Consider the following 144,179-nt stretch of genomic DNA (forward strand, 5'->3'; position numbering starts at 1 on the left):
ATCCTCATTTATGCTCCAACTTTGCCATCTTTGCTGGCTGGATTTTCTTCGCGTTGGCTTGAGTGTTCTTGCCACGACCCTTGCAGTCCTAAACCTTCCTTGCAGCCTCAGGCAAGATTTTCGAGGTTTCTCCTGTGTTTTCTCTGTTCTGAAACCCAAATCAGCCTTTTTTCTAAAGAGTCCTTGTTCCTTTCAGTAGGACATGGTGCTTAGAAACCAAACTCTGAGAGGTTGCCGTGCTTGTTGCTCCTGGGTTGCTTAATGCACTTAGGCCTCTTCAGAGGGCAGAGCTAGGTAGATTTGCTTTATAATTCTCAGCTGAGGATATGCTTATTGATTTTAGAGGGAGAGGAAGGAGGGGAGCTAGAGAGAGAGAGAAACACTGATATGAGAGAGAAGCATCAATCGGCTGACTGGGGATCAAACCCGCAGTCTAGGTATGTGCCCTGACCAGGAATCGAACCTGCAGCCTTTTGGTGCACGAGGTGATGCTCCAACCAGCTGAGCCATGGCTAGGCAGCTACTTTTAATGAAATATTTCATACACACTAAAAATGTGTACATATATAGTTTAATCTTTGAGCATTCCCATATGTTCCAGGTAATAAATAGCACTTCTGAATTTTGTGTTTTTCATTCCCTTCTTTATTTTATCTGTCCTTAAACAATGTATTGTTTAGTGTGTCATTTTTTAAAATTTTATACAAATGGAATCATACTGCAGGTGTTCTTCTTTGACTTTTTTTTGTCAACATTAAGTTTGTGAGATTTACCCATGTTGAAACATTCACGTTCGTTACTTTATATTATTCCATTCTATGACTATACCACAATTTATGTATCTAGTCTCCTGAGGATGCACATTTGGGTTATTTCCAGGTATTTACTCCAGTGAACAAAGCAGTTATGATCACCTGAGTCTCTTGGTGTACTTGTGCAAGCGTCTTGTTTCCAATAACTGAGGGGGGGGAATTTCTGGGTGATAGGTCTAATCTAGTTTTCGACCCTTTAACTACGCTGAAAATGCTTGTCAAAGTTACTAAAGGCGTGCATGGTGCCAGGCGGGTAACTTTCCGTTCTCATTGTGCTTGTTCCTCAACCCAGCCTCCCCTCCTTCAAACACGCCGCCCCGCGGCTCTCAGGCATCACTGGCATCCCAGCGACAGCACCTTCCCATCTATCTTGCCGGCTCCTCTTCATCTCCTCGATCCCACCTCTCATCGCTGGGGTTCCTTGGAAGTCCTTCCTGAGCCCTCTCTTTTTTCCTCTCCATCCATACTTTCTCTAGGTGAATTCATTCACCACCACCCCCGACTTTAAATACCATTTATTTATTTTAGTCCCTAATTTTATTGATCGGAGCTTTCTTCTCTGAACTCAGGTTTATCATTAACTGCTTAGATCGCTCAAAGTCATCTCTAATGTAGTGTGTTTAAAGTGGAATTCTGTATTTCCCTCTGCATATCCTTCCTGCTCTACTCCAGTCGAACTAACTTCAAAAGATACAGGCTTCGACCTTCAGGCATCCCAGCTCAGGGAGATTTGCTGACGGTCAGCAGTGGAACCAGGGTGGCTGACATAAAGCCAGGATGATGCGCACCAGAGCATCACTTGCCTTATCGGAATGGACCGTGCCGGTCTGCCTTGATCTCTTTGTTCTGTTCCCCTCTCCCTCTTTATGAAAACCTCTGCCTCTGAGATGGGAACATGGGCTTTGAGACAGGAGTCCCCCATCTTCCAGGTGGCTGGCATCTGCAAATAAAACCACTTTCCTTTACATCAGCACCAGCTTCTCAAGTATTATCTTCTACAGCAGCAGGCAGCCGGACCTGTGTTTAGGTCACATGTCTACCACCGGAAGAGAAGGTCCACGGGAACAGGAGTTTTGCAGTCTTGGTTGTACCCCAGCCTCCTGTAAACTCCACCCATTTTAGTTACTAAAGTCTTGATAGTTGTGAATAAGACACGTATCACACCCTTGGATTTGCCAAAGTGAATAATTTACAATGACTTGTAAAACATTCACCAGCTTTGACATATGTATGCCAAAGGAGTTCTATTCATGTTGTAATAATAGAGGTGATGCCGTGGCTGGTGTGGCTCAGTGGATTGAGGGTCAGCCTGCAAAATGAAGGATCACAGGTTGGATTCCTGATCAGGGCACATGCCTGGGTTGCGTGCCGGGTCCCTGGTTGGGGGAGTGTGAGAGGCAACCGATTGATGTTTCTCTCCCTATCTTCTTCCCTTCCCTTCCCTCTAAAAAATAAATAAATAAAATCTTTTAGAAAAAATAACAGAGGTGAATTTCCTTAATAAATTCCTGTCTGACTCCATCCATCTTGTTACTTTGCTTCCTTAGTGGAGTGTTTTTAGTGGTGACTTCCAACACGCCATTAATCCTTGTTTAAAATCCCTTGTAACTTTTTAGCTTGGCCACACAGCAATGATCAAAAGTCGTCTCGAGGAAATGAGGCCATCGCTTTTTCTTGGCTTGGGGTCCACCTGAACAGTCACCAAGAGTCTCTTTGTTTGGCTGAGTGGATCCAACGTTATGAATGAATAGCCCCTTTACCAACAAACAACAGCACAGAGCTGGGCCACTAACGAGTGGAGGAGTGTTCATCTCCCTGCAGGTAATTATTTCCAGAAATCCGGCAACTACTAGGATGATGCAGTTCCTACTGTGTGCTGGAAGTTTAACAAACTCGAAGTGTTTTCACGGATTTTGTACCTTTTGCTGCAGCCGTTTCCATTTCTAAAGCCATGGTTTCCTATTGAAATTATGAAGTTGTAAGTATTTTTCTTGAAATTATTATGAATCTATAGTGTAGAATCTAAGAGGCTGATGACAGTGAAAGTCTAGTTCACTCTCACCTCTTCAGCACGGGGACTGACACAGGACCGACCTCGGTCAGATGTGCAGAGTGCCGCGAACACCTTCACCCCGAACCTGGCATGCAGCCCTGCACAGGGTTGCCACCATCAGGAAGTTCAACATCAGACCTCGACCGGGGGTTAATCGACAGTCTATTCCTAATAGCTCGCTGACAAAGGCAACCTTATTCCATGCGTTTCTGAGAACAGCCGGAGTTCGTTCCTGTGACTCACAGTGAAAAGGACTCACCTGCTTTGCCTCCACGGCCGGAGAAGCTGTGGTGTCCTTCAAAACCTCAACTAAACTTGGCAATGAGAAGAATAAACTTTGAAACCGATTTTCCTCCACAATTTACTCTTGAGGGTAAAGTAAACTGGGGCTCCTCCCCACACCTCCTTATGAACTGGAAGCAATTGTATGTGGTCACACACCTTGCTGTATTTAGCCCATACCCCAAAAAATACCACCGCCAGGCTCCATTGTTTGAAGGTTTTGACTTTCTCGCTAGACAGAACTTCCAGAGAGCACTCCTTCTCTCTGACTCTCTTAGTGACTTAGGCTGAGTTTTGCATGCTGAAAAGGCACGATTAGATTTACCGTAAAAATACCATTTGAAGATGCTATCCATGTCTTACTGTTTTGAATTCATCCCAGTCTACTTTTACACAAGATGTCTAATCAAACCGATTTAACGTTTAAGATGTCCCAACACCTCAGGTTTTAACAAGAAAGAAAAAAGAAAAACCCAGGAGCTCCTTCACTTCTGACATAATCCTGCTATTGTTTGGATATCAGTTTCCTCATTCCTTTGCTGCGTCTGTTAATTTTTAATTCTTTAATCGAACTGCTGCAGGCCCCTCAGCTGGTCTTCAGTTTCTCTTCCGGTGATAAGCAGGAGGCACCTGATGAGCGGCCCTGGCTTGTAACACCGGGGTATGCTGTACCTCACCTTGGCCTTCAGCAGGAGCAGCCGCCAAGAGGGGGCTTCCTGGTTGGTAACATTTCACTGTGGCATTTCCATCTGTATTTATCTAACTACATATTTTACTTGTTATTATTTTTTAATCCTCACCCAAGAATATGTTTATTGACTTTAGAGAGAGAGGAAGGGGCAGAGAGAAAGACAGAAACATTGATCTGTTGCGTCCTGTACGCACCTGGACCGAGGCCCAAACCCAAAACCGAGGTGTGTGCCCTGACCAGGAACTGAATCTGAAACATTTTGGTGTATGAGACGATGTTCCAACCAACTGAGCCACCCGGCCAGGGCTACCTATTTTAATTTTAAATATAAAATCTGTTTCTGTAAAAACTAAGTTGAGTGCCTTGGAAACAGCGAAATTGAATAATGTCACATTGCTAAGTTGTCGAAGTCGGTGTGGGTGAAACAGGAAGAACAAGCGGCATGAAAAGGCCCGAGGACAAACCTCTGGGGCAGAGCAAGGCGGCCGGCTTTGCCACAGAGCTGGTGCAGTGGGCATCAGGCGGGCACTGAGGGGGAGGGCCTTAAAAGAGTCTACTTTCACATTCACTTAGCCATTTCTATGATATTCCTTATTTTGAAAATATATCGTGGGTGTGATAAAACGTTCCAGAGAAAGGCAATTAAGCAAATTAACTCAGAGAGACTCATGAATAACTGAACGATGCTGGTAACAGGAGCGGGGACAAAACATCCCAAAGGAAATGCCAGGTCACCTTATGATTATGAGCGACTCAAAGTTTTTTGTTACAAACAACAGAGCCTGACTCTAGGTATTTAAGTAGTTTGTTAAAAGAAGACTTCAAAGGATATCGAGTGAATATTATGGTAGGTGTAGCTCGATAAAAGCCATAAAAGAAAAAAAAAGCAGACCCTGGGTGTCCATGGTGTGTTTTTCCAACACCACCAAGCAGTTAACATGGACAGAGGTCGGACCCCACAGGTTAAGAGCTCAGTCCTACAAGTACAAGTGTCCCCACGCACACACTTCAGATGCCAGTCGCAAGTCCACGTTGTCACCTGTGCTGTAGATCAGAGGCCCCCAAGACACCCTCCCTGAGTTCGAGCGATCCGCAACAGTTCGCCAGACAAGTCTATAACTCAGGAACCACCATGTGGAGGAGGCATGTAGAGCAAGGGGTGTGGGAAGGGGTGCAGGGCTTCCACGCTCTCAGAGAGGGCATTTCTCCCCACATCTCCAGGTATTTGCCAACCTGGAAGCTCCCTGAACCCCATCCTTTCTGGGCTCTTATGGAGGCTTCATTACATTGGCAGGATTGATGAAATCACTGGCCATTGGTGACTGAACTCAATCTCTACCCCTCACTCCTCCTGTGGAAGGAGCTCTGGAGGTTAGGGGACACTGAAAGCTCCACCCCTTTAATCATGTGGTTGGTTCCTCCAGTAACCAGCCCCCATCCTTAGGTGACCTAGGGGTTTTCCAAAAGTCACCTCATCAACAGGTCAAAAGACGTCTTTAACGCCATCATCATTGGGACGAAGACCAAATATATATTTCTTATTATAAATGACAGTATGACAGGGCAGCTCACAGAATTGATGGGAGAGCTGGAGAGAACAGGCTTGAGACTACATTCCGGGGACGAAACTGAAAACCATGGTGCCGAGCTGGTCTGATGAGGAACTGCTGCTGCTGGCCCCGCCCTCCCCACCATGCAGGGCACGCCAGGGCCCTTGTGCCAGGGACTGGCTTCACAGTGCCTATACTGCCGACCAGAGTCGTCCCCGCTGCCCCTGCCCCTGTCTGCAAAAACGGATGATCTCTGCAGAGTCTGGTTCCCTCATACAACTTCGGAAATAAAATCTCACCTGCCGACGCACCAGCTGCAAAGCACCTTGGGGGACTGAGTTTTCTAGGTTTCTATCTTGGGAAGCAGGACTCCTAAACCAGAGTTTTCCAAGACGTAGCAAAGGTGATCAGAAAATGTGGGGCAGCCTGAAAATGTAAGCAATGTCTATTTCCACAGCTTTTAATTTTCAATGGATTTCTTCAGTGTTCAGTCAAGTTCTCCTAATCTAGTACTGAGGATATCAGACCTCTAAAATTCCATATACAATGTGTGGCTTATCGAAGTCTCTGATTTCTCCAAAAGAATACTATAACTAAGATGAATGGCGACTCCACCCTGGCTGGTGTGGCTCAGTGGACTGAGCACCGGCCTGCGAACTCAGAGGTCGCTGGTTTGATTCCTAGTCCAGGGCACATCCCTGGGTTGCAGGCCAGGTCCCCAGCTGGGGACATTCAGAGGCAATTGATCGATATTTCTCTCGCACATCAATGTTTCTCTCCCTGCCTCTCTCCCTTTCTAACCCTCTCTCTAAAAATAAATTTTTTTAAATCTTTTAAAAAAGAATATCAGAGATTCTGATATTATAGAAAAAAAATTTCAAAAAAAAAAAAGATGAATGGCGACTCTGTATACATCTGTTTGTGTTAAGGGCATGACTGCGGAACCAGAATTTCTGGATTCAGATCCCAGTTCTGCTGCTCCTTAGATGTGTGACCTGGGGCGATTTATTGTGACATCTCAGTCCCTTAACTGTAAACTGTGCATAGTAATGCTAACCTACCTCATAGCGGCATTGTGTTGTGTGTTTCAAATGAGACATCCGTAGAGCTCTTGAAACAGTGCCTGAATGAATGAAGGTGAGCTATTGTCATGAGAAGCGCGGAAGCACTACCAATAGAAGGAGACGCAAACGTTCTGAGTCTGTAAGCTATACAGTATGTGCCCCGGTCACAGGTGGAGGCCCAAAGGTGAGACAGACATGGCCCTGGCCTTCCGAGCCGGACACCAGTGTGGGAGGTAAACACGTACAGTATGGATAGAAGGCAGATGACAGCAAGTGCACAATGTCAGTATACACGAAATACTATGAAAATATACTAGAGAGCAGGACTCTTTCCTGCCAGAGCTTGTGAGTCACTTGGGTTGCATATGCCAGGTTTGAGCTAAGCCTTAAATAAAGAGTATAAATTTGATGGGCAGATACTGGGGGGAAGGAAAGGAGGAGGGCATTTCAAGCTGGAATGGAGCAGCCTGAACAAAAGCCCTAAGGGAAGAAATGATATAAAAGGCGTCACAAGTCTGTGTGGGATGCAGAAACTCGAGCAGGAGACGAGGCCGGAAAGGGAAGCAGGGCCCAGTTTGTGCAGTGCTTTCCGCTCTAGGCTGGGGAGCTGCCCTTGACTATGAACGCAATGAAATCTTCAGTCGTTCTGTACCAGGGTGTCCTTGCCCATCCCAGTCATTCTACCCCAAACCATGCCATTCTTTTTTCTAGCCCATTAGTTACCCTATGATTGTGAGTGCTTTAGAGAGATACTAACTGTCCAAGGCTACAAGATAAAATGAATTATATTTACGAGTCTCTTGGAACTTGCTTTGAACTGGCCTTACCTGGGGTTTTCCAATCCCCCATCACTACGCTCATCCCCGGGGCTGCCTAGGAGTGGTTTTTATTGTCTAAACAGGGGAAAGCCAGCTCAAAGTATTCAGTAATTCAAGTTTTTCAGCATTTATGAGGTACAGACATGCCTTGCATGCTTCCTTCCTCTAACGCACTCTCTGAGATCAAAGAGAAGTGTATGGAGAAATTCGGTTTAAGTCAAGCAGTTACTTCTTTAAACTGTAGCTCATTTCCCTTTCCCTTAGTGTTTGGTGTGTTCCCTCCAGCGACAAACCCACAGGAGAACGGGGGTGGAGACTGACTCCCGGGAACAGTGTTGTTCACCCAGCCTGGCAGATGTCCTGGGTTGTCCAGGGCTCCAGCACCCCTCAGCCAGAAGTGATCCCTTCAGCAGGTGAGCCTTCCAAACCTGCGGCCAATAGGTTGACTTATGAAATGAGCTCATCAGTAAAACATACTATGGCTTAGACTTTTAATAGGTAGGAAATGAATCTGAGTTAAGAAGCATTCCAAAAGAAACAGAGTTTGGAATTCCTGGTGATAGGGAACAAACGCACTACTGTTAAAATTCTGGTGTGACTCTCCGTGCTCCATAAATTTTGTTTCTAGGACTCAAAACCAGAATAGAAAACTCACTTATTCTATTGAATACCTCCTTGCTTCACTAATATATACAATATAAACTATCCATTAGTGAGTTTTTTTAAAACATAGGAATTGATTGGCCCATATAACTGAAGAGCCCAGAGGTGGTTCTAAGCTTCAGGCATGGCTGGATCAGGGCTCTGCCTTCCTTTCTGTCCTCATTCATGCTGGCTTTGCACCCAAGCTGGCTTTGTGTGTGTGTGTGCACGTGGTTACAAGAGGACTCTCAGCAGCACTAGGGCTACTTGTCAGAAAATGATCTTATGATTTCAATGCAGGTTTAATGAATTGTTTTACTTGCCTTTAAATCTAGCGGGCGCTGTGTTATTACACACAGGCAGAGTCTCTGGCAAAAGGCTCTTCAAAGCATCAACGTGCGGAAGCACCACCCTTCTGCTGCTGGACAATGCGTAAGGGTTAGGTCACCATGGGTGCTGTGAACAGCCTCATTGTCCAAGCCCAGGGGGTCCCTTCTTTGCTGGCCACATGTCACCGGAGCACCCAAGTCTTTACTTCCTAGGGAGCCTGCCACTCAGGGCCAAGACTTCCTGCATTCTCATATGGCCATTTTTTTTTCAGAGTCCTTCCATTATTGGTTATTTTTAAAGGATGTGAAGTGTGATGCAATGGATATAGTAAAATGGTAAGACCTATTTCTATGGACAAAGTGGACCCCTAAAGGATGATGTGAAAAATTTCTCTAATGTACCATTCTTTATTTATTATTACATTTTACTATGTAGGGTCCTTCTAGTTCTAGTCCAGTTGTTAGGCAAATGAGCTGATCTGTATGGCTGCCTGAAATGGCTCTAGTGACGCTTTCTCTAAGCACACAGAGCTGGTGTTTTTTTTGTGTGTGGTTGCCTGAATGTGGACTGTGGGGGCGGGTGGGCTGTGGGGGTGGTCAGGGAAGTGAGAATTATGTTCTGCTACTGAGCTGAACATCAGGGAACATAAATTGAGCACAAGTATACGCCAACCACAGTTTTAAGCTTTTTACATCTTTTATCTCATTTAACCACCCAGTAATGTAACTCCTAGACATAGTCCCATTTACGGATGGAGAAACTGAAGTTTGGACCAGCAAATACCTTTCTGAAGCTTGCATAGCGAGAAGGGGGTGGAGCTGCAGGGTCCAAACCCAGGGGGCTCCGTCCACTAGCCTTTCCTGGCTTCTGATGTTCTTCCCCCTGAGGTCCGCACCGCTTGGTGTTCCCCAGGAATGTGACGAAAGGTCTCCCACTTCCCTTCAGTGCCCTCCAAAAAGCCTTGCTCTGAGAATTCCAGAGACGTACTGTTCAGAATCAGAAATACAAGAGCTCGCCCAAGCCTTTTTTTTTTTTTGTCCCCAGGAGACATTTGATTTCCTTTAGTATAATTATCTTCTTTTTTCATATAATTTAATAGGCTTCAAAATTTAGACAAGGAGCTACTATTTGATTTTTTAAAATATACTTGTTTGACTGAAAAAGAAATACGTGCAAATTGAAAACTTTATAACAAAAGAAGATCAAAAATTGGAACAGTAAAAATGACAGCAAACTCACAGTTATTAACGGCCACACATAAAACAAAAACGAGAGCAAACTAGGCAAACAACTAGAACATGAGGATTGTCAATAGGGGAGTGGGAGGGGGAGGGGGGGAAAGGTACAGAGAATAAGTAGCATAGATGATAGGTGGAAAATAGACAGGGGGAGGGTAAAAATAGTGTAGGAAATGTAGAAGCCAAAGAACTTATAAGTATGACCTATGGACATGAACTATAGGGGGGGAATGTGGGAGGGAGGGGGGTGGGCAGGATGGAGTGGAGTGGGGGGGGAAATGGGACAACTGTAATAGCATAATCAATAAATATATATTAAAAAAAAAAAAAAAAAAGAAAACATGGAAATATGTAAAGAGCCACATGAAACCCCTCAGAGCCCCCAAGGCAATGCAGCTGACATGTTGTGCGTACACAGCTTCGCATTTGGGGCTTCACGTGTGTCTCTCTGGTGACATTTTCCCATCACATTGCAGGGCAACCGCTGTGTTTGTGTCGATCAACATTATATTTCCAGGACCTACACAATACCTGGCACAGAACAACTACACCTAATTAGTAATATCGCATTACTTGATTTAGTGAGTATGTACTGATTATTGAATAACGCGTTAGGTATTCCTCCAAAGCTTTTTGAGGGCCACATAATTAAATTATCTGAAATAAAGTGTAACTGTAAAATCACACGAGGATGGTGCGTGACTCATTCCCAGAAGTTTCACCAGGGTAAAGGCACCCTGGTGTCGCCGGGAGAGCCCTGGGGCGAGAGTGAGGCTCCAGTCTCAGCCATTGTTTCCGTGACAGCGGCGCACATGCCATTCCTAGCCCCGTGGCTTCCTCATTTGTGGTGTGAAGGCGTTAACTGGATGGCTTGCTAAGATTCCCTTCTATTTTCATACTATTTCATTGCCTTTCTTTGAAAGGTTTGCTGTAGTACATACATATATTGTGTCTTAAAACATTTAAGTAATACAGAATTAGATAGGGTAAAACACGCAATTCCCCTTTTGCGGCCACCCCACCCCCAGTACCACTCTCCTCCCCAAAGCGGCAGCTTCTGCAGTTTGACGCCTGTGGCTTCTATGCCTGCATGTATGTCCACTTGCCAATGTGTAATTTTCATAAACCATGAATGGGATCACATTGCGTGTATTATTCTGAGAATTATTTTTCCCCCTTCCTCCCGTTTCTCTGCAATATGTCTTTGGGGCTCTTTCTGAGTCAGGGCAGCTAGGTGAACTTCATGTCGATAAAGTGGATGTATCAGGGACAGAGGTAGGTTGCGTCCAGTTTCACACTCTGTAAATGATGCCAAGGCCGACGGCCCATTACTGTAGAGCACAGGGGTGAGACTGGCTGCATTTAAGATCTGGCCCCACCCCTGCGTAGCTGTGACTTAACCTCTCTGTGGCCCAGTTTCCTCATCAGTAAAGTGGGGATCGCTGGGCTAGTTCTAGAATTTAGTCAACGCAGGTAGAGTTCTTCAACCATGCCTGCCACACAGGAAGTGCTAAATGCTGTCTAGTATCATAATTATTATAGTTATTATACATATTGTCTTCATGAGCGCATGCCAGCATTTCTGGGGAGCCGATTTCTAAAGATGGAATTACAGGCTAAACACATTTCAAATTTTGAAAGTTTTTGCTAAGTTGCCCACTTAAAAGTCTTTAACAATTCCCACTTCCATCAACAGGGGCCGAAAGCGCCTGCTTTATAGTGGTGCTTGTCAATTTTAAATGTTTGCTGTGAGGAGGGATCCAAGATGGCAGAGGAGGTGGAACTTACACTCACCTCCTCCCAGGACCACATCAGAATTACAACTAAATTATGGAACAATCAGCCTGGAGAACCATCTGAAGACTAGCTGAACAGAAGCCTATCACTAAGGATTCACAGAAGAAGCTATTCGAGAATGGTAGGAAGGGCAGATAATGGTAGGAATGGTAGAAAAGGGCTGGCCCTGCACCCACGTGCAGCAGTCGAGAATCCAGAGGGATCTCTCAGCTGCAAAGATCTCCCCTGACAAAGAAGGGGGCCTCAGCCCATGCTGGGCTCCCCATCCCAGAACACCAGAACCGGGAAGAGGAGCCCATATCACACTTGGCTGAGAAAATCAGCAGGAATTCCATCGTCCCTGGTGAGACAAGACTGCTAGACACCCAGGCACCCTCTAAAAGGATCAGCATGCAAGATCTCACTTGCAGGCAATCACACTAGGCTCGGTGGGGGGGACTGTGGCTTGGAGGGGAGGGGCTGGGAGTCCTACAGGAAGATTGAGTCATGTGGCTTTGGGGCAAGGCTGGAGGAACAGCCGCCAATGTCCCTGTATTGAGTCCCAGTCCCACACCACCCACAGATACCATCTTTCCTGGATCCAACACTCCCATCCACACAGCATTAGCCTGGGGAGCTACACCAGCCCCACCCTCCCAGCTGCCTGTGGCCCCACCCTCCCAGCTTGCTCACAGCAGTGGGATCTGCTGGCGGTGACCAGCCTGGGGCCATGGAGCAGTCTTTCTCGAACACTCCCGGAATTCCAGGCTGCCTTGGGGGTGGGTACCAGAGCCTGAGTTGTGTGGTTTTAAGGCGAGGGGCATTTTCCTATGCACCCACAAGTGCCACGGTTCCTGTGCAGAGCCCTCCCTCCGCGAGGCCAAGTCTTAATCTGTTTTAGCCCAACGGACTCGACTGGCTAGACCCTGATGACTTCCTGAGACCCTTCCCCACTGCAAAGGTCCACAGGCCCCAGGTGGCTTCTGGTCTCGGTATACCAGAGACTTTTTTTGCTGAGAGGCCTCAGACCCAGAACTGGTACCAAGTCTGAATCTCTATTAACCTGGTGAACACAACCCATTCCTACCTGGTGATTCAGTGAGAACCTGCCTCCTGTGCCACCTGAGGCTCTTGCAGTGGCTGAGCCTAATGCGCAGAAGGCAGGCAGCAGCAGATCTCGGGGTACCCTGGGCCTTTTGTTGACCAGCCCCAGGCTCGGCGCTGGTGGCAGCTGGCCACCGTACGCAGCATGACTCCTCCCACCCACCCCAGGCCCAACACAGGCAGCTAGGTGGACCACTCTGTAGCCCAGAGCTCCTCTGGCATTGGCCTGCTCTGGAGTCCCTCCCAAGAGGCTCCAGAACCAGCACACCTGGTGGCTGGCTTCAGACCCCGTCAGAACGCAACTCAAGTAGCTCCACTAGCAGCACACCCAAAGGGAGGTCTCAGCAGGCCCCAGGCCCTGCTGGGGCGAATCCCGCTTCATCGGGTCAGCACCCATGCAGCAGTTCCTCCACCGTGGTTAGGGTCAGTCCTCACAGTCAGCCAGCTTGAGGGTCAGCCCCACGCACAGACAGCCCAACAGCCACCAAGATTCAACTACAGCAGGAGGGCTCACACAACACACACAAGGGGCGCTCTGGAGCACCCGGCTCGGGAGGTCCGGGAGACTGTGCCCTCAGCCCCACAGGCCATTTGCTACATACATAAGGCCACCCTGCCAAGCCTGGGAGGCATAGCAGAGCTACCTCACACACAAAAACCAACGCAGGATGCCCACTTCAGATCAAGAGACATACACAGACTGAAAGCAAAGGGATGGAAAAGATATTTCACGCAGATGGAAATGAAAAAAACGCGGGGGTAGCACTACTTGTATCAGCAAACGGACTTTAAAGCAAAGGCTGTGGTAAGAGACAAAGAAGGGCGTACATGGTGACAGAGCGATCCATCCAACAAGAGGGTACAACCCTTGTAAGCATTTATACAGCCAACTTCGGAGTGCCTAAACACAGACACGGGGGGACTTCCACACCCCCACCGACATCCATGGGTAGATCTCCCAGACAGAAAATCAACACGGAGACATGGCCTTACATGACACACCAGACCAGATGGATTTCATTTACATTTTTCAGAGCTTCTCGCTCCAAGCGGCAAGATGCACATTCTTTTCAAGGGCACTCAGAACATTTTCCAGGATAGACCACATGTTAGGCCACGAAACAGGTCTCAGTAAATTTAAGAAGACTGAAATCATATCAAGCATCTCCTCTGACCACAATGGTATGAAACTGGAAATCAATTACAAGGGGAAAAAATGAAAAACACATGGAGACTAAATAACATGTTACTAAACAATGAATGGCTTAACACTGAGATTAAGGAAGAAGTCAAAAGATACCTTGAGTCCTGGCTGGTGTAGCTCAGTGGATTGAGCGTGGGCCTGGGAACCAAAGGGTTGATGGGTCGATTCCCAGTCAGGGAAAATGCTTGGGTTGCAGGCCAGGTCCCTGGTGGAGAGGCAACCACACACTGATGTTTCTCTTCCTCTCTTTCTCCTTCCCTTCCCCTCTCTCTAAAAGTAAATAAATAAAATCTTAAAAAAAAAAGATACCTTGAGACAAGTAATAAATACACACATAAAAAATGAGACAAACAAAAATAAACACACAACAACCCCTCACATAGTTAAAAATGGAACTGCCTTATGACCCAAGGTTTCCACTTCTGGGTATGTACCCGAAGAAACCCAAAACACTAACTCAAAATACTATATGCACCCCTATGTTTATTGCAATGTTATTCACAATAGCCAAGATACGGAAGCAGCCCAAGTGCCCATCAACAGACAAGTGGATAAAAAAGTGGTGGTACATATACACAAAGGAATGTTACTCAGCCATAAAAAAGAATGAAATCTTACCATTCGCAACAGCATCGATGGACCTAGAGGATTAGATGTAAGTGAAATAAGTCAGACAGAGAAAGACAAATACCACATGATTTCACTTGTGTAGAATCTAGAGAACAAAATAAGGAAACAAACAAAATAGAAACAGACTCATAGATAGAACAGATTGGTGGCTGACGGAGGGGAGCGGGGCTTGGGGCACTGGGTGAAAGAGGTGAAGGGGTTACGAAGTACAAATTAGTAGTTACAAATAGTCACAGGGGATGTAAAGGACAGCACAGGGACTATGGTCACTAATATTGTAATACCTGCGTATAGGGCCAGGTGGGTGCTGGAAACATCGAGGGCATCATTTTAGAAAGTCCGTAAGTCCACCGTTGTCTAATGGCTATGCTGTACACCTGAAACTAAAACAAGATAATATTGAATGTAAACTGTAATTGAAAAATAAAATTAAAAAAATAAATGTTTGCTGTACTAGTAGATATCTATGCACTCTTCCAAAGGTAGGCTAATTAGCTATTGTCATTCCTAGTGTCCTTTACTGCCAAGACTGAAGTGTATGACTTCTGGTAGTTATTAAGGCAAGTTTGGGCCATTAACTTTTTACCACGTTTTAACACCAGTCAGCAGTATTAGGCTGTGCCGTGTTCATACCCCGTCTTGCCTCTCATTGGTAGAATTCATGTGCCCTGAAACACATCTGGTGATTCTTTACTTTGGTGTGGATTTTGTAAAATGAAATTAAAATCTTGCATATCCTTCAAAAACTGCTGAAAACAAAAACACAAAACAAGTGTCAGGGAGTTACCACACATAGCCAAAGTTTGAAGATTTAGCAGAACATCATGTTTGAGGTTAAAAAGGTGTTAGACATTAGAAAAATGTGTCTGAACTTGTCCAGTCGCAAAGCGGTGTGCAGTCTGCGTCTGAGTCAGAGACTGGGGCTGGAGGGAGTAAAGGAATGCTTCAGGCTCCACCCAGCCCTTTGGGACCGGGCCCTTCCCTTAAACATCCCAACAGCTCTCCAGTGCCCTCTTCTGGTCCAAATGAGGAGATACATGCTTTCGAGAGAACTGTGCATGTGTGCGCCCATCATTCAGAGCATTTGTTTACAAAGTTAAGCCAAAGTGGTAAGGAAGAGGGAAGGATTAGTGTTCTAAGATACTTGAGGATAAATGGCAGATTGGTGTGTTTATTAATTTTTATTTGTGCAACTGAGACAAGCAAAAGGGAAAACAAACACCACTACATTTCACAGCATACTGTGTGTGCGCCCCCAAAACAATAAAAACCAAATCTCCACTACACAAAACTTCTAAAATTCCCGAATCCCCAGATGCACTCCTTTAGTGTTTTCTGACCAATGTGACCCTTACTTAATTGCTCACATTTTCCATGTAGGGAAACACGAAAATAATTTGTAAGTAGTATTAAGGACTCTCTAAAACTGTACTTACTCTGTATTTACCTGTGTTCTTTATACCTGAACTTCCTTCTGGGAATGACTGGTTCATGTACCATTTAATGTACTATTAACTTTTCAAATCGAGCTATAATTCATGTATCATACAATTCACACATTTCAAGCATACCATTCAATGGTTTTTGGTACAACGATCCCTACAATCAATTGTAGCACATTCTCATCACCCCAGAAAGACCTCCTGGACCCATTAGCAGTCAGTCCCCATCCCTCTCAAAACATTCCACTCCCCCTTGTCCCAGGCAGCCACTAACCTACTTCCTGTCTCTAGATTTGCCAGTTCTAGATTACATTTCATATAAATGGAATTATATGTTATGTGGACTTCGGTGTCTTCATTCACTTAGCATGTTTTCAAGTTTCTTCCATTTGTAGCATGTATTAGTACTTCATTTCTTTCTGTCTTTCTTTTTTTTTAAAGACTTTATTTCTTTTAGACAGGGAAGGGAGGGAGAAAGAGAAGGAGAGAAACACATGCCCCATCCAGGGACCAGGTCTGCCACCCAGGCATGTGCCCTGACCAGGAATCCAGCTGGAGATCTTTGCTTTGCAGGACGATGCCCAACCAACTGAGCCACACCGGTCAGGGATCAGTTATTCATTTCTTTTAATGGCCATTTAATATTCTGTCATATGAATAGACCACATTTCCTTTTTCTGTTTATCGGCAGATGAACATCTGGGTTCTTTCCACTTCTTGGCTTTTATAAATAATGCTGCTATAAACATTCATTTATAAGATTTTGTTTCTCTCGGGAATTTTACTTTAAAAAACATGTTGATTGTCAGTCTCCCCATCCGGAATGCAATCTCAGAGGGTTTTGTGTATTTTGCTATATCCCCAGCTCCTAATACATGTCAACACAGAACAGGTGTTCAATACATGTCTGGAGAGTGAACGAACTGCTCTGTACTTTGGAAGCCCAAATAGTTTGCCTCACGGGATTCCCCAGGTCCTCGTGATTCTGACCCCATCTTTTCACCTGAAGTCAGGTTAGTCCTCACAGGGAGGAAAGCAAGGTGGATCCTCCAGGTCTCTGCTGACGTGCCCCCTTCTTCTGGGAAGAAAAGCTCTCCTCCCTCATGCATACCCTCCCCTCCAATGTGGATTAAAGTATGTCTAAGTTTTTTTTATCATGGCCCTTACTAAATGATCCATCTGCACCCTTCCCTGGGATTATGAAAATAGGAATTTTGTCTTTTATTACCATAATTTTGGCATCTGTGAATTGTCTGGCACATAGCAGGTTCCTAACAAATAATTGTTTGCGTTGGGGTGGGAGGAGTTGTTTTTGCACTTTTGACTAGGACAAGTGGTCTTTATTATTCTGAACCTAAGAATAACCGCCCCCACAGTTTCTTGAAAAACAAACGCTTCTGAAGAAAAGCTAGAATAATAGGTTTTACTTTTGGTGAGTGAAATCTAGAGTTAGGTATCATTTTAAACAACATTCAGAACTCCTGACAAAAGGAAAAAACTTGAGAGTGAAAACACGGTGGATGCTGTAATTATTCCCTGAACTAGAGTAACACAATGTTAATACTAATATTTTCCTCAAAATAAACTCCAAATTTAACATGGTGTCCTTCCAAATGAGCGGGGAGGGAGGCAGGTGTTTTCCCAAGGGGTGCTGGTGGGAGCTGGGGGGTGGGGGGGCACTTCCCAGCGAGACGGTAAACAAAAGTCACTCCAATTGGCTCCACGTGCATTGAGAGTGAAAAAACAGAAAGCAGCGGCCTGTGTTCTTCTCCCCAATGTATTATCTTGAGCGGACTTTTATTGCGAAAGTGTTCATAGTTTGCACACATTAATTACCCCTTAGCTGGAAATTTGCGTCTAGTTGAAGTTACATAATATAGTCTTTTCTGTGTGTGAGAACTTTGAGCAGCACAACAGAGACATGAAAACAGAAGAACCCGTCCTTCTTGGCAGGAAGAGGCTGTCTTGTTTAAAATGTAAGGGAAACTATTCTGGGAGCCGCGTGATAGGCGGGGGAAACTGTCGGTCGCTCGATTTGTCACTAGGGTTTCCCCTAGGAATAGCCGGGGGCGGGGGGGGGCGGGTTCCAAGTAGTGTCGCCGCCCAGTATAAATACACATTTTCTTTCGGGCTGTGTTGAGCCGATAGGCGTGTGTAGTTGCAGGTGGCCCGTTTGTTAGGTCATGATGACCTGTAGGGGGACTCACGATCACCCACAAAAAGTATGGGGACCCTAAGAAATTCTCCCTTGGGGTGAGAATTCTCTTAGTGATTTCAAGGAGAGAGGGCTGGGGACACGCACTGAGCTCAACACCCTTTAATCCCACTCCTCCCACGTGCGCAGAGCCGCGCCCCTCAACACCTGGGCCCAAGCCCCGCCCTGCCACCATGCCCCGCCCGAGCCCCGCCCCGCCCCGCCCCATCCCCGCCCCCCTTAGCACGCCACGCCCCTCGCCGCCACGCCCCACCCAAGAGCCCCGCCCCCAACACCTCGCTGGAACCGCCCCTCCGCCCCGCCGCGCCCCACAGTATCCCCATCAATCCCCAGCACCCAGCCCAGCACCCCATCCCCAGCTCACCTCCGGCGGGACCCCCTCGAGCCACCGCGCTCGTTGCCGGCTCGGAAGGCACAGCTCAACCATTGGCCGGCGCGGCGCCGGGCGGGAAAGGCGCTAACGGCTGCGACTGGCCCTCGGGGTGCGGAGATGGCGTCGGGGGCCAGGGCGGCGGGGCCCGAGGACCGAAGCGGGAGCCCCTGCAGGCGAGGCGACAAGGCTGCCTCCGCGCCCGGCGGCGACGGGGCGGCGGCGGGGACGCTAAAGAGCAGCGCGTCCCCAGCGCGGTCGGTGGTGGCCTCCCCTCGACCGGTGAAGGCGAGAGCGGGCCGGGAGGCGGCCCGGCGGCCGCTGCAGCTCCTGCCGGTGACTCAGGCCCAGGGCCCGGGCGACGGGGCGGCGGCGGAAGGGGAGCCCCTTCCCTGCGCGCCCGAGGCGGCGGAGGCGCGGCCACTGCCCCCCATGTGCGTGTCCGCCGTGAGGGGCATGTGGCGGGACGAGAAGGTGGCGCTGTACTGCGACCAGGTGCTGCAGGACTGTAAGGTGAGAAGGGAGCCTCCGGACCCCAGCACGACGTGCATTCCACGTCGAGTTTTACCCGGTCGCGCCTCCTCGGGCTCACGCAGGCCGTCTGTCCTACAGGAGGGGCGTTGGGTTTGCATGAAACCGAAACCTTGCCAGTCGCGTTTCCTCCGGTTTTCCCAGAGCTTCGGACGGGTGGAGAGGCCTCCGCAAAGCCCGCGTATCCATCGCAGGGTGTCATGGAGTCGTGGGTGCCCAAACTAGGGGTGAGAGTCCGGAGCCCCGAGTTCTACGCTACAATAGTAAAAAAGTTCGCACCCTCAGACTGGTTCCCACACATCAGCTGAGGGTGTGGAATGATGTTTTGAAGAGGAGATACGTACTGTACCTGGTACTACTGAATACAGCAAATACTGCATGCTTCTGACCCATTTTGTTTAAAAAGTTATAGCAGAAGAATTTATGTACCCGGATATTCACTGCAGTGATATTTGTAAAAATTAAAAATTAGAAACGCGTTTCCAACCACTGGGGCAGTGAAGAACTTGGGGCTTCGTGTAATGGAACACCATGCACCTGTAAAAATTATGTTTTCAGTAACTACAGATATGCTTATGCTATAATATTAAGTAGGAAAATGAGCAAAACATTGATTCATGTGTATGATGAATATGTGGATAAAAAAAAGACTGGAAGGAAATACACCGAACTATCAACAGTGGTTGCAGTCTGGCAGCGAAGACCAGGTGTGATTTTGTTTTCCCTGTATTTTTTGGATTTTTCAGATTTTTCTGTAACTTAACCATACTTTATAATCCAAAATATTTTTAAAAACATCATTATCATAAAACTAGGACAGTATTAATGACCAACTTTAATATTGAGGTTGGGGAAGGCTAGGTCTCTTAAGACATTGAGAAACATTTATGTAGATTATTGTGTCATTAATCAAACGGTCTAATGACTGCATTTCCTACTAGTTTATTTACACCATCATCCTTGAGATAGCTTGATTTAAATTTTAAAAAGTCAAGTGGGGAAATGTTTATTGAATGTTTAATATATGCAATTGTTATAGAGAATGGAGTGCTATTTTAAATTTCTGTGTTCTGAATATGTTTTGAATAGTTATTACCTTAAAGTTCAGAGGAAATAACTTTTTAAATTTGATAATTACTATGTTCACATTTTCCATTAAGTATAGGTTCAGTTCAAATCTATTCTTTTCCAGGCTTTTCATTATTTAAGAGTACGTTGGTTCCATGTTTAAAATAAAGATCAATAAATATATATACACATCTGAAATTTCCTATAATTTTTATATGGTTTTTCTGTTTGTGTTTTGCTAGGCAGAAGATGCTGATGAGGCTATGAGCAAATACCTGTCAGAAAAATTGAAGTTGAAAGACAGATGGCTTGGGGTCTGGAAGACGAATCCCGAGTTATTCTTTGTGAAGTACGAAGAAGCTTCTATCCCTTTCGTTGGTATACTAGTTGAGGTAAACAATTTTTACCTGATCTTGGTTCTTTTGAGTAAAATTATCAGTTCTTTTTAAGACCAAAATATGACCTTATTAATTTGGGGCTTTGATACTTAAAGGGAAATTGACAAAAACTTACTTATATTTTAAGTTTATAAGTAAATTAATGTAAAAAGAAGGTAAGAGGGAATATCAGCACACAAAATTTTACCTATAATATCATTAAATGTCATCTAATAGTATCAGTATTTATTAGCCTAGTTTTAATTGCTCAAATAACAAAAATAACAAGTGTATTTCTTAAAAATTAATAATTTTTAGGCTTTAACAAATTTGTGGCTTTTCCCCATCATTTCCCAATTTCTTCTTCATTTATCTCAATTATGATATTGTTAGAGAAAGAAAGAAAAAAATGGATCAGGAAACTGTAAGTATAATTTGAAATTATTTTAATGAAAAGTACCCTTTTTAATATATCAACTTCCAAGCCTTCATCTGATAAGGTTTTGCTTTTCTATGTCTGTAGGTTACATATTGTGTCATATCTGATGTCCTAAATTTGATTCCCTTATTCATCGCTACACATATTTACTTTGGGGGGGTAGAATATTTAAGTTCTCTTAACAAATTTCAATTATACAATATAATGTTATCAACCATAGGCACTATGTTATACATTAGATCCTCAGACCTTATTCATCTTACATTGGAAAGTTTGTACCCTTTTGCTAACTTCTGTTAATTTTTAAATTTTGTGTTAATACTTATTTATTTTGAAAATTATATTGTCAATTCAGTGGTTCTCACGCACTGATTGGTCAGGTGAGTGCTACAGGTTATCACTAAATCGCCGTGAAATGAGCCAAGGAAACAACATAGTGTGTTGTTTATAAAGCTAAATTTTTCAACTTAAAGAGTTACTCTTTGATTATGTCCTTTTACTTATTTTGTATTTGAATAGCCTTTCTTTTACAATGATGTAATACGAATAGTAGGATTTTTTAAAACATACTTTCATGGCAAAATTAGTCCCCCCAAAACTTAAAATATTACTGTTCTATAAAATCCAAAAGTCTGGCAACTCAAACTGAGAAATAACGTAGGAGTTACGCAGTTTCTCTCATGAACTTTGAACACTAATGTCTTTAAGAAATAGGGTTTCAAAAATTATGTTGGTACTTTATTTAATATTAATCTATAATCTATATATTGACTGTTAGAGAATTCATAACATTTTTAAAAGATTTTAATTTATTTTTAGACAGAAGAGAAGGGAAGGAGAGAGGGAGAAAAACATCAATGTGTAGTTGCCTTTCACACGCCCCCTACTGGGGACCTGCCCCACACCCAGGCAAGTGCCCTGACTGGGAATCAAACCGGTGAACCTTTGGTTCTCAGGGCAATGCTCAATCCACTGAGCCACACCAGCCGGGGTAGTCATAAATTTTTTTTTTTTTATTTTATAAGTAGCTAACATATGAGAAAAAAAGACTTTGTGGTTTATTTTCATTTGTAGTTACAAATTTTATAATATTTATTGTAGGTAACTTGTACACCACACCAAAGCTCAACATCTTGTTTCAAAGTGACTGTTTCTGTTGCTGAGCCTTTTTCTTCTAATATTGCGAATATTCCAAGGGGTCTGATTGATGAGATTTTAGAGGAGCTGGAGCATTGTGTGCCTCTCTTGGAAGTGTACCCTGTTGAAGGACAGGATTCTGAAATACGTGATATTGCTTTGGCCTTGGAAGTTGTCAGGTATTAGAAAGTTACAATGATCATATTCAAAATTTTGATTTAATATGTAAGATTTATTTATACAAGTACTTTGTGAGTATTTATTAATACTTACTTCTGAATTCAGTTTGTCCATTTTTAATGAACACATTTGTAACTCCTAGTTAAAGCATTCTCCTGTGAAGTAGTATACACAGGCAGTAAAAGTTTGCTATTTTTCAGTATTACATTTTACAAAAATTGAATTAAGAACTTTAGTGATAAGTAATACTAAATTCTGTTCATATTTAAGCATCTTAAATATGTCCGCTTTCATTTTTCACACTGAAGGGCATTACAAATACTGGATGTCATTCACAGTATGATTGCTTCTTACAGTGGGGAACAATTGGAGAGAAGCTACCCATAAACTTAATACAGAACATCTGGGAGCATATTTTTGTTTTTCTAATGCTTTCTTCCCCTCAATCTACACATTTGATGGTATCTTAAGGGTTTTTTTGTATACAAAATAATAACCCAAATCCATGAAATCTGAAACCTGCAATTTACAATTCCACTTCAAGGAACATTATCTTGTCTATAACAACCAAAATATAATCCAGATAATCAAGTTTTTAAACTTTACCTTTAATATTAGCTCTGAAAGGTCATTTAAAAATGTTTTCTTAAGAGTTAAAATTTTTAAAAAAAGTTAAAATTCATATAAACAATTCTGACATCAGAATATCCTTTTAATTTGAAATGTGGTGCTCACTGCTTTTGACCACTTTCATCTTAATTTGATCGTAGGTTTTTTTATGACTGTCTCTGGAGAGACTGGGATGATGAAGAAAGTTCGGAGAATTACACTGCTTTGATTGAAGAAAGAATTAATTTGTAAGTATACTTGAAAGCTTGTTCAGCACATCATGTAAGATAAACATGGTGACCATCTCGATACTTTCCAGGTGGTGTGACATACAGGACGGAACGATCCCTGGCCCTATTGCGCAGCGTTTCAAAAAAACCTTGGAGAAATATAAAAACAAGCGTGTCGAGCTCATTGAGTATCAGAGCAACATTAAAGAAGATCCCTCCGCAGCGGAGGCCGTCGAATGCTGGAAAAAATACTATGAGATAGTAATGCTCTGTGGATTACTGAAAATGTGGGAAGATTTGCGCCTCCGGTAATAATTGCTCTATTTTAAATGGAAACAAAAAGATTACATGGTTATTCTTTAATTATATCACTTATATTTGTTACCCCAACTGACACGATTATAAAATTAAGTGTCCAATTTATGAGATAAGCACAGGGTGCAACTACCAGTATTGGAAAATCATGTTTATGTTAGCTGAATTAACTGCAATCTTTTTTAAAAATTTGTCAATGTTTTTTCTTTGCAGTTTCTAGGTTTTTTAAAAAAAGGTTACTTATTTAGAGAGAGGGGAAGGGAGGGGAAATAAGAGGGAGAAGAACACTGATTTGTGAGAGATCCATTGGTTGCCTCTCACACGCCCCAAGTGGGGGTCTGACCCGTGCCCCAGGCATGTGCCCTGACTGGGAATTGAACCGACGACCTTTTGGTTCTCAGGCTGGCACCCAATCCCCTGAGCCACACTGGCCAGGACTCTTTTTTTTTTTTTTTTAATGTAAAAACAATCTCATAAATCTGGTCCTTTTCTTATCTTTCCTCTTTACTTTCCTGATTACGGCCAAAACATAAGAAAGGTGATAGGTAGACTTCCTCCGAATATAATATGCATGGTAAACAGAGTTGACTAATTTGGCTGCCTCATAATTTCTACTTTTCTAACCAACATAAATTGATAAGTTGTTTCTGATGATAAATAAGACAATGTAGATTTAATCAGCATCATTCTCTTCCAGACTACTTTCAATGTATTAAAATGTTTTTACATTGTTCTGCAGTAAAATATAGATTTCTGTCTTCATTGTAAATAGAGGGGAAATAAGAATTCTTTCTCATGGTTTCCAAATCAATGGCAAATCTTGAATGGAGCCAGATAACTTCTGATTATTTCATACTAAACTGTACCCCTTCTTTTGTGGTCTCCCTTTACTCATTCTTTGCCTTAGGAATTCTGAGCCACATTTTACTTATCTGTTGACTGTGAGCCTACATTTTTTTGTGTTTTCTTCCAAATTTGACTTAGTTTTCAATCACTAAGAATCCCATTCTAGTGACTATTTTTGGTGTTTCCTTGTTACTGGGATTCCTGTGTAACAAAACCTTCGGGTTAGTTTGGGAAACAATACAGGTATGGTTTTTGAAATCCACTTATCTAGACATGCAACTTCCACGAAAGTTGAATTTGAATATAACTTTCCATCACTAGACTTTAGATTCCAATGGCATGGGGCCACCCACAGTTCTCCAATCTTAGAAGTTAGAATCACAGAGAATCTAGTTCTGGGAGCGGTGGAGTGAGTTAACTGGCCAAACTCTTCCATCGGTAACAATGATAAAATCTGGACAGAATTTATTAAAAGTATGCAACTATTTTAAGGCACTATGAACTGACGAAAAGCAGGCAGCAACAAGGAAAGTTTATCCCTGAAATGGATTTACCCTTGGAATGGGTAAGAAATGGGCATGTGTGGATTTTAGGTCTAAGGGTAGTCACCAATTCTCATAGCTCTGGCGGCAAAACAAGCAGTCTGTTTCTAGGTGAGAAAGGACAGCGTTTAGGGCTGCCGGAGCCCCGGGAAATTTAGGTGGGATACACGGAAAATACAGAGATGCAGAGGCGGGGTCCACAAACGGAGCCCTTTCAAAGCCCTGCTTGGCCGCTGAGTGAACCGCGCTGGCGTAGGAGGGGCAGAGAAATCTGGGAGCCACGCTGGAAAGGAAGCTGGAAGTTGAGCAAACTGAGCAGAGGTGTCAGCTGCCGTGTACCTCAAGGGAAGGGGTTGGCATTCTAGCTGCCTGGTAGAATACAAGATAACAATCCTGGGAAGAACAGAACACAATCCAAAGTTACTAAAATATATTACCCAAAACTTCCAGTGTTTGACCAAAAATCACTAGACACGCAAAGGAACCCGAACGTTAGACCCATACCCAGGAAGAAAGTATAAACTGATTGTGAGGGGTCCCAAATGTTGAAGTCCCAAAGGCTTCAAAGCAGCTATCGTACATACGTTTAAAGGATGAAAGGAAAGCAAGGTTACGGAATGAAAGGAAAATAGGGTGTCAGTCAGTACGTGGAAAATCCCAACAGAGGACGGAAACTAGGGAGAAGAACCAAGGATTTCCAGATTCAGCTCGGACATGGAAAGGGTCTGTGAGTTATCATTAACCATGCGCACAACAGCAAAAAAGATTCCACAAAAGTAACTCAAAATGCTCCACAGGCCTAAACGTAAAGTCCTATACTATAAGACTTCTAGAATAAAGCATAGGCAGAAGCCTAGGTAACCTTGGATTTGGCGATGAGTGTTTAGATTCAACACTGAGCGTGATAGGAATGTTCTGTCTCTTGATTATGTAACTGAGTTAAATGGGTGTATATATTTGTGAGACCTCCTGAAATGATTCACTTAAAACTAGTGACTGTTAGGTAAATTATGCCTTAGTAAATTTGGCCAAAAAACGCCGATACATACATTTGATTTTAAAGCTAGGATTGCACAATGACTTATTTCCTGAGCGTAGGGTGCTGCTTTGCTCTTTGGGCGATAGTAATCGGGCACATGGTGAAACAGGGATGCACGAGTAGTTCCCTTTCTCAATAGCAAAACCACTTGTTGAAATAGGCATAACAATGCTAAGTGGGCTTGATTTTGGAATGTTAAATGAAATTTTGCTTTGGAGGGCATTGCTAATATGTTGGAATTCAAATTTTAATAACTTGCATAATAAATTCTTAGAACCAGTTTCCTGAAAATGTAAGCGTCATGAGAATATTTGATAATTGAAATGTAACATGAAACGTATCAGTACTAAAGCTGCACCCCAGTTAGCACCCAGCAGAATCGAAGTGCCACAGAGAACCCAGAGGTTCACACCTAAGGAGAGTAACGGTAAATCTGCCTCTATTGGAAAAGGAGTGCCCCTTCGTCTGACAGTAATGGTAAAAGTGACGCTCAATTTTTACGTTCTTTCTTTTGGGGACACTGAAATGATTACGAGCTAGAAAACAGGAACTGTAAAGACAAGGAGGAAGGAGAGAAAGAAGGGAATTATTCAGAAGTGCTAAGTAGCAAACAACATAAAAACAACTGAGAAACTAGAAGTGTTCTTCTGGAGCCCACAGCTAACGATTTATATGGAGACTCTAGGCTTTGAAACGATTCATTAACATAGTATCTGTGTATCTATGTTAATGAATTATTTTTAATGTTGTGTCTAACATTGAACACAGTATCTGAAATCAGACATGCTCCAAAACATTCCTATGGCTCAGTATCACAGGCATAACCCACCTTGGCTGTGTGTGGTCCTGCAACTCAGTGGGTCAGGAAAGTACAGTCAGGCGAATTTTCTACTGTATTGAAGAGTTGAGGGGTTGAGGTATTTATTGCAATGGGCTGCACGTGGACTTCAGGTACATGCCATTAAAATGAAGAGATTTTATAGTTCAAGGGTACAGACACTCAGTTATCTAAACTATTATAATCATTCATTATCTCAACTATTATAATCATTCATTGTTCTCAAATTGCTCATTGCTCTCAAAGAGCTTAAAATTAGTGAAACCCACTTGTCAAAGATGCTCAGTACCAAGTTTTTATTTCCTAAGTATAGGCTGAATTGTTAATCCCGAATGTTTTCAACTCCAGAGTCCATGGACCGTTTTTCCCAAGAATTCTGAGGCGTAGGAAAGGAAAGAGAGATTTTGGAAAGACTATAACACATATTGTGGCGAAAGTGATGACTACTAACATGGTAAGAAATACACCGTTCTTATTTGCTCATTTCAGTGTAGCTGCATATAATCAGAAAAGCAGCTCTTTGAAGGTAGGGTTCTCGTGCGACCCATGGATGCCTTCTTTCCCCCATTACGTCCAGCTTAGTGACTGGCATATAGTAAGTAGTCGAGGAACAAATGGCAGCAATTATTTGCTGAGCAGTAACCTTTGTTGTCAGGCACTGTGCTAGTAGTGTGCAAAGCCTGGGAGACCAGGATGAGAAAGACGGCATTTGAGGGAGATGCAGTGTCGAACCAGACCCATGGGCTTGCATTCTACAAGGTTGAACACGGGGGAGATAGGAACACGCAAACAGGCGATTACAACTCGAATGATAAATGCTATGATAGGAGTATGTCCAGGATGTACGTAAGATGAGCCCGTAAGCCAGAACTGGCAGTTCTCGCAATACTGGCTGGAAAAAATAACTGCAGTCGAAACCCGCAGGAAGACTCTAAATTTAACCAGCCCAAGAGGGGGAAATGCTCTAAATCAAAATGTAAATATTTCCGTCTCAGCCTCTTAGTGGCACTTCACAGCTGTCACTTTGAAACATTCTTTTTTGTTACCTTGTTACTATACTTCCCTGGTTTTCGTTTTTTTGTAGATGCTCCCCCCGACTTCTAACCTCTAAATGCTGGATACTTGTTTCTGCACCATGATGTCCCTGGGAGCAATTTCTCCAGCCTGTACCCATGACTTCGGTCGTACATACTGAAAATCTAAAATGTGTATCCACGGCCCAGATTCCTGTTGAGCCCCGAACTCATGTCCAACTGCCTCTTGCTCATCACCCCTTGATTATCTCACAAGTACTTCAGCCCAAACGTCCACAACTAAATTCCTGGTCTTATTCACTGACTTGCTTGTAGAGTTCCCTCTTCCAGTAAATGGTACCACCATCCAATCAGCTGCTAACGACACTTTTCTGAGACTTCTCCCATTCATATCCCTCATCACCTCCATGTACCCACTGTCTCCCTCACTGCCGTGCGTCCTGGTGTAAACAAGGTGGCCTCACTGAGCCGCCCCACATCCTGTCCAGCCTTTCTCAACCTTCCAGAAACCACTAGACATCTGTGTGCCATCAGAGCCCCCTGCCCTTTCCCTTACTGGCCCTTTCCCCTCATCACGACTGTATTTAATACTTTTTGCTGGTATCTATTGAATGTCTGTCTCTTACTAGAGTATGAGCAAAGGTATATATTTACCATACACCTGTCACCTAGCCTGACACTTGCCTGGCACATGGTAGGTGACCGACTATTTTAGTTGAATTGACAACGGGCGCGTGTCCGACGGGGAGCGTGGTGTAGGAGGAGGCCAGCGAGGAGGTGGTGAGACTTACAGCTGACTTGGACTGGTCTGGTCTGCTGTTCTACCCATTCTTACTATTTTCAACAAAATGTAACTTTCCTTTTCATTGCTTATTGAATTAGATTATTCAATAACTTAATTACCAATTATCTTTGCAACATCTTTATAAAAAGGTATAGATTTTGCATTTATCCTCAGCCTTATCATCTTTATTTTTACTTTATCTTTTTTGTTTTAAATCTATTTCTTTATTCTCCTACGTAAAAATGAGAAGTTTCCTTGCTTTTATATTCAGTGTTTCGCAGCCCTGTCTTTTCTGTGCAAGGAAATATCCATGAACTTGGGCGGCCAGGGTAATAAGGGGAAGATTACGCAAAAAAGGCAACACAAACTTCCACATGCTTAGATCTTTGAGCTTATTTTTACCTTTGAGGCTGACAAAATATCTGGTAGTAGTCCAGCTATGTACGTGGCCTTTAGCAACTTTCTCAACTTGGAAGATCCTTTCCTCGGTGTTCCTCCTGCTCTGTCCTCTCAGTTTTCTCTTGCCCATCATCTCTCTGTGGGTGAGCTTCACACACACAGACAATAGCGTTAAGACATGGACTTTGTAGTCAGATAGCCTGGAGTTCATGTAGCCTCTCTGAGACCACTTACTACCTCTGTAATCTTGGCAAGCTGCCTAACCTCTGCACCTCCATTTCCGTACTTGCAGAGTTCTTTAAAGAGAAAGATGGAAACCGTGTGCTGTGCTGATTAAGAACATGGGCCCTGGGGCCAAACTGCCTGGATTCAGATTCTGGCTTTGCCAATTACTAGTTGTGTGGTTTCCAACAAGTTATGTATTTACCCATTGGTGCTTCAGCTCCTCACTTGTAATATGGGGATAATCCTCTGTTCCTTGTTTATAGAGTTGTCAATATTAAATTAGTTCATATGCGTCATATATTTAGAATAATGCCCAGTTCACAGTAAGTACCACCACCTTAGATGGGTTTTTTGAGGATGAAATGTTATGTATAAAATCCCTAGCAGTATCTAACACACTATGGTTTTTCAGTACATTTATTGCCTTTTCTCATCTTGCTTTTATCCTTTGCTGGCCAACATTACTACCTATGCCTATGAGCATCTGCACCTGGATGTCTAACATACAGCCGTCTTGACTTTGAACTTCTGTTTGTACACAGCCCTTCCTCATCCTCCCATATTCTCTAATGCCATAAGCACCCTTCCAGTCAACCAAATTAGGTGTCAGGCCGCACCTCCTCTCTTATTCCCCAGATTCTCAGATTGCGATGGCTTTCTTTGGGTTTAGGCCACTCTGGCTTCTGAATCACTCTTGGCAAAGACAAGAGTACTCGTTCCGGTGCCTCAGCTACAGTTAAACCTGAGTCCTTGTCACAGGTCTGGGAGAAACAGCGCTATCCCCATTGTTCATCAGGGTCTCCACACTGTTCCTGCTCTGTCTGTAGACAGCACAGCGAGTGTGCTGGTGAAGAACACAGACTTTGAAATAGTAGCAACCTGGGTTTGATTCACAGTTTTGCTTCTCATAAGTTACAAAGTTTCACTTACTTCCTCATTCGTTACAGGGAGTAATGAAGTCTATCAGGCATGCGTGATTTTATATAAATCCTCTAGCAAATGCCTACCACAAAAATACCAACTGCTACTATTATTACTGTTTTGTAGCTCACATCCCAATAATGTGTCATCATTGCTCAGATTTTCCCTGTAATGCTACAAAATGTGGTAACTGACAATATACCAAATACAAAGATGAATTTAATTTCCTTCCCTCTGTACTGATTCTGTTGCTTCCTGACTTCTCAAAGACAATGTGTTCTTTCTTGTATCTTTTTCCCCCTTTCTTGAGGTGAAATTCACATAAAATTGCCATTTAAAAGTGAACAGTTCAGTGAAATTTAGTACATTCACAATATTGTGCAAACCACCATCTCTCTCTAGTCCCCAAACATTTTCATCATCTCAAATAAAAGCCCAAACCACATAATCTCACTTAGTTTCAATTTCCTTAACCTTTTAAAGAGGTAACAACACTTTACTTCAAAGAACTGTTGTGAAGCTTAGGAGATAATAGGTACAGTTGAAAATAGGACTTCCGGCACTCAGCATCTAGTGGCCGTAAAATTATTAGTGATCATAAAGAAAATCTCGTTTCATCACTCCCTGAAAGGATGGACTGACACTCTGAGCATTAAACAAACGTAAGTACAGGTCATAATTACAGTGTATTACCTATACGAGGCAGGTCTTGGGAAAAGCACGTTATCCGCACGTTACTGATTAGAATGGCCTCTTTCAGTCTAACCTGCTGTTGAAGGTACACTTGTATTTCTCCTCTGCAGGTAAAGGACTTATCCTCGGACACGTTTCTCCAACAGCACGACGATTTGGATTTGGCTTTGGATAGCTGCTATAGTGGAGATACAGTAGTTATTTTTCCAGGAGAATATCAAGCTGTAAATCTTGCTTTATTGACGGATGACATCATTATAAAGGGTTAGCAGGGCGTTCTTTGCCATCTTTTTGTAGCAATGTGTACTGACAAAGTATATTGTTATAAACGTGGTTTATCAAGTTACTAGAAACTTCAACAGTTTATTTTTCACAAAAATTCCTTACGCGCCTTTCACAAATAAGGCTTTGCTCACCTGTTCATGTGTCTGCGCTCTGTGCCGGAGACCCTGTTCGGACCCACTAGGCCAGAGCAGACCCATGAGACTCCTTGTTCCCCTGACAATATAGCAGATTCTCAGAACAGGGTCCAAACCAGAAAAATAAAAAGCTGCTCTTAATGTTTTCTATTAGCATCCTCTGTACTTTTACTAAACAACTTTCTTCTCGTCTATCCCCACTGCACTTCGTGTCACTTTAGTGGGAAAACCCAAATGTAAGGCTATATTAGAACATACTCAGCATCTTCTCAAGTTAATTCACATGAAAACTTACTAAAGTAGAAGGAGAAAAGCATAGTTTCCTTTTTCTTAAGGTTCTGAACATACCTAGTAACTTTAATTCTGCCCTGTCTGGCCAAAAGAACAGAACAAGTGACTTAAACTTTGCCTATCTATGCAAAAGCTTTCACTAGAGTTTGAAGACTGTAATCAGTATTTGTTACTATGTGGATAAGATGATCATATGTTCTTAAAAGTTCTGAAGTCTTCTTGAGGATTCAACCCTTTAGTTTTGCACTTACGTTACATTTAGGTGATTGCTTTGACTACTCTAGAGCAAAACTGTGCGTGTGATTACAGTATTCTTGTAGCCTAGTTCGGGATTCTCTGCCAGTCTTTCTTAGTACAGTAATTCACTAGGGTTTTAAAACTAGGTTATGGTAAGGTACTTTCTGTGCCCTAACATAGTGTACATGACTGCTGATTATATAATTTCGGGAAATGTGTAGTGGAAAGAGTATGGTAGATAAGTAAGTAGATTTAATAAATCAAACATCTGACATCAAAATAAAGATAAAAGATTACATTATAGTAAGTATCTAGTAGTGAGCAATGGAATAATTACATGTTACTTTTTAAAACTATATGAAAAGAAAAACTTAGTATTATTGAATAACCAAAGGCTTCAGACTGTGGGATTACTGATTTAATTATATGTATCTTTGTTCCTATGATTCAGGAGTTGGGAAGAGAGAGGAGATTAGAATTACTTCTGAGCCTTCTCATGACAGTTTTGTGGTGTCCAAAGCTGATAATGTGAAACTAATGCATCTGTCTTTGATACAACAAGGGACAGTTGATGGTATTGTGGTGGTGGAGTCTGGTCACATGACTCTAGAAAACTGTGTCTTAAAATGTGAAGGAACAGGAGTGTGTGTTCTTACAGGGGCTGCTCTGACGATCACAGACAGTGAAATAACTGGTGCCCAGGTACTGCATTTTAACGACTACGGCTTTCTGTGACTGTAGATAACTTTGCGTGACCTTCGTATTGCAAGCAAAGGGTGGCAATAACTCCATCTTTGAATCCAATTATAATTAAGCTTAGAAACAAATGCAAATGAACAAAATGAGGACAACAATGTCACAGTACACTTAAGAAGAGTGAACTAAGTTCAAAGTAAGGAGTTACTAGCTTTGTAGTGTGATTTTTAAAAAAGTGTAGAATCAGAGGCTATAAACCAGATCACGAATCAGTTACCTGATGGGAAAGAAACAGGACTTCCAGGCTATCAGACAGTGCCGTCCGGCATCGCGACAACTTCTCACAGTTCTAGTCTTCGGGTAACAGTCACAAAGGTCATTAAAGGACTGGAAGATTGATGAGAAACAAGATTAAAAGAAGCAGAAAAATAAGAGGATCTTTTAACAGAATGATTTTTTTGTTCCTTTCCACTAAAATGAGTAAACACTTTAGCAGCATTGTGAGGGATTTAGAGTACATACAAGCAAATTTTTATAACTGAGAAGTAATTGCCCAAAGTTTTTCACTCTTTCTAGAGACTTCACTTGGGTGCAACAGCAGTGTAATGGACCATATGACTTCAGCCTTGTTTCTAGGCCTAAGAGTTTCTTAACACAGATAATTCTTAGTTTTCCACATTTTTAGAAAATCTATGCAATAAACTTGCTTGCACTATTGTGTATTTTCATGTAACTTAAGTGTGTTTACATTGCTAACATAGAATTACTGCTTTCAAATCTAGAGAAAATTTTAGAGGTGTGTTTTACAGATAGTTTTACTGCTTTTTATTTCCAGGGTGCTGGTGTTGAGCTGTATCCTGGGAGTATGGCCGTTCTGGAAAGGAATGAAATTCACCACTGTAACACCCTTGGGACCAGTGACAATTCAAAAAGCACCTCAGGTGGCGTTAGTATGAAGGTATTCCCGTGTGTCTCCATAGAGAATTATTATATACTACAATATTAGTTTTAGTCTTAAAATTTAGCCTAAATGTTATCATTGCCCTGGAAAATAGCACAAATAATTATAATATGGTTTAAATGATGGCTGATAGGAAACAAGTTTAGTTTTATAATTAATGATTTCAACTTGAATTCTTAACAGATAACTTCAAATACGAGAAAGTGGGTAAGTTAGCTCTTCCAAAAATGTTTTAGATTCTTCATTGAGGAGATGTATAATACATTTTGTGAAACAAAGCCAACTAAGAGGATGATATATTAAATATTTTCTTCCTTTCAAACTTTGTAACTAGCCAATTAAAACATTGATAGCAATAATTTGTAAGTGAAATCCCTTCCCATTCCTACTTCTATAATTTCTGCCTTTTCAGATCCCTCTCTAGACTTACGTAATGAAATTTTTCCATAGAAACCTGGTGTATATTTAATTGAAATTATTTATTTATTTTAATTACCTGAAATCATTCAATATTTTCCTGTTTCTCATGTTGTATTAAAAGCAGCTTCATGGGATATTGCTGTAACCCCATCTAGAGTCAATGTTTATCAATAACTGATGAAAATAAATTGAAAACCTCATTTAGTGTTTCCTCATTAAACATTTTTTTAGTTAATATAACTTGTTGAAAACTGTGATTCTCTTATCTTAAAGAAATGTGTAAACCCAATACTAAGTTCTAGAGTTTATGATATGTTCATTACTTCATATTTTTGTGGAAATTGAAAAACTAATTTCCTTTAACAGGTTCTTCCTGCACCCAAATTGAAGATGACTAATAATCATATTTACAGCAACAGCGGCTACGGAATAAGCATTAGCCAACCAACAGAACAATTTTTTATCGTAGAAGAAGCCCTCAACAAAGGGGCTGCTTCAGGAGACAAAAAAGATGAAACTGTGCTCTCCAAAGTAATGCACAATCTGAACTTGGAAATGAATGACAATAAAATAGAAGCAAACGTAAAGGGGGACATCAGAATTGTCACGAGTTAAAAGCACCCGGGCTTATATTCCAGAGTCTTGTATTTCAGAGGGACAGCTGTCCCCCACGGAAATGGTAGTTTTAATTAAATTCAGAACTTATTAAAAATATTTAAACATTTTAATGCTTTTTCATTGAATGATCCTTAAGATTTTTAAAATAAATTTTGAAATGTAACTCAATAAAGTTCATCCTTTTAAGTGTAATATATAATTCAGCGGTATTAAATATATTTTTAGTCAATGGTACCACCATCATCACTAATTCCAAAAACAAATGTGCTTTTAAACACTGATTTTAAATACTGTTAGTCATTAGGTGTTCTATGTAGAGAATGGAAATATGGTAAGAGAGCACAATATATAACATAGGATCAGGTTCAAAGGCAGAAAACAAGGAAATTCAAAAAAGAGGGCAACGATATAAAGGTGTATAAAGGTTCTCTTTACTCAAAGAGAAAACTCTTTGAGTATGAAAGAGTTTTCTCTTTCATACTCAAAAACTCCAGTGGCATCAGTACAGGGTTAGGACATGTTCCCCGTGGCTACTTAGTAGGGCTGGTAGGAGTAGCTGTTCCATGCTAGACATTCAAATTTCTTCTTTCTAGCTTTACCATTACATGGTCTCCATTCAAAATCCACGCAGTCCAGCGTAGCAATGGTTGCTCAAGTCATTGTCTAAATTCCAGCTAAGCAGAAGGGATAGGGCCTTCCCGTGAAGTTGCACACACTGTTTCCACTTTCCCACCTCTCCACAGCTCGTCCAATCACCTGGCTACACCCAACTGCAAATAAGGTAGGAAATAAAATCTTGAAATTGGATGGCCATGTGTCCTCCAAAAGAGGGAGTTTGTTTCTAAGAAGGTCTTTTCCACAAAGCAAAACTTATATTGACTTTTGAATATAAAAGGAAAATAAACATTCAAACTTTTCCTTCCTCAATTTGCCTTTTACTTTGTAACCCAGCAAAAGTGACTGTGTTGCCACCATCTCTTGAGGCCGAGTTGAATCAGGCCTAGTTTTTCATTCGTGAGTGACATAAATGATAATTCCAGGGATTGTCCATGGAGGCCTTAACAAGAATAATCAGTGATTTTAATGAGCTGTAAGAGTGGGGATTCTCCCTTCCAGGCCTCTTCCTCCACCTCTGGTTTTGGCTTCAGGAGGTGATAGGATCTTTGTGAGCAGAAAGTGGTAGCCTTGTATGAGCTAACTTCTCCCTCATTGGTCATCTGCCTTCCTGTTGCTATGATTAGAGGAGCAAGAGACACCCCCAAGTCAGGAGGTGCATGCACGTTCTCTTACAGTTAGAAAGCAGTAAACTTGAGGACAGGTGTCTTAATTTTTCCAAAGTATTAACGTGATAAATGAGAAAACTATGTATTATACTTTTAGCGATTGAACCAAATTAGGTGTTTCAAGTTACATGAGTCTGTACTACCCAAACTTTTAATTAAAAAATTTTGTTACATGCCTTTTGGCAGAGTCCATAGCTTCCACCATATTCTCAGAGAAGCCTCTAAATTCCCAAAAGCTTAAGACATGTTTTCACATGTACAAAAAGCAAGAGAAGGCGTGGCCCACTGATGAAGTTCTAGGTTCAGCATGGCTGTTGAGTGCAACAGCGTAGAGCAGAAGTGAAGGCTAAGGTGTTTAGCCCTTACCTGGAGGCAACCGGAGCCACTGGTTTAAGCCAGGAGGGCAAAGGGGAGATACTGATTGTGGAGTGTGGAGGACGCACTGTAGACAGGCAGGACTGCAGGCAGCAAAGGTCAGCTGAGAGGCTGTTGCGTCATCGTACACCCAAACTAATGGTATGTAGAATAGAGGCAGATGCCTTATAAAAGCACAACTGCAAGGTGTTTTGGAAGTAGAACTAGATGAAGTGATAGATACGTGGCTTTGTTAATCAAGTAGCTGAAACTCCTGAGATAAAAACAAAAAAACCAGAACAGTAGAAAAGGGAACAATCAAGGGCATGGAGAGGGTTTCCTTCAGCTTGGAAGCAGCTGACCCTTGAACACCCTGAGTTTGAACTACACGGGTCCACATGTATGTAGATTTCTCCCCAACATACAGTCAGCCCTCTGTCTCCCCAGGTTGCATGTTCACAGATCAAAACCAGTCATTTCCAGATGCAGAGGGCTGAGTGTATGCATTGTTCTACGTCATTCCGTACGGGGGCTTGGGCACCTTCAGATTTTTGGTATCAGCAGGGGAAGGGTGTCCGTACAACCGATTTCCCACAGATGGACACGAAAAGTTGTGAATTTTTGATTGCGTTGAGGGGTCAGTACCCCTGACCTGTGTTGTTCAAGGGTCAAATGCACTGGTTTTTTTTTTTTTTTTTTTACATTTCAGTGGACATTTAAGCAAAGGTATGTTCAGTAAGTACTGTTGGCGACTGCTGTAAGTAGTCGTCTGATGCTTGGAAAGGAAATCTCAGCTGCAGAAACACTGATTTGGAGCCACTGACTTACTGACAGTAACTGCTCAAGGTGACCTAAAGAAAATGTAAGCCAAGAAGAGGATTCTGAAAAGGACGTGAAAGCCAAATAACTTGCCCAAGACCACCCAAGTGTCAGAAAGCAGCTTTATTATATGAGCCCAGTTCTGTTTAATCTAAAGCCTTTGTAATCTCTACCGAAAATATGTAAAAATCCATTGGAAACTGTGAAGTGTTACAAGTATATAAACATCCCTACTAAGATAAACTAGCTTATTAACAAGGATCTGTTGAAATACATGTACGTTAATGTAGGTAGAATTAATGGTCAAACACATAAACTTCATGCACTGGTGAAACTTACCTTCATTCTCTGCCTGAATATAAACTTGAAGAGTTTTGTGGGGTTTTAATTCTAATTAAATTTTGCATTGGAAACTTAGAAAAGAGAATGCTGACCTTGGCCTTAGATTTTTCAAAGACAAAGCTAGGGGAAAAGCCAAAATGCTCAGCCCTAGGTCCAAAGTCTTATTCAGACGCAGCGGTTTATTGCAGTAATTAACAATTCCATGTCAAGGCTAATTACCCTACTACAAATAGTACCACTTGGCATATTTTTCAAACAGTACAGTCATTCCTCTGATGTTTGAAAACTAACAGATGTCACTGTAAAATTATTCTGTGTAAGACCAATAATTACACTGCCTGTATTCAGTGTAATACTTTATTTTCTATTGTATTCAACTAAAGCCAAGAAAATATCAAGTTAATTTCAAAGGCAAATCTTTAATCCTTGAAGAAAAAAAAAATACAAACTGTGGTACTTTACTAATAGATCATTATATTTTACATAATATAAACAAAATCACTAATGTATCTGTATGTTTGGTTTCCTTAAGCTACAATGAACCACAGAATGGGTGGAAAACGGGTTTACTTATTAACAGCAAATAAACAACTTGGGAAAACAGGTCGCATGCACGTGTCTACTGTCTATGCACCAGCACCAACATAACCAGGCTCAATAGCCACCCCCGCCTCTTCCTTGCCCAAAGTAGCCACTCCCATAGCCCCCCCTGCCCCCTCCTTGCTGGAATCCCCCGGACCCTCTGTAGTCTCCTCCTGCACCACCTCTGTAGCCACCTCGGGAACCTCCTCTATAGCCCCCCCGAAAGGAGTTGGAGCCGCCCCCGTAGCAGCTGCCCCCGTAGCCTCCACCACCATAGCCTCCGCCGCCTCTGTAGCCTCCGCCACCATAGCCTCCGCCGCCACCGTAGCCCCCCGTGCCGTAGCCTCCACCGCCGTAACTAGAGCCGCCCCTTCTATATCCACTTCCATTGTCATATCGGGCCATCTTGGGAGGACGTGGACCATCTCCATACCTAAGAAAAGCACAAAGCCACTGCTTTAGCAAGGCATCCTTAACACTCCTCAACTAGTCACAAAATAGAAACATTTAGTCGTATTTGAAATGTAACACATAAAGGGATAAAGCCAATTACACAAATATAAACTGAAATGATATAAATCTGCTACTCCGAGACAGACACAGGAGAAGGCATCAACTGTAACCATCTGTTTTTCTAAAGTTCTTTCTGGTTAATTTTCAAAGATCTTCAATTCTGGCAGTATATTCTTACAACTTTAAGATAGTTCACTTCCACTCAGCTCAAAACTACATAGCATTCTTTTTATAAAAAAAAAAAAAATGTTATTTATTTTTAGAGAAGGAAAGGGAGGGACAAAGAGGAAGAGAAACATCATCAATGAGTAGTTGCCTCTCATGCGCCCCCTACTGGGAACCTGGCCCGCAACCCAAGCATGTGTCTGACTGGGAATTGAACTGGTGACCCTTCGGTTTGCAGGCCGGCACACAATCCACTGAGCCACACCAGCCAGAGCTCAACTATATAGCATTCTAAGAAAGCAATAACATATCCTGGAGCTGACAATAAATTATTTGATCTTTATCACCAGATGTTTTCCTACATTAACTCTGAAATTTATTTTTGAAAAATGTCTTTGGGTACTCTGTTTGTGCCTAAATCTATTTGACGTGGCAAAGCAAGAAAATGAGGGGTAATGGAAAATTACAGAAATCAAGATGTTTTGCCGACAACCCCCATCGATGCCACCCCAAACAGCCATTCCTCCCGTGCAGCTTAGAGACCAGCACGACCAAGTCAAGAACGTGGCTGGGATCTGTCGCCACTCCTTCACTGTGCTCTCCTCCCCGCCTTTCTTCCATCTCCACCTCCTACTGACTCTACTGCTTCTCCCGCAGGGCTGTCTGATCTATTCACTTCTCCCATTTCAAACTTCCAAACTGTAGCTCAGGGCACCATCACATTCACACTTCCTAAATTTGTTCTTACATTTGTTCCATCCTTCCTATTCTCTGCCAACTGCTGTCCTCAACAGAGCAGGTTGTAGGTGAAGCCCCTTGACCATCCCCCTGCTGCCAAAGTATCTATCCCAATCTACACACCTGTGAGAACTGCGTATGTATCTGCTCATGACACCTTTTTTCAGTTTTGTTTTTGAAGAGTATCCTCAATAATTCTCCTACTCATCTGATCTGCTGGGAGGACCACTGGACCCTTGAACAATGTGGCGGTGAGGGGTGCTGACCCCCCACAAACCTCAGTTGTGAGTGGGGTGGGGGGGTATGTTTTAGGACTCTGCTCCCCCAGATACACAAATCCACAGATGCTGAAGTCCCTTACATAGAATGGCACTGAACAAGGCACACAGTCAGCCCCCTGCATCTGCCAATTCCCAACTGTAGACCTGAAATACTGCTTTCAACCTGCGGTTGGGTTGAACCCTTGGACACAAAACCTGGGGATATGGAGGACTACGTATTTGTTTTAAAGGGTCCACATGTAAGTGGACCCACGCAGTTCAAGCCCATGTTGGTCAAGAGTCAACTAACTGTGTGGCATCATAAATGAGCGCACTGTTCCAGGAGCCACAATGCCTGACCTTGAACCTTGGGTCTTTACTTCTCTGTGCCCGGTTTTCTTATTCGTATTAAGGAGAGTAATGATCTCTGCACATCACAGGTAGATCAGGAAAGCACTTGGCACAGTGCTGGGCACATTAATACATTTTGAAAATGAACTCATTTATAGCCAAAATGGGAAACCAGAATCCATAAAGCACAAAGCAGTTTCAGATACTGAAGTTTTAGTTTGTATATTAGTGCTATTATAACTTAAATTTTGGGGGTGTGACTGCAGGATTGTAGCTATGTTCTTAAAAGATACATATATGGAGTATATTGATGTAAAATCCTATAGTATCTGTAACTTAATCACAAACGATTAAGCAAAAGAAGCAGGTGTGTATGTAACACATACAGTGTCACAAAATTCTGACAGAGAACCTAAGTTAACAGACTATATGGATGTCGACCAAACTACTCTTTGATGTAAATATCAGCTATTTCCAAATAAAAAGATGTGGGCAAAGAAAACTTTAAAAGGTGGGAAAAGAAGAAAGCAAATGAAACATTTAAGAATTAGAAGATATTTCGTATTTCTTTGCTTTAAGGTATACAAATTCTTGTATTTCCCTAAAGTAAATCCAGATGCTCTTCATTGGGAAAAGCAGCACTCTAACCTGCCGTCAGCACCTTTTCTTTGGAGATGGCAGACACACTGCGGAAAGAGCACTGTCTGGTCCTGCCGCTCTGGCCACGTGACCCACGCTGGCCTCACAGGAGGCACACCTTGTTTTACTGTGCTCACACACAACTGCGTTTTCCACAGCAGAGGTAAGCCCCCTGCTAGCATAAAGATCAGGACTCGCTGAAGGCTCAGGTGAGGGTTAGCACTTTTTAGCAATCTGTACTGCTAAATTTTTATTGCTAAATCTATATTGCTATATTGCTAATTTTTAATTACAGTATATACATTGCTTGTTTAGACATAATGCTATTTACTGCACACTTATCAGACTACAGTACAGCATAAACACAACTTTCATACGCCCTGGGACACCCAGAATTCACGTGGCTCACTGCACGGCAGAGGTCTGGAACCGACTGAACACTGCCGTCTATACTTCAAGGTCCTTCACAGTCTCTGACAGAAAGACTATTAACACAGAGACAAATGCAAATACCCTTTTTCTGAGTGTTAATCAGAACTAAATTCCATGCTCAGCGCACGCCTAGAATTTTATCATAAATTACAAGGCCTCTATCAACACACTGTGGGCACTTCAGGCCCGTGTGGGAAACTGCTGCCCTCCGCTTAGCTGGAAGAGAAGTGACTGCAATACTCACCGTGTGCTGCCGATCATAAGGTTGATCCCAGCAGCCGAGGGCCTGGAGATCTGGCGGATCATGTTCAACATCCGTTCGTTCAGAGGGTCCAGCTGGCTGATGATACTGGGCTCTTTGGTGACCTCAACAACCAGAGCCTCCATGGCTGAGCGGAGGGCAGTGATACAGGCAGCAACTTCATGAGATATTTGGAGCCTGATCCTAAAATGGAGAAAAATGATAAAGGGGGTGAGGGAAATACACAGAAAAAGACTGGTATCTCTCAATTTACACACAGAAAGTGATAGAATACATTTAACTTCTTACCAAGTACCAATACTTTCAACTACTGTAATTTCCCCCTCCCCCACCACGACTTAGGCAAACACACGTATAAATAAGAATAATCTACACTAACGCCTCAAAATTCACCGCCAGCTGAAGTTGTAAATCACAAAGTCTACCGAGCAAAATTCTGTTAGCAGTACAGAGCACTCAGCATTTAGATTGTTGGGAGTTTTCTAAGTTTCCGAGAATACGACTGTGCCTACTGGCTGTTCATTAAGTTCTACTCCATTTCTGCCAAGCGCATCTGTATACTAAGCCTTAATCTCTAATAAAAATATAGAGTACATGGAAGCGGTATTTAAGACTCACTAGCAAGTAGAAACCATACTACCAAAATACAAAGGAATGAAGAGAATGACAAAGTGGTAAGGCACCTCATTCGTGCCACCAAATTCTGCCATGTTTGTTTTACAAATTCAGTTAGATCAGCAGCTAAATTTTATCACATCTCAATTCTCAGTTCACTTTAGAGTTCGCAGCTCAAAGTCCATACCAGTCATCCACAAGCATAATCTGCCCATCGGACTGGATTTTCTTAGAGGCAAAGAGAAGCAGCTGCAGGGGGGTGACTAAGGTCATGCCTTTAGCAGAGATGGCCCGGGTTCGAATCTGCAGGTGGAGAAGAGTCAAGACGTAAGAGTTGACATTCCAACTGCCATGCCAATCAGCTGCTATATAATAACAAATGGTTTTGAAAATTAAAACTCATGTTCCCAGTGCACATTAGTAAGTAAAGACAACTTTCATTTTCAACCTAAGCTTTTCTGAACGCATCTTTTCTTACCTTTTCACCAAACACAAAGAAGGGAGACGGGTACTTCATGTCTTGGCTGCTGAAAGGACAGTTGACAGACGACTTGTGGATGAGAGCGTTGCGCCCTTCCGTGGTGAGGATCTTCCTCTTCTCCTTGTGGTAGCACACATTGGGGTACACGCCGAAGGCCAGCAGAGAGATGACGACATCCAAATTGTTGTCTGGCCCGGTGTTATTGAACACTTGTGTCAGCAAACACTCTGTTAAGAGGAATGGAGCAATAAAAACAATCAGGTCCGTGACTAATCCTCACACTGCAAATAAACGAAAGAGAATTCGAATTGGCTCCTCCTCCACCCTCTTTTTTCAAATAACCTAACTTCCTTTCTTCTCAGAACTCTTACACCCAGAGTAAGTGCAATAAGAAATTCTGCTGAGTTTCCACAATAAGAAATTAAAATGCCTGTACATTCTTATAAAGTCAACTACAATTAGCTTGGAGGGATTATATAAAGAAGAGTTAGGCTGACAGGACTGAAGCATTCCTTCCGATGTTCTCAAACGGCTGTTCCTTCTGGAGAAGACGAAGAGGGGCGCTCCAAGGGGAACCCCCTGCAATGGGGTAGATTCTCCCCGCAGCCCACCCTCTGCGAGCACTTCATCACTGTCTGGGAATTACGATGGCGAAGTGTCCGCAGCACGGAGATGGTCTGTTCTAGACAAACCTCAATTCCGGTCTTAAAACCTCCTAACTGAATGAGTTTGGACATGTAACTCAAACTTCTGCGTCAGTTTCCTCATTGATAAAATGGGGTAGTAATAGCTGCATTCCAGGACTGTTGTGAAGATTCTATCCTATAAAAAAGGCTCTTCCCATCTCCTTTGATTTCAGTAAAACAACAGAAGAGAACTACTTTGTTTAGTTTGGATCATATCCTTTTAAAACCTGCCATTGTGCCCACCTACTTTCTGTGTAGCAGGCCCTAATTTGGTTATGTGTTCTAGTTCTCAGTGTTTTAGGGAATGACTTTTCTATTACTCTAGCTGGAGAAGAAAAGTATATACAACAGCTCAACTTCCTATCAAGAGGTGAGCAACTGGATTACTGTTTTCACATCACTTATCATAAAGTTCCATGTAACTGTCCACACACTAAAAACCTTAATTAAAGCCACTTAAAAAGCAATATGGTAAAATTTACTTCACATCTAAAAACAAACACATGGGCAGACTGATAAATCGCTTCGTAAACCAGTATTTGTGGTTATTAAACAGACTACTCATTCTCAGAGTACTGAAAGCTAGACCAGTAAGTACTCCTTACGAAATAAAAGGTGGATAAAATCCTCCCAAAGTGGCACAATTTTTAAATTATCTATTATCATCTATCATCTACATTACATTTGAGCATTATTACCATTTGCTTCCTTTTCAAAATGAACGAGCTAATGGGAGGAACTGAGTACTGCCACAGTGCAGAGGAGGAGAGCTGGGAACACGGGGAAAGCACGGTTCGGACTCGGAGGCGAGACGAACGCACTGTCACTGTCGCACGAGTCCCGCGTGAACGCCCTTCCGCACACGCCTTCAGACTAAAAGAGGCTCACCTTCTGGAAATCCAGAATTGATTAGAATCTCTTTGAGCTGAACTTTGGCCTCCCAGGTCATTCTCAGCGTAGCCATATTCAGTCTTTTGTGCTCACAGAAACGTATCTCTGCTTCTTCTCCACCCATTCTAAAGTAAATAAAGTCATTTTCAAAGCCAGAGAACTAGATACAGATTAGAAACTACAGACAGTTCACCTAAATCTTACAACTGTCCTCTTTCAAACCCATACCTAGCATCATCCCAAGCCTGAAATACTGATAAAAGGGCCACGTGATCAGAAAATCTGCTTCCAGCAAAATTTCGATGGATATAGCCCAGTCGCTTCCCCTCATTGATGAAAGGCTCCGGAAAGCAGGTGGCAGCGGAGATGGTACAGACAGCATCTCCCACACTGAAACAGACAGAAAATTCAGTCTTGATCACATTCTGGTTCCAGCAGCTCGGGCAGGACTGTCAACTGCAGGTCAGATACATTACTGGCTATGACACTGCTTTTTAGCCCTGAAACTGGCTTAACGAAGAACTTTACTACTGCTCTCTCCTGAAGCAGAAAGGGGAAAAAGTAGTGAGCTCTGATATTAATGAATGCATAGTTACCATAAATTACGACCAAGCAGTGTACATTCTACCTTTCCTATTTCCTCTTCCCCACTTACACAATCCCTTAACCTTCAAACCTTTCTGATAAAACACACCTGTTTTCCTAATGCTATTTCTCTTTCAAGGACAACCACTTAACCAACCACCTAAGAGGAGATGTCAGAGGTCTTCTGAGAGACCTCAGCTCTTCCCCACAGCAAGTTGGGTCCAGGTGGCCATCTGCTGGAACTATTCCTTCTTCTCACTGCCTACTTCGTTCAGGCTCGGAAGTATGCCACTTCCACACCGAAAAACGTTTAGTTTTCTTCTTCTGAGCCCATGTTTTTATGAAGAGGGGAGTAAGATTCTGAAACTCTCCCACCATTTAACTGTCAGCAATAAAACAAAGTACTTACTAGAAAATACACCCCATTATCATCATTTTTCCAAAACGAGGCTCAATGGGGAGTTTAGCCAGGATTCTTCCCAGAGGAGTCAACTCATCATTGGCATCTAACGCATCAAGCTCTGTAGGAAGATATTTGAGAGCAGAAATAGTAACAAACACCCCTTTAACCTAGGCAAAGACGAAACATTTCTTTATAGGTTAAGGTTAGGATTGTGCACGTAAATCTTCTTCATTTGTCAAGCCAACTGTGTCAGCGCATGCCCACAGCCAACAATTTTCTTCACTCAAAAATAGAACACCACCAAATTCTGGGGCACCTAACATGAACACACACTAGAATCTGGCCTTGTGGACTATAAAGCTGAACACAGCCACGAGAAGTCTGTAGATGCAGTAATAAACGTGAGGAGGAGTGTAAGTACCTATGTGCCACAACAAGTCTGGTATCATCTGCTCATTTTGAGAAATGGTATCTTGAGAACAAGTCTCAAGTTCACACAGAAGATGAGTACTGTACTCAGAATTCCAATTCAGATCCCCTGCCTCCAATGCCCTTGTTTTTCCGCCACTACACGTCCATCCAAAGTGAGATGAAGAAAAACAGGTGTTCTCAGAAATGTACATGAAATGCTACGTCATGAGTAATTCATGTTCTGATTGTTAAATGCTAAGAGATGACATCTTGTCTTTTCTCCTTTTCCCAAAATGTTGTTAGTTCTTACCTCATGCTGCTCATTTTATAGTTCTGATCATACTAAGTTCATAAGACAACACGGAAGCATCAGCATCAGAGCCCTGTGGACTGTAGCTTCTTCTTGGCTCCTTGTTAAGTGTTACTTGCCAGGACAAGACAGATGGCATAATTAACCTGTGCTAAGTAGGTCTGGGTTTGTAGGTACCTCTAAGAGTGTGCTCTGCTTCAATCACAGCATCCAGAGGTGGAGGTTCAATGGCCTTGGCCAAGAACTGGCCAATTCCTCCCAGACGCAGAAGTTTTATGCTCAAAGCAATTTCGTGTAATGGTGTTCGGAACATCTCTGGTGTCATGTGGGTTTCAAGTCTAAGGGAAAACCAGGCATAGAATAACCATCCTTCCTTGAATATACACGTTATTTGTTTAATAAATTCTTTGCAGAGAGATAACCAGGAATATGGAGCTGTCCTTCCCTCATCCATTTGGAATTATCAAAGAGTATTTCATTCACTCGTTCATCTTTTATCAATTGATTTTACGGAGACAGGAAGGGAGAGAGAAACATCGATGTCAGAGAGAAACAATGACTGGCTGGCTGCCTCTGCTACCTGCCCCAAGCAGTGATAGAACCCACAACCTAGAAATGTGCCCTGCCTGGGAACTGAATCAGAACGACACTCCAACTGAGCCATAGGACCAGGGCTCAAAGAACGTTTTGTATTTACTGCAAAAACGCTCTCTGGACAAGACTCTCTCCACTGGTGTGGCAGAGGATTATGACCACACTTACAGGCTGAGAGCATTTTCAGCTGGGGGAAGAGATTATCCCAAACCCCTGATGTTGCTACCCCCACCTATGGGTTGTTCAGTTCCCACCTGTGAACACACATGGGGCAAAATGGTAGCAAGGCCTTTCGTGGGGATGCAGGCTAATAATACGTTTCCCCACAGCTTCCTCCCCATCCTACTCCATGTAATTTCAGTGCCACTAGAAAGGATCTTACAGATCATTTGACCCTTTAAAATTTAAACAGAAGTTATTATTATAAATTAATACCAACAATAATAATAGCTAACATTCATTTAGGGCTTACTATGTGCCAAGCATCATTCTCAGCATTTGACACTGACTCATTTAATTCTTGAACAAATCCTACGGGCTAGGGAGTACACTACCTTTTACAACTAAGAAGTGACAGGCACAGAATGGTTAAGTAGCTTAACCTCATTTTATAAAATGAGAAGCCTAAAGAGTGTAAGTGTTTAAGTTCACACAATATACTAGGCACAAGCAGAATTAAAAGCCAGCTCTGTACAATTCTAATCCAGGTGAACTCCCTGTAAACTGCTCATGATGAAGACCCATGGGAACCATTCCAGGCGAGTCCAGCATGACTGGCAAGACTTAGACCAACTTCAGACATAATGCACAGGGCTTGTTTATTCCTCATCCCACAGAGCGCAGAACAAAATCCCTCGTTACAGGTCTATTCACACGCTACTAACTAACAGTTGCTTTGCTGCAAGACATTACAGTACAGTACTTGTTTCAGTTCAAGGACAATCTAACCTTTCAAAAGAACTAGATTATCATCCAAATGTTGCAGGCATTTCTGATGCTAAAATAAACCTACATTTACAATTACCAGAGCGCCATATGATACTGGTATAAAGACAACTCAAAGCGTCCTTGGTTTTTCTTCAGTGTGTTACGTACATTTGGTCAACCAAATTTTTCTGTCCCATAACACACCCACAAAACCCTTAACTCCACCTTTGTTGACAATTGGTTCAAGCTAATATATACCATATAGATCTCCAGAAACATACAACTAAATACGTGTCTTAAATCTGTAATTCAGAAATACAAGGATTTTTTTAACCAACAGGTCCCATCCATAAACATTTCCCAAGAGGCTGCATAGTATAAATGGAAAGGGACAAGGTATTAACAACTTGGACTTCAGCCTTGGAGAAGTCAGCTAAACCTCCTAAGCTTTAGTTCCCCTGATCTAAATAATGGCCTCTATTTCCTAGGCACATGAGGAAGATCATGAGACAGATGATGTGCTAACAGTGAAAAATAACTCTATAAATACAAAATATTAACATTTTCCAGAAAGTCAACCATTCCATAATATTAGTACTCCCAAAGTGATAAAGCTATGTGGAGCCAAAATAATGTCCATATATTCTCCATTTAAAAGCTTACTAGTTAGCAGTAAACTGGCCATCAAACATGCCACCATCGACATTTTGGTTTGTTTTCATTCTTACTGCAATCTTGTTATCCAAGCCAAGTTTCCTCCAATATACTTAACTGGAGGTACTTATGCACTGAGCTCACCAAGTCACGGCACAGAGAGAAAAGAGGAGAGGTGTATAAAAGGTTAAAAAAACCTTCCACCTGTAATCCAGAATTGGTCTCACCTGTCGAAACGAGCTCGGCTACAGAGGTGAAAGCAGAACCCCGGCCGTACACGGCCGGCCCGTCCTTTCCGCTGCTCCAGGTTTGTCTTGGATGCCCACACTGTAGCGTAGTTGGTCATATTGTTATGAGCAGTGAATAACTTCACCTTCTGCCTACAGAACAAAGAGTGGTTAATTCGAAGACTCACGAACTACCAATACATAACTACTGTAATTCTGCGATAGCCACGCCTACTCGTGATGTCTATTTGTGAACAGCCCCAATAGGAACTGGACTCTGTCCTCCCCTGTCAACTTACTAAAAGGCAATGTAACACCCATGTACTACTCACCACTGGATGATCTTGGCTAAGTGACTGACTTATTCTGTGCCTCCTTTTCCTCATCTGAATGAGCACAATGCTATTACCTCATGTTTTTTTATTTATAAATATTAAGCAAATAAATAAATGTAAAGCATTTACACAGGATCTGGCATACAAATTAAGTGGACAATTAGATGGTCTACACTATGATCTAATGGTCACATGCTGAGCAGAACACGTGGCACTTGTGACCTCACCGAGTGGTGCCTGCTCGATCTTCTGAAACACTATGCAACCCTGAGCCCCTCGCCGTCACACACAGGTGGCTGGTGCTGACTGACTGGGATGGGCAGGAAACGGCTGCACACTATTCGCCATTCCCGAAACTGGGCATTGGCAAATCTTGCCAGGCTGGCTGAGGACCACACAGAGAAGATGGGGCCACAAGCTGGCCAGAAAACAAATTTTGACTTTTCTGGCCTGTGCATCAACTACCACGTAAGCACTTCATACACAATGCCACTCTGTGTATTCCCCAGGCTCATTTCATACCAAATACGAAAAGTGCTGGCTCTGAAATGAGTGTCCTACAGTACAGGTAGGTATCTGTCATGTGCCACACCCAACAGCATGCTATTGTGTGGAAGTTGTCAAGAAACACCTGGAAAATGCAATGAGCAAAACACCTGCAGACAAGAGCAGTGGAATCAGCAGGAAATCAGAGTGTTAAGCTATGTCACTTCCTCCCATAACTGATTTGTGATGACCAGTATCAAGAGGAATTATTAGCCTGTAACCCAGCATACACAAATGCACAGTAACTTTGACAGTGTAAGAACACTGGAATTTAAAAATAAGGTGTTATGCCTCTCTTAACTGACAGAAGATGCCACACGGAACATTCTAAGATTTATCCCAGGCAGTTAGGTCCCTAAGGTGCTCACTTGCAGGAGTCAATGACGTAGACAACATCGTTTATGGTGATACTTGTCTCAGCGATATTCGTGGACAAAATCACCTGTGAAGAAATATTAAGAAAAATTACACTTCAGGATTTTTCCATTACGTACTTGAAAAGACTGATTTACTTTTGTGACAAATGACAAGAGAATTACACAAGTCTTAAAAAAACCACTCAGCCACTGACTAGGTAACAAAAAGCTTACTGAATTCGGAGAGAAGATCTTTCTTTTCTCAATTTAGGCAGACTACAATTTTTCAGTAGCTTTTTGAAGGCCAGTAACATTTGTTTAGTGCCCACGCCACTCACCACGTCGTAACTGGAACGCCCATTATTTACCTTGGTCACCCCAACAGGTACTGGATCGAACACTTTGCGCTGCTCCTCCCGAGGGATCTGGGAATGCAGAGGTAGAATCTGATACCTCTGGCTTCCTGTAACAATATGGAAAGGTTAAGGTCTACAAATAGCTGAGTTAAAAACTGCTCTACATTATGCATAGTTATTTAAAAACGGACACTAAATTTTGTTTTCATATACTGACTAAGACACAGGCAAAAATGTTCATTTTCTCTCTCAAATGTGTGAGGATTCAAAGGCTCATACCAAAATGAGGATTCATTTCCAAGTACTTCTGCATGGTATAAATCAAATTCCAGCCCGGCAGAAAGACCAGCACGGCTCCGGGCACATTGAGGGTCTCGATATACTTCAGCAGCGCCTCAATGAGCTCAAAAGAAGTTTCCTTCTCGTTCAGCTGAGCCATGCTCATCCGCGTTTCTGGACCATACTCATCGCCACAGATCAGGTTGCAATTCGCCTGCAGACAAGGGAGGAGTGTCTGGGACTGCACACTACGGCTGAGGTCAGTCTCCCATGTTTGCTCTAACACTCCAATGGCACCTAGTGTCCTCAGTTCCAGCTGCTGAGTCCTTTCTGGTACATAGAAGAAATTTAATATCCAAATGGAGAACCTGTTGCACACCGACATACTGAATGTATGTACTGACCAGTGTTTCCCACAGGACGTGACTAAACTTCAAGCACAAACTTTTCCATTTGACACTTAAACTTCTCAAGGCTCCTTCTACTGAGTATATTTCTCTCTATGGCTGACTGTAAACTGGCTTTTCAAAAATGTTTTCCTTGCTGATTAGTATGATCCTGTGTGTATTATTTATCATAAAATTTATCCACACAAAATGCCTCCCTGTACAATTCCCAGGCTCACTGCAAACCAAACAGGAAGTCCTTTAATCCTTAAATGAGTGAACTGCAGGCAGAGATTTGGTCACTTTCATCTGTTTCTGAAATAATGTGACAAGTCTGCCTTAGAATCAATGACAAACCAAACCTTCAGGAATGAGAAACAAAGTTGTTACAACTGGTCTTTTTTTCCCTGCTCAACTTTCTAATTTGCTATTCATTTACATCCTTGGGTCTCTGATTAAAAATATCCAATCCCAGGTTTATTTTCTATCAAATTCTGCATTGCTAGATGTCTTACATTATTCATTCTGTTCAAACTCAAGCCCCGAGATGAATTTTTATCTTATCGTCGACCCAACTCTACAGCACTATAAAATAAGTGCTATAAAAATACAATGTTCTTCCTGTGAAGCAAGTCCCTCCTCACTCCCTAGTTCACGACTCCCTCCGTGTGATGATGCTGTCACCTCACTAGCTCTCTAGTCTAGGGCTAGGGCTGCTGCTCCTTAAGCTGCACTGCGTGCAGATTGCCTGGACAGCTGGTTCCAACGCAGGTTCTGATTTAGCAAATCTGGGCGGGGCACAAGGTTCTGCCTTTCCACCAATCGGTGACCCAGGTGCTGTGCCCCTTACACATCTTACTGTTTCTCTTCTTTTTCTTTCGACTTTTTTGCCCGAGATTATTTAACTCGTGGTATGAAAAGAGCCTGTCACTGAACAGGAAACTCTTTGGAGTGACACTATCTACTCAAAGATAAAAAGTACAGTTAGTTTTTAAAAAGTTTTCTGTAATGCTTACTGTATGTTTTCACTAAAATCCATTCTCCTCCGTAACAACAACGTGCCCACAATAAAAATTCTTCATGAGCCATGGCTGGTGTGGCTCAGTGAATTGAGCACTGGCCTGCGAACCAAAGGGTTGCTGGTTCGATTCCCAGTCAGGGCACATGCCTGGATTGCAGGCCAGGTCCCCAGTGCAGGCCATGCAAGAGGGAACCATACATTGATGTTTCTCTCCCTCCCTTCCCCCCGTCTAAAAATAAATAAATGAAAAATCTTAAAAAAAAAGCCCTTCATGAAATCACTTACATCATCCTCCTCACCACAATCATCATCCTTATCCTTCTTCTTCTTGTCCTTTGGTGGGGGAACAAAGTGGGTCATCTGAATACAGTCTTCCAAGAAATACTCTGCAAGGACAATCCAGTCAAGTAACTGTCAACCTTCAGAATGGAGCAGCCTTTAAACTCACTTTCTAATTCATAATTCAAAATGACCTAATACCCACCAACCGGGATTCTTCACAATTACCAAGTCCCAGTGGCAATACCTCTTTTTCCTAATCTAACCCAGTGTTCCCATCTCTTAAACCTAAAAGGGGGTTATGCAAAGCCAGTCAGGGTACCCTCTACATACAAAGTCCAACCAAACACTCACGGAACGCCTGCTGTGCACATGCACTGTTGTATACTCCCCCATGGCATGGCAGTTACATATAAAAAGTAACAACAATACAATAATATGCTATGGTCCATCCTTCCTCTAGAAGGATGTGTACCTAAAATGGGTTCGGTTTAGTTAATCTGCGGACCAGTTATGCTCCTGAGGTTCTCTGAAGGGCCCAGAAGTGTCACATAATCTAAACATTTGCCCTCTAAGCCCCGAGAGCCCGAAGTGCCACTCTTGTCACATATCCAAGCTACACACGACCATCATCACTTGTTACTCATGTTAAACTTGATCACCCGAGACAGTCTGCCAAGTTACACCTGCTTCCCCCTTTCCATACTTCACTCTTTGGAAACAAGTCATTCAATACAGCACACTCAAGGGACAAGGAGTTAAGCCTCACTTTTTTTTTTAAATCTTCACCAGAGGACATGCTTAGAGAGGGGAAGGGAAGGAGAGAGAGGGAAACATCCATATGAGAGAGAAACATCAATCTGTTGCCTCTCGTACATGCCCGGACTGGGAATCAAACAGGGACCTTTTGGTCTTCCAGGTGGTGCTCCAGCTGAGCCAGACCAGCTAGGGCAAGCCCACCTTTTAAGGGGAGAGTATCTACATACATATTTTGGAATTCTTCTGTATGAGAGATTTGTCTTTATTACCCATTTATTTATTTAGCTATCATATAGATTCAAGAGTATTATTTTATAGAGTTATAACCCAATGTGGTTATTTTTTTTGCTCAAACGATAGCAGCCTTGGCCATTGAGCTCTCTCCCCCACTGGCTCCTAAGTCCCTTTTCTCCATCACTGTTTTTTCTTTTCAGGCACTTCCTTACTTTCCAGCACTACAAAACAGTCCAGGCTCATCCTGAATATCCCCTGCCTTAATCTTAGAATCAGCAATTTCTCCATGGACACCTGGTGCTTTAACTGGAAAATGGTACTGAAAATAAAATCTGGGTGTTGGCAGGTTCCTTGCTACTGGGGTGTCACTACTTCTAGGACTGCCTAGCAGACAGAGCTGGGAATACACACACACACACACCACACATATTTATATATGTGTGTGTGTATATATGAAAATATATACGTGCATATTAACTCAGGTATTCACTCATTGTAATTATTTCTGTTATCCATCCATTTGTGCTGATACAAATCTATCCATCCCTTTGTTCCTAAACACTAGTTCTTACTGATGTCCCCAAGTGTAATCACAGTTCATGTGAGAGGAACTGCCTGGGATCTAACAGTTTGTTCCACTCAGTCCCCGCTGGTTTTTGCAGCCGAAAGTCGTGGAGACTTATCTTCCTGGCACTGGAACCCTGAGCTGGGGCTCCTCGCTCCCAAGATATCCCTCCCGAATTTTTATCCACATGTGCATGTGGGACCAACTGGCTCCACATCTCCGCCCCTCCTAGCAGTCTGGATGGATGTGGTTTATCTAATTCCGTATTTGTGAGACTCCCGTTCAACTCCATTTCTGACGGTCCTCAGTGATGGCTGCTCTAGAGTTTAGCTGTAATTCTGACGTGGTTGTGTGAGGAGGCGAGCCATTGTTTACCTGTGCCTCCATCTTGACTGAAAGTTCCTACACTGGTTTTTAGTTCAGAGCTACCTTTAAAATTTCAAAAGTCAGCATCCTGAAACACTCATTCATCCTTTCATACCGAGTATCACTGCATAGTTGGTAGCTTATTTACATGCCCTGAATTAGACTGTGCCATAAGTCATTGTTTTAACCCAAGCTACTAGAAAATGGTGGTAACAAAAATCTTTTAAAAGTAAAGATTTAATTGTAACTATCACAGTCTTAACTATTGAAATACTTGACCTTGAAACACCTTACTCTGATTTTAAAAGTCTGCCTGCTCTGGCTCTAAGAAAAATTCTCTTAATTTGACCCTGGCTGCTTCTACTTTTAACAGAATTTACCAAAACCATCTATAGATCATACTGATTTACCCTGGACTGTAGTAATTTTAGAAGTTAAATTTGGCTAGAAAGGGCAGGAAATGTACTAGATACGCAAACTCCGCACGTAGGGAATGAAAGTTGTTCTCTCCTGAGACTGCACCCGCTCCTGCTTGACTACAGACCGCAGTGATGCTATGACGCATTTGATACTAATTCGGCCTACATTTTAATGTCCTTTAACCTACAAAGGACATTTTCTTAATCTCCAGAATTAAGAAAACTAATGAATTATGCTCCTGAGGAGCACAAGATACTCACCCTCCCAACCCATCCCCAAAAGATTTACCTTGAACTGGGAAAGTCCTCCCATAAACTTCAATGATGGGGCAACTGAAGAAATAATCACAGAACATGCTGGTATCAATAGTAGCAGACATGAGAACAATGCGAACTTCGGGATAAGCCTGAACCACATCACGCAGCACTACCAGAAGGAAGTCTGTCTGTTCAAACAAACAAACAAAACTGCATTAGAAAGTCCTCGCTAGTAAGACGTACCCAAACGATTTCAGTTTCTCAGGTGACTTTTAGAAGCCTAGCATACAGGGTTACAGTGGAATGCAGTACGGTACTTTAAATAATAGTCATAGGCTAATAGAGGTGGGAATTAAAGATAAGTGCTATTTGGATAAGGAAGGGAAGAGGAAAAAAACATGTATGATAGCAAAGACTTTATCTCAAATTTTTCAGTAAAATTTACATTTGTAGGCACACAAACTTCGACTAGAAAAAAGGGGAAACCAATGATGAGCCAAAAATCAGTTAACTAATAATCACATGTAAAGCAAATCCTAAAACTGATGAAAAGGTCCTAGCTTGTTCATTCAAACATAATACTGGCCAAGACATTTATTATTTAATCATGTAAAGTATCCATGAAAAGACCCACGAACAACCATGACAGCCAGAAGTCCGACACAACTTTACCTAGCTGTGTGGTGCTCTAGCCCATCACTCTGCCTTCCCCGACTGCAGAAAACCACCACACTGCGTCTTTCGTTTATATTCCTTTTAGCATACGTAGCTTTCATCTCATCTACAGATACTTATATATGTTTTTAAGTTTGCTTTTTCTTAACTTTATGGGAGTATGTATTTTACATAATCTTTGGGGATTCCCTTTTGCACATACTGTAGCACTGCTAAGATTCATCCACGTCCCTACAGTTATTCTAATGACTGTGTAACATCCCGATGTGTGAATACACCCCCTGATTCATCAGCAGGCATGTGGTGGTGCCTACTGCAGGTTTCCAGGTTGTTTCCAGGATTCTGCTACTGTGAACACTCACGTTGGTGTCTCCTGCTGCGCACAGACACGTTTCCGTGGGTAAGTGCACATGCTAGCTCTTACTGATCACTGTGATTATACTACTTTACAATGAGAGATCTTTACTTTCAGGATGCTATGAGTTTAACAAAGAAAAAAGGGTTTAATGGCCTCACTAAAAAGGATGTCCAACATCTTAGTGACTGCAGTTCATGGTTTTGATAGAAGATGTAAGCAGTGGGGAAAGAAAACAATAGCAGACATTCTATTTGGATTTATTTTTGCTCAGAATATCAGCACTGGGACCCTGCTAGAGGCTCAGCTACTTACATTGATATCTCTTTCATGTATCTCATCCACAATCACGTGACTGATTCCGCGAATGCCTGCCTCTAGTTTTCTCAGGAGCACACCTTGAAAAGAAAATCAGAGCAACGACCAAGGATGAGTTTCTACACTCATTAAGTAGGTGGAAGAGAAAAGTGGAGAGAAACAGATTTCTAGACAATCAACTATGCTTATATAATAACCAACTAATATAACCTCAAAAGCATTTTAAGAAATAATCATCTCCATACTTAAAATTATTTAAGAGATAATAATGTACTCTGAAATATATTTGTTTAATGCAAAGAGAATTAAAGAGATAAAACTCTAGTTCCCTAAGCTGATTTCACTTTTTCTACGGTACAGTGTCCAGCAGACAGACCACATGCTCCCAAAGTTCTATATAAACAAGAATTGAGACTAGCTCCTTGATTTATTATTTCCAGCCATTATGTGATATTACCAAGTTTTCATCAAAAGTAGCACAATATAACCCCCCAAATGAAAGACCGAAATAAGCCACACCACTGACCTACAGTACAAAACATTATACTGGCGTGAGGGCGGGGAAGTATAGACTCAAATCGCACACTGTAGCCACAGCTTTTTCCAGGTTCCTCTCCTCTCTCATAGGCAACTCGCTCCGCCACAGAAACGGCACTGATTCTCCTGGGCTGATACAAAAAAAAAAAGAAGAAAAAGAAAGAAGTGATTTAAAAGCTACGAAATTACAATTACACTTGTTTATCAGGATTACTGATTTATTAGAGTAAATCTGTCCCACTGCTAGCTCAGTAATCAACAGTAACAGCGATGATATCTTTAGGAAGCTCCAAAGTTTTTTTTAAAATTTCAGGACAAAAAACCCCAAAACACATCATTCTATGGCAGACATTTAAAAATACTGTTTTTCATTTTGCATATAAAGTGATCCCAAGATTTTTATAAAAAAATAAAACTTCTTCCTCATTGGTTTAAACTGTTAATGATATTCAGAGTGCTCTTCCAGTAGGGAAGGGGAAAGAGCACTCAGGGAGCTTTTCTTGTACTGCCTTCCACAGTGAGAAGACATGCTTAAAAAAATTTAAGACAGACAGGTGTTATTAGGAAGGTGAACAATCCTTTTTGCCGTATCTACTGTGGCACCTTTCATTCATGTATTAACTCATAAAGGAAGCCAACTTATCGCATATCAGGTGCCATACAAGGTGCTAGATAGGGCACGGAAATGACCTGTTTCTGATGAGCTTACATAGTGAGGAAAACACTGCACGTATTACTGTTTCCAGCAATGCATATGCCGAATCCTAAGGGGACTGCTACAGGTTAATGTTTTAAGTGTTGGACCTTGATTTTGCTGAGAACTTTTCTGAAGCGCTCCGCATCTTCTAAGTACGCAAAGCAGTATTCGTTTGGTGGGCACCATGCCCTAAGGGTATGGAGGCACATGAAGATTACAAGGACTGAATGCTTCTAAGCTGCTTTGAATCTGATTTTGTCAGAGTTCCTGATGACAGTTTATATTTTAGTTTCTTGCCTAAAAAAACTTTTTCTGAGTTCCGTACCTAGTTAAGTACCTATATGAAGATATCCCAGATTATGACATGACTACTTAGGAAATCAGAGGCTGACAGAATCTTAAACAAACAAACAAACAAACAAAAACCACAGTAACTTCACTAGAACTCTGAATTAATTACAAAACATGATTTATTATTTTCTATACCCCTAATATAAGAATCCATTAGGGCATGGGGCTAGTAACAAATACAGGTTTCAGTGTACAATCACTCAGTTCACATTTATCCTGGCCAAAGATAAAGGATTAAAAGACGTCTTCTTGAACACAATGTTGAGTTTTCCTGAGCTTATATCCTAAGCATTCTAAACATTCTGTCTGACTATCTGCTAAACTACGCCAGCTTTTACTGACCTACTGTACCTCACCAGCCCTGAATAAAGGCATTACATGAAAAACTGAGCTCTGTATTTGTCCATCAAGAAGAGTTCTGCTATATACTCATGTCAGGAAATGTGAAAAAGATATTCCACTAAAAGTTACAAAATCCAAAGTATTCTGAGCCCTTTCAAGAAGTTCTTTGCATTCCATAAATAACAGGTATAAATGCTCAACATTACTATTATCCTCTTCCTCTACTTCTGTCTTTCCTATAGTAGTCGACATTTCTACTACATAGCTGGCTTCTAGAACTTAAAACTTGGTGGGATATTTGATACTATTGGGTACTCAGGGGTTGCTTTTATCACCTTGGGGTAGATTCCAGCCTTCTAAATGAATACGGGCAGGAGATGGCATATTTCCTGAGTAGTATCTGTTTTAGTTCTTAACTCTACTGTGCCTGCAAGCACAACTACCTTAAAAGACTCAAGAAAGCCATCCATGACAGAGGGTGTTACAAATTAACATCAGAGGTGCTTTTTAAACAACCATCTTCAGAAGCCACATCAGTTAAATCCCCTTGAGTACAGAGAGAAACCATCAACATCAAGATGACTATTCAAACAGCAAAGAAACAATGACCCTGCCATCCCCTTCCGACATTTTGTACACTTCTCTGACTTACCAACTTCTGGTTTCCACAGCTGACTTTAAAACAAAAAAAATTTTCAAGTGCATACCAAAGAGAGAAGTGCTTTTTTCATTCATAATTGAGTCGACTAGACATCTGATTTTTCCTGAGGGGAGTATGGCAAAGCACGTGAAATTAAAGCATGCACACCATTTGATACAACTCAACGTCTAGGAATTTACCCCAATGAAACAATCAAATGAATGTGTAAAGATGCATATACAAGTATTCACCCCAGCACAGGCAATACCAAAATATTACAAACAACCTTAAAAAATCTCCATCACTTAAGAATAAAATGAGGGCATATGCATGAAATAGGAGATTATGAATCACTGAAAATTACGTGGTTCCGCCAATACTGCACTATGTTGTCACATAAAGGGGTGCAGGTTAAGATGGGGACACGGAGTGTACATATATCACAGTCTCAAAGAGTGAAGACCCACAGGAAAAATGATTATTTCTGGATGGTGGGATCCTGAGTGGACCCTGCTTTCTTTAAAATTTATTCAATTCCTAATTTTTGTCCAATGACTATATACTCCTTTTATAGAAAAAGGCAACTGAAAATAATCTTCTAATTCTCATTATAAATATTCACAAGATAAGCACTTTGTGTAGAATATTGCTTAACGTAAATGGCTACTAATGAATGTTCAAAGCCTTCCAGACTGTGTCCCACGTGAGCTCAGTTTGCTCTGCTCAGTCCTCGAACACGTCATCCCTTTCCCTTGACCTTCAGTGCTTCCAACAAGTCTTTGACATGCTGTCCCTCAGTGAATAAATCCAAGGCAAGGCTCACCAGTAAAACATCATCTATACCTGCAGAACTCCCTTTCCACATATGGCTTACCTATTCTTCTTTAACTGTTATGTAGTATATAGAAACATTCTATGTTCTACAAATAAATATAAAGAGTCAAGGCTATGGAGCCCTCTAGAATAATCACAATTAACAGCTGTGTAATGTAACAGTAAATACCATGGTTGCATATACCATTTTATTTGTGCTTCAGAACACACTTTTTCATTCTGATAAAAAAAAGCTCAGAAGTTCAATTATTTTTCTAAATACATAATGATTTTAAATATAAATTTTCTTTACTCCCAATCATACTGGCCTCTTACTGTTGTAGCTTTATGTTGTTTTTGGACAATATAGTAAAAATAACAATAACTGATTCAAGTGAAACTAGTGAGAAAGCACTGGCGATGAAAGGAAGAAATAATGTTAAGTCATTCCAACCGAATACTTCAATTATTCTCCAGGATATGAGCTTTCCTTTACATTTTCATCGTACAGATCTGCTGATTCTTTTTCTCTGCAGAATCTGACTCCTCGCGCCTGGAGCCCAGCCGTAGTTTCTCAGCGCCTCTTCTTCACAGTTCATCTGTGCGAACTTCAACTGGAACAGCTGGTGTTTACGGAGGACTCACTGAGTAATTCTCCACACCACAGGCAATCGAAGGCCTGTCTCCAACTGTTCTTTTGCAGTATTCTAGGGCTCACCTCCTTGACGACCCCTCTTGACATTTGTCCAGAAATGCAACAACTCTTATCTTGGAGTTGTCTAACTGAAGGGGTGCAGACCCAGAACTCTACCTCGGTTGCTTATCTGGGTATTTAAATACATGGTAACAGAAGGGAGCTGCAATAAAATGACTTCTAAGGCACCCGATATCACAAAACATGTCTGGCTCCACTTTGGGTTTATTTTACACGAGGGACAGTTAGATCTTGAAATGACAGAAATGCTGCAGGAAGCACTAAGTCAGCCATTATCTGTTTTCACTGAAATTTATTAAGTGATAGAAAGGACCAAGACTTGGATATGAACTTGAGGAGAAATTACTCTCACTTGTTTGATTCTGGGCCCAAAGACACCCTTCAGCCCAGACAAAAAGAATCTCCTATGTGGCTCAGTTTAGTTTACCACTGAAGGCTACATGAGAAGACTTTAGTTCTTTTTAATTTTAAAAGGCCTGATGTCCTTACCACTTTCAGAACCTTAGGTGAACACGGGGGAGTTGATCAAAAAATCAGCAATAGCCTGGCCTCTAGGTATTTCTACCTTCAAACTAACCACATGAGACACACAGTTAGTTGGCTCACAACTTACCTGGGTTACTACAATATTACACTCGGCTGCTCGGTCATTCTGGATAAAGTCATCGAGAATAAACTGGGGAACCTGTGTGGTTTTACCACATCCAGTAGCTCCTCGGATAATGACAACTGAATTTTGACTAATTGCTTCCAGGATTTCACTTTCAAATTTCTTCACGGGCAGTAACTCTCTCTCCTGCAAGATCTGTATTAGAAAAGTTACACCTCAAATTTCTACCAACAGATACATTAGAAGCAAATATCCTATTGCCTAAATAAGTAAATTGCCATCTCTATAAAATAAACTACTGTTCTCTGGCTTAGTACTCAAAACATACTTTTTCACAAAAGAAGGTATGTATTTATCTAATACAACTGTCCCTTCTCACTGAATTTCTGAAGAATCTACCTAATGGCCTTGTCCACATCCTTATTTTCCTGCTTTCTCCCTGAACATTCCATATACATTCTGTTTCTTCTAACATTTTAATGTTGTTTTATTTGAAAAACACTGAAAAACATCAAACAGAGTCCTTACCCCAAATCTCTTCCTTACATTAACTGAGAACCCCACGCCCTTCACTCTCCACTACTACCCTCTGGTGTTAACCTAGATGAGCCGTTTGGTAACCAACCAGGTCTACTTTCCTAGAAAGGGCGAATGTGTTATTCACGGCCCCTCTGCCCATACCTAAAAAGTTCAGATGCTCTGAGCACCGTGTGCCTGTTATATCGCACAGACTTACAGCCTGCAAATCATGATCCTGGTCCAACTGGTACATCAATTCATTCTTGAGGTCCATGCTTATTTGTTCCGGAGTAGCCTGTAAAATGGGAAGGCGATAGTCAAACAAAAGCATGCAACTCACCTTCAACCTGAGTCCCTAATGAATATACTCAAAAGTGAAATGCAAGAGTCTAGTCTCAAGAACAACGGTGCACTCACGTAAGCCAGGGGCCCCTCATCAATGTTGCTGCTAGTCCAAGGATTCCAGTTGGACTGAGGTGGTGACCAAGGAACCACTCCCATTTGGTTCTGCCTCTGAGATGGCTCAAAGTGGGCCAATTTGCGGACGCTGAGTAAGACGGGCACAGAAGGATCATCAGGCTATTAAAAAATAAGAAAGCAAAAAATCAACACCAGTTGCTTGTCTGACCGAGAATTTCTATACAAAGGTGAACTAAGTAACTGTATGCTTACTGCAGGTACGATCTCAAGATTGAGCTCTTGAACAATGTTTTGCAGCTGATGCTCTAAATCTTGTGAGATATTAACTTTGTAGGGCTCCACCTACAGAAAAAGAATGAGCATGAAAACCACATCTCTCTCTCACACACACGCGCGCGCACTACTCAAATCTACTAGAGCAGGGGTAGGAGTCTGTAGTCAGCACCAGGTCTACAACATTCCGGAAGCCAACGATGAGTCAGTTCCCTTCCATGAAGAATTACTTCAACGATTACTGCCCACTGTGAGCACAGCCACCCACCAGGCAGAGATGACTAGGCCATTTCCATCTCTTAAGGTACGACTCCCACCACTATAAATTAAACCTCTTTAGCCAAATCCTACACAACAGCTAAACTGAGAATTACAGTATCTCTCTGAGCTACCAAGTCTAAAGACTCACTGTCTCTCCTTCTTTCTTCTTAGTAAGTCCAGAGGAAGCTTCAATCACTCCGAGGTGGTAGAGCTGTCTGACAAGTGACAGGGCACAGGACTGTGCTGCCAGTTTCTTATTTGATCCATGTTCCCGTGCAAAAATCCCTGTAATTTAAGGTCAAGATTACCCAAGACAGAAGAATAACTCATCCAAGTAAACAAACATCTTATCTCATTGCAAGTAGGGGCTTAGGTACAAAAACCACCCTACAATACAGAGTACATAATGGGTTCTAAGTTCTTTTTCATTCTGTTAACCAAAAGCAATTTCCATAACATCAATTAAGTAACCAACCATCTTGATTACTGGTGGATACTAAGACACATACAAATAATCACTACAAAAGCAAATAACCTATTTCAATAAAAGTTGTCATTATTATTAATATCATGACATTAAAAGGGGGGAAGAAAACAGTTTAACTTTGTAAAAGCAGAGGGTCAAAAAGCGAAAAATAAAAGAAAAAAGGATACCAGGGGTTTGCAATCTTCTTCCATGAAGAGTCAGGGAGTAAACATTCTAGGCTTTGCAGGCCACATGATCTGTCACAACTACTCCACCCTGCCTTTAAAGCACAAAGCCATCCACACCCAATATTCAACTAGGGTTGGACAAACCACAGGCCCAGGAACTAGGAATAGTTTTTGTTTTTCGAATTGTACAAATATGACAAAGTATGTGATATATGTAACCTGGAAAGCTTAAAATACTGACAATCTGGCCCTTTTTAGAGGCTTGCTATCCCCTGATGCAAACAAATGAATAAAACTGTGTCCCAATACAACTTGAATGAAACAGGTAGTGGGCTGTCTCTGGCCAGCGGGCTGTAGTCTGCTGATCCTGACACTAGACTGAAGCTAGCAGTTACTCATATTCTTAAAGAAAACGCTAACAGGTAAGTTTCCTCTCCTTCCACATCATTCAGCTTTAGAGCGATGGCAAAGCAAGAAGGGGAACAGGTCCTTCCTGCCTAATTGGCCAATTTAGTCAAATTCATTCTGATGGTCCGATCGATGGGCTGACAGACGTTAAGACTGCCTTTGTCCTCTTCCCTTAACATCCCATCCACTCAAATGACTTGTTTTTAAAGTCTAGGATAAAAAAATTCAACACTATCTCTTGATGATTTATTCAAAGGTTTTAATCTATCAGGAGAGTCCTTCATATATGAAATTGGAAACATGAACATCAGTTGCAGAATTCTTAAGCTGGAAAAAATCTTAGGCCGTTTCTCTCAATTCACAGATAAGTTAAATTGAATTCCAGCCATTAAGGTGTGATACTCAAAATCTCAAAATCCGTTAGTAACAACACAATGTACACGGGGCTAGTTCCCTATTCTTGAAGCACCACACATGGCCTGTTAAACTTACTGTCTCAGCATGAAAGAACACATGCACCACATCTGTGCATTTTTACTTCCTTTATGAATAACCCCAATCTATTCTTTGTTTCTCGAGGTAACTGTCTCACCTTTTCTTCTTGACCCCATGACTAGTAAATGCTACACATCTGCCTTCTAATCCTATCATCCAGTTTACTCCTTTTCTAAATTTCACCTAGCTAGTTTTACCTAAACAAACTGGAAGAATACTTGGGTGTACAAAGAAAAAATGTTTCAAAGTTCTTTGACACTGGTAGCCTTCTTCTAGGCAGTTTACCATCTTTTACCCTTTGAAATATAACACCAGCCTGATCATTTTCTTTTCACTTGCAAATTGGAAAACTGGGCCCTCTAATTCTTGTAATCACTAATATTCTAAAATACCGTAGATGCTACCTTCTATCATGTACTCTTTCAACTAGCAAAGCCCATGTATATGCAGCCCAAGACTCTAATCTGAACATTGCTCCACTACACAAGACTCATGGTTTCAGCAACACTTACGTCTGCCCAGCTGCTTGATATAAATGGTCATTTCTGCAATGAAACTCCTGTAACAACATATACAGACAAGGTTAGGAATTTCAGATAGAAATTACTAAATTCAGACTCCCAAATCAGGCAGGCTTTTTCCAACTGCTTAAGTAAATCACAGCAAAAAACCATTGTAAAACATTTGCTTCTGTTCAATCCTAGAACAAATGAAGTACGTAAACTTCAAATAACATACAACATGTCACAAGACAGCTATAATCAGAGTCGATGAGCTGATTTTTCATGGAAAGAAAATGTTAGGGTTTTCGAGTCTATATTTACTTACTCTTACTCTTATTCCAAAAGTGGTACTCTGAAGAGCTAGACTATATTCAATGAAAAGGAATTTCCCACTTAGTTTGGGGCCAAGAAATAGAACAGGACCAAAGCTCTTTAAATTACAGTTGTGATTCCTGCAAGGTCCCTTTGCACGGACCACCCACTGATGACTTCAGTCTGTTGCGTTGAGCTAACACATGCACGCATGTGCCCAGGTGGGGTCACACGAACTCTGTATCCACCAGGGACTCCTGAGGCAGGGGTCTGGTGTCTGCCTACCATTGGAAGCAGCCCTTGATAACAAAAAATTTAGCTTATTTGTATTATATTTACCTAAATCAGCTCACAGAAAACAAAATATTTTTGAAAATTATAGCTAAAATTGCTAACAGATTCTAGGCAACGACTTAGGTTTTAGCAAGGGAAAAACTGCCCTTCGAAAACTATGCTTTCTGATCCTTCCACTGCTCAGGTACATTCTAACCCTGACATTGTACTGTGAATAAAAGGTTAAGTGAGGGTTAAGGAAAAAAAATTAAGGTTAGACTCCTTCCTATACGTCTTGTGAACTGACCTTCAGGCACAGTTGCTTCAGGGGTCAAAGGCCACTGACTTTCAGGGGAACAACATCCACCCTTTCATTAATGACACCGATGCCAGTATGTTTCTCAGCCAGGCTTAAAGTCAATCTCATTCTCCTCCACCTAGGGGGAACAGCGACACCAGAAATCAGTTTACAATCATTTCCCATGTGATTGCTTAGTTCAGCCTAAGCAGCAGCACATGTGTGTATGAACACAGACCTCTGGTGTTGCTGTCTGTTATGTCTTTAAATAAAGGACATACAAGGAGCAATGCTGTCCCGGCTCCCCCAGTGTCTTTGCCTCCCTCCTCTTCATATCCTGAATTCTTCAATTCCTTGGTTCAGAAGTCAATGACAACATAAAATGTTTACTGCGAGCAGCGGCGGGCACACTTAAGTTATCTAACTATTCTCAAAGTCCCCATGTGCTGCTAAGCCCAATCAGTACGTAAGGACAAAATATTAAAGAAAAGTCTGTAACGAATGCATCTTTCCTTTACAACCCCTGAGGGTTTTCAAGTTTGACATCAGAATTAAGTATCTGAGAATTCAGGATTGAACAAAACAGTGGGATGCAGGGTAACAATGCTCATTAAACATCACTTTGACCACAGCGTCAAAGTGTTATTTTAGTAGTAATTTAGGGCTGCTAGATGCATCCAAGGGAGAAAGAATGCTTTGATTTGTAAGAAAAATACTTTTAATTTATTTTGCATAATTTATTTAATGTAAGTAAAGAACAGTGCCCCCCCAAGAGTCTAATCCATGAGCCTTCCTGGGAGTAATAATTACTACACCCTGGAATGCTCTCAGGAAGAACAGCAAGCAGGCTGAGAAACATACTGTCACTGTTACAACAACCTCCCTCTATGTTCAGTTTTATAAGTTTAACAAACTAGAAGTAGGCTAATTCACATACAAACACAGGCTGGTCAGCTTTAAAGTCCTTAAAACTTCAACAGAACTCTTAAGGGCTGGCAAGCTTCAAAGCTGAAGAACATCTGGATCAAGTGCAATGCACTCTACCTCTGAGACTCTAAAACTTAAGTGTCTAACTTGACCCATTAAAGAAATAGCCATTTTAACTACCCCTGACAACACCACAGTGAATAAGCTCACTACCTCTGGCCGATACCACACCTGTGGCCATCGTTTTTGCCCGTCAGATTCAAAGAGAACCTTAAAAAATCTAGCAATATAGGCGGCAGAGTTTTGCAGAACTTCACACAGCTGTACAAATACAGAACAATAAATACCCCAAACCACCCTAACTTACTGTGGAAGGGAAAGAGTGAAACAAGCAAACCTGTTGTGATCGGGGCCCACTTGGGTGTACTTATATTCTCCTTGGATCTTTTCTTTTTGGAAATACTGGTTCAGTCGAGCCTTAGCATTTTCCAAGGTCCAGTTTCCATGAAGCCCTGCATTTAAATCCACTTCTTCTGATTCAAGAGTCTGTTGAGTCAATGAAAATTAAATTTGGCTGCACTAGTTTTAGTTATGAGTATTTGAGGCACAGAAATGTGTAACAACGTCTTTGTAGCATCCTTTACAACGCAAAAGCTTCTTTTTAAAAAGATACTTTGAACAGTTTTTATTTCTAGTCAAAACTGCACCGGAATTTTGCATATGATGGCCCTATTAGCTAAAAAATACATTACCTACCAGTTAATGTGTTGTATTTAAATTGTTCCAAAGAAAACTGACAACTTTTTTATGTGCTGGTTTACCATCTTAAATAAATTAAGTAGGTAAATAAGCTCTTTTATTATGGTATTTTCATAGTAAGGGCTCATAAAATGAGGTTTACTGAGGTATCTATATTTCCTACAAAGCAGATGAGAACTTTTATTACAACTAAGAAAAAATACTTTTATTTCACAGGCAATTCTAGTGACCAATTTAATGGGTAGCTTAGGTTTATGGTGTCACGTGCGATCAAGCCGTCTCAAATAATCACTGTAAAGAATCACCTAATTATTATGTTGCGAATATCTTAAACCTTGCCAGTAACTACATCCTAGACCCCACTCCTGGAGATGCAACACAGGATGACAATAGCCTTACCGCTTGTACTTCCTGTTCTTCCTTTTTAATATAATAATCCTTCAAGTTGGCTCCTCGATCCCAGGTGGGCCCAGGAGCACCATAGCCAGAGGCCCCAACTCCAGAATTATTTTCTATTAAGGAAAGAAAATGTTCTCTTGATGAATTAAACTGCAGGAAGATTCTAAATATTTTAAATGATATTCATAGTTCACATTTTGGCACTCCATAATTAGAAATCCTAGGTTTCAATCATTTGGAAATGGGCCTGAAATCTCCACGACTTACTTGGAAAGTGTTACATGACTGAGCATAGGGCTAAATTGCTGATTCTAAGGCAAGTGTGCAGTGGAAAGATACCAGTAATGATCAGAAGTGACCGACGATCCAGCACACATTATCCATGTAGCTTTGTTTTTCAAGTTGTTACATACAAAATAGTTGATTAAATAATAAAACTGTTTCTTTGCTAAATATGACCCTAGAAGGAAGCTGTCTGTTAGGGCTGGTAATGAAAATGAGAAGTTGCCAAGGTATAAGAAAGTGATGGATCCTGATGAAAAAGCAGAGTAACTAAAAAGAGTTAATACTGACTGATCAATCATTAACTCTGAGTTTATTACATGCTTTTAAAAAAATTTTCTCCTCACAACAATCTTTAGAAGTAAATATCCCTATTATTCTCATTTCATAAATACTGGGTATGAGACTTAAGTAATCTGACCGAACACTCTAGTCCACCTACCCTACAGTGAACACAGCAATAAAAGTCTAGGTGATATACAGAATCCAACAACGGCTTGGATCCATAGGTAAATGAACGAGTCTGTAACATACTGATATTTGGTAGGAGTTAGAAACAAGAAAGGGCAACAAATAAGACCATTCAATCAAATGTTCTAGCTTGTGCAAAATCTATCCGGAGATCAGAAATCAGATGCTAACTGCAGCAAGGAATGAAGCTGCATCACACCTTATAAGAGAAATTAAATGAGCTGGCGGTATTTGCAAACTTACAAAGCCTTTGGGATCTCTCTCAACATTAAGAGTTTACTACAGTTATTTCTTTTTATCTAAGTGAAAAAGAGATGATGACCAAGATTGTGTATAACGTACTCTCAATCATGCACACACGCACACATTCAAGTCCCTTACCTGCCTGGAGAGCCAGATGTGGAGGAAGAGGTCCTCCCATGGTAGTTGGCAAACTTCCGTCAGTATTTGCTGCGGCGTCAGGTGTGTCAGTAAGTGGGGGCATAGGGGGTGCCACCTGCAAGTGAAAAAGTCAATGTAGTACCAGCAATTGTTTTCAGTGGCTGTAAAACTACTGTGTTCTCACTTCAGGCAGAAAAGGGTAAGAGCAGTAAAAATTACTAATTCTCCATTTGGAAATTTTATATAGACATACAGGATGTATACAAATATAATTTCCCCACAAAAAGCAGGGTCAGTTTATGCTGTATAGGTAATTTACTTTCTCCACTTACTATCTTTACAAATACATTCAACATTCAGGAAGTATCTGTTAGGAGCCTTCTACGCGGTAGCCACTGTTCCAGGTACTGCGGACAACACAATGCAGAGACGCATGTTCTGTACTTACAGAGCTATATTCTAATTCTATACAACAAGTCTTACAGAGCTAGACAATAAGTACACAGTGTGTCAAGTGTGATACAATACTACAGAGAAACATAAAGCAGAGAAGAAAAACGGGGACTGAGGGAGATCACCACTCAAACAACGAGAAGAGGGAAAGCTGCACTCATAGGTGACGTTTGGGAAGACAGACGAACCTAGTGAAGAGGCAACCGAAAAAGGATCTGGGAGAAGAGATTTCCAGAAAAGAAACATCAAGTTTCGAGACAAATGCACATTTGACATAAGTTTTCTACTTCTTTAAATACTGATGTACATGAATTTTAAGGACTTACAACTCCACTATGTGGAGGTACTATACAAAAGAAAAGTAGCAATGATTAGAAATGACTTCTGATGGAAGCGCCAAAGCAGGACTGCATCTGAACTTCAAGAAGTCAAAGCTCATGACTACAGAAGAAATACACAACGTTAACACAGACAATGAAGACACTGACATCGTTAAAGGTTTTGCTTACCTTAGTTCAGTCATCAGTGCAAACGCAGAGTGCAGCCAAGATATCAAGAGAAGGCTGAGCCCCGGAAGGGCCACAGAAGAATGAGGAAAGATCACCAAGAGCAAAGATGTGTCATTAGAGACCAAGGCTAAGATCACTCACACCCTCGTATTCTCAATTACTATGTATGCATGCGAAAAGTTGGATAGTGAAGACAGCTAACGGGAAAAAAAACCTGTTTCTTTTCAAATATGGTGTTGGAGGGACAGCTCGATGAGGTACCCTGGCCTGCCAGAAAGATGAGCAAGTGGGTCCTGGAGCAAATCATGCCTCAAACATTGCTGAGAGCACAAATGACAGGACCGCAGCTGTCTTCCTTCAGGCACACCCTGAGAAGGCAGGGTCCCTGGAAAAGACAGTGACACTGGGAACAACAGAGGGCAGAGAGGCAGACGAAATCCGAGATGGACTGCCTCTGTAAGCGAAGCCACAGGCAGGCGTCTACTGCAGCTGAACAGGCTGTTAAGGACAGGACCTGTGGACCTCACTCATTCACGGGTCGGTCACCATGAGTCAGAGCCGACTCAGCAGCAGGTAACACACACTACCTACATAACCCAACCAATACTGTGCGGACGGGTACTTAGACTAATAGCCAATCTTAAAGAACTCGTAAAACACTGCCATAAACTCTTCGTACTTAGGTTTCGTTCAGGAAAAATTCATGAAAGTAAAATTCCTGCGTTAAAAGGTGGCAACATTTTTAAAATCACCACAGAGCTCTACAAAAAGGCTGCTGAATACCATACTCACCCAGTACTACATATAAGAATCTATTTCCCCACATCCTCTCCGATTCGGAGAATTACAGAATTCATGCTGTATCTTTTACCAATGTTAGTTTTGATTTTTGTTCTAGCAACCTATTATTTTAATTTGTATTTTCCTTGTCTAGCATTCTATCTGGATATTCATGTTAACATTAATTTCAAAGAATTTAACATTCACTCTGTATCCTACAAGTTCCCCTCAAATTTGTTTGTCCTTTCCCTTTTTTAACTTTATTAACACTGCTTACTGTCCAAAACAGTGCTTTGCTTGTCTTCTTTTTGTAGTCAAGTTTGTTTCTGCCTTTTACATTCTCCCCAAAATGGCCTTTCCTACCCTCAGACCTGTTCTGCATTATAATTATATTATCATATATTATATAATAGGTATTATACAATTATATTATAAATATGTATCTATATAAGTGTATGTATCATGTACATTTGGAGCTAGTATGTCAACTTAGTTACGGTAATCTTAAAATAATATTCTTTACTCATATGTGGTGGAATTGGCTAGTACTTTAACTTTTTCCAATTCTTTTGGCTATTCTTAAGTAATTATTTTTCCTAATTAACTTTCCTAACATATCAAATATGTTAAACTTACACAGTTTACTCAGGGAGAATGAATTTTGTTATTATGAACTGACATGCTACTTAATAAAGCAACCTCCCATCCAGAATCGTGGAATGGCTCTACATTTCACCAAGTCTTCTATCTGCTGAAATTCTCCACGGATATCCTGATGTCTGAAGAGCAACTGATCTTGGGAGATAGAATAATCTCCTCCTCCAGGGTAGGATGCAGATTTGTTTCCCAAGAGACTTGGGGACAAGGCAGAACCCATGCTGCCTGTACCGACAACTTCTGTCTCTGATTAAGAAGTCTTTTGTCTTTGGCCGGCATCTATGGAATTGTGGCAGGCTAAATTATTAGCTGACAAGTATGGTAAAATCTCAGACTCTTAAAGAGTTCTTCACACTATCCTTCAATAAAAATCTGTTGCGTTGTTCTTACAGGTCCTACAAACTACATATTCTTAAGTTCTCTTAATTTTTACTACTACAGTGACTAGGAAATTCTTCCAATTAAATTATTTATAGTATTTATACTTTTTTCTCTTCTATTACATACCTCTTTTTTTGCTTTTTCTTTACTGCATTACACTAACGGTGGTGACAACACTTAGGTCCCCACTTGACAGAAACTCCCCTAAGGCAATGCATCTCAAACCGTCTGAGATGAGGCAGCTTTCAGCATTTTCCCCTTTCAACTGGGAACAGTATTTTTATAAAATATCTCAAAAACACGAATTGCTAGGAATATAAAATAGACATAAAATACAAGCCCAAGTTTCCCATTAGTCAATGAAGGTAAACCGGCGTCACAACACTCCCCTTCGGCTCAGCACTGCCCTCCACACCGGCGGTCACAGTCACGGTCACGGCTCGGAGCCCCCCCGCCCAGCTCAGTTTGCACACCACGCTGCTATGAGCCTCACAGACCTTTCAGCGTGCCAAGGAAGCACTTTTCTATTCTATTTCCCAAGTAGTTTATTATATGCATTTAATGTTATGAAATGCTCTTTTTTAAAGACCTCTATTTAAAGTTGACCACTGAGTAGATATTTTCTCTTATAAACTCATTAACGTGACGTAGTAAGAAAGTGCTAGAGATGTCATATAAGACATGGTATTGTGCACCATATTATTTTTCTAAAATATGAAAATTCTGCATTCTTAAACCACATGGATTTTTTATAAAGGGCTGTGAATCAACAGTACTTACTTAATTTTTAAAAATCAGACCTGGAATGGGCATTTTTTAATTATCTTTTACCAAGAGCATTTTAAAATTTTATCTTTTTTGCTTTTTAATTCAGCAATTTGATTACATCTTTATTAATTTCTTCCAATTTTAGCTGTTCTACTTTCCTGAGCTAATACTTACTAGTTTATTTTAAAACCTATGTATTGAACAATAATAAAAGCATTCAATACTCCTTTGAATAAATGACTACTCCTCTAACCTCCAGAGTTTTGACAGACACTGTTACCTAAACAGTCTGTTAACTCTAATTTTAAATTTTCATTTAGAACCAAGTGTTAACAGTTCCAGCTGTTTAGTAGGATTTTGGGGGGTTCTCTTTGCTACTTCCTTGCACTACCGTTTCAGTTTTCCCAATATATGCAAGGACACAAAGGCCCCTTTCAGGCCCTCTTTAACAGAGCTAGCTAGCTGGCTCTCTTTCCTTAAGTCTGCCAGGCAGAATTAGCTGTCATTTCCCTGAGCCGTTATTCTCAGGACTGGAAGATTACTAAAAGCATCCCCGTGCAGGTGTTTTAAACACATACAAACAGGACCCTGAACCCAAAGATAACAGCAAAACAAACTGAAGCCTGTTCTATCAGCCTATTCCTTCTGATTTACTACTTGCTGTGACTACCCAGCTACAACCCCTGCTTTTTTTGATACAATAAAAACTCACAGCCCCCACCCCTCAGGGCTGATCCATGTCTCCACACCTAGCCCTTTCCCTCTTGGGAAAGTAAAAATAAAACTTTACTCTCTGCATTTCTGTCTCTTTGTAAATTCTTTCACAGCCCGTGCCACCAACCACCATAACTATATATGTATGTAGGGGAACTCACTGAGATGCAATATGGCTTCAGTGGCAAAGGCATCTGGGAAATGTTAAGACTCAACTCTGTAGCCTCAGGCTCGGCTGACTACCCAGAAAGCCCTCATGCCACCCAAAGATAAACGTCAGACCCACAGGAAGGAGGTTATAAATGCAGGGAATATGATAAATGCCGAATGTTACCTGTAACTTAGGAATGCACTGTTCTTTCTCACGGTCCACATGACTACCCACCAGATGGGTCTACCATTAACCCTATAAAAAAAGAGACCCGTTCCTAGGAGGGGTGTGGACTCTTCCTGGCCTGCCCAGCTGCTTTGTCCCCATATGTAAGTTTCTCCTACTAAAGCTCTTACCAATTAGAATAAGGCTATGAGCGAGCTCTTCTGAACGGATCTTGAATTTAGACTTTTCTCCAGCAATGTACATTAGCATTTCTAATGCTAGGTGAATTGATACACTATGAACCGGAGTTTGCCTTTTCCACTTTCTTCCCTAATGCTTATTCTGATACTAACATTGCTATTCCTTTTTGTATTTCATTTGCCTGAAAAAGCTTTATTTATGTCTTTATTTTCAATCTAACTGATGGAAAGATTTCTGTATTTTATAGAGAAATGTGCTGGAACTGCAAGCCAGTATAGCTGGAATACAGGAGGTGATAAAGAAAACAGGAAATGCATAGCCAGAGCATTTGGTGGAAAAGATCTGAGCCAGTTAGATGCTAATAAGGAAAAGACAATAGGGTCTTGTTTCTGGCATGGCCAAGCAAGCTCCTACACAAAACTACCACCTGCAGATAACAGGAACTCAGTGGAAAAAAATACCAAGGACCTGCACAGCTATACGTAGGCACTAAAAAGGGAGTAAAAGCTACCAGACTCCGGAGGAGACTTAAAATGAGAGAAACCAAGAAATAGCAAAAGTGTTAAGGGTTGTTTATTATGGTTTTTCATCTGAGGGAAGACTATGGGAAGCAGCTACAACTCCAACAGAACATCCAGTCCCTCTGGCTTAAGTATCAGATGGTTAAGAGTTTGGGGAAACCAAAGCCACTAGTAAGTGAGGAGGAAATCCTGGGAAGTAAAGAGGTTCTGTGTACGAACCCTGCCCACATCACCAACTCTTCAACCACACACACCCAGGACAGACCCCAAGCTGCCTAGCAAAGGATCAGAACACTAAAGACTGGAGCTGTTACTCAAAAGCAGTGTTTGCAGACTGAGCCCAACTTAACTGCTTGACAATGCAACAAAAGCAGCGCTCTCTGGAGGAACATTATTTAGAGTCTCCACAACATATTATTAACAATGCTCAGAATATAATAGTGTTACTTGACATAAGAGAAAAAATGCAATGAACAAAGCCAAACCTGAGATGATTCAGATGTTAGAGTTAGTAGCCAAAGATTTAAAAGCAGCTATCATCACTGTGTTCAATAACATAAAGGAAATTCACTCATATTATGAACATATGCTTACGATGAATGAAAAGGTAAGAAATGTTACCAGAGGGGAGGAAAAAACTAAAAATTCTAAAAATGAAAAAGCATCTGGAAGAAAATTCACTGGATGGACTTAACAGCAAAATGGAGGAGACATAGAAAAGTATCAGTTGATCCGAAGATAATCATTTGAAATCATCCAATCTGAGGAACACAGAGAAAGCAGGGGGAAAAAAAAAGACACAGCCTCAAGGTCCTTTGGGTTAAACACACATATTAACACAGAAGTCCCAGGAAAGAGAAGAGAAGAGAAAAAATGAGGCAGAAGAAATGATAGTCAGCTGCCCCAATGTGGTGAAAGACACAAATGCACAGATTCATGAACCTCAGCAAGCCCCAGAGTTTGACTATGATATGATTAAAAACCGCATCTAAAAATCACATCACAGTCAAACCATGGAAACCAAACATAAAGAAAACAATGAAGGCGACCAAAGAAACCACATAACATATAGAGGGAAGTAATCTGACTATAGCTGACTTCCCATTAGAAAACAATGGAGGTAAAATGACCATGAAAAATTATCTTTCAAGGGCTGGAAGATGAAAACAGGCACCCCAAAATCCTACTACAGTGAATATATTATTCAAGAAAGAAGGGACAATAAAATGTTTTCATATAAAAGAGAATTTCAGAGACTCTGCCACTGGCCTATACTGTAAGACAAAGGAGAACAAGAGGATAAGAAATACAGAATAGGCCATAACATGTGGAGCAACAGCCAATATTTTCAAGTATTTGAAAGAGGTGCAACACTCTTCAAGGCCAGAAACAGTGTCAAAATCATTTTGTCCAGGCCCTTCATTCTACAGATGGGCAAACCAATGTAATTAAGAATCCTCTAAGTATCTAGTGGTACAATATACTAGAAAGTCTCTTGACTTGAGTCAAAGGCAATGGAAGAAAACAGAGTATGTATTTTTACAAGCCAGAATACAAAAATCCAGTGAGAACAAATTGTTAAAATTTTGTAGAGAGGTTTCATAAAATGGAATCCCTCATTTAAGTTACCTAAGGGATCCACTTAAACCATAATGTGTACCTTTTTATAATGTCAATCATTCTTCTATTTTTGTGAAAATTCAAATTTTCCTTTTACTTAAATGAGAAATAAAGTTTATTTCTTAAAAACAATATTAGAAAGGGGTCTTTGTTACATGTTCACATGATTAAAATAATCGTGGTACCAGAAACACTGGAATGATATTTCAATACATGAAATACTATTTGTTCTCTGCTATGTAAGAAAGTGTTAATGGGACCCAATATTGTGTCTTACCGGCTTTTATATTGTTTAACAGGTTATCTTTGGAAGTACACTGAACACAACAGGCTCTGAAAAGTCAGGTAACGAATGAATGAAATACAGAAAACTGTAAGACAGAGTAAAAGAATTTCCTGAGCCCACAAGTCAGGTACATAATAAGAATGAAATCCAATCTTCAGGAACTCATCCCAGTGCTCTGAGGAAACCCAACGCCAAGGTATACTACTAAGGAACACATTAACAATATTTGAAAACAACATCGAAAAGTTGTCAAAGTCTCGCTATATACTGGGTTAGCATAACCTTGTAACACGCTTCCTCAGGTGTCTGGCTAGAAGTACTTACCCCAACAGCTGGGACTTCTTCGCTCTTCACTTCATTTATTCGAACTAAATAGTTAACAAAGTCTCTGGCAGCATTGCTCTGGGCATCTTTTTTATTGGTGGAATTGCCCATGCCAATGTAATTGTATCCTTCCACTCGAACCTTTAACAGTCAAGAAAAAAATTTAAGAGACTGGCCTGGGTAATTCTGGGACTTAAAAAAAAAAAATCATAATTCAACAACGCATTACTCCATAAACACAGGGAAAATAACACACCTAAGAGAATTCAAGGACTGTCTGCCTTATGAAAAAGATTCCGTCATGTTGTCTAGTAATAAGCTAAACCAAAACAAGAGTATTAACTTCTGTGGCTCAGGTATCCTCTCCTCATGTAACATAATGGTCCACATTTCATAAGACCCAAGAACAAGCTCCCTATTTATATTTATTTTAAACACTCAGACCTAAAGCAATTGAGCATTACTGTACTTTCCACAGGAGTTAGCAAAACTGCGAACAGTGGTCTCACTGTTCTATTCTGTATTGCTGGTCCATGAACGCTTTAGAAGATACATGTTCTAATTAGAAGAATTTACCTATCCAATTGTTTTCAAAATAATGCTCACTTGAAAATGATTTATAAAGCTGTAAAACAGCAAGCAAGTCATAATAAAGAACATTATCTAACATGCAACACATAAACATTTCCGAATAGCAAACGTTCTTTCAACGTCAAAATAAGCCTCAAAGATCGTATCACATAGACTGTGTTCTTCGTACCTCACACATGAACTTCTGCCTGTTCTTGTTCCCCACTGCTCTAATTTCATAGGTTGGGGTCATCTTCCTTTTGCCACACCAGGCATACAGAAAATTTTTCACATCACCCATGATTCAGGTGTTTTCTTCAGACCTTAAAAAAAAAAAAAAAAAAGTTAAAAACTGCATTATTTATAAGAGCAGAACACTGGAAACTACCAAGCTGGTAATACCAAAACTGGCATTTACTGAAAATCTAGATTAAATACAGGATATTTGATCACATTGCAATTAAAGTTGCCTATGAAGAAATCTTAATGACATAATCAGAGAGTAAGAGGGATACAAAAATGTGTAATTTGGCCTCTATAAAATAAAAAAGCCTACATGCATACATCAAGACTGGAAAAGAAATATCCCCCAGGATGGTTATCTCTGGGTGACAAGGGACTTTTATCGCTTCTTTTAAAAAGGCTATGCAACGCCCCACTTTTTTACACGGGCACCTCGTGTTCTAATCGTTCAATCCTCACAGCAATGGTAGCTAACATTATACGGTAGGCACTGCCGTCATCTTCTCCGAGGAAGAAACTAGGACATGCAAAGTTTAAGTAACTTTTCCCAGCCACCCCCTGTGGGGCTTATATTCAAACTCAAACTACTTACTATGCTAAGAAATGGCCGCCCATCATTCTGTGTATGCATCCAATAGCTTATCCTCATTCTGATTATGTCTCCCAGCAGACCCTCCTCAAAGCTGCAGGCTGCATTTTGTAAGCCCAAATACATTAAATATGCACTACCTGAACTAAAAACAGAAATGCTACCTGAGATCTCTCCTCGAGGCCCAGTTATTTATCACAGTCTGAGAACATTAGGTTTTCTTGAAGTGGAACATACCACACATACTTGCCACTCTCCCTTTACTCCCCAGTTCATAAGTTACCAAGGGATTCACGTTCCTAAGATATGGGTCTGAATTGTAAGCAAGACATCCGAGGCCCAATTTAGAACCCGGCAAATGCTATGAAGTTAGTTTGCTGTGAGAAGAAACCCTGTAACTAACATCAAACCTTTGTCTTCTGTTACTCTTTCCTGCATTTTGTTAACACCGAAATCTAATGTCATCAAACTGGGCCCCGTTTGTATAAACCTGTTCTTTCTGTACCCGCAGGCTAATCCTAGGGACATCCTAGTAATGGAAGAGCTGTGGAAAGCTGAAGATGCCTATTTGTTCCACCTTTGAATAATTAACTTAAAAACAAGCCTTCAGGGTGAATGAGTAACATAAAATAGGTAGAACTACACCATCAATTTTCTTCCTCCGTGCATATATAGTCTCATCTAACTCTATAATATTAACTACCAACATTAATGATGCCCAAAAATATATTCCAAATTTAGTGCTTTCTAAACTACAAAATCGCTAAGCTACAAAATCAAAAAAGTTCATCAAGCTACAGCACTCAAGTACTCATTTGAATGCCAGCATGACAGCTCCGACAGAACTTCAACTTTCCCAAAGGTGTTCCTCCTCCCCACCCCTAATTCCAGAGTTCCCAGTTCCCTACGCGGAACCATCATGCACCAGGTTGTATGGCTGACTAAGTGGGAGTCACTGACCCCCTCCAGATCCTCCACAGCTATCCTTGTAGAGCCTGTACGACGTGGGACAGTATCCCTAGAAGACCACCCACATGAACTACTTTGTATTTTACTTCACCCTTACAACCACTATATAGAAGAAGCGTTACCATCATCCCCTCTTTCCTGGCCAATAAACTGAGACAATAACTTGCCCTGTAAGACAGAGGCCCTAACTGGGAAAGGCAGATGGTCTGACTCCTAATCTCCTAGACAATTCTGCTCCAAAACATTATCTCTGTGGGTGAAAAAGTGGCCACGCACTAAACCTGACAAGCTCGGGGGAGGCCAGCATGGCAGACCCCACAGACTCAGAGACGAAGCAAGCACACAGGATGGTCTGGACGTAAAAATTCTTAACTAAACGCAGTCACGGCAGGTAGTTAGGTCTGTGGCTTCCTTGACAAAGGTCATCTTCAACTTAAGTGAGCCTATTTACTGCCTTTCTGCATCTAGATGGCACACGTTTGAAAGGCCAGAGTAATCTTTTCCTGCCCCCTCAGGGCCCAACCCACTGCAGAACCCCTCACTGTCACCTCGTTCCCGCTTCCCATCGCCACACGCTGTAAATGTTAAGGATCAACTACCCGGTACCCACCGATGGACACGAAATATGTGCTTCTCTGTTTTACTTTTTATCCGAGCCCAGAGACTTCCCCACTTCGCTTTCTCCCACCCCCTTAATCTACCACCGGTGGATCGCATGCCACACCCCCTCCTCTGACTCTAACGTAGAAAATAAGCTGTAAAACTGCCACTCTCCAGAGCATTTTCCCAGTCTGTTGAGATTTTGCTTCCTGGCAGTTGTCCTCAGTTTGGCTCAAATAATCTCACCAAAATTCTTTACAGATCTGGACATTTCTGTCCGTCTCCTCTCCCACCACTACTGCACACCTGCCAGACTGCAACGTCGTCCTGAAGAATTCCCTTTCCACTCAGGCCACCCCGAAATCCATTCTCCTAAATCCTTCTCATCACACTGCAGTCACATGGCCTTTCCCATCTCTGACCTTAAACGCTAACAATCCCTGCTACCTCTTGATTTTCCTCGGTCTTCAGGCTAATACCCACTGTCAGCTCGAAGGTCCCCCAAAGGGGCTAATGAGCCACTCTGTCAGCTCCAAAAGGCCTTCCCTGTCCGCCTTATGTAGTTATCTCCCTTCACACTCTCCAAATTTCTCATCTTTATCGAAAACAGCGGCCGTTTGTTTTCCTACTGCCCCCGACCGCCACCTCGGTGAGTGAGGGGCAGGAGCGTGCCTAACTTGTTTACAGCTCCGTTCCAGTGCCCATAGTTCAGCGCCCAGGATTTGCGGCACTAACGACGGAGGGACCCCAGGCGAGTGCGGCGTCTGGCAGGCTCCCCTTTCGCTGAGCGGGACAATGTCCCGCCGGGCTGGCCGGAGGACGAAATGGGGTCTGGCTACTTTGGAGACACGACTGGGAACTGCGGGACGAAAGGCTGGGGGCCACACACACCCAGCACAGCACAGGCGCGGCGAGCAGCACGCAGCCCGCAATCCCGGCAACCGGCGCCGCGCCCCCTCCCCCACCCGCCACGGCCGCCCGCGCTTCGCAACAAAGGCCGGCTGCAGAGCGGCGGGGCCCGACGCCGCCACGACGGGTGGCGAGGACATCTTTCCCCTACCGGCCTCCGCTGCCTGGTACCCGGCAGTACACCCCTCTTAGGACCGTCCGTAAACGCTGACTTTCTCCGAGACAAATGGCAACCGTACCACAATCTGCATGGAGGCAACAGCGAAATGGCTCCTGCGGCGGCGGCAGAGGGGCGGGGTCGGTGATCGTACGCATGCGCAGAAAGCGAGTTTGGGGCCGAGGGCGCCCGGAGGGAGGGGCGGAGCCGGAACCTCCCGTTGTCTAGGAGATCTGCGGCGTCTGGCTGGCCCAAGCTCACCGGTCCCTTCCGGTACTGGAGGTGTTGGGGTCCTGTACGATTTTGGTGCAGCGAAATATTTCACAATTTTTGTCGTAGGAACCTCTAGTAGTTGAGGTGGACTTCCAAGACAGAACTGGAAGTCTTAGGTGCTAAGTCTGTAGGGTTGTTTTGATCAAATGAGATGGCATATGAAAGGCGCTTAGTTCAGTTTTGGGCAGGTAATAGGGGTTCAGTAAGTGTTATTAATTGTAGAGATTCAGATACTGTAAAAAGAAATAAGGTCAGTGAAAGCAATAACCCTGCCTGGCTAGCTCAGGCCACTCACCTCAGTGCTTGACACATTGTTAAGAGCTCAGCAAAAACTAATTCTGTTAATGGATATATCCTGTAAGGTTGTTTTGGCTTACGTTGGAGATCCTTTTGTCTTCAGAGTCTATGGAATACTTTGTACTGAACTACTATAGTAGTCATTGTTAAATTTTCAACTCCAGTTTTTCCCATGAAGGCAGCAATACAAAATATATCAAGTTGGGGTTGTTCCAGAGAATCCAGACTAATCCACTTGTCTGGGCCCATCACATCTATATATCCTCATTTTTCCTATATAACCTCTTTGATTATGTTTTTTCTTAACTCTTTTAACTCATAGTGATCATTCCCTTTAAAACTCTGTTGCTCTTACAATCGGAATACCAGTTCAGCATGTATTCATTCTTTTATTTTCCCCATGTATTTGCTCTCTTCAATTAAGAGTAACATAATTCAGGGCAAGATATTAATTTTTGTTTCTTTGTACCTTTCAGGGTGCTTACTCCTACAAGTGCCTGATATTTATGATAAGGAAAACCCAATTAGCATAAATGGATTGCAAATTTTGAATTAGATAATGAACACAGCAACATATTAAGTATAAACAAAATTTTCAGGGGCGGAGCTTGAGTTTCCAAGGATTATGGCAAATTTTATTATTGAGTTGGTTCTTAATTTAGCCCTTGCACCTAAGACCTGAAATCTCCAGGGGATTGGGTGTCAGTGACTGGCATTACCTTAGCACCCTCTAAGATCTTCCTTAACATTTGTGGATGAAGCTTCAAAACATGCTCCCTTTTCATCTATGTCTCTTTGACCTGCTGTTCCTCTAAAATCACTTAGCAAACGGCTCTGTCATTGTATTAATTGTATTACTCACTATTTCAAATAGTCACACATGGGTCATTCAACAGCATGTGAATATTTTTTTATTCCTTATCCTCTACTGCTAGAGAGAAGGACAAAAATTCCCAACCTGAGAAAAAAATATGAGGGTGGCACTATAGTCTGGGCTCTGGTAATAATAAATGCAAACTTTCATTTCATTTCTTGCCTAACTATCATTTTCAACTTTATTTTGCCAGCTATTAAAAGGTTTAGCAGTGATGTAATGTTTCTCTCTGTTGTATACAGAACATACATAGAATTGCTTGGATAACTGCAAATACTAATAGTAGCCAGCACTTCACTATGCTTATGATGTGCCAGGTGCTGTTTTAAGAGGCTGTTTTTATGTGTATTACATTACGTAATCCTCACAATCCCAGAAGGCTGATATTGTAATTTTCATGTTAGATAATAACTGAAGGACTAAAAGGTTAAATAACATGTAGGTCACATAGTAAGTGATGGAGCTGAGACTTGAACCCACATGGCCTGGATCTGAGGTGACACGAATAACCACCAATAGGACAGCCTTGCCTCCCCTACAACCATGTTACACTCTTTGCTGTTTCACACTAAACTGAACCCAACTCTCCACTACATCAGTAGTAGGTCCTTGGTCATCGAATCTTAGGGATAACACTGGAGTGCTAAGAGGTGTTGTTAAAAGTGGTCATATGGCCCTGGCTGCTGTGGCTCAGTGGACTGAGTGCCGCTGCTTTGGTTCCCGGTACGGGTATATGCCTGGGTTGTGGGCCAGATCCCTGGTTGGGGGCACATGAGAGGAAGACACACATTGATGTTTCTTTCCCTCTCTTTCTCCCTCCCTTCCCCTCTCTCTCAAAATAAAGAAAGAAAATCTTAAAAAAAAAAAGTGGTCATACGAATTAAAGATTCTTGGTGTGAAATAGTCTGTTGGTACCCTGTTAAGATTCATATTCTGGCTCTGCCAGAACTTATGCGGACTCCAGCCAGCAGGGTCCACAGTGTTGTGGATGCGATGAACGAAATCACGTGGACTGCAGAAGTCCTGTGGAGAAAAGGGACAGCATGGCCACTCTGAGCAAGAGCGGGTACCGACCCTTGCCTGGACAGGCTTTTATTGCTTTCTGGGAACATCACGTCAAGGAAGGTCCTCATTCATTATGCTCAGGCAGTAATGATTAAACAATAGATAAAATTCAAAGAACTCTGAGGGCTTCTTCTGAGTCAGGGTCAGTTAGCTAAAGGGCCATAAAACTCTGGGAAACAAACTCAGATCATGCTTGGACCCTTATCAGAAAATTGAGGACATTCTTAGCAAAGCAGGTTTCACAGGATTTTATGCATTCTTTCTCAGGCCTGATCGCCCTGGGGAACTGCCTGTTCCTGCCCAGGGCTGCACTGCGGCATTGTTTCAGGTTTAAGTCAGGAAGGGGAAGCAAGGCAGCCAATAGATTAGGAGACTTCTCACTGACAGAATAAGGACTCAGGCTATGTCAATGCGAGGGGGTGAGGGTCCATCACCTCATTTTTCTATAGCCCCCCAAGTCCTTCCCTGAGGGTCCTTTTGGGACCGTGCCAGTCTTAGGTCATCCCTCCCTTGAGGAATCTTACCTGTCATTGGCTAACCAGTCATCCGCCCCGGGGCCAAGCAGGGTGAAGTAAAAGGGGGCAGAGGCAACGCCCCTGCCAGGAAGATAAGCTTTGCCTCCTTAGTGGCTTATGGTCCCAAGGTCTGTTTACTCAGCCTTAGCCATGGGGGGTTACAGCTTCTGATAGCAGGCAGGGTGGTTCCCAACATGGAACCAAGAGTGACCTTGACTAAGATATTTCATTCTCTTTGCCATAGTTACTTCATTTTGAAAATGGGAAGATGCTATATTGTATCACTTCTAAAACATGTTTGAAAAAACATTTTGAATCCACTGGAATGAGATGGCATGTCATCCTTTGTCAGTATTTTTTACTTTCTCATAGGTATATATAAAATAATGTCTTACAATAAATAGCATATGAGATTTGATGAAATATTACCTATATCATAAAGCAATTATACAGAATAAATATGTAAGTTTCAGTTCCTGGCATTAACCGTATTAAAAACTTTTTTTATAATTCACCCCAGCATCTGAAGATTACCTTGTCTCATTGCACCCATGTGACTGACAGGCTGGGGCTGCATCGAAAGCAAGAATGGCAACAAGTGTACAGATGGGGGGCTGGCGATCCGTGTGTCCTAGCGCACAAAGTGATGTGCTGCCCTTTGGGGACAAAACGCACCAACACAGAACCCCCCAGGAAGAGCGCACACTTCACCCACCTGACATGATTTTGTTAACAAAGTAACACACAAAACACAAAGCTGATCAGAGGCAGAGTTTGGATTATTCCTTCAAGATTCAGTTTTAAATGTGTGTTACTACAGTAACGCCTGGCTCACAAACCAGGGGGGGTTTGACCTAACATTAAGTTCAAAACTAATGCTCCTGACCCAGAGAAAGATGCTGTTGAGTGGAAATGTGGGCGCCCACTGACTGAGCAAAAATTCAGCTGGAGAAAATAAGGACCAATCTGAAAAGTGCCAGACACAGAAGTGTAATTCATTAAACAAGAGAAAAGTTAAACCACTTTTTAAGTGGAATGAATAGTGGCACTGTCAATGGCTTACTGTTGAGGACTGATGACTTTAGCGCGATGAATGTCACAGATGCAGTGTATAATGTGGCCAGCAGAAATGGCTGTTTAGATCTTGAGGATGAAGAATAAGGCATATCTGATGACTTTAAAATTATGGGTATTCATTGAAATGCCTATTTCTTCTAGAATTCTTTTTTTTTTTTTTTTATGGCTTGCTGTGCATATGTTATTATTTTGCCAGCTACTAGTTAAAAGGTTTAGCAGTGATGTAATGTTTTTCTCAGTTGTAGGAAGAACATATACTGAATTGCTTGGGTAACTACAAAAACTAATAATAAATAAGGAACCCTTCCCTATGCCTATGATATGCCAGGCACTATTCTATTCATTTTTTTTTCAATGAGCAAGCATGACACTGAAGGTCATTCACAAGTATTATTTTTCTATATCCACTGTACCAGTTTCTACTGAAACGTTTATCTACAAGCCCTATGGCTACCTGTACAGGAATTTACTTAAGTGCATTGGACTTTGCAACATGCTCTGTTCCACTTTTACAGTTACATTTGTTTTCTCCGCCTTTATTCGATAGAAATTAGTTTAATATTAGTTTGGTTGGCTTACTTATGTGGTCATTGAAACAGCATATTCACATTGGCTTTTACGGTTGCCATATGAAAGTGTGGGGCTTTATTTCCCCATGCATTTGTATATTTGAGCATTTCGTGCCCTGCTTTATATCAATCTTCACTGGTTCTGGGACATTTCTATAAGGTTCTTCCTATACGGTTAACACTTTTTTCAGTGTTAATGAGTTTCCCATATCCAGAATTTGTAATTTCCTGGTGATATTAGAACAGAATGTACTGTATTTGCATGAACAACAACAACAAAATGTTTTCCTCAGCAAACTGTTTTAGAACTTTCAAAAAATGTAAATGGGATATACTAACCTATTACGGGACAATGGCTCTCACATTGAGACAAAGAGCAAAATATAAATTTGCTGTATTTAAAAGAGGTATTTAAGTGAAAAATTCCAAACGCTTGAAAAAAAGATGATGACCTAAATAAACCTGTCTCTAAAAAGTACCAAAAAATTAAAAGTGTTGATTACAATAAAAATATTGCAGCGCCACCAAGAAAGAAGATGCCTTAAAGGTAAACAAAAAAGAAGTGAAGAAATGAATCCAAAGAGGCAAGAGGACCCTGATTTAAGCACTTACCTTAGGAGAGTTTCTGCTGATCACGGACGAACTTAAGCTTCCACTTCCTGAAAGTGGCAGGGGGCTCAGAGAGAGGAAACAGCGTAGAGGGTGCACAGAGTGAAGAGGCTGCGGAGACCCCCACATGCAGCCAGAATGCCTTAGGGCTCCAGTGAAAAGGGAACGAGAGCAACAATAAAACAAAAAACGAATTCAAAGCAAACATAGCAACAGTAAAACAAACTCAGAAGAGGAGCACATGAAGGAAACTCGTCTGTTACGAACTTGATGCTGGGTAGAGGGAAAAGGAAAGAAGACTTCAGTATTGGGTTGAATAAAATATTTCCCATGTCCTTAGTTTTGACATTGAAAACTAAATTTAAAGATAACAGTAAGTTTATAATATTCCAAAATTTTACTTTTGATTAAAGGCATTATTGGTAACCTACTGCTCTGTAATACTTGTTCATTTCTATGGAGTTGGGTGATAAATTAGAGAGCTAAACTCAGCTCTGCTCATTTTGCCATTTTTGTCATTTTAGTCATTGTGTCGTTCTTTGTGTTCATAAGATCTCACGAACCATCTTAAAAATTCTCCAAACACTGATTTCAGAAAATTAATATATAATTAATACATAATGTAAAATTGATAAGTTTCCTATCACTGAAGAAGAGTGACTCCTTGCAAGTGTGCCTGGGAAGTAACGGTAGCCCCTGGGCTCACTGCAGAAGGGACAATGGCCTTCACGTCCAGTAATTCGGGGTGATGTGGGGGGTGACACTTCCTTATTAGGGGGGAAAGGGGAAGTTTGTGGGGCCCCAGCACAACTCCTTGGTTCTTTGAAACTCTGAGCTTTTAGGAGTTCTCCTATAGCAACAAGTGGACTCCTGAATCTTTTTGGAAGGCCTCTCCTTCGTTATGTGAAAACCACCCCAATGGGCCCCTTAGTTAGAGGAACTGAAGCAAGTCCTCACCTAACCCAGTGTTTGGGGGAAAACCTGTGACATCACAATTAATCTGAAAGCAGGTGTTCTACAGTTAGTGTGAGCAGCTGAGTAAGCTAGTGTGTTAACACAATAGTTGTGTGTGGTTAAGTCATGTTGTAATTTGTCATTAATGTTAGCACACCTGCGTAAATGCCGCAGCTCGGAGTTTTCCTAGATTCCAAATGAATATTCATTAAAATGAAAGTACATTATAGTGGTTTAAAATGAGAAAACTTTAAAATAGGGTGAACAACCAGAAATCAACATAATGGGAGCTACCGGAGGCAAATGGAATTAATTATAATTTTCCTCTTGATTCCCTTTCATCCACATAGGCAAACATTTCTTCCCACAAAGTTTGCCCAACGTTGAATGACTGAGGGCTCGTGACTCCTTTTCTCCCCTTCAGGAAACAAAGCTTTTTAAAGATCACAGTAGGTACTTAAATACTTGTTGACTGATGTGAGATCTCATTCGGTAGGAAAGACTGACTGTAGTTCAAGCTCATGTATTAAGTCCTTGAGAAATGGATGCCCTTTGCAAGGTGGATTACATCACAATGCACATGGCCTGACTTGACAGACAGGCATTAGCTGGCTTCCAAGTTTGTGTTCTTTAAATCAGGAGCACAAAGGAAATCCAGACTCTTCAGTTTAGCTTCTGCATTATCTGTAAACTCCTTGGAGGCTTTCCGCAGCGGAAGCCGGGGTGGGCCCATGGGAATCCCAGACACCAGCGTCATGATGGCTTTGGTCTGCGGCACTCCAAAACCTACGCAGAGAAAGTACATGAGGACACTGTGACTGGGACTGCCCGCTCCGCCACAAACATCCCAAAGAAGAGACCACCGTCTCACAGTGACTATTACGACAGCACAAGGTGGACTGAAAAGTAGGAACATTTCTAGTCCATGTGGCAGACGTAGAAGACGTAGGGAATCCTTCTTCCTGCCTTAAATACACGGAAATGCTGGGGGAAATGTTTTTAACAAATCGACAAGCTGTAAAACAAAACAATGTAAGCCTCAAAGTCAACCTCAAAAGCAAGAAGGAGGGACTGAAGTTTTCAGGAATAAAGAGGACAGAGCAGTGAGGAGCTGAAGCCAAAGATCCATGAAAATAATCTGATTCAAGGGTACACTGCTGTTGATCAAATGATGCAGGACTTCATCACTAGAACAGAGTTGAGTTCAAGCGTATCTAGGAAGTCCCTGAGAAATGCACTGTTTAAGGTAGTTTATGAGTCAAAGTGGCTGCTCGGGCTGGTGTTCTAAAGCTGGGGCAGGAATGCAAAGCAAGACTGGGGTCTGTGTGTAGCAAGGAGCTGGCCTCAAACTCCTGGTACAAAACTGGTAGCCAGCCTTCCACGAAAAGCAAGAAAATAAAATCTGGCCCACTGGCTTCAGGATAGAGGCATAGCCCTTGACTCAGGCCAGGGCTGTGGAGGAAAACAGATCACGTGAAAGAAACCCCAAGCCTGTGCCATAAATGAATGATAGATCCATATTTGCCTTATGCACGTGGTGTAAGGAAATAAGTAAATAGAAACCGAGGCACGGATACACGGAACAAACCAACAGGGACTGGATGAAAGAAGGTGAAGGGATCAGCCACAGAACGTATATGCACAGCCCACAGAGACTTGCAACAGTGTGGTGGTGGCCAGAGGGAAGAGGGGGTGATGGTGAGGGAGTGGGGGGCACAGAGGGAAAGAGAATGGGACACATGCAATGGTGTAAACAACAAAAACAAAGGGGGGGGAAGGAAGGGGGGGAGGAAGGAAGGAGAAAATAACCTAGATTGGTTAGAACTAGTGACACCACGCGCCCCAGGACAGGCAAACATAAAAGCACTCGACAGCACACCTCACAACCTGAAGCACAATGGGTTCCCCAGGAAACGACAGTCTCTGAAGATGAGTTCAGAGTTAAAATTACAGAGCACACGAGGAGAAAGAAGGTGCGTGAAAGTCAGCAAGTGCACAATTAGCAAATTTCACAGCCGGGGAACTGATGCTACAAAATTCTGAAAGAGACCTCACAGAGGTAAAAAAAAAAAAAAGTCATAGGCTAAGAGAAGGGCATATAAATAAAGAACAGGAAGGCTTGAAAAAAAAAACAGTCAATGAGAAATACTGGAAATGAAAAATAATCAGTGACAGTAAACATAGCTGAAGACAGAATCAGTGATTTTGAAGGTAGATCTCAGAAAATAATCCAGAATAGAGAAAAAGATATTTGTTTTCTTAACTGTCTATTGCTTTTGGATCCATGGTATAAGAAGTAACTTGCTTTTGCTAAGATAACTTAGTTACAATAACAATTGAGCATTGGGAAGGAAAATACCGGGATGACTAAAGCTACAGGATATAGTTTGATGAAAGCAAAACGGCCTCCCCGGCTGACTGTGAGCGGTGGCCTAGGGAGCCACCTTCACGACAGGGTGACAGGCTTCTCTTTGACTAAAGAGAACTCCAACTCCCACGAAACTCTGACATGAGCTTTTTAAGGTATGTTCCTTTAGAGCATGAAAACTGTCTTTAAGATTCCTCTTTTAAAATGCAAATATTCCAGAAAAAGTTAATCATGTCAGCTAATATCTCAGAGCTATATTTTGTAGATCATTGCTGACATATATAAAACAGTATTATATACACCGGTAAACTTTTAGTTCTTTTAAACATTCCATAGTTCAGTATCTACTTCAGTGGACTTCAGGACCATGTAACTATCATACTAAACCCACAATACTGAAAAAAGTATTGCTTAGGGAAAGGAGATAGTAACAGGTCATTCATAGGACTAGTGGCACACAGATGCAACAAAAATCATGAATGTGGAAAAGCAAACGGACTCTGGCTGGTGGCTCAGAAGGTTGGAACATCATCTCGTACACCAAAAGGTTGCGGGTTCCATTCCCGGTCAGGGCACATACCAGGTTACCTAGTCAGTGCATGTATGAGAGGCAACCAATGGATGTTTCTCTCTCTCTTTTTCTCCAATCAGTAAAAACATATTGTCCAGTGAGGATTAAAAAAAACCAAAGCAAATGGGAAACATTGTCTTTGAAGGATTAAAAGAGCGAGCTGAGGACCCTGTGAGAACAAGGGACATAATACATACTAGGTGCTTCGGGCTCAGAAGCAGTGGCCAGGATAAGTTAGAAAAGGCTCTTGAATGGGAGGTAGGACGTTTGCCAGGGATAAACCTAAAACATTTCCTGGACTTAACCCAAGTTCTTAGGAAGGGCTAACCTCTCGCAGAAGTGGAGTGAATGGTAGCATTTGCCATGTGTCATAGGACAAGACGGGAGATTCGGGAGATGTTTCTCTACTCAATTTCACTACATTTCCCTCACATTTTACATTTGTCCTATTATCCAATCCTCAATCCATTTAAACTTAGTTGTGTTGATAAACTCTTTTGAAGTTGCAAATACTCTTGGGAGAGCTGTCAGTCATTCACAATTTAGTAAGATCTATATTCAGACTGCCTTCCTCCCAGCACTTAGGCTGAGATCAGCCGCAGTGTGGTAGGAGAATTTTAATGAGCAGAGGCAAGTAAAAGGAGGGAGGCTGACGGCTCAGGAGAGAAGGAATACAAAACAGTGTGTGCCTGGGCTGGGGAGGCGAACAGGGTGCTGAAGTGGAGGGGAGAGGTTTGAGAAAGGGTGCCCTAGACCTTCAACTAGGTTTACTTAACCATTGTATCAGGTTGGTCCTGAAGGTTAGCATTGGAAATAATTCTGTTTGCAGCAGAGCATGAAAAGGTATTCCTGTTGAACCCTCAGAGAAAGTCCATTTCCTTTACATTCTCCAGTAGCAGACCAGGCCGGAAACTTACCTAGTTTGACCACAAAGTTGATGAATCTCTGAATACGAAGCTGGAAAGGAACAAACAAATCTATAGTCAGTATTACTGGACTGTGATCACAATTTAAAGAACTTAGAAGTCAAGTTAGAGGAGCCCCAAACCAAAAAGTCCACACACCTTAATTTTCTGAAAGTCTGTCAGAGTGAAGAAAATCAGCCAAATAAGGATGGTTGGAGGTCCATCCAAAGCACAGCAGGATCTTTTCATACAGGTAAGCTTTACAAAACGGACCCACACAGAAAAGAAGTTCCGATGATAGAATTGTGCAATAGAGATGAAAGAGAGGGAAGACAGCCTTTAACTCATCAAGCTCACATAGGTAAACATATCAGATAGGGCACTTGTTTCCAAACTAGGGTACACTAACTTCTGGGGTACTTCCCAAGATACCTAAGGGGCAAATGGCCAAGGCGAAGATTTATGGGAATCAGTTTTTAGACACTCAACTTCTATAAGTGCTAACTTCTAAAACCGATCAGAATAAGAATTCACACATAATGGAGTGGTGGGTTGTCCTTTTACATCTCCCCTTTCACAGTCCTTCTTTCTCTTCCCTTTTTGAAAAAATAAGGACATACCTCCCACATCACTGCCCTGGGACACCTCTGGGGACCAAATAAAGGAGCAAATCCAAATGTTGGCACTGGCATTGACATAGAAAGTGACAGAGTGATTGTTCCAACGGACGGAGAATGAGTCCTCTAAAAACTATCAGAGGTTTTCCGTTTCTGGCTTTCAACATGGCTACTCAGGTTGTCAGCTGAAAATCATTCAATGATCGGGCCTTCTTATTTTTGGCATGTGACTCAGAAAGAATTGAGTGACAGCGCTCTAACAAAATCTCCATTCTTATCTAGTAATTTATATGGACAGGGGTTCACAGCACTTATTTCTCTATGACAAAACCCAGAAATAATGTTGGTGCTGAACTTGAACTCATCTTAACAAAGGACTCCCATCCATCTCACTAAGAGATGTATTTTCAATAACATTTTAATTTTATGCTGTTTTAATCAATTGTATAGTAGTAATAAAAAGTTCAATGAAGAATACAACTTTACTATCCAGAGCCTTACAAATATATGTATATTTTCCCCTCCACTACCAAACTAGAGTATATCACATTCACAAGTCTGCATTTTGCGGCTTTTTTCCACTTAATATATCATGGAGATCTTTTCAGATCTGTACATATAAAACTAGCTCATCCTTTTAAAGCGCTATATATCATTTGATTGCATAATTCAAAAGTGATGCATTTAACCATTTCCTTATAGATGGATATGTGGGCAGTTTCTATCTTTTGCAGCTCTAAATAACACTGTAAGGAACATCTTTGTACATGTGTCTTTTCACGTATGTAAATATAGCAAACGGTATTCAAGCCCATGAGAATGACTAAGGTCAGCCCCAATTAGTTACTTGACTGCCTCTTCACTGGACTGCAACCTCCTGTAGGGCAGGGACCAGCTTTATTGAAATTCTGCGCTCAGCGCAGCCTCTGGCATATGTGTAAATGACTAAATGGGACCTACTTGTAGTTGCCTTCTGTAGCAGAAACAGAGAACACAGTACGCTAACTTCCTTATGAATACTGTGTTGAGGAGGCTGATTTATCTGAGTAGGACTAAAGGGGAAAAAAAGAGATGGCAACTGAATCAGCCAAAAAAGGAACCGGTAAGGGTCCACCTCACAGCTGTTTCTCAGCTTCCTCCATCCTGCACGCTCCCTGTCTTTCAGCTAGGGACAGGTTGCAACATTCAGAAATAACTTTTTCTGGCAAACTAAGGAAAAGGAAAACCACGAATGCAAAGACATGGCAGAGTCCACACAATTCACACTTCTTATCATAATTTAAATAAAAGTCATGCTCATTTTTAATTTAGTTGGCATAACTTCCTAAGTCCCTACCCTGTTCCTGCTCTCAGCTTCAGCTGGTCTGGGCTGAACAAAGGTAAATATTTAAATAAGCCATTTAAACTCTAAGAGGGAAGTAGATTTAGGCTGACTCTGAGCTCAGGGCAGGCCACCTGTTCTGATCTTGCTCAAGTCTTTCCTTCCCACTTCATTTCTTGGGATACTCCTCTCCATCACTTCCATTATCCTGAAACTCCGTGTGCCTCTTGGCCTCCAGAAGCCTTTCTCTTGGGCCTACTCTACTTCTTTCCACCTCATCCATTTGCCCGAAGCACACATACTACCCAGGGGCTGCGACCAGCTGTACCCAGTGAGGCCCTTCGTTCCCTGGACAGCCAGGCTGTCCTCCATGTAACCGTCAGGGCAGCCACCGCTTCCCCTGGGCTCCACCCTGTCACAAGTGAGCTCCTGCTGCTTTTCCTTCCCGGCTTCAGAGCCACTGGCTCCTGCTTCCTGCCTAGTGGATGCTTTCTGCTCTCAGCATGTTTTCATGGGGAAGAGGACTAACCTGCTCTGACTTTGAATGACGTCTCCCTATTGTAGGTCACCAGCTTCACAGCTTCTGGTGACTCAGGTGTGACATCCTCAAGGGGATGGCATGTGATCATTCCCCCAGAAATCTATTGTTATTATTTTACAGTTGCAAAAGTACTTTGAACATGGAGTAAACAGAAGATCATCTCCAGGAGGAACAGAGGAGTCATCCCAGTACGGGGGTCTGCCCTGATTAGACATGGAGGGGACACGGACAACGGGCAAAGGTTTGATTTTAAACAAGAAAAAAGCAAGAAACAGAAGGCAAGTAAAGAAAGAGACAGCTGGGCAATTTTAACGAGGGGGGTATGGTAGGATGAGAGAGACAGAATTCTCAAGCGGGAAAGCACAGAGGCTGTGATGCATGTGGAGGGAAAAAAAGTTAACCTGGTAATTCAGGGCCGAAGAGAGGTCCTTCTGTTCAAAAGCCTCCAACATCTGGTTGGTCTTTTTCCCCAGGTAGTTGTAGGTACTGGAAAGAAAACAGCACGTGCCGTAGGATCAACGACCCACTGGGAAAGGTCCGGATCGCCAAACCCCTCTGCGGCCCACCAAGCACAGATACACCGAATCTCCAGAACATCTGTTTTAGGCTCTAACCTCCGAGAGGGTCAGGTGTCTTCAGTTCTGAGTTTTCCAGCATCACCGAGCAAGCAGTGCCAAGAGGAGGCAGAGAACACCCAAGCGATGAAGAAAGTGGAAGAAAGTGGGAGAAGGATCAAATGAGAAAAAAGGAAAGATGGAGGCGTGTTTAGTAAGGAACCACTGGCCAATCCCTGCCTCGGGGCACAGAGGCCCCCCCCCCCCCCATGCTAGATAAGAACTTTGGGTAGGATATAGTGTCTGAGGTGAGTCCCAGAGGCCTTAGGCTGAGGAAGTGGGTGGAGGGCGCACCACAGTACAGGGGACAAATCCCAATGGATTACCTAGAGACCAGTTCCCAGAAAATAATAATGATAAAATAAGAGGCCATTTATTAAGTGCCTATTATATTTGATGGGCTTGACACAAATTGTGTCTCATTCTCTCCAGGCCCTGCAAGGTAGGCCTGGTTTCCATTTCGCTTAGTGGAAACTAGGGCTCAAGAAGGGTTACAGAGGTATCACAAAGTTTCCATCACTTCATGCAGCCCTCCGTGACAAGTCAACAAAAAGGAAAGTTATTTGATCTCATAAAATGTTCTTGTGCATTAAAAAGAAAAAGCTCCAACTTTAGCAATAAAAACAAATACCTCAGACTGATCACAAAAATCTCAGAAAAACCAGAAAGATAGGTTATAAAAATTTATAGCTAGGATGTTTCCCCCTTTGTTAACAACTTCTTGTAAAGTAAGTTAGTATCAGAACATAGGCTTCTCTTGTACCAAGAATAGAATGTTCTTCATGTATGTAGGCCCAGGAGTCAACAGCAAGGGATTCCAAGAACGTGACGTTTATATTACTGTCTGGTAATAAAGTAAGGAAATGAAAATATCACAGATGAGAAAAGCCACTTGTAGGCATGCAACCCTCCTAAGTCCCAGTGTGTACATGAAATCTGCGGACTTCCAGAAAACTGCATTAGAATCCCAGGGGTCTTAGTGTGTCCTCAGTTAGAGAGGAACAGGATTATAAATTAAGAAGACATGAAATCTCACCAAATGTACTCTGCTTATAAATCATGTTGACAGAGTTACAATGTCTAATATCGAGGCCAAAAAACCGAGAGTCAAAAAAGTCACACTTTCCAGGGGAAACAAGTTTCCGTGGTCAGCAGGTGCAGGAGTTCGGGTTTCCTTGGTAGAAACGGCCCCGCCGTGATGATGGGTGATACAGGCCCTCCTGGCTTGTGAACGAGCCATGAAGACTACCTAATTCAGTCACTCTTCATCAAAGCCGTGCTCACCTAGACAGGCTATGAATATTTCTTTGCTTCCCCTGTACCTTCCTTGCAGGGAAGAAATGCCCTTTCAGTTAGTGCAAGAATTTCAATCCCTCTGCTCGCAGGCACATTTCTAATGAATTAGGTTAGTTAGCACGTGCGGTGGACATGCTAAGCGAATTGCCTGTCTCCCCTAAGCCTTCTGCTGAGCCTCTGTGGTTCTGCTTTCCTGGCTGCAGCACACAGGACCTGAGGTGGGTACTCGATTATCTGCTGATATCCTGACATGCTACGTATGGGCAGCTACAATTGACTATGTGTGTGCAGAAGCAGAGAAATCTCCTCTGGAGAGAAAGAGCAAGCGGGAAAGAGCTGGGCAGAGAGATGCAGAGGTGAGCATCTCCAGAGGACCACAGATGGATGGAGACTGAGCTGCCTTGGCTGTTGAAAGCCTTGTAGTTCTGGATTCTCATCTGCTCTTAGGCCTGCCTATACTTCCTCCTCTTGAGTTTTATGTAATTTCCTAGTATTTTATAGTAACACCTTAGTGTGCATACGCTAGTCCAATTGGGTTCATGTTATTTGTAACCAAATAACTACTGACCAAGAAATTCTGTGCATGCCCTGAGCTCGCGTGCTTGACCTCTCATGGCAGCAGATGCTCCTAATAAGGAAAACTGAGTTGCTAAGCGCTACTTAATTCCTTATCACTGGAAGATTGTGGGGAAGAAAGGCAGCTTCTACAGGAAAGGTGTACATGCAGGAAGTATTGCTACTTAGGAGAGGGCCTCTCTGGGGTGGGGGGAAGGCTTTTGTACATTTACACATTGAAGACCACTGGGAAATATGAGTCCTGCTTACCTGCCCACCGCTCCTGTCGCTCCCATCACCAGAGCACTCAGCAGTTGCTGGTCAGAAACAGACAAAGTGTATTTACTTTCATGAAAAGAGAGAGAAGATATGACTCTATAAGCAGCTCCAGAAATTGTTTTGGGGGGAAACTGGCCTATGGGACATGCCAAGCGGTGACTTACCTCATCCACCCCATAAAGGAAAGCGAAGCGCCGCTGGCGATGCTGATCGACGCACTGCCCGAAGTCTAAGAGATCTGTGTCACTAAATTTCAGTCCTCGGAAGGTGGGGACCTTCTCCTGAATCCCGTCCAACAACTCCTCAGCACGAACTGCTCAACACAACGAGCGCTTCGTTAGACTGCCCACCTCCAGAAAACATCAAACAGCACCCCACACGGCCCTACGCATCTGCGCTATGCTTTTATGACATGGGGTGGGCGGGAAGGAGTGAGTGGGGTTTCTTTGTGCAATAGGGTAAGATGTGAGCAGGTAGAGAAAGAAACCGGGAAGGAAGCAGCACTTACTCTTTACCCCTGTTAACGAGGGGATGTGATAGTAGTAAAAAGGCAGTTCTGGGGCAGCAGCGGCCACCTCCTTCAGGAAATCGATGAGGTCATCTGAAAGAACAGCCGGCAAAGTTGTGATGTGAACATGTGTGACAGACTGGCTTTCCTTGGTAGATGAACCATCTGATGAAATGCAGCCATTCTTTTTGGAAGCCGAAATTCTTGGCCCCTCTTGCCATGCCTGAGATTGCTTGCTGCAATATCTTTGCAACTCAGTTCATTCGAAGTTTTATTTTCCTTTCTGTAGAAAGGCCAGAAGAGATGATCGCTTTCCTACCATTTTATTTTATTTTTAAAAAAAGTATTTATTTACTTCTAGAGAGAGGGGAATGGAGGGAGAAAGGAGAGAAACATCAATGTGCAGTTGCCTCTTGCACGCCCCCTACTGGGGACCTGGCCTGCAACCCAGGCACATGTCCTGACTGGGAATCGACCTCCTGGTTCGCAGGCTGTCACTCAATCCACTGAGCTACACCAGCCAGGGCTCTCCCTACTATTTTAAAGTACTATTAAAACATTGGTGTGAACCTTCCCACCTATTAAGAGAAGCTCATGAAACACTTACAAAAACAAGAAGCCCATAGGTAGGACTCTTGTCCTCTTACCCCAGAAGGGCTACGTGCAGTCAGTGACCAACACAGACTTTGCATTAGGATCAGAAAGAGAAAGCTGTAACAGAACATTCTACAACAAAAGGATAAGCAACATCTGCTCAAAGAGGGAAGTCACAAAGGTAGTCACATATCCCTGGCCAAGTGGCTCAGCTGGTTGGAACATTGTCCCATACACTGAAAGGCTGTGGGTTCAATTCCCAGTCAGGACGCATACCTAGGTTGTGGGCTTAATCCCTGGTTAGGGTGCGGACAGAAGGCAACCAATGGATGTTTCTCTCTCACACTGATGACCCTCTCAAGAGGAGTCAACATCCACAATAATTCAAACAGGATTTGGTGCTTTTTCCTTTTGGGGAGAAATCCAGGTATATCAGAAGAGAGCTCACTCTAGTTTGCAGAGGTCTGGGGACTTTCTACATCATCCAACGTGAGCTCTAACTGCAACATTACTGCAGAGAAGAAACAAATCCAGCAGACTTGCTTCTGATGCCGCTGGAGAGTGGGAGAGAGACTCTTAACATTCTTCACCTGAATACTGCGATGATGTATTCTGTCTGTGATAAATATTTCTGATAAAGTTATTATGTATACTTTGTTCTTTTTCCATGTCTTTTGGAAAAAGTATTCATGTAGAATTTTAAAAAGCCATGTGAAAAAGAAAATTCAAATGTTCATTGTAAAGTCCTCAAATAGCAGTATTTAAATTACCTGTCTTAACAAGTATTTTCTCTCAACCAATAATAATAGGTGTTATTTCTTGATAACTTTAACCCATTATCCATTTAGGTATGGATTTACTTAATCATGCATGCAAATAACATCTTGTTTGTTTCTAATCCTTTGAAAATTTGTGTTTCTTTTTTTTGCTAATCAAAAGAATTAAAAAGACTCAGTGTACTCGGAAACCACAAGTAGTTTTTATAGAGAGTGTAGAGGGGGAGAGAATAATACCTTGACATTTTGGAAGACAATAGATGTTTCTGTGAAGTCTCCTTTCAAATTCATCACTCACTCAACCTTGCGTAGTACATGTAGTCTCAAAATGCTCAGCACTTGTATTCCTATTTTTTTTTTTTTTGAGAAAGATGGTCCCATGCTTTGGCATGTGACCCTGAACTCTGCATAACTGGTACACCAAGGACTAGACACCTGACCCAAATGCAGGCACCTATAGGTTGCCCTGGGGCTTGGTGGATGACCCAATCAGATTGCTTGACAAAAGAGTTGAAATCTTTTAATGAAGTCTTTTATGGATCCAGGGAGGCCAAATGTTGTGGAGAACTGCTGTACCACTGCAATGTCATACCTCCAGTCCATGAAAGTCTACTTTCATGGGTTAAATATAACCACTGTGAATGAAGGCAAGAAGAAGTGGACCAGGTGAGGTGCTGAGCATTTAGACCTGCCTAATTACCTTTGTTCTGTGGCTTGAGAAAGAAAGGTGCAATGACAGCGATACCATCGGCTCCTATTTCTGCTGCATGTTTGGCCTTTAAAAGAAGAAAGAGGGCTGTTGGGGATCTGGTCACAGTTCTGATGTGTGTAGGTCTGGGGGTTTCCCCACACCAGCAAGCAATTCTCTGACACTAGCTGGGTGTCCTACAATTCAAATCAACTCCGACACTACCTACCTGGACATAGGGTCAGATCCCACGGGTTAAGGACTCAATCCCTAACCTTCTCTCCCCATTCAGGTAATAACCCAGGTTATTACCTGTGCTCCTGACCCACCGGCTATAGGTTAGAGGTCCCAACAACCCCCTCACGGGTTGATTGACCTGCTAGAGTGGCTCACAGAACTCAGAGAAACATTTTACTTACTAGAACACCAGTTTATTACAAAAAGCATATCATCCAGGAAGAGGTGCACAGGGCAAGGCATGGGGAAAGGGTGTGGAGCTCCCATGCCCTATGGAACGCGAGTGGGCCACTCTCCCCAAATCTCTACCTGTTCCCCACCCTGGAAGCGCTCTGGCATTCCCTCTTTTGAATTTTTATGGAGGCGTCACTTCATAGGTATGATCGATTAAATCACTGGCCATTGGTGAGTAATTCACCTTCCAGCCCCTGCCCCTGTAATCCACTGTTCACTTGGTCGGCTGTCCTGGCAGCCGACCAAGATGCTTTACAAGTTACCTCTTTATCTAACAAGAAATACCTTTGTTGCTCTCATCACAGGAAATTCCAAGGGTTTTAGGAGCTCTTTGCCAAAACAGGGACAAAGACCAAATCCACCAGTCCTTCCTTATTCATGTAGCTAGTTTGTTTCACTTAACATAATGTCTTCAAAGAGCTCATCCATATTGTAGCATATGACAGGATGGATTTCCTTCCTTTTGAAGACTGAATTAACATCCCGCTGTATGCATGTACCCCGTTTGTTTATCCATCCATCCTCAGATGTGCGCTGGGCCGCTTCCACCTCTTGGCCATTGTGAGTAGTGCTGCTGTGAACGGCTGTGGGGCAATCTTTTGTGTTTTAGTTCACTCTCCCAAGCTCCAGGCAGCAATTCTCATTTTTACCACTCATCATGGCTAAACCCCATCTTCTACCTCCTTTAGGCCCAGCAGGGGGCCTGGCCTTTTACTTCCTAGAGAAAACGGTTTGGCTCAAAGCGTGCTGCTTACCCGCAAACTTTGCTACCTCTATTCCCATCCTTACTTTGCTCAGAGAAAAAGGTGCCTCCGTCTTCTATTCAAAGCTCTGCCGCAACGGTTATTGCCCGGGCTATTCTCTTTGGGGCTCTGGGCCTGCTTCTGGATGGGGAGCTCTGTGAGTTCCCACACCTTATATGCTCCAGCACAGCACCCAACATGTAGCAAAAATGGTATTGATTGCAACCTCAGCAGAAAAACGGAGGCCCCCGAGTGGTCTCTCCCAGATGGACCTACATACATACCAGTTCCTGTGAGTCCTTCAAGCTCAGGGCTCCTACATGAACTACCACCTGATCCAACCTGCAAACGAGAAAGCACGGTTGCATTACTGGAAGTTTGCGACAGCACAGAAGGGCCGCGCCATCCTAGTTTGTGCTGGTTTTAGCAGTTAAATAGTGTCTGACTAATCTCAGTCTCACGACTATCAAATTCTGCAGTGGTCTATTTATAATTAACCTAATTTGGGATTAAGAAAATGTCCAGAGAATAAAATTTAAGGTTCAGTCAAGGAGTAGAGTTTTGAAACCAGTGACTGATTAGTCAGCGCTTGAGTCCCTTTTTTGACACGGCATTGTTTTAGGGGCTGTATTCGATGGTGATAACGTGCCTAAAGACAGGTGTAAAAATGAGATTTTTTTGTGTTTGTGTGGGAGATGAAAATAAAGAGTTTCCTCAAAGAGAACAACCAGGAACTAGCCACGTGAGAAGTGGATTCACTGGGGAAAGCTTTCCCCTCTCTTGTCAGTCCCTAGAATTTGGCCATCAGAGGTTTTCTCTGAGACTCGTCGTTGGAAGTGCTCTGTGTGGCCCCGTGGAAGAGGCTGCAGTGCAACTGGTCTTCTCAGGGTGGGATTGCTAAGACTCTGCTGTGAATCCAGGTGTCCCAGCGAGTCTTGAGCGACTCTGAATGACACAGACCTCATCCTCGTGGGACGGTTTCCATTTAGGCCCAGGTGCGTCCTGCACTGGTACTTGAGTTGTCTGTCTGAGATAAAGTGGGACCTAGCTGGGAGAGGATACGATCAGGTTTGCATTGTTAAAGGACAATAAAAGACTCCAGAAGGAGAAAAGAAGCTGACTGACCTGTTTCGCTCTCACCTGCAGCTTTATTGCATGCAGGACCTCCTTGTCCCTTTCTCTTGGCTCAAGTTAAAACAAGCATCCATTGCCTGCTCCCCTCCACCCTGCTGCTAGGTGCTGCTAGAGAAAACTGCCGTATAGCTTTAACACAAACATCCTGCTTCAGGAGGAGGAGGAGGAGGAGGAGGAGGAGGAGGAGGAGGAGGAGGAGGAGGAGGAGGAGGAGGAGGCGGCGGCGGCGGCGGCGGCGGCGGCGGCGGCTCCAAAAAGCCTTCTGGTCAACACGACTGACTTGCTTTTCCAGTTCCCTGCAGTGGCTACTCCAAATCTTCGCTATTCTCCTGAAGCTCTAATTCCACCCCAACTCCTTGTTCTGGGCAGATGTCTTCACTCCCTAGACACCAAAGGTAAAGCTGCTTTCACACACAGACCCCCTCACTTTTCCTGCTCTGCATGTAGCCGAGTCACCATCAATGCTTTCCACGCAGCTTCTTGGCTGTCTCCTAAAGCTACTCTACCTACTGGTTTGATTTTACCCCTCTCCCCCACTGAGCACTTCCATCCAAGGCATCAGTTCTCCATTCTCCTTAATCTCCTCTCCCATGGTGAAGTCCTCTCAGCATAGAAACATATTCAAGACTTCCTCACTTGAAGAAAAGGAGCTGTCCTTCCTTCTCTCTGACCTACCAATCCATCTCGCCTTCCCTTCACCAGAATTTTTTTTCTGAGAATAAGCTACACTCCTGCCCCACGGCCATGGGTCCCCTGCATTCCTCAGCCACTTCAGCCTCCCGCTGCTACAATCCCCTCTGGCTCCGTTCTCTCCAAGGTCATTGGTCACTTTCTCCATGTCAGTCCAAGTGGTCTCCTCCGCCCTCCACCTTCTAACAATTTCACAGCATCTAGCAATCATGATGATAAGCATCATAATGGACACAGCATCTACTGTAAATAATTACAGTAAATTCTTATGTGATACTTAGCCCTATGTGTCAGGCACTGTTCGAGTCCTCACCACCACCTTGTAAGACAGGGACTGTTATTATTCCTATTTTACAGATGGAGCACGGGGTGGTTAAGACTTGCCTGAGTTCATAGAGCTGGTCAGAGGCCCCACACTCAGGCAGCCTGACTCTCCAGTCTTGCTTTGAATTACCATGCGACCATGACAGTTTCTGAATCCATTCTTCCTTCAGTGACGAGACTCACTTCCCACCTCCATCCTAGCTGCTGAGGGCTGTCTGTCTCTGTCCACATCAGTATCCCTGTTTCTGGTGCTTTTTCAAATGTTAATCCTTAGTCTCCCTCTTCTTTTACTCTTCAATCTTTTTGGGCCCAGGATCTGCCTGCAAATTAGCTGGCAGCTGATGGATCACCAGAAAAGGCTTATGTGAACCTGTACTCAAAGCTGGCATACAATTTCAGAGTATTCACGGGGCTCTGAGGCCCTTTAAGGATCACAGGCCTCACATTGCCAACCTCTGCTCCAGGCTCAGTTGGGATTTACCTCCAATCTTTGCTACCTTCCACCTATACCAGTATCAGTCACTCCGTTCTCTGATCCCTGTTTATACTACTTATCAGAAAGATCAGCGTGTTAGTTTTCATGATGTGACATCTCCACTGGATGGTAAGCAACCTGTGGGCCGAGATCCTGTTTGATATTCCCAGGGCTGGTTCAGTGTGTAACACACAATGACGTAATAGACAACGAATAAAACCTGCTGAACTGAAGGTGCTTATTGAGCTGACACTCTCCTATTTGCTCTACCATGACATGAATTGAGAGTTATAACAAAAATATATCATCACACTGAAGTGTAGAGGATGCAGAAAGTTCGCTGAGATGAGAGGAAGCCCCACATTTAGCATGCCGACCATGTGCATGGAGAAGACTTGTAAGGAAGCAGGGCTCACAGAAGCATCAGGTACCCACCCCGAGAAGGCAAAGAGCATGAATTTCTCAGCAGAAGAGCCAGGAGCCCAGCAGATTAGTCACCAGCACCTTCCCTCTGACCCCTCCAGCCCAAGGCCAGGTAACGCAAGAGGACTGATCAGTGGATAGATGGAAGGCAGGTTCCAGTTTCCGGATGGGAATCTCTGAGAGGCAGGCATGTCTGGCAGCCCGGCTATCCTTCTGCATGGAGAGGAAGGGCGCTCTTCTGGCGACAGGGCTCTCAGAGATGAGTATTTTTATCCAGGTGGGGCACTCACTTGTTTCTTCCTTTTGTCACCCACTCCTCTGCGACCTGGCGGCGCTCTGAGACGCTCAAGGACAGTCCTTCTCCTGTGGTGCCATTCACTGTCCAAACAAAGACTCAGTGAGTGGGGCCAACCAATACCTTTTGCTCATCCAGTGCTGGGAGAGCGGGGTTAGAAATTCCTGCTCAAGAGGAAGTGACAGAGAAAAGTCAGCAGATGGAATCAGGGAATCAAGGGGAAGGGAAAATGCTGTGTTTCCATTTTCCACCTTCACCTTGTCGAAAGTAGCAGGAAGGTTAACTCTGACTTATAATTACAAATCGGTCATTGTTTTCAGGGATGGAGAGCAAAGACAAAGGTAACTGCCCATGTTTTAGGCACATCTCCAACATACCACCCAGTTCGATACCTGGGCATGAATGGCAGGAAAACCAACACCATCCAGTCCTGGCTGTCCAGGTGGTTGTGACCTCTGCCTGTGGTTTGGCATGGGAGCACTCTAGGACTACTTATTTTTTTTTTTAAATTAATTTATAAGAAAGCACCAGGATGTTAATACTTTTTGGAGCAAGCACTCATATATTCACTTCTTACAACAGCCCTGCAAAGTATAACTAATTCTTCTTATTTACAGATGAAAATGGGACTTTATGAATTACTACCTAATCCAAGCTTGAATCCACATCTCTGTGATTCCAACACTTTCTCTTCTACGAATGGGTCACAGAAAGGATGCAGATGGCACGAGGACATATCACTGGGCCCAATTTGTGTGGCAGCACCTCACAACTCCAAACACTGAGCACTCGGCAGGGACACAGGGGCAGGGCGGCAGGCGAGGGGGAGTAGGAAAGAGTGTTTTCATCACTCTTTTGGGGGCTTGAGCCGCTTCAGGTGTACTCCCTGGAGCCCTTGGAGGAGGAAGAACCTCTCTTCCCCACCATGGCTTGGAGCTGTAGGCGGACACTGAGAGGTTTTGTTAACAGGTTTGGGTTGTGACATGTGGCCACCTTTTCCCAGATGTTTTAACCTGCTTTGATTATGACCCTGCGGTGCCTCCAGTTCCGAAGGGGGCCCTGTTGGTAGAGCAGTAGCTCGGGGCCAAGGAGCAGTGTCCTTAGAATGACAAGCAGTCCAAGGGGCTGAGGCCCAGAACCCAACACAAGGGGCATCGTGGTTGCAGGTAAGTACAGCTGTCGGGCTTAAAGTGTCCAAGGTCTGATTTTCTAAATTTCCACCATCTATGAATAAATGAGGGTGACTGCCAGTTCCCCGACTGCCTTAACGTCTTTCTCACCTTTAAAATATGAGAGGTCCGGGGGAAGAGGGAATAAAGCCCCTTGAGAGAGACAAGCCTGTGTTTTGTTGTTCCTCTACCACTTTTTGGCTGAATAGACTTGAGCAACCTAAATAACATATCTGAACCATAAATTTTCTTCTTCAAATGGGAGTTAAAAATAATGCCTTATCTGCTTTGAAGGCACACCACCAAATTAGATAATCTCTTGAGGTGCTTTTCAGGTCTAAACCTGATAAGTCTGCAAATTCACAAATTTGACATCGCTTAGCCAGATGCGGTCAGAACCTATGACACAACGACATGGTGACGTCCTGGCTATTAACCAGGGGACAGTTGCTAAGGACTGAGCTAGAGTTATGTAGAGAAATGGCTAAGGATGACTTACCAAAAATATTCTTCACCCCCTGCTTTTCCACAAGATAATCCACATACCGACCGATTACTGAGAAGTTGATTTCTCTAAAAGACACAGGAAAGAAATAGAAAAAAATGTATATTTAGTCTTTTTTTTAAAGAATATCATTCAATCACTCCCCAAGTCCATAATCTGCTCTCTATTGTTAATAGTTTTTAAAATCCACTTAGTCAGTGAAATTCTTAGCCACCTCTGAATAATACCTGGGTTTGCTGGACTTGTTTTTCCTTCTGGGTCTGGTGATTTCTCTGCTTAGCCATGTGTTCCTTACTTATGTGAGCAAAACACTATTAATTAACAAAGGCTTTACATTTAGTTATTAAAAATCAAGTGATATAGAAAAAGAAGTTACTGAATCCTCTTTTGTCCTTTTGGGGAAGAGGGATGGTCGGGGGCATGTTTAAATGAGAACTTTTTTCCACTTGGTGGGGAACAACCATTTTGGCTTTAAAAAATAGAAAAATTCAACCTTAATTATTTAAGAATTTTAGCACTTAATATTTGTGACACCGAATGAAGGCTTAATCCGTCTGTATTTGCTAGTTTTAAAACAAAGAGGATTAATAGTTGGAAGGAACTTTGCTCTCCCCTGGCTTCTCAAAGTGTGGTCTGCTGAACTGCAGTATGTGGGGGGACCTGTTGGAAATGCAGGGTCCCAGGCACCACATGTTCCTCCCCAGCCAGAATCTGCATTGTGACAAGATGCCCATGTCACCTGCGTGCACTTTGCAGAGTGACGACCTTGTAAGGATCTGACACTCAGGGCAAGAAGGGCTCTTTTCCTGAAAATCATGTCGATTTAAAAATCTAGAAACTGACTCAAACAAATCCCATATAAATGTCACCTGTTCTCCATCAAAATACGGGCGGAGAGGATGGGGGGGTGGACAGTGACAATGCAAAGGGTAGCTGTGGGACAGGTCTGTGTTAAACGCTGTGGAACCCATGGTTACCTTGACAAGAACACAGAGTAGTAGTTGGCTGCCATTTGCATTTTGTCAGTGGGGCCAGAGAACCCTAATTTAATTTTAAACTTATGGACACTCTTTTCTCATTTACTTATTGTCTTCCTTAAAAAACAAAAACAAAACAAAAAATCGGATGCAGGTAGGAAATGAAGACAAAGAAGGGTATTTGTCAAAGAGAATGGGAACCATAGAGACCAAAGGAATTCACAAGCAATCACCGCCCACAGCATGGGAATGACAACCAGTCACAGCTTGCCACAGGGGACAGGTGTATTTCAATGCAGTCAGAAGGCCTCCAGGGGAGCAGACTCCCTCCTCCACTAGCTTAAATGCCAAGTCCTCGCCTCTCAGATTTGCTGAGGAGGGAGGTTCCCTGAATGCACGAGAGGAGTGAATGTAGGTTGTGATGACTTAGAGATAAGATGGAGGGATGAGCTGCCTAAACAGTCCACCTCCGGACCCCCATTTAGGCAGCTTGACCTGCTCAGACATTTCCGACCACTGGGAGCCCTATGTTTATAGTACGCCTGCTCCTTGCTGCTTCCGACAGCTCTTCCCCACTTGGGACAAGCTTTGAGATGCAGGAACAACCAGCAGGGGTTTTGTTTGTGTGACACTAATGCTGGCTTTGACCATGACCTCCACCTACTCACGCAAACAACCAAGAGACAGCTCCAGTAGACCCACGGGGACTTCTGAATCACACAGCGAATCACAGACGGAAACCTGGAAAGAACCTCCCCAGAAAGAGCCTGCGTTGGAGGTACGGATTCAAAGGAGGTGGCTTCCCTACACTTTCACTGAAGTCTGGAGCCCTCCCCAGGCCTGCCCACTTACTCAAAGATGCCGACAGTGGCCCTGTCATTTTCACCAAGGAGAAGCCTGTAGAGCTCTGGACGGTCCCGGCCTGGTAGGCACTGTGCATTCTTTTGGTTTAATCTAACGCTTTCTCGTTTGGGAAAGGGAGCTGCAGAGCTTGTTTACATTCTCAGAAATCCTTCAAGAGAGAAACTGACTTAGGCTGTTAGGGTACACGTGTGTATCCCTGAGGTGGACTCCTGAACTCAGCAGAGACCCCCCCGCCACCCAGTGGGCCTGGAATGGCCAGGCCTGCACGAGGGCTCAGCACTGTTTCCTGACTCCAGTGAGATGCTCAACCATTACTGTCGTAACTACTTCTGAGCGACGAAAACCAAGCATTGTGATGCGGGAACATATAATAATGAAATGCCCATGATCTGCCTGAAAAGCAGCGTATCCTCACGCTTGCACCACGCTTTTAAATTTTACTATTACATTCAGCAAGTAAAGGAGATCCTGTATATAAATAACTAAAGTATTGAGGAAAATATGGTGAAAGCTATGAGTTAAAAATTACGTGTGTAGAGGTCAGAAGAGGGACTGATCATTCCAATTAAGGAGGCTTCAGGGAGGAGGTGGACCTGGAGTAATAAACAGGACGAAACCCCACAACCCCCCTTCCTTTCCAGATTTTTGGGGGCTGCTCTTTTTCTGCCCTGCCCTGGCGTCCTCCTCTTTCCAGGCAGTGGGCCGCACCGCCAGGCAAGTTTGGGAAACCCAGGGTCCTCCTCCTTCCTCAGTGACTCCACACTCTTTTATGGCTTCAGTGGGCGGTGCTTCCATCCACACTTGCCCCCATCCTCCCCCACTCCTTTAGGCCTTCCATGATGGACAAGCCAAGGCAACTTCACTCAGGTTAGGGTTGTTTGTGGGTGATAGATTATCCATCCCTCCAAGAAATTTGCTGCTTTTTGCTGCTTTTTATAAAATGCGTCTAGCCTGCAGGAATGCTGCTACTGGTGGAATTTCTGTGCCTTTTGGAACTACCAAGTCCCCTTGGAAAGGTCAGAGGCCGGAAAAGGATGGCCCCGGATGTATTCTGTTGATTTTTCACAAGGTGAAAATTTCTTTTCATGTTAAAAAACATGATTTTCTTTGCAAAGTCAGAAGATCTAGCAAGGCCAGGCCTACACTTCCACACAGCACCAGCTGGCTGGGAGGCGCAGTGACTGCCCCCATCCCCCGCCCAGGGAGGCACAGAAGCCTCAGGGATTTTGGATCCCGCCTGACCTCCTGCGCAAGTCTCAGCCCTTGGCAGAGGCATTCAGTGGCCCCAGTCACAAGTGAGCTGAGTGAAATCACCCGGAGCTGTTTCGGTATTTGTGACAAAGGCACCCAAAGAGCAAGGCTAGGGTGGGAACAGGATGATCATTCTCCCTGGGGTCTCTGCTCCCTTCCCTGTTTTCCCACCTACTCTACCTCCCCAGGGCATCTGGGTTCATGTTCATGGCTGCAGGCGTTGTGTCGGTTACCAGGAAGTCACTAGAGAGAAGGAACAATGAGAATTTAATTAGCCTTCTCCTCACCAGCTGTTTGGGGGTTGGTTCTCATGGAAGTGAGAGGTAGCACTTGAAAAAGTCAGTTCACTTGAAAAAGACGGACTGGCTTTTTACTGTATCTTCTCTTCCTCCAAGAGCCCCAAGAGCACATCTCAACATTGGCCACCTCAGGGGAGGTGGGCTCAGAACCAGCCCCATGCTTGCTGTAGTCATTCTCATTCTTAACGCAGATTTAACATCTCATTCCAGTTCCCCTGGGTTCAGAGTCTTTGCCTCAGGTCCATGATTATATTTTAAATAAAATCATTTAGCCCTGGCTGTTGCGGCTTAGTGGATTGAGTGCTGGCCAGTGAACCAGAGGGTCACTAGTTTGATTCCCAGTTTAGGGCACATGCCTAGGTTGTGGACCATGTCCCCAGTAGGGGGCGCACAAGAGGCAACCACACATAGATGTTTCTCTCCCTTTCTTCCACACTTCCCCTCTTTAACATTAAGTAAATAACATCTTTTTTTAAAAAAAGCTTTAAAAAAATTTTTTTTCCTATTGTAGAAGCGATATAATTTATTTTGGAAAGTACACCAATAAGAAAGGGAAAGAAAACCTATCAAGATCTCCCTGTAGATGACGAAACGTCAAAAGTTTGACATTTTTCTATTCACAACTACACAGTGAAGTATTTCCTTCCATAAATATCGGCATGTTATACATTATTGTAATACTTTTTCACAGCATTCCAAACTGACTATTATCCCACTTCTTCAGATATTCTGTTATTATACTGGCTACACAGCATGTCAGTGTATAAATGCCCATAATTAATGTAGCTAGTGCTCTATTCTTAGATATTTCGTTTGCTTCCAAACTCTGTAAGAGGAGAGACATTTAATCAAATTATTTTTAACCACAAACTGAGGCCCTGAGTGGGGGAACTATGAAACCGCACACGGACTGTATTTCTCCCCGTATGGTGTAAGGATAATAGAATTTTTCTGAAGTCTCTTTTCAGAGAAAAATCTGCATTACTGTTTATTTCCTCTCCTGGCCCACAATACACAGAAAAGACTTTCTCTTTGAGAGCACAGCATTAACAGGACGGCTGTTTGCATAGTTGGCATGATCTGGCATGCATGTCAGAAAACCTGGCATTCTAATTCTTTTGCGTTTCACCTGTCTCTTCCAGCATTTGAAATCAAATGGAAATTATGTGTGCTTTTGGCAAAACAGCCACAGTACTTGGTTAGTTCGAGGCTCCTTCAGCAGATAAGTGAGCAGGGATTATGTCTGCCCCAACTTGCCAGCATGTTCTGCGCATGTAGGTCGTGAAGCCTCCCAAACACAGTAAAAAAGACAATAATCTGCCCAACTCCACCTCCAGCAGGCCGGGCCCTTGCTCACTGGGGTAAAATGGGCTTTGTTTTGCTAGAGACCGTGAAGATTCCCACAGTAAAGTCAAGGGCATTTGAGGAAGAAAACACAAGGTTTTTTTTCTTGATATTGTGGCCATCCTGAAAGAGATTTCTGTTCTATTGACTGTACTTGCCTGAAGCAAAAAATGGCTTCTTGAAACAACCAGGGAAAGCAATAGTCTTTTACTCCAGTGCAGAAACAGAAGGGGTTGGGCTGGGTAGAGAAAGACTTCCCTTTCCAGCTACGTGGTGAGAGGCAAGATCTTTAGGATCTTGGTTTCATTCATTGCAAAAATAGGGGTAACAGCTCTGTCACAGAGTTCCTGTGAAGACTAAACTGGAACACGTACATCAATATGCCCAGCATGATGACTGACATGGTGCTTAGCCAATCAGTGTTAGCTTCCTTTCTTCCTTCCTTGTTTTTCTTTTTGACCATCAGCATTATTCATCCCTATAGCATATTCACTCATGAAATAACAAAATTTACCACACACTGTGCTAGCTGCTGAATAGACAAAGATAAATAAGTTTCATGCCCAGTCCTTGTGTGTTTTCTGGTACTTGAGAAAGAGCTACTGAATAAGGTTAAGTCATTCAGAGCCTGCTGGGACAGCCAGGCATGTGACAGGCAGTCATTGTAAGACTTACTATACACAAATAATTCTGACAGAATGTGAAAAGGTACGCACAGGGTGCTGGGGGACCCCAGGGGAAGGACCCTCTAACCCTTTTTAGGGAACACGAGGATGGTTTTGACGGACGAAAAGAAGTGTTCAAGTGTAGTTGAGACAGGGGAGGCCGGTGGTAGAAACAGGCAGAGGAACAGAATGTGGAAAGGCACAGAGGAAGGAGGGGCAGAGGGTTTGGGGAACTGGAGCGGTAGCAGGAGGACAGACTGAGCAGGGCTTCTTTCTGCCAAGTTCCCCACTCGAGGACATCGACTTATATGAGAGAGTTGATTCGCTGGGGAGGATTCCGTAGAACTATGAAGAAGAAAGGATGCTGGGTAATAGTTCCTGTTCAGCCATTCCAAATCATGGAGTCCCTGGTAACCCTGGACGGGCCGGGTTAGGAAAACTCCCACGATGGCAGGCCACCAGGCAGAGTGTCCAGGTGTGAGAGTCCATGTGACCTTTTTTTTGTGTCCTATTCATTGAAAACATGTCCGAAGTGCAGATCCCTTGTGGGCAAGTGCATTAGCTCTGACCTGCTCTTGGTGGGCGCTCCAAACCTGCTTCGTTCCCGCATAGGGCTGTCTGGATGGAGCAGGCGGTGGGACAAAAGGGAACCAGCATAGCTTACATGCCTAACACGGGCTATACGCATTTTTAATGTACTAATTTAATGCTTACAAGCCCCTTACAAAAAATGCATTCTTATTTTGATTTGAATTGATGAAAAAAGAGAAAACAGTGAAATGGAAGCAGGAGGACCAGAGGTACTGGGGAAATGGAGAAGGAACCAGCAGAGCAGTCAGGTTAATAATCTCCCCCACGCGGGGCCTCGAGTCCCAGGAAAACAGCAGAAAAGAGAGGAAGAGCACACTGCCACTCTCAGGGGGTCCCAGGTGAACGAATTAAGACTGTTGGAAGCAGCCACTTCTAGGCTAAGAGGGGTCTGGTTGAAAAGATTACGTAGCATCAACCAGATGTAGTGTTTTGAGTTTGCAAACAGGATCTTACTCCATAACAGGAAGTAAATTCTGCCTGCTCATGCAGTCACATGTCCTCCGTTTTATCTGTCCAGCAAGTAGCTGACACAATGAGAAAAAGCTGACTTCAGTCTTTCTTAGAACTTGTGGAAAAGGAGAAGCAACAGAAAGAAAAAAACAACTGCTACTAACCACTGAGGAACTGAAATGCCATCCCAGTAAGAATTTCGTTTAGACCTAGCAAAGATGTATTTTTCATGAATCTCAGAAACTGGAAGTCTTGAACTCTAATGATCTAAGGAAAAAGAGTGATGTGGACAACTTTGAATGAGAACAGTAAACATTATAAGAAATTTCTTCTATTTTAAAGGGGTAGGGTTAATATTTACCAATTCAGCCACAGAAGACCAAAAATAAAGAAAAGCCTTATTTAAAGATATCTTAAATTCCTCCTCTTCCTTTTACTCCAATCTTATGCCACAAAAGCAGTTCAGACTTAGGGACCTAAGTGCATACTGATCCTGTGCTCAGCACCATTCTATGGATAGTCTCACTCAATCCATGACGTAGGTATGACCATCATATTTTATAGAGGAAGAAAGAAGCTTAAGGAAGCCATCATTCTGATAGTTTTGGTAGACTAACTCCTCTGAAAGGTCAAAAACATTTAGACCCAGGAGGTGGGTGACTCTCCTTTTTCTAAGAGGCAGCATCCTGGGAGGAGCTATGTCATCCAGGGACACACAGCACAGGGCCATTATCCAACAGTCTAAGCGAACGGGCCGCCACACTTCCATGTGGAAGTCGAAATCCTTGCTTGGCCAACGCTTTCTCGCCCATCGTCTGCTGTTACCTCCCAGTCCTGCAGGCTCCCCAACCTTTAACCAGTGTTGAAATGAGACTATAAACATGCCTACGGGGGTCTTTTTCGTAGCTATGTTCCCCACTTTCATCCCGTCTATGAACAGCCTGGGGTGGAATCACCCAGACATCTAGAGACAGGATCTAGAGGGGCCAGACCAGGACTTGAGATCAAATCCTGCAAAAATGAAAGTCTTATCCAAGTCCACTGGCCTTCTCTGGGACAGCCAGAGCTGGGATAACATCCCAGGAGAATTTGCAGTGTGGAGCTACAGACCCTGGGAAGAGGCAAGCTGCTAGAGCTCACCTTTTCTCTGCACCGTTTACGCTACAGATACCTCGCCTCTGACTTGGACCAGAGACCGTGCACGTAGATGACTGATGGAAGCTGCCACTTGACACCAGCATCACAGAAGTGAGGGGTTTCAGTGACTATGATCTAGAGAACCATTTCAGTGGAGCAAGAACAGACCCCTCTGAGATCCCAAATGGTAGTTACCCATGCTCAGTCATCGGCGTGATGGTTGCCGCGACCAGACCTTGAAGTTTCTTCTTCGGGGAGGCCATTGAGCTGCCGAAAAAAGTCTGGAAAACATACAACATAATTCCTCTCTTCTTCAAGGAAGGTCGATTAATGATAAAACTCCCAGGCAAAGTCCGTTCACCGTTTTGCACTGTGAGACATGCTTGCAAGTAGGCAAAGACAGAGAGCAAGTACGCATGTAGGATTTTAGGGCTTAATTCTAAAGGAGGAGAGACTATTTTTCAAAGGCAGAAGAGCAGTGTTCTGGCAACATACCATCAAAAAGGTGATGCCAGACCTCAAAGAGCAGAGGTGAGAAAACAACAGACCAAAGGAAGAGCACGGACCTGGCTCAGGGGGCTCAAATGTAGAATTACCATTGCTTAAACTGAAATATGGTTAGCAGAAAAGGGACCTTCATCTCTTTCTATACCTTCGGTCTGTTAGTCAAGAAATTTATTTAAAATCAGCACTTACCATTTTAAGGACTCAGTGTTATCTACGCAGCTATCTTCAGATTTAACTAACTATCCTTTCAGATTCTAATCTTGACCAGTTTTGTCCTGTTTTCCTAGTTCTAATACACCACATAAACTATATCACAATTATTTATTCATTTCTCCCACACTAGACCAAACTCCTCAGGACAGGGAGTTGATTTTATTTGCCTTTGCTTTTCCTTCAGTGATTGCTCTGCCCACACCTTGTGTCCAATTAAACGTGGATGGATCTTTGGTTGACTGAATGAAGTATTCAGATGGTAGCTGGATGATGGCTTCCACAAAAGGGGAGAGTCAGCCTGACATAACTCATTTGGGGAAAAGGATGCCTCACCATCTGTTAGACAGTTTCCTTGTCCATAACCAGCATAGAAAAGCCAAAAAGTTGTCCAAAACAGGTAATGAAAGCAACATGGCATCCTGGGTAATCGCCTGGGATTCACAGGCAGACTGCCTGGTTCAACTCCCAGCTCTGCCACTTACTAGTTATAGAAAATGGTATTATTTTTTGAGCTGAAGGGCCTAAAAATCTGAAGCCAGAAATGCAAAGTTTAACAATGGAAGAACATAAAATATAATCAGATAGGATTTGAGGACAATTATACAAAAGATGGTTGGCCTAGAACAAATATAGTGATGTCTATAGGTAATCAGCAAGAGGGGTATATTATATTTTTGAGGACACTGGAACATTTAAAAGCTCACTGTGACTGTTACTTAACCCCTCTATATTTCAATTTTCCCTTCTATAAATGAGGGTAATAATAATCATACTACCGAGGGTTGTTGAGAGAAGTAAATGAATTAATTCTGGGAAAGTGATTAACAATAGTGCCAGACACATAGTAAACACAAGTTCAGCCCCCTCTGTGAAGTCTTGTCTGATGGCTGCAGGACATTAGTAAGTACCATCCTCACTCCCTTACCAGCATCCTCTTCCCTGTCATCTCAGCTCTACTGGTACCTCCACCCCAACGCCAGCTACTCTTCCTATTCAGGGACTAAGTCATTTCAATTCTGTTATCTTCTTTCCTGCATTCCTTCCCTCTCCCCTTACTGCCCCTCTCATAACTTACCCTTGGTTACCTCTTATCTACACCAACGGGCACAACCCAGGTCCAAGGGGCCTCTAGGGGTTCAAGAGGGTTCAAGTGATAAGTGTCCCAAGAGCTGGGATCAGCAGGAAAAGTCTCCTCAATCAAACCGCACTAGGCTGTTCACACGAGACTTCCATATTCTTGGGCTTTTAGCTGCATTTATTTCATGCTTAGGGCAGTTACACTGATATTCTTAGGATGGTCAGAAGCTCAGACTGGCAGTTACATATACATATTTGATCGAAAGAAATCAAGTTCAGTGACTCAGTATAGTTTGATTAGTTATAACTTCTGAAGCATGGGGGAGTGGGATGAGAGTTGGGAATCACTGTCCTAACCCCCCCTCTCTTATCTTCTTTCAATCCACACGGTCTGCTAGATTAATCTTCCAGTAGCACAGACCTTCTGACCTTTCCTTTGCCCATAACTTCTCATCCTGGCTCCCATGCACTAAACACCAAACTCCCTGGTCTGGTCTCTGTAAAGATCTCTGTAGCAACCGACCCTCTCCTGTCTGGCCTGCTTGCCTTCTCCTGTGGGTCTCCAACCCGGAATGCATTGTCTCCCACTTCGGCTCCTTCAGTCCAGCCAGCTTTTACAAGGCTGGGAATATTCCCCGATCCTCCAAGATGAAAGTAATTTTGTGCCCCTTAGAACCTCCCCAACGCTGGCTTCTTATTAAAAACCTTACATCAGTGTTACTAGCAGGGTAGTTTGGGCGCCTTGTCTAGACTGTAAGCCATCTGGGGGCAGGAAAAGCTTTAAAAATGTATCTTTGTGCAGATCAGCACTCTCAATAAATAAGCAACGTTTGCTGACTTTGTGAACTGTGAAACGTTTGTGGAAGAGATGGGGTGAAAGATCACAGCAGCTGTAACTGGGGGAGCATCTATATTTTGTCAATTTGAGTTTTAAATAAACTTGGTAATGTTTGCTTTGAAGTTCTTTATAGCTTGTGTCAAAAGCAAATAGTTAGAATGTTCTCCAGCCTAAGGTTTAGTGTGGATTTAGAATAGGATTTCTGAAAACACTGGGGAGGAGGTGTTACTCTTGAAATCTTACGCCTGTATCCACAGACAAGAACACTTAGCGCAAAGGATTTTCAGGTAGCCTTAGTCAAATTCTCTGAAAAGGGCAAAGTTAAAAAAAAAAAAAAAAACCTCTGGGCGATGCAACTGGATAAGGGGAATGATTGACAGAGAAATACTTGGAAAGGAAGAAACAGAAATAGAGAAACAAAACAAACAAATGCAGAAGTACGACCGACTTCCCGTAAAAATGAAGAGATGGTATCAAATTTCTCGCTAGAATGTAGGTATCGCTAAATTCTCTTCTGCTGAATCGCTGATCCTGGTCATTTTGACAAAACGAGCCTTAGAGACCAGCCGCGTAACGAGGAAGGAAACCAGGGGTCCCTTTGTGCCCGTCGGTCTGACACATGCTCTAGGCCAGTGGGTGTCGCCTTCTCACTTCCACTGGCTCCGTTTCCCAGCGTATCTATCTGCCTCCCCCTTTCCTCCGGGCCGGTTCCTTCTCACCCCGCCCCCTGCGCCCCTCTGCCCGAATCCCCCGGGGGCCTTTGCGACGCCGCCCGTCCCTCCGCGCTCACCCGAGACGCCGGGGTGGCCTCCCTCGCTGCGCCAGTCGCCGCCGCTCCGCGCAGTGCCGCGGGTCGGCTCCGCAGCGCTCCTTCTCTCGGCAGGGGCCGCCCTGCCCCGCGGCACGCGCCGCCACGCCCAGCGACCCTGGGAACGGGTTCCGCGCCTCTTCCTCCCTCCGGGCCCGCAGGGCGGCGCGGACACGCAGAGTCGCGTGTCCCGCATCCCGAGAGCGGAGTCGGCCCTTCCCTGGGTCTGGCTTGATCAGTGGGGTCAGGGGTCACCCGCGCGGGGCCCGGCTCCCCGACAGCTGAGCGTGGCCGCGCGGGCACCGTAGTCCCGCAGTGAGAGCTCACAGGCTCCTGGCTGACCCCTCCAGGGCATCTCTAGGTCGTGGTCTCGACTCTCCTCCGTCCCGGGCCCTGCCTGCCACAGCAGGTACTTCGTGGTCGTGGCCTTGTGAACTTCCGGCTGCGGCTGCCCCAACCCCGCACACTCTCCTGTTAAAAAGAGAGGTGAGCTGATATTAAAAGCAGATTAGGTGCTAAATGGAACGGCTTTTCTGGCTTATTCTTGAGAACAGCTGCAAGAGTTTTGAAAGGGAAAAGTATTTTTAATCAAAACACCTCCACTTGTAGGAATAGTAAAAGTTTATTTTCTAAAATCATGTCCTGTGCTAATAAATCAGAACCCCCTCCATAAGCAAGTCCTCTGCTTTCTCTAGTGATACAAAGCCATGGCTGAGGCTTATTATTTCACTTAGAGAAAATACGTTCCCCAAAGGGCTTTCTTGTTTGCAAAGTGCTATTAAATCCATAATAATCGTTGTTTCATTGCACAAAGCACCAGTAATTAATTTATTAATTCACGAAACAATCCTATGTGGTGGGCATACTTTAAATTCAGGTTTTATCGCTGAAGAAGCATCATCCCATTTTACAGATCAGAAACAGAGGTTTATTTCTTGGCCTCCAACTCCACTGGGAGGTGCTCAAGGCCGGCACTGTGTCCAATTTCTTCGTTTGCGGCTGTGCAGACAGAGTACAGCGTAGGCTCACCTGCGGGCCCAGAGGGTGAGGTGGGAGACATTACTCTCCTCAACTCTCTCTTTTTTAATCACTATTTTGTCTTTATTATATTTTTTTCATTACCATTTAGTCCCTTTATACCCTCTCCCCACCCCCCAGCAACCACCACACTACTGTGTTTTTGGAGATATATATATATATTTTTTAATAAATATAAAATATACATTTTTGGTATATATATGTATATATATTCCACATCATGTCTTTTTTTTTTTTTTTTTACTACAATTCAAGTTTGAAACCTAGCGATGTAGAGGAAAGTTCTGCCCATTCGTTCGTCAGTTTCTCGAGGGCAGTAATGGGTCTGTTCTGTTCCCTGGGACGCACAGAGTGAGTGCCTGCTGCATGGTAGGCACTCAATCGATGGTCGAAGGAGCACGCAGTGCAGAAAGGATCTTGGTAACTGAGAGCAGAATGCTGGCTCTGTGGCCTGAACGTAGACTTTAGCGCGGATGGGGGGAGGGGGACTCCTTGCTGACTGGTGGTGTTGCCGTAGCTGGGGAGCCTTGTGGTGGAGAGGACCGGGGTCAGCACAGGGGGCACAGGAGCTGGGGGAAGAGGACTCTAGTGCCTCTTACAGAGCTGTCTGGAGATTGTTGCCTCGTGGCTGACTTTGAGACCTTCTTTCTGATTTGTACGTCTGGACTCATGTGCCAATGGGTTAAACACACTAACTTGTCATCTCCTAATAATTGGAAAGTTCGGGCCTCCTGTGACTGCTAGAAAGGGAGAATTATGAAGATGCCACAGACTGAAAACAGAAGAGAAGGTTAACGTTAATTTTGCTTGGCAGGGCCTCTGTGACAATATTGGAACCATTACAGAGGCAAAAATTCGTTTTGATGTAGGCTCACCGGATAGAGGCTGTGCCTGCATGAACGTTAGGTCCTGGGGAAGCGCATAAGCAAGTCTGTTCTTCTTGTGACAATGTACCAAGGGTTCCCCAGGGATCTCAAAGAGAAGTGAGCATGTCCTCCAAAAGCATACAAACCCAGTGCTGCTCATGTTCCAAATGTGGTAAAAACTCACCACTAGGTGGCAGTCTATCAGCATAAATTGCTTTCCCTTTTAATGAATCTCAAACTGAAAGTTTCTGGGAATATCAGGAAACCACCCCCCCTCCCCGTCCCCCTCCACCAAAACCCCTAGGCAACCTTTTCCTGGTCCCATTTCCTTATTCTCCTTTCCCCCAAAATCTGTGCTGTGGACATCTTCAATTTTAACACTCTTTTAAAATCTTCTCTTAATATTAAAATAATGAAAAAAAGTGATGTTTAGAAACACAGAAATTAGATGTAGAAATTAAGCCTCCCTCCCCAAATACTGGTTCTTTGGGTTTTTTTTTCTCAGTGAATGTTTGATGTTTTATTATTCATTACCTTATTAAGCTCAGTTAGGGTTAAGAGAAAAATTGTATATTGTCCAACGTACTGAATATCACCTTAGAATATGTATGTACCTGTATTTTACATTTAAAAAAAGACTGTCAGTATTCATATAACTGCTCCATGTAGGAATCACAGAAGTCAACATTAAGTACAACTTTATTTTCACAAGCATCTTTAGATCAGAGTATGGCACATTGCCTCTTAATCGCTAAATATGCAACTAAAGATATTTTCAGAAATTATTATGAAACTGGTAAAAAAGCTAAAATAATTTCTGAAGGCAAATAGTTATCAAACCTGGGCAGAAGTCTCCTTAGTTTCTCATCTTTGAGAAACAGCTTCACAAATCATTTAGAAAATCAGCATAGAGGTAAACATAATAAACCATATTTGCTGTCCATTCTTGAAGTCAATCTTTCTCAAGAAGTTAGCAAACAGCACCTGTTTTTGAAGACAGCAGTAAGGCCTTACCCTGCTGCTCAAGCTCTGGTTCTGGATCAATTTTCTGGCTTGAACTGGTCAGGAGCCACTTCCTTCAACATTTCCATCAGTGAATTTAAGTAACTATGCATTAACATTATCTTCTCTTTCAGCTCTGCAACCTTTTCTGGTAGAGGCATGTTGTGAATATCCACCTCAGATGCACTTATGATGGCTTTTGTTTCTAAGAGATAGCACACCATTTTATCACTGGAAAGACAGAAGTGTCCTCTCAAGGCAGACAGGGCAGCATGGGTAGAATACAGATGGAAACCAATGGGAATCCCACAGGAACTGCCTTTGAGTGAACCTTCAATGCCAACTAGGAAGGGCTCTTCCAAAATCACGTTATTTGTAACCCCCCCATCCCTGGCAATGGGTTAATTTCCCTGGTTCTTTGGGTTTTGAAGATAAATATGATTATAAAAGAGTATACTCAGTGGTCTTAACTTTTTGATATATAAAGGATTCTTAAAAATCTGGCTCAAGTTTAATTTAGTATTTTCTCCCCTATAAATATAACTTAGCTTCCTTTTAGCATTTGAGGTAAAAATGGGGCCATTGGGAGAAATATATTTTCTCTCTTCTATGAAGAACTTTTATTTATGTTCTTTTTCTGAGTGAAGGGAAAACTCACTGGAAAGAATTTGATGAAGTAAGTGCAATTTGAAATTTAATTCTCTTCCACCCAAGGCTGGTTAGATTCTTGGTTGCAGCTGAATTTGGGTGCCCGTAGTCTGGGCTTCTGGAGGCTGAGGAACCCCTGTCAGCTGGTTGCAGGGGTCAGGAGCCCGGGTGGCCTCTGGGGGGTGGGCACTTGGGGAGAACTTGCTGCTCTTGTTTCTCCTTATTCCTTCTGCCCAAACATCAGGTCATTTCTGTCCTGGAGTCATTCACTCAGATTCCAGCTTTCAACATCATTTCCATCGTCCCATTGACTACGCTCTCCTGGGCCTAGTGGAAATCTCCGGTAAATTATTCTAGCACTTTCTCAGGTTAGGTGTTTTAGCTGTAGCCAGATTGTGAGCCCTGAAAGAAAAATGTGTGATCCGTATTTGGCCATGCATTTAAAGGTGAACCAAGTAGGTTTAAAAAAAGAGCTAAGTACATAACAGTATTCAATTCTTCTATTTGTATTAAAAGAGAAAAAAAGAGGCCTGTATAGAAGTACACCTTGATATGCATAGATAGTTCCTGGAAGAAAAACAGAATAGTGAACAGCTGGTTTAGCATTGGCAGGCAGGGATGCTGGAGATCCTCTAATATATAAGCTTTATTTATTGACTGAAATTTTCAGGGGGAGGGGCAGCACTCCAAGAGCTTAAAGCAATAGCAGTTTACCAACCTATAGGGAGCTATTTAAGTATTTTAACAACTTACACATTCACGCTACTGTGCTAGCAGCTGTCAGTCATTTCTCCCAGGAAAGGGGGTTAAAGGCAAGAAGGACTTATTTTTCAGTATGCTCATTAGTACTGTTTGAAATGCTTTTTGGTTGTCTGTTTGAATTCTATTTAACTGTGTGCTGGTAGATAGAATTTCATGTTGTTCAGCTCAGGAGGTAAGCCTTATTTTTAGGATTTGGTTCTGGCCATTTCTGTCTAGTCTTCTGACTCCAGGCTTTCTGAAACCTCAGGCCATTTCCTATAGTTCCATCTTGCTGGAAACGCTTCCACCAGGGCTGTGCTTATACTGCTTTTCTCACGGGGAAGGGGAAGCCCGGCTGACCTCCCTCTCACCATCGCTCTGTCTCCACCCCCAATCCCGATGTTGCTCTCCGAATCTCCTTTTGTTACCTTGGGCCTCTGGCCTCTCCACCTACCAGACCTCAGTCCCTTTGCTAGCTAGTATAGACATGATGAGCCTGAGTAATCTATGGCCAGAAAATAGGCGCTTTTGGGTGTTCATACAACTTTGGGTATGTGGAAGTAAGTGGCTTGCCCTGAGTTCTGTCTGTGCCTCAGCACTATGGGAATGGTCATTATGTTGGTGGCACTAACTCATGTTGCATAGCTTGTGCCTCCACCTGCCTGGCAGACAATTGCCCTGTTCTCCAAGTCTCCCCGGCTTTTCGTTTTTTCAGGGAGGCATGGTTGTACCACCCATATTTTCCCCCCACCCGTCCTGTTCCACTTTGAGCTCCTGGTTGGTGTCCCCTGCCATTAAGCCACTAGGGGGCAGTGTTTCATCTCAGCTGCTGTCCCACACTCAGCCAAGGTTGCTTTCCTCTGGTGCCTGAAGGCGTGGAGAGAAGCTTCTCTTTTACTTTGCCATATTTTTTTTTCGTCCAGGTCCCACACAGGACACAGTGTGGCCTGTGTCCAGTGTCCCCGTGAAGCCCCTCCCTCCCTACCTGCAGGTTGTCCCTCGATAAGCTCAGGTGTGAGTCTAGGGAGCTAAGGCAGGGACAAGACATTTTTTCTCCACCTCCTCTCCCCCCACCCCAGGGCTATCTCTGCCTATCATCCTTTCCACCCCAAAGCTGCCGCGAAACTGGCTTCAAGTGGTCACTTTCCTCCAGTCTCATCAGCCCCTCACCGTGTTATCTGCTCCCTTAGCTTGATCACGCTCTTAGTGGTGGGCACAGCTGGCTCAGGCTGGCACTCCGGCCACGCAGTTGTATTCACACTTATCTCACATGGCAGTTATCTGTTGACACGTCTGCTTTCCGATAGACGGTGGGTTCCTCCAGAGTTGAGCTCCTAACTGTGTGCTTTTCATCTTTGTGTCCCTAGCACCCCGTCCCTGCCTATCACCTGGCAGACCTTGGTAAGACTTCTGAAAGAATAATCGAACAGTCACTTGGCATAGATGCTCAGAAGGAAACCGCTCATCTTTGCCAAAGCAGTACTCGGGCAACACACACACGCGCAGGAAGGGAAGCTATTCTTAAAGGGCGACCCCCTCCCTACAAAGTAGGCATTCAAAGCTGGGTAGGCCCCTTGGGTCCTCAGGGGTAGACCCTGTGCAGGGTTCGAGTGGAAATTTCGGGAGAGGCTTGCACTGATCTTGTTTTGAGAGAATAACCTGTTGAACAACTCATTAACGAGCTACATTTTATTGTGTACCTGCCAGTGGGAAAAACAAGGTCAGAAACATGGAAACAAAAACAGTGTGGCCAAACATATTGATCAGAAGGGGAAACAGGCAGATGACAAGGGACAGAACATTTTATTTGTATCATCCCAAATTCGGGGAAATATGGTTAACTCAACACTCGATTCACCTAAGTATTTCTAGCAGAGATACAAGTGACAAGGGGGTGTGGAATTGTTAATGCTAGAAACTGGTATTTCTTCTCTTCTTATTTACTAGAAGTAAGTCTGATGCCGGGGGATAGACCACTAAATGTAAACAACTCTTCAACCAAGAAAGATACATTGTGTGATTACCTGACTTCATTCTCTGAGAAGTACCCCATGAATCACAGCGAGGCAGATCCTCCGCAGCTAGTGAGACAAACAGAGGTCCTAATTATGTGTATTATGATAATAACAGTACTCAACACTTACTTTAAGACATGGTATTTGCCAAATTGGAAAAATAAGAGTATTTTGCAGAATTGGAAAAAAATAAGAATATTCCAGCAGGCTTGTGGGCACTCAGTGGCATTATCATAAATAATTATAGTCATTGGAATAATTTAAGAGATGAGGAATGAGAGTTGCATTTCAGAGAGAGAGAGACAGACAGACAGACATTGGTTAAACAATTTGTTGAAGATCACAGAGCTCATAAGAAGTCCCTTTAATTCCAAAGCATGGCTTCCTCACTCTACATGGCAGGGCCTGTGCAAGTGGACAATGTTACAATGTAAAATCTTTAGGTGGAAACCATGATTTTCCTGTTATTTTGAAGAACTGTATTGCCTGGCCAAATGTTTTGGTTCGGTTGTTCGACATACACGAAGTAATGTAGGAGGAGACTAAATGTGGTAATGTAGTGATGTAGTAGGAGCAGGCTGGGTGAAGGATAGTGGCTGGGATGACATGGTGCCAACTCTCCTATTTCCCACCCCCCTATCTAGATTCTACTCCAGGTTCTAGATAGCACAGTCTACTTACAACCCAGCAGAGTATCAACCAACCAGTCTCCCAAACCACCCACCACCCGCCCACCCACCAACCACTAAACCAGCCAGTGTTTGTCGAACACGCATTTTGTCGTTCCTTACAACAGTGTTTGGTGCTGTGGGAAGTGCCACAGCAGGACCGGGCGGGGTCCCTGCCACCCTGGAGCTTGTGATCTAGGTGGAGAGACAAGACAAAAATACATGACACAATTACAGAATCTGACAGAATGTTATAAAGTGCTAAATTGTGTGGTACAGACAATTAGAGAACACGACAGTATATAATAAAGTGCTAATTGTGTGGTACAGACAATAAGTATAATAGGAGTTCAGTGAAGGGATGGGTGAGTGTGGGCTGCAGCCTTCGGGGAAGGCTTCTCAGCATGTCAGGCTGCCGTGGTGACGCGGTGCCGGCTGGGAAACCGCATATGGAATAGGCCGCAGATGAGGAGCACACACACCACACTGAACTGTGGTGCCTCTTCTCCGTCCAGATGAGGGCGGAACAGAGAGAATTCCCGGAGAGGTGGCATTCTTCCTTTAAAACAAAAACCAAATAGAGAAAGTACCTTATTTTCCTTATTAATGGTGTTACAGAAAATGTCCACAGACATGTAACGTCATACTTGAAATTGAAGGACGCTTTGCACGTGCTGGGAGAGTTCAGTGTTTAAGGAAATCACGTTGTAAGTCCTCTTCACTGAGGAAGAATGCTTTCGTATGAGAGAAAACCTCTGATAGTTTATCTTTATGCAAGATTCCTTAAAGCAAGCGAGTGAATAAATACTCTTAAATACTACTGACGAGACTAATAAATGTTTGGTGAGGTACTTGGGTAATGCGTACCCCGAATCTTCAATATGCGTCTATTATTCTGACCAAAGTGTCGCTCCTGGGAATTTATCCCAAGGATGTAATCATGGCTCACTGCAAGAATAGCTTCTCTACAAGGATAATTATCACAGAATCCCCAAAACAGGACTGATGAAATAAATGAACACATATTTTTAAATTTTTATTTATTTATTTTCAGAGAGAGGGGAAGGAAGAGAGAAAGAGAGGGAGAGAAATATCTGTGTGTGAGGGAAACATCAGTTGGTTGCCTCTTGCACACCCCCAACCCAGGACCCGGCCCCCAATCCAGGCATGTGCCCTGACTGGGAATTGAACTGGCGACCTTTCAGTTCACAGACCGCCACTCAATCCACTGAGCCACACCAGCCAGGGCTAAATTAAGACATATTTATAAAATAGAATCAATCGTCACTAAAATGCTACCATAAACAAATATTTAACATGGTAGGAAATGATCCCTATACAGAGGTAAATGAAGAAAGCCAATTCTAAAACTTGTAGAACATGGTTCCATTTTTCTTAAAAATATGTCTTATGCCCAGAAATGTATCCAAGTGGTGAAGACATATGTGATTTCCACTTCTTTATGTTTTTGTGTAATTTCAAAATGTTTTCCATGCTGCGTGGTTAAGTCTAATAAGACATGTATTAAAACCGTGTGGCTGTCTGACTTCATATGTTTCCAAAGTTTGGGTAGTCATACTTCGTCATCCAGTACGTTTTCTATAAATGGGAAGACCTATGCAATAGGAGAGGCTCCTACAGACCCAGGAGGTGGAGGTGGAGGCGGGTTGGAGCCAAAGATTTCACGCAACAAAGACATCCTGGGACAGGACGCAAGAGTCAGCAACGTTACTCCATTTCCTTCGCATTAGGAATAATTCCTGTTTAGCAGAACGCACACCTCAATTTTGTGAACCCACATGAAGGTAGGAGATGTTTGGGAGGGACGCACACTTTGAGGCTTACAAATCATGAATTTTTTAGCAGCAGAACCTATGAACCTATCAGAGGGTGCAGAAAGCCCAGGACATGGATCAATTTTGAAGGCTTCTGGAATGTTAAAATATATACACAGATGTGCCAAAACAGAGTGTAAAAAAACGTGGTGCATTTTAAATGCTGTCCTGAACAAATTAATAGCTTTAACACAGAGAATACAAGAACAGAAAGTAAAACTTCATGTGGAGATTATGTCAAAATCCCTGCCTGAATAATAATAATAATAGTAATAATAGCAGCAGCCCTGCCTGGAAACCATGTGGAGGATGTGGAATTATTGAAAAAAAAAATTAGAAAATTTCTGGAAAGGGTTTTGGAATTTCTGGCCCACGGAATTTTCCATGTCCAAAGCGAAAACAAACTACTCTTTTTCTATTCCGAGAACTTTATTTAGAACTATTTTGAAAGGGAAACATTCCAATACAAAAGCACATTATTGTCTCATCCTATGACTAGATATCTTCCATTTTCTAGGTTTTGACTAATCAAAGGTCTTAAAATATACATGTTTGAACTTTTTTTAGTTAATAATTTTCTATTTTTACCTCACCCTCTAGCTTCGTATCTTTCAGGCAGGCCAGTGAAAAGGAAGTGCAGCCAAGTCAGAATTTTTTTTTTTCCTTTTCCCAAAAAGGAAAAATATAGAGAAAATCTTTGGATTTTCCCAAAATATAGAGAAAATCTTTGGATAGCCAGGTTCTTTGGAAGTCAAACCTCAGCTAAAACCAGGACATGTTTGCCTGTCTTTGAAAAATCCAACCCTTCCAATCCCCAAAAGAAAACTTCCTTTTGCGGAGATGAGCAGCATCCCTGAGATACAAGTCCTGAGGACTTGTTCCTGCACATTCCCTTGTCTTCCAGTTAACTTGGGAGAGTGAATTAAGCCCTTGCTCCAGGCTCTCCACTGACATCACAGTGGAGCCTTCCCCCCGGAGGGTGGGGCACATGTAGAGTAATTAAAGTATTTCTGGCAATTGGCAGACAGCTGTCACGCACAAGCCTTTCCCCCACTGCCAGTCATGTAGAAAGCCTAGATAAAGTGTGGCAGCAATTAAAAATATTTATATATAACTGGTATGGGAAAAAGTAAAGGGCATAGTCTAGTGTGTAGTATGAAAAAGGCACTCAGAGCCCGTGTGATAACTAGATAATGTTGCTGACCCCGAGTGCAGGTGCTAGAATCTGGGGGCTGTGGCGTTGAGGCCCAGGCAGGATTGCCGACCTCAGGCCACTGTGGCTGCGGCTATGAGATCGAGCCAATGCAAATGCGGGATGCCCAGCTAAATTGGAATTACAGATAAACAAGGAATAAATATTATTTAGATAAATAATATATATCTAAAATTCAAGTTTCACTGGGTGCCCTGTGTCTTATCTAACCCTAACTGTAACAGAGCTCTGTCAATCAACCCTGGAGCCCTGGAGGGGCGTCTCACCCACGAGAAGGGACAGGACCAAACACTGACAACTGTCATGAGGAAGCACGAAGGAGGCTTGGAGCCGGTCTGGGGCTGTGGGTGCGAAAACGTGTCCCCGGCCTGCCATGAGTCAATGTAGGATTCGAATGTGTACAACCGATGGGATGCAGAAACCTCAGCCTGAGAAATTACCATAAAATTACCATAAAAATTACCATAAAACCTGGTCCAGGATCTTTGAGCCCTCAGAAATTCACCAGAAACAAACCAACTGCCCCGTGGGGGTATGCCTACAATTTAAGCCCACAGGTATCCCCTGGGATAACCAGCCCTGCTGGAATCTTACTGAAAAATTACCAACCAAATAAGGAAATGAATCATCCTGAAGGGGAAACCAAAGATAAACAGGAAAATTAGCAATTTGAGAACTAAGTTAACTTAAAAAAATCTGGAAGACATCATGAAATAAGTAACTTTCAAATGTCAGAGACCGAAAAGAAAGCATAAAGTGAAAGAATATTTTATTATTCCAAAAGGCAGCTCTGTGTAAGAAGAAACTAAATAGCAATTAAAAGTAGGCTTGTTGACATTAGAAATTGAAAAGCACATACCGAATAGCACGTTAGATCTGAGGAGGACAAAGTGACCTTGAAGAAAGACTGAAGACAGTCACCTCAAACGCAGCACAGAGAATAATGAGGCAGAAAACTATGCACACGAAGAGGGGAAATGAAGGTGCTAAGGAGAAGGTAGTGTGCATGCACACTCGTGCACAAACACATTAAGGAAAGTGTAAGGAAGGGGGAGAGTAGACAGACAGAGGTACAATTGTTAAGATGTAATAGAAGTTGCTTAAAAGATAAGACCCCCACATATTTTGTCTAAACAACACAGAGATTTATTTCTCTCCCGTACAACAGTCCAGATGTCAAGAGTCGGCAGAGTGGCTCCGTTATTTTCAGTCTGTGGCTTCTGTTTCAGGATCCCACGTGGCTTCTTTAGCTCTGGCCCCAGGTCTCTGTCCTAGGCCCCGGTGGCCGTGCCAGGAATGTACAGGGGAGGGAAAAGGGGCATACATGCCTGCTTTCTTTAAAAGCACTATGCAGAAGATACACATATCATTTGTCACACCACAAAGCTGCTAGGGAGGCAGGGAGAGGTTCTAGCTATGTTCCTAAAAGAAACTGATAGCTCTATTCTCAAAGGAAATAGAGAAAAATGGATACTGGAGGGCAACTAGCAGTTTATCCCACTGAAGTGCGGCAATGTTGGAGGAGATCGTGAATGGGAGTTTTCCAGAACTGATGAAAGACAAGGTCCTAAGAATCAAAGTCAGAGCATGTCCCAAGCAAGATCAGTAAGGAAAAACCTCACACTGGGCTGATGTTTCAGTCTATTAAAGTCAGGTAATGAAAAACTGCTAGGGAAAAAAACGGGTTAATCGCAAAAGAAGGACAAGCAGATCAATAGCAAACTTCTTATCCACCACAGAGATATTGGGAAAGTGTTGATGAAAAATAATGTCCGACCTAGAAATCGATATCATTCAAGAATGAGGGAAAAATCAAGGCATTTGCTGGTAAACAATTTAAAAAATAGATTGCTGAAAGAACTACAAAAGAATCAATTTCCGTAAGATGGACGTTGAATACAGAAGGAAATGGGGGACGCCAAAAACAATCGTCACCTCCTTCCTCTATAATATTCTTGCACCCGATTGCACTTAAAAATCCGTCTCAAAATGTGTAAAGAAAGATGTGACGGGATTATGAAGATGCCCAGTGCCTTGGGAGGCCCATCAGACCAGAAGATTTGGGTTGTGGCCTCTGCTTTGACACTTCATTTCTCAGAACTTTGGGTTAGACTGGCTATTTCTATAATTTATTCTAACTGAAAAACACAAGGACCACTTTGGTTCATCAGTTGTGTGGTTTTTGTGGTATAATCTTTCTGGTTTACAAGGTGGACTTTGGGTTACTAGGGTTCAAATCGCTGCTCTGTCGTTGGCTAACTGTGATCTTGAGCAGCTTAGCCTCTTAAAACCTCTGTTTCCCCATCTGGGAAATAGGAAAAATAATTGTATCCGTCAGAGTTCTTACATTAGTCAGAGTTCTCTGAGCAAGAGAAGCCGACTCTTGTTGAATAAATGGAAAAATATTTCATTTAATACAAAATACTGGGTGAATCACAGAACTGTTGAGTGGACTGGGAAACTGGGCTTGAGGAGTAAGCTTAGAGGAATGTTGCCCCACACCAACCAATGGATCTAATGGAAAACTGCTGCTGTCCATGGCTGCTGCTTCCACATTGGGAATGCGCCATTGCAGTCCCTGGAAAATAGCCCCCACTGCTGGTGCCGCCACACACACAAAAAAATGAGGAACCTCTGCCTCCCTTCATTATCGAAGATGCAAAGACGGAAGGTCCCTGCAGAGTCTCTTTTCTTTTCTCCTGTTGCTTATTTCCGAGTCAAAATCTTATGATGGCATCCCTGATTGACAGTAACTAATTCATGTGCCTGAATCCTAGCTGCAAGGGAGGCTGGAAATATGCATACTGACTCCTATGTTGGAGTGCTGGTGACTTACAATAGGAGGGAGATTCAAACGATAGGCTCCCATGAATAGGATAGATGCCAATAATAATAATAAGAATAGTAATAGTAGTAACATAATAATAATAATTATCTACTATCCAGAATTTGAACTTCCTCATGGTTGGGCCATCTGCTATTTTGTAAGCCATGTTGTGTAGAGAATATTCATTCCACAGCAGACACAGAAAAAAGACCAGATACTGGTTTGCTTGAAATTTTGATATAGGACTTAATATATGGCCTTGATATTTACACTTGATCTTAGCCAAAAGGCCGAGAAGCCATGGCCATGATATTTAAACTCTTGTCCTGAGCTTTCTGCCTGTAAAGAGTGATGCAAAGAAGCAAGGGCAGCTAATAGTTATTCTAGCGGCAGGATCATTGATGGCTATGACAAGTCAGCGTTCAGTATCCGGTAGCAATAATGACAATAGGGCAAGAGTCCACAGCTCTTATTATCATGGTGGACATCTTCTTCCTTGTCTGAAAATGGGTGCACCTTACTTTAGACGGTGTGTGTAAGTGTTCGCTGAGTTTGTGTATGAGAAAGGCCTCTGAGAGCTACCAAGAGCCCTATACAGCCAAGGCATTATCTTCCTGTCCAGCCTATCACAAGCACCAGCCTGGGGGAACAGCATCATGTTTGGAGTTCCAGAAGAAAAAGAACTTTCCTTTTAAACTTGAAGAGAATAGATAGAACATGTAAGAGGAGACAAAGCCTGCTCATTAATTTGATCATTGTGTATTAAAAGGTTACAGAGGCAACACTACATTCGCTCCCTGGGATAAATGACACATCACCTATTTTGACAAGTTGGTTATTCCATTATTATGTTACCCTCGATGTGCAATTGAGCCGTTTGAATTCTAGCTGTAATGTGACATTTGGATATATTCATGTGAGGCTCCAAATAAGGCTGATTCAAAATTCCCTGGCATATTACAGTTACTCTCAGTTTAAAAAAACCCCAAGGCACCTCACTGCCAGAACCTTATGTGGGGGGAACGTGCAGTTGACATGACAGGGTTTTTCCTTCTCCTTTTGTTCTGTCCTCACCGTGTTGTATCTCTGTAATGTTCCTCGTCTAGTATTTATGTGTGTGGTTTCCTTTCGGTAGCATCTGGAATAGAGAGCGATGGCCGGGGGACTCTTGCGTCCTGCGGCGTTCAGTCAGCAGTGTGCTGGTAAGCCAGCTTTTGGAGCGAGAGGGAAAAATCCTAATTTATAGCATTTGTCGTTTGCCAGGGTTACTGAATATGGAGGTGGGAATCGATGTGCAGAATCAGCTCCTGCCAGCTGGAGGCAGCCAGCTCCCGAAGCACCCCAGTCACTTTCGTCTTACATGTCTGCTTTTAAGGGAAGAAGAGTCCACATAGGCCACGAACCACACTGTAGGGTTTCATATATTTCCAAGCTATGGTGGCTAAACGAAAGCAGATTTCTAATAAACATTTTGTCCCAAGAAAACCTTTATGCCTACTGTCCTGGGAACTTCTTTAAAACTTGCTAATTTAAATGAGAAGGAGGCAGAGACATCCCTTCGACACCCAGAGTGAAGGAGATGGAGAGGCCTCTGTTCAGGGTGGGAGCCCTTTCTGTGAGTCCAGAGGGGCCTTTCCCAGCTGCATATTGAATCATTTCCTACATGTCTAGGGTACTCTATAGTTTGCATCATTTGTCCCTGTATTTTCAAGAGGAGAAAGTTAACTCATCAAATGGAAGAATTAAGATTTGATTCATTCGATTGAAAACCTCCTGCTTTCCCCACTGCTTCACACTGTCCCAAGGCAGCCAGAGCCTCCCTGGGTCCCTGGTTCCTCTCTCACAATCCGTCTCAGACAGGATGTTATCTTTTCATTGCCAGGAAGCTGCTTGTTTCATTACCCCCTTCTCACTTTCATAAGGGGAAGTTCTCTTGGCCTTCAGCGGACTGTTTATTTTTAGTGTCTCCTTAGATCACATTCCTGCCAGGGCCCTTCTCCGCTTGCAGATGGACTGTGACTAACCACTCAGAGCTGCGACAAGTACCACATCCCGGCAACGCTGGAGCGGCGTGGTGCTTGAGCATCCGCCCGAGGAAACTTTGAGTCTCATCTCCAGAGATAACATGTGTTGGCCGAGTCATTCTGCTGGCCCAGGGATAACATTAATCCACTCTGTGAATGGTGCTAATAACGAATTCTTATGATACTGACGATTATTGTACGAACTCGGAGACAGTTCAGAAGCTTACCTCATTTGACTTTAGAAGCAGCCATAGCAACAGCAATCACTCCGTGGTTTCATGCAAGAAGGAAAACATACCGACTGATGGCAAGCTTGAAAAGCTTAAATAGCATTTAATTAATGTATTCACATGCTAACCAAATATTTATTGGGCATCTACCATGTTCATGGCTCTGTTGTAAGGGCCAAAGACTCCTGAGGTAAAATGATGGTGTTGGCGTTCCTTATGTTTTTGCACTGTGGCACGGCAGACATTCACAGTGATGGTTGTAACTGAATGTGGGACTTACAAGCAGGGAGGAGGAGCTGTGTAACTCTGCCCAAGGGAATGAAAGAACCTTCCCCAGGGTCTAAAGCTGAAGCTAGGATTTAAGACAATAATGACACTAATTATGTAGGGCTTACCATGTTCCATCAACTGCCTTATTCTAATATTAACCTCTGTAATTTTCCCCAAACCTTACAAAGTTGGTGAAAGTATCATCTCCTTAGGAACCTGAGCCACAGAGACGTTAGATGACTTGCCTAATGTAATCTAGCTGGGGACATGAGGAATTGGGATTTGAACCCATGCCACTAACCTCTGCACTATGCCACTATGATTTGCTGGGATTAGGAGGGTGGGCGGGGACATTCCAGGCTGAGGAAACAGCATAGGCAAAGGCCCAAACATGTGGGAGAATACGACATGCCTGTGATTTTTGCTTTGAATTTTGGTGGGAAAGTCACATACAGCCATTGACTACACATGTCTCATTCTCTTTTATCACAGAAGTTTTTCTAGAGAATATTTGGAAAAAAATTTATCAACACCCTTTCTTAAACTGTGACTGTTCTACATGGCTATTGTCCAGCTAGTCACTCTGTTGAGTTGTTGGCTGAGGGTTACTTTTAAATAAACCCCTAGTAGAAGGATACACATTTCTTGATTTCCCCTTATTCCTGAAACTGATTTATTCTAATGCTACTTGAGGCCAAAAGTGCAAGATTGATTCCCACAGAAGGCAGTTAGTATTTCTGGAAGACAGTTCTTTGGCACAACCACAAAGTGGATTTCCGGCCAGAGTTCCTGCCAATGCTGACTATTGCTCACCAAGTGGGACAATGTACGCCGTGTAGTACCTGACCGCCACCTCAGGGTATGTGACAAGTATCTGAATGGATGTGCTTTAGAAGCAAAGACAAAGTGTGGCAGTATTTGGCCCAGAAAAGCACCTACATGAAGATAACCTGGCCAATTCCATATTTCTTGGGTAAGTTTCTGCTCTTAAAACACCCGAGGATAGGTCATTCATTTGCTCATCCAGCATCTTCCAAGTACCTACTGTAACAAAAGCTAGTAGTAACAGTTGACATCAGTAGAGCTTGCCCTGTGATGGGCAATGTGCTAAGCACCTTAAAATTATTATCACATTCACCCTCATAATAATCTCATGAAGTAATAGTATTATTATCCTAGATGAGAAAACGGAGGGATTTGGAAACTTGCTCCACATCATATAGCTGACTGAGCTGGGCGATCTGATTTTCATCCTGGGCAGTCTGAGTCCAGACCTGCTGCATTCTGTTACCTCCTTCTGTCTGAGGCGCTGTAGTAGGCGTGGTTAGGGGTGCAAACCGTAAACTGTCACCAAGTTAGACTGAGACAGGCACGGGACGCTGGTTCTCAGCCTTCTGCTCACAGAAACGTATGTCAGCTGGTATGCATTGGTGGGACGCATTCTTGGGGATGGCATCAGCATTTTGTATATGTTCCACCCTTCTGCCCCAGGAAAACATATTAGGAATGAACATGAATGAGAGTGACGTTAATATAGTAATAGCATTGAATCAGAGCTAATTATGAGGGTGATGAACCCTTTGCATGTTTTTATACAAGAATATAGTGGATATAAATCTCAGGATACAAAGGTATGACTTAACCTCACTGGTAATCCAAGGGTCATCTTGGAAAATGGGGAAGTACTCAATGAACATTATTGGAAGAAATCAGCAACACTCAGCAGGATGGAACATTTATTTGGCACAGATTTTGCTAACATTTACAGATACCTTCATGTCCTCGGATTTTAGCTTAAAATTCTTTTTTCAAGACGCAGGGACTTACAAGATCCAAGTGTTATCTAGTGACCTTCACAAATGAAATAAGAGTTCTCTGTTATTTCCCTGCCCCCAGAATATACAGGTGTAGCTGGGATTTGGTTATAAATTCCTTCCTTAGAAGGAATGAGATGCAGGAAGCTCAGAAAGAATGGTGATATGCAGGAAGCTTTTCTTAGAGCATCCAGCACAGATAAGGAATAGGAGGATACATCAAGGTAGTATTCCTGGAAGCCAGGTCAACAGTCCATGATTAAAGTCAGCCCGCAGTTACATTGGCTGAGAAGGTCATGCCAGCTTCTTGTCAACCCACAAGATGATAGATATCTTATTGCTAGACCTACTGCTCTCCAGAATTTGTCAGCAGCAAAGAAAAATGGGGAAAGGTTATAACTCCCAGAGATTCCAAAATTATTTTTGAAACAGTGAGTAGTGACGGCTTGGGTGTCAGTTATGAATGAGTCCCTGGGCATTTGTGTAGGGGCCGGGAGTGCCAGAACCTTAGTGCTGCAACCAAGAGCAGCAGGAGCACGTGGACCAAAGGTGCCGAGGTGGTCAGGTGAGGCGGTGAGAGGGCTCCAGTGGCAGATCCATTGTTATTCTAACCTGAGAATTTTAGCCAGTTGCCGTTGAGGGAAAACTCATCATTCACCTTAGGGAAACACAATTCAATGGCAGTTTCTCACTGTGGAGGAATAAATGGTTACAGGGACTGGAAATCCTGTGTGGGTTCAGAAATGAGGTGAGGAGTTCTGTTACAGAACAGACCCAGGGGGAGGGGCGAATGATAAACTATTACCGAAGGGACCCACCCTTGTGCTCCAGGGTCCCTCCCCCCCCCCCCCCCCCCCCCGCCGCTGTACTAGGTTCACCTCGTGTGCTGCCAGGGAAAGACATCTCTCAATGCCAGAGGTTGGTGAAAAGGAAAGGGATTATTTATTGAAAGAGTTATATGAACTTAGAGTAATGACTTAATGTCTTCATTAAAATACTAAAGTCCTTTAGAATACCCACAGATGCATAGTCCTTCCTTCTCCCCTTTGCCCAGTCCGGGGTGCTGTTACCTCAGGAAAAGAACTAGAAGTCCATGGTTCAGGCAGCCCCTCGGTTCCGGCACCATCTGCTGGGTCGCCACCTCGATCTCCAGTTAATCCAGAGCCATGTGGCACCTTCTCATGGCCCACCAGCAAGAGTCCTTTCTCCCCTTTTCTTCTAGGCAGTCTCTCCTGCTGCCTAAGCCACATGGCAAAAGGGAGCACCCCAAAGCTGCATGGTCCCAACTTTTGCCAAAGCTGCATGGTCCCCAAAAAGTCCCGCATGGCTGCCGCTCCTGGGTTTGAATCTCAGTGCCAATCTTCCTCTGCAGCCCCATTTCTGACTCCTCCCACAATCAGCTACACCTGCCAGCATTCCTGCATTCTTCCAGCTTTACTGGGCTGCCATAGTAAGTATGGGCAGGTGTGGCCCTGTGGTGTGGAGCCAATCATCTCCAAGCTCTTAGGCGGGCGCTGTAACCAGGGGGAGTTGCCTCCCAGTTATATCCTGGGTTGAAGTCACTCCCATCCCCCTGGCTCAACGCATGGCCACAGCTATTTAATATATCTGTGAAACCAGTTAAAAGTTATAGATATGTTAAATGACCATGCCAGAGGTTATCTACAAAACTGTTGCTATTCAAAACAACTCTCAATGGCCCTGCTCCATGCGTCCCATCCCCCAGCTCAGACTTGTGGGGGTGAGGACATCCTATATATATTTTTTCTAATATTTCCTGGACACCCTGAGTTCTGGACCCCATTACAAATCCTTATTTGGGGTCCCCCCTGGCTGCACCCAGTTACAGTTCTGCTGTTCTGCTGTCTTGGAACTGGTGAAGGGCTCCAGGGAGTGCAGGGGAACTGGGTACGGAGGCAGGAAAGATGGATTTGAATTTGTCATCTTGGGCTCTGATGCTAATTCCTTTCTTTCTCTTTTCCTCTTCTTTTTCCTAGTAAGGTAGTTGAGAATAAAAATGCTGAAACCTGCTGTTTCATTTTTCATTCAAGGAACTGATTAATGAATGCTGCTGGGTTTAATCAGTGGTTGTCTCTTCCAGCTTAGAAAACACTATTTTGGGGACTGGGAAAAACATTGGCAATCACTCACCTCGTGGAGAGCTGCACTATGTTGCAGGTGGTCAAAGGGACAGACTTGGGCCCTAGAGAAGCCCGGGTTAGGGTACGTCTTCCTCCCCCCGCCGGGGGTAGGGGGGGATGTCAGTGCTGTGACCACTTCCCCTGAGCCTCAGTCCCCTCACCCAGGACATGGTGATAATAATAGTACTTACCTCTTAAATCTGTTGTGACAATGGAGGAAGAGCCCTACATGTTGGATAAATGTTAACTCTCTCCATTATCGACTTATCTCTTCTCTTTTTGTCTTTTCGGAAGTGAAGGAGAGACTGCATTGGTTTGTGGGTGCTTTGTGATTACAAGATAACACGATAAACAGAAAGAGTATTCCAGGAAGGTCATTTTAAAGAAACTTCATGATTTCTGCCTTCCTGGTTGAAAAAGTTCAGGCCCCTCCTCCGTACCCTACTCCCGCTTCACTGAGAATTCAGTGGAATCAAATCAAGTGGGAAGTCGTGTGAAAGTGTCGTAAATTGTAAAGTCCTATATAATACCAGGTGTCATCATCACACATAGTGCCTTCCTTGTAACGGGCACCCTCTCTTTCTCCTTCCCTTTTTCTCTCTCCACATCCATAAAAACACAACACTTAGTAGGAACAATTGTAAAGCCTTCTTCATAACTTGTGGAAGTTCCCTTGCAGCACATGTAATAATTAGTGTGTTCTCATTGGCGTGTGAGAAAGAGAATATCAAAAAAAATTACCAGTTTTTATGCTAGGTCTAATTCAACAAAGGATAATAAGAAATCACAGATCATTCATAGAAGAGAGTCCCAAGGAGAGAACTCCCTGGAAATTATGCCAAACATATATTTGACATATTTATGTTTTTATGTATTATAGATTTATATATATTTATAAATCTATATATATAGATTTATATATATATTATAATGTTTTCCAGAATCATGGACAAGTTTCAGAAATCATGCTCCTTTGTCCCTAAATACTTCAGTATGTGTTTTCTAAGAAGAATATTCATTCAGGATGTTTAACAATGACATGCTATTAAGTACAGATCTTCCATTTTGCCAATTGTTCCCAGCGGGTGTGTGCGTGCGGGTGTGCGTGTGTGTGTGTATGTGTGTGTGTTTTAGAGCAACGCTTTCTTTCTGGTCCAGGACCCAATGCAGAATCACACATCTGGAATGGTTTTCTGGCCTTCCTTTGATTTTTCACGACATTGACAGCTTTGAAGAATTTAGGCCAGTTATTTTTTAGAATGTCCCTCAAATTGGGTTTTGTCTGCTGTTCCCTCATGATTAGAGTCAGAATATGCAATTTTGGCAGGAATATTAAATAAGTGGTGAATGTTTCTTGAGCTAAATTGAAAACACAGTCCGACATAGATTCACTAAGTGGTAGTTTGAAAATCACTGGATAGGGAGTCAGCCTGACGTGGAAGCCAGCTTCTGCCATTAAAACCATGTGAGACTGAGTTACAGTAATAAAAATGAGGATGTGGAGGATGATAGTAATAATAATGACTTTATCTGGCAATATGCGAAATGCTTTTGCATTCATGGTCTCATGTAACCCTTTACAGTCTTAAGAGGTAAAGTGATTTCGACACTATGGACAAGAAAATTGAGGCTTGAGGAGCTCAAGTTCCTTGCCCAAGGTCACACAGATGGGGAAAGGCAGAGCCAGGGGGCTCAAATCCAGGTCTCAAAACCAGGCTCTGAAGCTTGTGCTTTTAAACCCACATTCTAGAGCAACAACAAAAAAAAGCTCCACAACATATGTCCTTAGGGAAATGCAAGTTAAAAGCATGACATTCTTACTCAAAGAGCCCAAATCCACACACTGACAAGACCAAGGGCTGGTGAGGGTATGACGCACCAGGAAATCTTATTCACTGCTGGTGGGAAAGCAAAATGGCACAGCCCACTTTGGAAAACATTTTGGTGACTTCTTACAAAATTAAATATACTCTTACCATATGATCCCACCATCTTGCTTCTTGGTGTTTATCCAAAGGAGTCGAAAACATATGTTGACACAAAAACCTGCACGAGGCTATTTATAGCAGCTTTATTCATAACCGCCAAAACTTGGAAGCAACTCAGACGCCCTTCAGTAGATGAGTGGGTAAATAAACTGTGGTACATCCACAAAATGGAATATTATTTCAGTACTAAAAATAAATGAACTATCGAGCCATGAAAACACATGGAGGAGACTTAGTTGCGTATTATTTCAACCTGAAAAGGTAACATAGTGTATATGATTCCTACTGCATGACATTCTAGAAAAGGCGAAAACTATGGAAATAATAAAAAGATCAGTGGTCACCAGGGGCTGGAGGTGGGGGAGGAGAGATAAATAGGCAGAGTACAGACACTTTTTAGGGCAGTGAAAATACCCTGTAGGATACTCTATGATGGGTGCATGTCATCATACGTTTGTCCAACACCACAAGTGAGCCCTGATGTGAACTGTGGGCTTTGGGTAATGCGGTGTCAGTGTAGGTTCCTCACTTGTCACGAATGTACCACCCTGGTCTGGGATGTGGATAATGGGGGGGCCTATGCACCTGTGGGGGCTAAGGGCATATGGGGAGTCTCTGTACTTCCCTCTCTCCACTTTGCTGTGAACTTTAAACTGCTCTGTGAAAATAAAGTCATTAAAATAAAGTAAGCCAAGCCACCGAGATTCTCAATGGAATTTTAATGAAGCAACTTGGAAGGAATTTGCTCGTTGTTAGAGGAGGAAGCAGATGGGTGGCCTGCAGATGAGTCATGTTAGAGGCGATTTTCTATATAAAAAGGCACTTGAGCTTCTGCTCCTGTAGTCTCTAGACCACCTTAAATTCAAACCCATTGTCCTACCCATTGCTGCAGGAGACGCACAGGCCTGCTGTGGCTCCATCTCCTGGACTTCCCGGAGCCCCTTACAAGCCGGCAACAATCCCAGTTTACTTGAGCTAGCTTGAATGGATTTCTATTGTTTGTTACCACAACCACCAACCTACAATTACACACATTCACATATTTGAAAGCACCTATGCATCTCCTGGAGATATCCCTTCTTTGAGTGAAAATTCCCAGTCCTATCACTTAATCCTCACGCCATGTGTCTGCTCTCTCTCTTGGTCCTTCCTCTCTGGACCATACAGTTATTGCCTTCCAAATGGACTGATATGAAGGCTGCAATTGGAAGCTACTTTTATAGAGCTGTCTGAAGGGAAAATTCCTTCCTTAGCCCCTGGCAGCACTCTTCCTCAGAGCCTTAAAATTGGTTGTTTAAAAAAAGGGTCCTTGGGGGCGACCATATAACTGGGGCAATGATGACTAACCTTTGAGGGTCAGGTGCTTTACCAATGAGGAAGAGTAGGGCCCTTGAAAGCCAGGGAAAATCAGAGGTGGGAGGAGGGCCAGCGGGGAGTTTTCCTGAGCCTTCTCTGGCTTGAAGGCATTTCCAAGGAGAGACCTTGGTGGAAAACTGTGTCCCCCAAACTCTGGGGAAGGAAGGCTGTGGCAACTGGCAGACAGCTAGTCTGCAGCAGAGAGAAACTGTGGTCTGTTTCCCCTTGTGGTTGTCGCGTTCAGGTCAGTACTAACTTTAGCCCTGCAGTCCTCAAATGGGGACAGTCCACTAGTGGATTAAATCCTCCTTAAATGACTGAGAAACTTTTAGCCAGAGCTGGGAAGAAAGAAAAGGAAACGATTTCCTCTATTGTCTGCCTGATGTGTGATGACTTCTGGGCAAGCCATTCTCCAGCGCTTTGCGGCGTGTAAGCAAACTTTCTTTTCATATAGCTTGGAGTCCTCCGCAAGCATTTTATCAGCTACTGTCACCTGGTGTACCTGGAAGGAGGGAGGGCACAAGGACAGCTGGTTTTCTTCCTGCTGATCACTCTTTTATTTTTTTTTACATTTATTTATTATTATTATTTTTTAGAGAGAAGGGAATGGAGGGAGAAAGAGAAGGAAAGAAACATTGACTGGTTGCTTCTTCTATGCAGCACCCCAATCGGGGACTAACCCCGCAACCTAGGCATGTGCCCAGACTGGGAATTGAACTGGTGACCTTTCACTTTGTGAGATGACGCCCAACCAACTGAGCCACACCAGTCAGGGCTGGTGATCACTCTTTCAGCTGAGACCTCAGGCCCTCTGAAGGAGACGGTGGGGGAGAGCAAGCCAGAGGACTTCCTCACCGTATAGACAGGCTCACAGGTTTGCCCCTCTACTGGCTTCATGCTGGATGTCCAGCTCCTCCAACTACTCGCCATTATGGGGTTCGCCTCATTTCGTCATTTATTTACCTCATTTCACCATGGGGTAAATGTCCTCAGTTTTGGTTGGGGAAACTAAGGCACAGAGAAGCCACTCAGGCAACCGAGTGTTCCTATCAGGCCATTGGCAAGTCTGAAGCATTATCAAATATTCAGCTTCCGACGTCTCTCCCACTCCGTCCTCCTGCAGTGGGCTGTGGACTGTCCCAGAGCTCACGTGGCCGGTGACTGTCTTGCTCTGAGGAAGTTTGTCTTGAAATAAGTTTGAGGATAAGAGGGAGGCATCACCTGAGCTGGAAGGCAAGACGCCGAGGCGGCTGGCTGACCTTCAGATGCACTCTCTTAGGACCCACAGCCAGTGACATCCTCACCAGATCGGGATGCCTCTTTGGGACTTGAACGTTTCAAAGAGGATCTGAGAGGTGTTTCAGATGGTGCTGGGACGTAAATAGCTATTGCAGAAGGACGTTGCCGCAGAGACAGGATGACTGAATCAGCACCGCATGGAGTTTGCAGCAATCTGGCCCTCAGGGTAATGGGGTGGTGGCAGATGAACACTATTACATTTCTGCCCCGTGAATGAGTCCTTCGTGAACGAGATAAATAGCCTCCAGGTGTCTTGCCACAAGATTTAAACAACTGAGTCACTCCTGCTTGGTAGAAGAACACGTGGCAGCATAGAATCTCCTCATGATTCAGCGGCCACCAACTTGGATGGCCCACAGTTCCAGCTTTAGCATCTTTAGTCAGTCACAGTCAGTTCCCCTTCCGTAGATGCACAATAGGAGGAAAGAAGAGGAAGGAGACAAAGTTGTCACTGTCCCATGAGACCAAACAGCTCCCCAAAGAGCATGTACTCATGCCAGGAAAGGCTGGCCCTGAGAGGAACCACATACTGATATTCCACGTGGGGCCCTTGAACCACTGGTCATCCCAGAAAACGCCTGATTGATGTGCCAACTCCTGTGGTTGCCAAGGAAGCAAGGCAATCCCTCAAGAATGTCTGGGCAAGTGGCTCAGCCCAGACCCAGTGTCATGGCAGGAGGGGATGGAGTGGAGGGCGTATTGGCTGGGAGGACTTGCCTCTGTGTGACGTTAGTTGGGTTGGATTTTCTGGACCTTAGTTTTCTCATCTGTGGGGTTAATGATACACAAGAGTTGGGCAAGAATTAGAGAGGATAAACTCAGACTTAAAAACATGGGTTATTTAGTGTTCTTCTTTGCCTATTTTATAAGCAAAAAGGCATTCAATGCATTTGTGTTGAATGTGAAAACTGAGAACTCTACATTCATTTAACAATGGTGGATTTGGGGCCGGGGGACAGGAATCAGTCCACAGTTAAAGGAATCCTCAAACAGATGAGTTTGGTGAAAGAACAAGATATGCCAAGGAAAAAAGTGTCACCTTTTGTGACTGAATTTAAAAAAAAGAAAAGAAAAGAAAACCTTCAGAAGCAATCCAGCCTTAGACAGAAGGCAGTTTGCCCTTAGGCTCAAGTGTCTTCCTATTGATTATAAAGAAAGAAAAATCTGTAAAAGCAGGGATCTGAAACTAGCGTTGATGTCAAAAGGGCTACGTGCTATGATGACAGGTGTCAGGGAAGGGTGTTGTCTCACAGAGCCTGAAAATAGAAAATTTGGGAAGTGTCGCTATGACTTCATTGTGACCCAGGAAAGGGTGCAGGCCATTCCAGCTGGCTGCTCCCCGTCTTTAGACAGAGCAGAAAGTAGGCAATTCATTCACCTGTCGGAGCCGGAGAGAAAGTCCTTAAACACACCCCATGCCCCATGTTGTCATTCTGCGTTCACCAAGCAAATTTCTGATCTGTCATTTGTGTATGAGTCACGGCTAATGAGCACCTACTATGTGCCTGGCCCTGTTTACTACACTTCATGTATACTATCATACAGCACTCCTCACAACAGGAGGTAGATAGCCAGGGTCCCATTTTTAGATGAAGAAATAGACTAAGGGTGGGTGAGTAACTTCCTCAAAGTCACTCATCAGAAATGGTGGAGCTGTGATTTGGATACTGCTTGGACTAACCTTCCTTGCCTGCTGCTGCCTGTTGGGAGGAAAGTGCTTGATGCTTTTTGCTTGTTTCACGCGTGCGCCAGGGATGTTTCCCTGGTTGAAAGTGAAGGAGTAGCCACAATTGGTGGGCCTCAGGCCTCCACACTGGCTCAGCTCTGGGTGAACTTGTGACTGTCCTTGAATGTGTAGGATAGACAGGTTAGACCTAGAACTGCAATATTCTCATTACGATGGTGTCTCTGATAAAAATAGGCTGTCAGTTCTTCCCCTTATCTTAGAGCTCTGATGAGCCACGAGAAGGACTTGCGAAATCACAAGACATGCTCTGTGGGGCATCTTTAAATGGGAAGCACACTGGAATTTACTTTTTCTCCTTGGGAAAGCTCCCAATTAAATGGATCCAAGAAGCTTGGTATTATTGCTTTTGTTTTCACAGCTGCTGAATTAGCTCTGGCTCTCTTGGCTCAGGCCATGATAACTCCAGTTGCAATTACATGTGTCTAAAGATAGGACGTGCAGGTCAGAGCTCCTGAATGGATAGCGTCCTTTGTTTAAATGGGTTCGGCTCATTTTAGCTCAAAGCTGTCCTTGACCCACAAATGAAAGAGAAAAGCCCACAGAAGTCACTAACTATGGATGAATTCATCTGTATACTCGCAAAAATTCATATACATGTGTTTGCATTTAAGAGGTTATTTTAGCAATTAACAGAAGGTTTGGAAAGCCTCCTTTTTTATTGGGAAGGTTCACAATTAAACGCCCATGTTTCAGGTCGGTGCCGAGAGATGGCAGTGAATGGCTCTGATGGTGGGGGATCGGAAAGGTGGTGTTTGGGGTCAGGGGGTGGCAGTAGTGTGGGCGTGCAGCAGAGAGAGGAATTGCCGGCCAGTTTGTAAGATGGCTTGCGGGTGGTTTAGCTCAGGGAAGAATTCCTAGGGAGGAGCTGCCTCCAGATAGCCGAGGGACTTACTCACCCTGGGCAGGAAAAAGTAGGCTTCCTTTTTTTTATCCTAGGGGCCAGACCTTGGACTAAAAGAGAGTAGATGCAGGGAGACATTTACATGGGGAAAAATTCTTTAAATTAGGATACTTGGGGAGTTTACTCTAAAGAGCAATATGCTAGCATTAGAGTTGCCTGGAATGGTGGAGGCTGCTTTAAGTAACGATGTGCCCCTAACTCTGGAATGAATTCATGCTGGGGAAGTTATCACCGGGATTCCAGCATTGGGCAAGAGGCTACCCAATAGTTACGTTCGATAGTGCAGTTCAGGTTCTAAGAGCCCAGTTCACAGTTTGACTTAGGTACTTATGTTCACTGCTCTTTGTGAATCAAATATGAGAAATAGTTTAACAATCAACATATGCTGGAAAAGAGCATATTGGTGCACTAAAACCTCACTGATTTGAAATAATTGAAGGTGAAAGCCATTGGGGTTGGCGAGGTCAATTAGGAAATGCTTATAAATCATAAAAGGCCATTTTATGACATTCCAGTCCACGGATGCGTGGAATTATGTCTACCAAAGTTGGCTGGTCAGGGTCATGCTTTAATGAATAGAGAATGATTTGTAATCAACATATCAGAGCACCAGGCTTGCTGGCCTTTGCTTAGAGTAGAATTAAATTATTTCTAATCCAGAGTGTTTGCAAACAGTTGGTCTTCTAAGTAAATAAACAGGCGCCTCAGAATTTCATTCGAAGTATTTACTTGCTGTCAACTCTCTCTTTTTTCTGTTGATAAGGCAGAGGGAAGCTCTCATTCAACTCCTGTCAACATGTCACTATTGAAAACCAACCAAACAAAAGTGTACCACAAATAAATGAGATTTTTGCCAGACTAGCCCTTCATTTTCTACATTACACATTAGGTTGCTCAAAACTCATGGAAGGACACTCTGTGTGGGGCTACTAATGTCTAGAAGGTGTGGCAAATAATTGGATTTAACCTTTTCCACTCATTAATCAAAATGTAATGCTCAAAAGAACACACATTGTAGGATCCTATTTCTATGAAATGTCCGGAACAGGCAAAGCTATAGAAACAGAAAGTAGACTAGCAGGACTTGGGGGCGGGTAGGGCCTTTGGGGGAAATGAAGCATTGGCTGCCCATGGCAAAGGGGTTTCTCTATGAGGCCATGAAAATGCTCTACCTTGGTTGGCGGTGCTGGTTGCACAAAACCAGGAATGCGCTAAAAACCATTGAATTTTACACTTCAGACAGGTGAGCTGTATGGCATGTGAGTTGTGCCCATACATACAGGGCTGTGTTATGGGTCAGGAATTGTCCTGGGTGTTGAAAACAGACTGTTGTACAGGACCGAGTGCCTGCCCTCACAGGGCTTGCATTCCGGAGTGGGGATGTCAGATAACACACGTGAGCAAGCATGTAAAAATGTAGTTTTAGGAAGAATAGTACTCTCAAGAAAAATAAAGCAGGATAAGGAAATAGACAGTGATCTGTGTGTGTGCTTGTGTGTGTGTATGTGTCTGAGTGTGTCTGTCCACATGTGTCTATTATGTGCACGTGTGTTCCTCTTAGGATTTGCTAAGATCTCTCACCTTTTATCTTCCTGTAACAAAGTGGTTAAGAACATGAGTTCACATCCTGAAGGGAGTTCAGATCCCTGCCCTGCTCTTAATAGATGAACGGCCTTTGGCAATTAGCGTGCCTGAGCCTCCGTTTTTCTCATCTGTGGAGTGGAGATGACAATAGTATTGATCTCATAAAATTGTTTCGAAAGTTGAACGTGTCTGCCCAGAGCTCAGAGTAGCACCTAGAACAGAGAAAGCGTTCAGTAAGTGCTGGACATTGTTAGCTAGGGTGCTTACGCCCCACTCTCCAGTGGCACTTACTGTGGGATTGTGGCTAGGGCGACAAGAAGTGAGATAACTGCTTGTCAGTTCTTCTTTGTACACAACATTGAGGGACAATCAGGTGGACAAAGTAACATCCTGGGGTTGGAATACAGCGTGTGCACAGATGGAGGCTGGCGTTGGTTAGCTCCTGAGCATTCTGTACTGGAGGGAAGGGGGTTGCTTATGGGGCCTCCCCAAGTACCCTACTCCACATAAATCTCTGTGTCTGTTATTAAACTCTCCGATGGGAGGCTATTTTTACTAGGTGATGATAGAAATTGGGAGTTGGGGATTCAGGAGAACGGTATGAATGGGGATGCAAAACCATTGATAAAAAGAGCCCTTTGCCTTCTGGCCCTTTGCTGCTTGTCAGTTCTGGAACGGGCTGCTCTCTCTGGTCTCCACTGCTGTTTGGTGTCCTGTTAGCACAACTGTCACTGTTGCCAGGTAACTGCTGGTGCCTGCAAGGGCTCCTGGGGGACGGGCCTGTGCTTGGCTGCCCCCTGACTGGGTACCTGGAAGGGAGGCCCAAGGAGGCAGAGGTCAAGGCCAAAAGGACAGGAAGCCTCAGTGCCTAGGCACCTACACCAGGGCCGCCGAGATTCCCTCTGAGCGGATGGAAGGAGGCTTATGTCTTTCTCCTGAAAACAAGGACATGGCAAGGAAAGCCTCAGCGCCTCCTTCTCCCAGGCAGAAGAATCTCTGACAGAAATAAAAAGCCTATAAACACAAAATCTCCTGGAGAAGAAAGAAACAATTTGACTTGTTCTCTCTCCTTTAAAAAGAAACCTTAATTCCTTACGAATTCCAGAAAATGTGTGATTATGTATGTGACTTGCGGGTGCCTTACTACCCTATCCGAAGCAGCCTCATCCGTAGGTCCAGTGGCCCACGCTTGCTGTCAGCATTAGGGAGAAAAGAAATTGTCTCACTTGGCTGCAGAAGCCCTTGGAAAGCCGTCTCTCCGGTTCTCTTTCTCTCACCTATTAAACAATGATTCTCTTCCTAAACAGGGAGTAGCAGGCTGACACTAAAGAAAGAACAGAAAGTAAAATGGTGGCTGACTGTAACCAGCGGATTTCATTGTGCATCTAGATGATGAGCATCTCCCAGCATCCCTGCAGGGGCACAACCCATTTTCACACAGGCAGCAGCCCTGTGAGTTCGAAGGGACCCCAGGAGATGATCCGGTGTGATTCTGTGTACAAGGGACGAGGAGGGACCAGAGGTTAAATGTGTATCAAGTTCAGGGATGGAACTCCAGATCACACCTTCAATGGAAGAGAGAGAATGTCCCCTTAATTCTCTAGCTTCCACATCTTTCAATGTCCTTACCATTAACCTTCAGCCTCTTGCCCCACAAAGTGCTTCTGAGACGGTCTCCTTGGCCCTCCAGGAGATGTGACAGCCTCTCCATTCAGCCCCAGCCCCCTACCTGGACCTGCCATCCATCTCTGAACTGAATCCCAGACTCACACTGGGTTTCAAGGTCCTTTATTAGTTTACTCTTATTAAGTGATTGCATCATCTGTCTCCATCAATAAATGTTGCACT

The 144,179-nt window shown here is 43.0% G+C and overlaps 3 protein-coding genes across 6 annotated transcripts; 1 reads left to right on the forward strand and 2 right to left on the reverse strand.

Moving 5' to 3' along the window:
* Positions 1-18,180: 18,180 nt before the first annotated feature.
* On the forward strand, positions 18,181-34,176 carry SHCBP1L (SHC binding and spindle associated 1 like). Its single transcript, XM_053915635.2, has 10 exons — positions 18,181-18,734; positions 20,063-20,212; positions 21,738-21,952; positions 22,724-22,810; positions 22,882-23,100; positions 26,721-26,826; positions 30,539-30,692; positions 31,827-32,077; positions 32,907-33,029; positions 33,819-34,176. The coding sequence occupies exons 1-10, from the start codon at positions 18,342-18,344 to the stop codon at positions 34,065-34,067; spliced, it is 1,947 nt and encodes a 648-aa protein (XP_053771610.1). The 5' UTR covers positions 18,181-18,341; the 3' UTR covers positions 34,068-34,176.
* Positions 34,177-36,988: 2,812 nt separating this feature from the next.
* Positions 36,989-79,151, reverse strand: DHX9 (DExH-box helicase 9). 3 transcript variants are annotated; one of them, XM_024552853.4, is made up of 28 exons: positions 79,091-79,151; positions 75,732-75,864; positions 74,972-75,112; positions 67,442-67,556; positions 66,308-66,420; positions 65,547-65,695; positions 63,349-63,395; positions 61,428-61,564; positions 60,998-61,087; positions 60,743-60,904; positions 60,543-60,620; positions 59,810-60,001; positions 55,628-55,769; positions 55,099-55,181; positions 53,785-53,941; positions 51,159-51,259; positions 49,467-49,680; positions 49,200-49,294; positions 48,844-48,917; positions 47,595-47,747; positions 45,370-45,530; positions 44,478-44,589; positions 43,712-43,873; positions 43,481-43,608; positions 41,904-42,133; positions 41,613-41,728; positions 40,793-40,993; positions 36,989-37,883 (listed from the first exon to the last, which is right to left on the reverse strand). In XM_024552853.4, the coding sequence occupies exons 2-28, from the start codon at positions 75,840-75,842 to the stop codon at positions 37,523-37,525; spliced, it is 3,825 nt and encodes a 1,274-aa protein (XP_024408621.2). In that variant the 5' UTR covers positions 75,843-75,864; positions 79,091-79,151; the 3' UTR covers positions 36,989-37,522. The 3 variants fall into 3 exon arrangements, with proteins under 3 accessions (XP_024408621.2, XP_024408611.2, XP_024408628.2); XM_024552843.4 differs by having other exon boundaries at positions 79,003-79,143; XM_024552860.4 differs by lacking the exon at positions 79,091-79,151 and adding an exon at positions 64,232-64,361 and having other exon boundaries at positions 75,732-75,863.
* A 6,389-nt stretch (positions 79,152-85,540) lies between these two features.
* Positions 85,541-114,411, reverse strand: NPL (N-acetylneuraminate pyruvate lyase). Of its 2 annotated transcripts, XM_053914596.2 has the most exons (12): positions 114,107-114,411; positions 110,877-110,962; positions 103,098-103,171; positions 101,425-101,512; positions 98,373-98,430; positions 96,887-96,962; positions 94,817-94,909; positions 94,473-94,621; positions 94,300-94,346; positions 91,966-92,050; positions 89,098-89,137; positions 85,541-86,027 (listed from the first exon to the last, which is right to left on the reverse strand). In XM_053914596.2, exons 2-12 carry the CDS (start codon positions 110,942-110,944, stop codon positions 85,846-85,848), a joined length of 960 nt encoding a protein of 319 aa, XP_053770571.1. In that variant the 5' UTR covers positions 110,945-110,962; positions 114,107-114,411; the 3' UTR covers positions 85,541-85,845. The 2 variants fall into 2 exon arrangements, with proteins under 2 accessions (XP_053770571.1, XP_053770572.1); XM_053914597.1 differs by lacking the exon at positions 91,966-92,050 and having other exon boundaries at positions 85,895-86,027; positions 114,107-114,240.
* Positions 114,412-144,179: the final 29,768 nt, after the last annotated feature.

The sequence above is a fragment of the Desmodus rotundus genome, chromosome 12 (assembly GCF_022682495.2).
Source record: "Desmodus rotundus isolate HL8 chromosome 12, HLdesRot8A.1, whole genome shotgun sequence".
Taxonomy (NCBI): domain Eukaryota; kingdom Metazoa; phylum Chordata; class Mammalia; order Chiroptera; family Phyllostomidae; genus Desmodus; species Desmodus rotundus.

Coding starts and splice junctions, on each gene's coding strand:
- DHX9 (XM_024552853.4), bottom strand. CDS start 75,842: ATGGGTGATGTGAAAAATTTTCTGTATGCCTGGTGTGGCAAAAGGAAG. Junction 75,113..75,731: donor GGCAGAAGTTCATGTGTGAG/GTACGAAGAACA, acceptor TGACTGTTAAAG/GTTCGAGTGGAAGGATACAA. Junction 41,729..41,903: donor TCTTTGTGTTTGGTGAAAAG/GTAAGAAAAGAT, acceptor CTCCACCTGCAG/ATTCGAACCCGGGCCATCTC.
- SHCBP1L (XM_053915635.2), top strand. CDS start 18,342: ATGGCGTCGGGGGCCAGGGCGGCGGGGCCCGAGGACCGAAGCGGGAGC. Junction 22,811..22,881: donor ATTGAAGAAAGAATTAATTT/GTAAGTATACTT, acceptor GATACTTTCCAG/GTGGTGTGACATACAGGACG. Junction 32,078..32,906: donor GTGAAATAACTGGTGCCCAG/GTACTGCATTTT, acceptor TTTTATTTCCAG/GGTGCTGGTGTTGAGCTGTA.
- NPL (XM_053914596.2), bottom strand. CDS start 110,944: ATGGCCTCCCCGAAGAAGAAACTTCAAGGTCTGGTCGCGGCAACCATC. Junction 98,431..101,424: donor GTGACAAAAGGAAGAAACAA/GTGAGTGCCCCA, acceptor TCTCGTTTGCAG/GTTGGATCAGGTGGTAGTTC. Junction 94,622..94,816: donor CTCGTTAACAGGGGTAAAGA/GTAAGTGCTGCT, acceptor TGTGTTGAGCAG/TTCGTGCTGAGGAGTTGTTG.